The sequence below is a fragment of the Antechinus flavipes genome, chromosome 6, assembly GCF_016432865.1.
Source record: "Antechinus flavipes isolate AdamAnt ecotype Samford, QLD, Australia chromosome 6, AdamAnt_v2, whole genome shotgun sequence".
Lineage (NCBI taxonomy): Eukaryota > Metazoa > Chordata > Mammalia > Dasyuromorphia > Dasyuridae > Antechinus > Antechinus flavipes.
Window position 1 is genome coordinate 201,934,318 of NC_067403.1, and position 139,642 is coordinate 202,073,959.

General features: G+C 39.2%; 2 protein-coding genes across 3 annotated transcripts in view; one reads left to right on the top strand and one right to left on the bottom strand.

Moving 5' to 3' along the window:
- Window positions 1-11,554: 11,554 nt before the first annotated feature.
- PDE6B (phosphodiesterase 6B) lies at window positions 11,555-93,452 on the bottom strand. 2 transcript variants are annotated; one of them, XM_051964854.1, is made up of 22 exons: window positions 92,985-93,452; window positions 62,395-62,547; window positions 56,729-56,818; window positions 55,754-55,894; window positions 55,550-55,624; window positions 54,424-54,488; window positions 52,558-52,624; window positions 52,230-52,277; window positions 51,880-52,029; window positions 47,733-47,876; window positions 46,788-46,853; window positions 45,452-45,598; window positions 43,654-43,761; window positions 40,948-41,057; window positions 40,257-40,344; window positions 39,190-39,290; window positions 38,628-38,735; window positions 28,646-28,709; window positions 27,806-27,880; window positions 21,067-21,150; window positions 19,639-19,795; window positions 14,235-14,372 (listed from the first exon to the last, which is right to left on the bottom strand). In XM_051964854.1, exons 1-22 carry the CDS (start codon window positions 93,450-93,452, stop codon window positions 14,311-14,313), a joined length of 2,571 nt encoding a protein of 856 aa, XP_051820814.1. In that variant the 3' UTR covers window positions 14,235-14,310. The 2 variants fall into 2 exon arrangements, with proteins under 2 accessions (XP_051820815.1, XP_051820814.1); XM_051964855.1 differs by lacking the exons at window positions 56,729-56,818; window positions 62,395-62,547; window positions 92,985-93,452 and having other exon boundaries at window positions 11,555-14,372; window positions 19,710-19,795; window positions 55,754-55,862.
- A 40,110-nt stretch (window positions 93,453-133,562) lies between these two features.
- TMEM271 (transmembrane protein 271) overlaps window positions 133,563-139,642 on the top strand; it is a 9,509-nt gene continuing 3,429 nt past the window's right edge. The window contains exon 1 of the mRNA XM_051967480.1: window positions 133,563-139,642. This exon is cut by the window's right edge and continues 3,429 nt beyond it. Within this exon, the coding sequence (XP_051823440.1) occupies window positions 133,595-134,821 (1,227 nt within the window). The 5' untranslated portion in view covers window positions 133,563-133,594 and the 3' untranslated portion in view covers window positions 134,822-139,642.

A 139,642-nucleotide genomic window follows, 5' to 3' on the forward strand; every position in this document is an offset into this window, starting at 1 on the left:
CCATACCTAAATCCAATTCCCTCCAATTTATGTGAGGGAATCATTCCTTTCTTCTTATGTACTTTAATGTATTCCTTCCTCTCTAGGAACATTTTCCCCAATCACAAAATAGTCTTTCTTATTCATACCTGAGAGTCCACAGGTAGATTTCAGGGAGCTCTATGAAATCATTTTTTATTTTTCACATTTTGATAATTGTGAGGCAATATAGTTTCCTTAGTAATCCTATGTATTTTTGTGACTTTTAAAAATATTATTTTGAACTGGGATCCATGGGCTTCCTCAGACTAACCAAGGGGTCCACACCACAAAAAAGTGAAGAATTTCTAACACAGGGCTAAAGTTCCATAATTTTCCTCCTCTTCATCGCTTTCATTGCATCCATTTAAAAAGTTAGCAATGGATAATGTCTCCACTGATTGACTCCTAATTTTCTTCTCAGCCCCTTGTAATTGAGTTTCCACTTCACTCCCCTATTGATGATGGTCACCAATGACCTAATTGTCAAATTGAAGGGCCTTTTTTAATCTTCCTCCTCTTCTCTTCTCCTTTTCCTCCTCCTCCTCCTCTTCCTCTTCCTCTTCTTCTTCTTGTTCCTCCTCCTCTTTCTTATGTTCAGGTTCCCTCCAGCACACCCAATACTGCAGTCTTTTCCTTTCTTCTTTCAGTTCAGACTCACCATACTTTCTTCAGTCTCCTGACCTTCTCATCTGTCTAATTACATCATCTGTCTGCCTCTTTAAGGTTGTATCCTCAAGGTTGTATCCTTGACCTTCCTCCCTCTCCACACTCTTTCCCTTGGTAATCTCACTCATTCCTACAGTTTTATTTCTCCTATACTCATTCTATCAGACAATGGCCAAAACTTTATCCTTCATCCTGTGCTCCAGAGCTGTAAATCCAAATATATGGAAGATATCTATCTTTCATGAGAGGTTCCACTAGCCTCCTTCCAGGAATGGCAGAGTTAATTAACTTCCCCCCAATCATTCTCCTCATTTTGGCTTTACTATTTCAGTCTGCAGTGCCTTCCTTCATTCATCGTCACCCTATTTATAACCTTGGAATATCTTTAACCATTCCCTCTCCTTCACTTCTCCTAAAGACTCCATTACCAAATCTTTTCAATTCTGCTGTGATGATCTTGCTTTTACTTCCTTCCCTGTATCCTCCTGTCATCCCCTTCTTACAGGCTCTCATTAACATATATCTGGACCTGTGTAATAGACTTTTTTTCTCCTCTACAGCAATGGGATTAAGTAATTCACAGCAGGTCACATAGCTAATAAATGTTAAGGGTCTGGGGCAGAATTTGTATTCAGGTACTCCTGACGCCAGGGCCAGGGTTCTGTCTACTGTGCCACATAGCTGCCCTCAACTCTTAATATTTTTTCCTGCCCTTGCTTTTTCCTTCTTCTAGACTCTAGCCACAATTATAACTTTTTTATTCATAAAGCTGGTCATGTCACTGTTCAAACATCTTCAATGATTCCCTATTACCTGAGCAAAGGTCAGATTCCTCTGCTTGCATGTCCCCACAATCTGCAGGTACTTTACCTTTTTAGTTTTATCTTATTAACTTGACCACGAATTCTATATCTCAGGAAAGTGGGCAATTTCTCCTCTCCCCCCAAATAAATACCCCATATCCTATATTCTCCCGTTTCTATAATTTTGCTTGGGGTATTTGATTAGATTGAAATGGATTCTTTTTCTTTAACTATTGAGTTTCTAGCTCATCCCTTCTTTATGGACCATCTCAAAGGCCACATCCTGCAAGGGACTTTCTCTGATTTCAGGGTTAGCAATGATTAAACTCAGAGCTGGCTAGTATGAGCATTGATCCTTTCAAGCTTTCTTTCTCTAGAAGATCTAATTGAGATAAGCAGAAAATATTGCTGGTAACCAGGACCTCTTATAGAAAGTACTAATATCATCCTTGGGCCTTGGGAACCATAACACTTACCATTTCTCTGGGTCAAGACTCTCCTTCTAGTGCAGTTCTTTTACTCTCCTGTCCCCCTACAGGTCGCCTCTGCTGTGCGGGAAGGGGTACCACGGGTCTTAAGTTCCTGGCAGGCAGTCCCTCAGGACAGCTCAGGCTTCAGCCTCGGCTCCACTCCCTACATGGGCAGGCTTGCAGATACCCACAGACCCCAGGGACTGAACAAGTGTTGTGTGTTTTTAGTGGGGATGGCAGGATGATGTGATCCAAGCAGGAAAACCTGGTAAGAGTGCATATATGAGTATGGGGAGCTTGTGGGGAGTACTATGAGAAGATGGTAGGAAGGGTCTAAGGGGAAGGGTACATCTGAACAGAGAGAAACCTTTGGGGGAAGAAGGGCATCCTGAAAAGGGAGATAATGGGATAGGGTTATCTCAGGTCAGAGAAACTGGAGGTAGGTATTTCTGAGCTAAGAGATTTAGGCCTGCAGTGAATATCAGGGCAAGAATACCAGAACTTTGGGAAAAGGACTTTAAGCAGAGAAGGGGGTAATTTCAGGATGGGTCAATCTAAGAATCAAATTATCTGAGCAGAGATCTGGGTCCATAAGGGTCTATAAACAAGAGAGTTAGAAGCTATCTCTGCGTATTGAGATGTGTTATCTCTCCTATCCCTTTCTCCTCCCACCCCCAAAACTTGGAAGAGCAACAAAAAATGTAAATCATGGGGAGTCTAATAGTTAGGGGCCAAAAAATTGGTTCCTGGTCTTTTTATGACATGAATCTCTTTGGCAGTCTGCTGTAGCCCAGGACCCCTTTTGAGAACAATCCTTTTAAATATATTCAATGGATTTAGGGTTACAAAGGAAACCAGTTTTAGTAAAATAGTTATTGAAACATTTAAAAAATCCCATTAAGAAATCTTGGTTTATTGTATCAGATTGCTTGCTTTCTTGGGGAGTGGGAGGAAAAGGAAGAAGGGAGAAAAAATTTGGAGCTCAAAAATCTTACAAAGATGAATGTTGAAAGTTGCTATTACATGTAATTGGAAAAATACTATTAATTAAAACATTAAAAAACAAATCCTGGTTTAAAGTTAGAAGAAAGAGGCAGATTAGGATGTCTTTTTCCATCTAGCCATTGTGCTGGTCTTGTGTCTCCTCCCTCTCCCGACCCCCAGTGGAATTTGGTCACAGAGTGACCTCTGTGATCCCACTGATTTGGGGACATTCACTTCGTAAGAAGTTCATGTAAGCTTTTGGGTCTCTGTGCTTTCCTTTTCTCTCTGTCTGCTACCTTGTTCCCTGCAACTATGAAAGGAATCCAAAAGACCTTGCTACCCTTCCCCAGCAACTGTGACTCACCAGAGACACAACTGTCTCCTTTAAGTTGCCTTGGAGGGTCAGAGATGACAGTTCTGGGGGAGATATCTCTGACAGGTTCATGGCGAATCTGAGGAACAAGCTCTAAAGATAGTACCTAGGATGAGAGGCCGGGTCCAGAGGGATGATCAGAATACAGGCAGGAGGGTTGCTGACTGAGCGTGGAGGAAGGGAACCAATAGATAGCTTCCAAACACTTCTCCTAAGCTGGGGAGAGAGGAGAGTATAGAGTTAAGTGACAGTGTCTGTACCCCACCCCACCTTCCCTCCTCCCATCAGGCTCTCTTTTATCTTTAGTAAAAGTGCCTTGGGAATATTGTGGTCATGTCTGGCCATGTCGGGAATATCAGAACAGATGAAACAGGCAGGAGAAAGGAATATGTCTCCACCTGCCATTCCTCTGTGTCCTGTGGGATTTGGAGTCTGGCTTTTCTTACATCCAAAGCCTGTCCCTTTCCCTAGATGCTTATTCTAATACCGGAGCTGCTGACCAGCCTGCTTTATTTAAAGTTTGGTTGGGGAATATCTATATATTTACATGAAATACAGCCGCTTTTAGTTTCACATTGGATTCTGTCACACTCTGTGTCATTTGTTCAACTCCTAAATTTGAAAAGGCAAGAGAGGAATGAACAGAGGTCCCTAAGTAAGCAGGAAGAGATGAGATCATGGGCCTGAGTGGAGGGTTCAGACTTGATAAGAAGGAAGGGAAGGCCAGGCAATGTGGTTGACCCTTGTCATCCCTAGTGCTGGAAAGGCAGAGGTTGGTAGATTGATTTGAGTTTTGAAATTCTAAGTTATTGATGATTCTCTGAGAGTTCAGGGATACCAGGTTGTCTAATGAGGGTCAACCTGGAATAAGTCAGAAAAATGGAACAGGTTAAAAGCTTTTTTGCCAATCAATTGTGAGACTGGGCCACAAGTGATCAGACTTTTAGCCCTGGTGAGATAGGGCAACTTAATCTCAAAAAAGGGGAGTGGAAGTACTACCACATCCTTTGAACCTGAAGCAAAGGAGGAAAGGATGGATAAAGACAGATTTTAAAGTGTGGAAAAGATAAGGAAGAATTCACAGGGGATGTTTCTCAGTTAAGCAGAAAGCAAGCTTATTATCAAAGGTAGAATTTGGATACTGAGGTTATAAAAGGAAGATTAGAACAGTCCTTCTGGGAGTTAAAGGATATAAACAGGCAATCCTCAAATGAAAAAATCCATGTCACTTATAGCCAAATGGGGGAAAACATTTCCAAATCACTATTAGAGAAATGCAAATTAAAATAACTTTGAGATCCTACCTCACATACATCAGACTGGTAAAGATGACAAAAACAAGAAAATGAAAAATGTCGGAGGGGCTATGGGAAAACAGAGGCTATAATGCACAGCAGAATTATGAACTGGTTCAGCTATTACAGAAAGCAACTTGGAACTATACTCCAAAAAGTCAATGAACTGCATACCTTTTAACAATTGGTACCACTTATTTATCATTTTAAAGTTTACAAAGCGCTTTATAAATATTATCTCAACATGACAACCTCTGAGGTTGTCTTTTTATTATACTTTTCATTTGCCTTTTCATTATACTTGTGGATAGTTCTATTGGGTAGTTTTTCTGTGTACAACAAGCTGAAATTTGTCTCTCTCTACGTTTTGCCCATTTTCCTTGTCTCTGTCCTCTAGAGCCAAGCAGATCAAGTCCAATTCCTCTTTCACATGACAATCTTTCAGATAATGGAAGACAGTTAACAGAATCTTTCTCCAAGTTTTCTCTTTTTCAGGGTAATTATCCCAGGCATTTCAATTGTTCCTCATAAAACTCTATTGGTCAATCATTTCTGGATATTCTACAGCTTGTCAATGAACTTTCTAAAATGTGATGCCCCAAACTAAAAACAATAATACAAGTATGATCTGACTGGAAGAGTACAGTGAGACAATTACTTCCTTTTTTCTATATGATTTCTTAATTCAATCTAAAATAGCATTAGTTTATTGATTTCTATGTCACACTGTTACTCAGACTGAGCTTAGAGTTCACTAAAATACTTATCTTTTTGAAGGAGATTGTCTAGCCAAACCTCCCTTATTCTACAACTATAAACTTGATAAAATGACTTCACATTAATCTTTGTTAAATTTGACCTACTAAAAAGATCTTATATTGATCATCCAACATGGTAGCTATTCTTCCCATCTTTGTATCATCTGAAAATGTGGAAAAAAATTATGATTCCTTTCTCCAAGTCACTGGTAAAAACAAATAAAAAAAAGCCAAAGTCAAGCACACATCCCTGGGGCATTACACTGGGCATATTCTTCTATATTTACAAGGAATGTTAATAATGAACTCTTTGGGTTCAAACATTTCACTATCCAAACCCAGCTAATTTTACTGTCATACTTTATTGTTGTTTAGTTGATTAGAAATGTCCAACTCTTCATGATTCCATTTGGGGTTTTCTTGGCAAAGATGCTGGAGGGGTTTGCTATTCTTCCTCCATCTCAATTTACAAATAAAAAATTGAAGCAAACAGGGTTAAATGATTTATACAGGTTCACACAACTAGGGAATATCTGAGGCTGAGTTTGGCCATTGTTCTATTCACTGTGCCACCTAGTTGCCTCTTACAAGTGCTAGCCAGATTTTTTTTTTAGTTGCATACCCCCATCAGTAAAAAGTTATTAAGATCATCCCCCCATATATATATATTTATTTATAAATCATATTCAGGCACCAATATATTATTAAACTTATACAAAAATTAGAAATTTTTTGAAAGATTAGATGGTGACCTGGGCAGATATATACTCTAGGAAAAAATCACTTGGGCAACTATGTGAAGGATGGATTGGAGAGGGGAGGTACTTTAGACAGGCAGGTCAATTAGGAAGCTATTACTAAAATCCAGATAAGATTCAATGAGGGCCTTTTGCCCCTGAATCAGTAGAGAGAAGGGGATAGTTGTCAGTGAAGGTGTAGGTTGAGGGCTTGCCCAGAGAAGGGTGAAGGATTTTAGAGAATAAGAGTGGATGCAACTGTGGAAAGCACGGATCCCGACCAACTTGGCAGGTAGGGTGGCTTATGGGACTTCTCATGTCTTTTGGAGTCAATTCTTTCCAATCATACTTTCATTTTGAACACCATTGATGTAGTTCATTTCTCTTCCTTTGAGAGATGGACATACAGAGAAAGAGAGGGAGGGAGGGAGGAGAGAGGGAAAGAGAGAGGAGGAAAAAAAAGGAAGAGAAGGAGGAGGAGGAAGAAGAGGAAGAGAAGAGAGAAGAGACATACAGATAGAGAAAGAGGGAGAGGGAGAGGGAAGAGAGAGAGAGAGAGAGAGAGAGAGAGAGAGAGAGAGAGGGAAAGAGAGAGAGAGACAGAGAGAGAGAGAGAGAAGAGAGAGAGAGAGAGAGAGAGAGAGAGAGAGAGAGAGAGAGAGAGAGAGAGAGAAAAAAAAGGAAGAGAAGGAGGAGGAGAGAGAGAGAGAGGAGAAAAAAAAGGAAGAGAAGGAGGAGGAGAAGAGAGAGAGAGATGTACAGAGAAAGAGGGAGAAGGAGGGAGAGAGAGAGAGAGAGAGAGGAGAGAGAGAGAGAGAGAAGAGAAAAAAAAGGAAGAGAAGGAGGAGGAGGAAGAAGAGGAAGAGAAGAGAGAAGAGACATACAGATAAAGAGGGAGAGGGAGAGGGAAAGAGAGAGAGAGATAAAGAGAGGAGGAGGAGAGAGAGAGAGAGGAGGAGGAGAGAGAGAGAGAGAGAGAGAGAGAGAGAGAGAGGAGAAAAAAAAGGAAGAGAAGGAGGAGGAGGAGAAGAAGAGGAGGAGGAGAGAGAAGAGACATACAGATAGAGAAAGAGGGAGAGGGAGGGGGAAAGAGAGAGAGAGAGAGAAGAAGGAGGAGGAGAAGGAAGAGGAGGAGGAGGAGGAGGAGAGAGAAGAGACATACAGAGGGAGACTGAGCCTGTCAAATGCTTTGCTAGCATCTATGCCCTCCAGCAGCTCCCCTCACAAAGAGAAATGAGACCGGTGCTGGCTCTAGGTGATCACTGCTTCCTTTTCGAGATGCGCATCGACCATCCCTTTAATCTGGAACATGACGGTTCGTCACCTCTCTCACTCTTCCAGTACAAACCAGCGAGCCTAGCCCTGGAGCGGGACTCTGGGGAGAGGGCTTTGATTCAGTAACGTCAGGGACGTAAAGGACACATGCCCGCGTTCTCCAGGGTTCCTAGTACCGCCCCGCAGGAGCTCCGCCTTAGGGCCAGCCTCGAAGCAGCCCGAGACACCCCGGAGAGGCGCGTGCGTGTGGCAAGTTCTTGCCGGCGGCGCGCACGCTGCTCCAACCTCGCCCTCCAGAACTCGGGCGTGCACGCCGATTCGGCCCCGCCCCCTGCCCGGCGCGCACGCTTGCTGCGTCCTCATCCTCATTTCTTCAGCCACGCCCCTCCCATCCTTGCTCTCTCCCACTTCTGCCCAGCAACTGTTCTTTCTGCTTCCGGGTCTAGGGTCAGCGGAAAAAATGGTGGCGCCCGTGAATGTCTCCCCTCTGATCAAGGTGAGTCTCCACTTTGGCTTCACCCCAGGCCTCCGGGAGGAGGGAGGGTAGAGAGGGTAGGGAGGCGGAGATGGAGGCTGGGAAGGTCGGACCTAGTCAGCCTTACTCCCCGCTTGGGAATACTTGCACCCTGCCCTTGCTTCCCTGCCCTGACCCCGGGTGTCCGGGCCCCGCGCGCGGCGGACGGGGTCGTGTCCATGCGCGCGGCTCCCACTGACTGTGTCCTTGTGTTTCACAGGTGGGACGGTATTCGGCCCTGGTCTTGGGCATAGTGTACGGAGCGAACCGCTATGGTGAGTGATTGTGACCCCAGGGCGCCCCAAATCCTTGCCCCCATCCCTGTGGCTAGCGTCCCTTATCCTAGGTGTACCCCTCAAAAAGCCCTTGTCGTCCATGATAACTGGTCACTGACCCCGCATTCAGTATTCCCTGGGCTCCCCCTTTGAAGAACAGAGGCTTAACACCCCGAGCCTTGGCCAGAAGGGACCCGAATCTAGGACTTAGAATCTGGCCCGGAGCCAGCAGCGACCGGCCCAGCGCAGGCCTGGGGAGTTGGGTTTGGGGTCTGAAGAAAAGGGACAAGGAACTCAAGGTCACACAGATCAGTGGCCGAGGCCGGACTCGAACCCAGGTCCTATAACCCCATTCTCAATGAGAGCGGCCAACCTGATCTTAACATCCCCCCCTTCCCCGCGGTGGCTCCCCCTTCCCCGCGGTGGCTCCCCATTCCCCGCGGTGGCTCCCCCTTCCCCGCGGTGGCTCCCCATTCCGCTGGGGTCTGACACCGCTTCCTTTATGAATCCTGGACTGGAAAGTACTTTGGAAACTGACCAGCTTCCCGCAGGTGGGGAGGCAGATTGTTACTGTAACTAAAGCTGTCCGGGAGGACGCCTCGGAGAGTCTCTCGGACTTGTTCCGACTTCCGAGCAACAGACCAGGAAAAGACACGTCGGGATACAAAGTTCCAGATGGTTGACTGCAGCCGCCTGTAACCCATAAGGACTTTTCATTTAGCTGCCTTGGCCCCTGACCTCCATTATCCTTGTAGCCTCTGGCTAGGAAAAGGGATGGAGGGTGGGAGAGTGGTTTTTGTCAAATCCTAAACTATTGCTCTTTCACTATGTTTAAAGATTTGTGAGGAAGACACAGACATAATAGACCATTTTGGACAGGCGTTTCCATTTTCACTTTCAGAATTAGGATCATGTGATTACAGAATATAGTCTGAAAGGACTTGAGTAAACCCTAGTCCAACTCATTCTTGTAAGACTGGGGAAATAAAGGCCCCCAAACATGTGACATCCCCTCTTCCTCTCTCCCCCCAAAGTAAGAGAGTCACTATTGGGACCTGGTCCTCTGATTCCTGATGTTTTTCCTGCATAATTAAAATTATTCACAGATTAGAAAACTTGCAAAATAAATGATGAGTAGTTGTTCTTCGGAATAAGATGAGGTTAGAGGCTATTCTCAAGGTTAGAGGGTATCAATGCAGGAGATGTTGAGGGTCCGCAGCTTCTAGAACCATTATTTCTATGTCTACACATGTGTACACATGCACATGAAATAAGAAAGTTATATGTACACGTATATACATGAGTGTACATTTGTTTATTTTCCCCCTTCCTCTACCCCTGCAATCTATTCCTGTCACTTTTCAAAAGTTCAGGAGGATGAACTTCTAGGGGTCTTACAAAGCATTTCATTCTTTTGTGCCCATGAGCTAGGCTAATAAGATCATAATAGTGGGGAGACTTGTTTTCTAAGTGTTTAGATTTTAAGAAATAAGACCTTTTTGGAACTTTCAAAGCCTGGTGCTAGTTTGCAGAGAAATAGCTCTGGGACAAACACCTGTTACAAATATGACAAGCAAGTGAGGTTTATCTTCATTAGTTCATGACTTTGGTTTATGTGTAAATGTACAGCAGCCACAGAGGAACCAATCTAAAGGTGTATCAATCAGAGCCACCTCTCTGGTGAAAATAGCCTCTGAGCTAGTGAGTGATCATTTCTGGAGGTGGGGAACGGGGCTGTCATTGACAGAGTTCTATGTGGCCCCCTTTATATTCTTCAAAGATATCCTTGATTTTTGCCAGTAAAAATGACTTTATTCCTAGTCTGATCAGCTGCCCTTCTGCCAGAAATAAGCCAATGGGGTGGGGAGGAGAGACAGGAAAAATCTGACTGGGTTCCTGCTCTTCCATATTTGTATCCCTGTAGGATTTTTGATAAATTTTAAGAAGATGGCCAATGAGTGTTGATTCCCCCCTCCCCCTCAAATAGAGTGAAAGACAGGTGTTTCTAGTTAGCCTAAAAATTATCTTTATGGGTTGGTTAAAACTGCTACGGAGACATCATTTTGGATAGAATACAAGTACTTAAAAGTTAATTAGCTCAGTCTTCTGTTCTGCTTGAAGGAAGGCTGAGAAGCTGTGACTTGCCTAGGCTCACACTGGGAGTAAGCAGGAGTAAGGAAAATGGCGAACATTTATTTAGCACTTTAAGGTTTACAAAAGCTTTACAGGTATTACTTTGTCCGTGTCTCCAGAACCCTATGAAGACAGATGCTATTGTTATCTTAACTTTACAGATGGGGAACCTCATGTCTGAGAGGATAAAAGACTGGGTCACAGAGCAAGTATATTGAGGATTCATTCAGATCTTCCCGAGTTCAGCACCAACCGTTAAACCAAGCTGCAGAACCTGGGTTTGGATTCAGGTCCTCTGACAGCAATATAACATTCTGTTTGATAAAGTGGCTGAAGGAATTTTTTTTTTTTAACAGCCTACCTGAAGCCCCGGGCAGAAAAAGAACGGAAGATAGAAGCAGAGAGAAAAAAGAAGGAAGAAGAAATGAGGAAAGTTCAGCAGCAATTGGAAGAAGGTACTAAAGCAAATATTGTGATTTTATAATTGAAGAGAATTCCCTATCTCCCCTTGTATAAAGGAGAATAGATTAGAGCTGCAGGGCAGGGGATGGGATTGGGACTTTGGAAGGAAGTTGCCCTTCAGAGGGAACAGACCAAGGTGATTGGCCATAGTGATTGCTGGCCCCCTGAAGAGAGAACCAAAGGGACCATCCCTTCTCCTGAAGGATCAGCCACTGTTTCTGTAGTTTGCTTCTAGGGTTTTGGTGAGGGTTTTGTTCCCTGGAGACTCATTGGCCTCTGTTTTTGCTCAGATTTACCAGTAATTATCCTCGTTTTCCCATTTAGTTCAAAGGATAATATTAAATTAATAAATCCTTAAAGAATTTCACCAAAAGAGCATGACCAGGGATGTCAAGGAATTGTAGTATTTTCTACCATCCTTACTAAATGAAATCAGAATTTTTGGAAATGCTTCCTAAAGAAAGCAGTTGACATAGAAAATAGATGAGCTCTGTTCCTGAATTTGATTTAAAATTAAATGGAGAATAGGCAGTCTAATATATAAGTTTTTTTTAATATTACATTATTGATGTGGTTATGTTTTTCTATAAAAATAACTTATCCTCTTTCTCCCTCATTCTAGCCCGAGGCGACACCATATTGAAATAAGATTTGCTGTGTTTTCTTCTGCGAGAGTTGTGGTGTAATAAAGCTTTCTATGATGTATATTGCGGTGTTCATCTTTCTTGCTGCCATCTCCAATTGTAGATGAATTTAAGACATAAGACCCTTCCCTTCTCCCTTCCCCAGCTCCTGTGTGGCTGTTGATGTGGTTGAAGGATGGTTGAGGAGGAAGGTAGTTATTCTTGCTGTCACCCCAGAGGTCAGCCATTCTCCATTTTCTTCCCATAGTAACCTGTTAAGTATCTTTTATCCATGAATCTTTGAATCAATTTATATTCAGTCTCTGATACCTGGTCATGTTGAGAATGCTGTTTGGTCCCCCTTCTGTGAAGTTCCCTTGTAAGCCTTGGTTATTAAGATTTATTTGGGATAGGATATGGCCATTCCCCAAATTACATCATTGTCCTCTGGACTATCTTCTGCCTCACATCCTTTCACTTCTCTGATAACCTCTGATGCTATTCTGTTGGAACATTATGGGCTGTGCTTTTCCCCAGGTACTCATTGTCCCTGAGTAGCACTGGCTGCTTCTCTGCCCCATCACCACCTTCTGTGGTGTTCCTAGCACTTCTGCAGTGACCTGACTGACTGCTCCCCTTCACAAATTGAGTTTGACTTGACGCCCCTTCTCCTCCACACCATCCTGGGGCCCCTCTGATCATTCTCTGCAAAGTACATGTTTATTGAAGTAGTTGCTCACGTTGATGCTGCTTTGTGGTTACAAAGTAATTTCATAGATCTTTTATTGAAGTCTCACAACAACCCTGTGAGATAAGCAATACAAGGAAAACTCCCATTTTAGAGGTGAGAAAACAGATCAAAAAGTCGTTCCTCAAAGTCACAGAGCTATATGGACCTTTTACAATGGTCCAGCAGCTTCTCAAGTTTGTCCCAAGATCTCTTACACAAATATTCACAACTCACCTCTTTGGGAAGATAGACCAAAAGTTAAACATGCTAAACAAGTAGGTTGTGAACTCGTTTATATAATCCCTTAAAGTTCTAGTTAAACTAACTGTGGTTGTGGTGTTTACCCACCATGAGAAGGAAGAAACTTTGCGGCACTTGTTACAAACTAAATCCTTGAGGTAATTAATGCCCTTTCACAAATGGGCACCCTTACCTTTCTCCATCAGCTTAGTGAGGAACAAAGTGCTTGCTGAACTCGCACTGTTGTGTTACTCACTGTGATGGGTTGGGAGAACAGCTTTCTGACCGAGTTTTTAAAAATTACATCTAAGCTTGGAACTATGTCCAAAGGGCTATCAAACTGTGTGTACCCTTTGATCCAGCAGTATTTCTACTGGGCTTATATCCCAAAGAGATCATAAAGAAGGGACAGGGACCCACGTGTGCCAAAATGTGGCAGCCCTTTTTGTAGTGGCAAGAAATTAAAACTAGCCTATCAGTTGGAGAATGGCTGAATAAGTTGTGGCATATGAATGATAGGGAATATTATTGTTCTATACAAAACTATCAGCAGGATGATTTAGAAGAGACTTACATGAACTGATGCTGAGTGAAATGAGCGGAACCAGGAGATCAGCAACAAGATTATACAATGATCAGTTCTGTTGGACATGGCTCTTTTCAACAATGAAATGATCCAGGCCAGTTCCAGTGATCTTATGATGAAGAGAGCCATCTACATCCAGAGAAAGAACTGGGAACTGATTGTGGATCACAACATAGCATCTTCACTCTTTATTGTTGTTTACTTGCATTTTATTTTCTCCTTTTTTTGATTTTTTATTTTTGTGCAGTAAGATAATTGTATAAATATTTATGCATATATTGGATTTAACATATTTTTACCATGTTTAACATATATTGGATTATTTGCCATCTAGGGAAGGGGGTGGGGGGAATGGAGGGGAGAAATTGGAACACAAGATTTTACAAGGATTAATGTTGAAAAATTATCTATTCATATGTTTTGAAAATTAAAAAGACTTAATAAAAAATAAAAACAAAACAACAACAACAAAAAACTACATCTAAGCTATGAGGACCTGTGGATGCTGTAGTGGTAGAAAGTGTCATTGAAAAAATGAATTGATTCAGGTAAGTTGTCTGCTGTCAAAATGTACAATCACAATTCAGGATGGGTAGTTGTCCGGTGAAAGCTGAGCTGTGCTGGTATCTGGAATATTAGAAGGCCCACTTAAAGGAAGGTCTTCTAGGGGATTGATGGGAACATAGGGATGGGACACCTATAGGATGAGAAAGCCTGGATGGGCTGCAAATCACTGTTGGAAGAGTTGACATCATGGAGTCATTGAGACAGAATTAAGGCAGCACTTCAATTGGTAATGATAATGAGGTTTTAGTTTTATAAACTGCATAGATTAAAAGATTTTCATGCAGAAAGTAGCACTCAGCTCCATTTCTGCTTTGGTCTTTGTTAATAGATCAGATAGGACAAGTGTATTTTTCAACGAATTCACAACTTTAGCCACACATTAGATTTCAGTGTTTCGGTTTCACCTGGAGGGGTTTGGATGTAAATTTTATGTAGAGCAGAAGATAAATCAGAATACATTTCTCTGTGTATGTGTGTGTGTGTGGCCAATCTACACATACACAGAGTACCTAGAATTCTTGGGGGAGGTAGTTCCTATTAAAAATCTTAAAGCCTTTTTAAAATGTGCCAAATTGAACTTTTAGTTCTTGGCTTTTCTGTAGTTTATAAAAATAGCTGTAAAATCAGTACATTTTAAATGTTAAAAAAATATTTTGGGCTTTTTTCTTTTGGATTTCCAGAAACCTGCTTATCTTTGCAGACTGCAATATGAAACATCAGTTCTGCAGGATCTTCAGCAAAGTGCCTGGGAGATAGGAAGACTCAGATGCCCAGCTTGGGGTATCAGTAATGGGTTGTTTAGAGGATGCAGCAGGTGGAAGATTGTGGAGGCGGACCTCCGTTGCAAATCTCGGTGCCAACTGCTATGAAAGAGAGAAAGAAAAAACATTTAAATCAGATTTGCTTGTTTTTTTGGTTAGGTTTTTTGTTGTTCTTTTTTGCTTTTTTCCCTCTACTATTAGAATTGGACTAACCAGGGCCTTTATTAGCTCTTTAGAATAGAGGTCACTTTGTTATGGTCAATAAAGGGCCAAACATAGGATGGATGATGAGCTTAAAGCTGATTATCTCTTCTTGAATTAACCCTTCTAAAAATAGATCTTAACTTCATTTTTGTCCCAATAGCTGGGCTTCCAAGGATCCCTTACAAGTTTAAAAAGTTTCACTTAACAATTGCTGCCCCAAACCACCCCAACAAGTTTTAAAAATTTCATTCAACAATTGCTGCCTCAAACCACCTCCCCCCCTAAAATATACATATATACGTGTATATATGTATAAATTCTGTTATAAAGAGCTCCAGATAATAACAATAATAACTAGCATTTAGATAGCACTAAGATTTGCAAAGCCCTTTAAAATATCTCATTTTGTTCTCATAACAACCCTGGAATGTGATTGCTTTTATTAGGCCCGTTTTACATTTGAGAAAACTGAGGTAGACATAATAGCTTGCTAAAACCCAGCTAGCAGGTGTTTGAGAATGGACTTGAACCCAGGTGTTCCTGATCCTATGCCCAGCCCTTTAGTGTCACCTAACTGCCTCTATGATTGATTTTATCTAGATTATCTTGTTATAATGGGATTGTAATGGCTTTTTACTGTGCAGGATGAAACAACTTTAAAGTGATTTGAAACCAGCAAAGGAAAGAATAATATATGAACATCTCACTCCCATTTCTTTCCTTCTCCTAACCTTTGTATCTCTGAGGCTGGTGATTTTGTTTTGTGGGTGGTTGGGGAGTCTAAGTGAGTACTTTTTGCCTGACCTGGGTGATTGCTGAGGGTAGGGCTAAGGGGCAGCTGAACGGGAAATGTTAACTGATGACAAGATAAACGAATAGTCAAGGATTCAATGACAAATCAGCTTAGTTCTCCTGGATTGTCAACATCCCACAATCCCATCATTTTTTATTATGGAAAGTCACTGTTACTTCTGCCAGGACAGAACTGTAATAACTTGGTAGTTACTAAATCAATCAGCAGAGCTCTGGGTCTTTGCGCTTTCTACCAGGACATAAATAATTTTTTTTTTAACATGAAATATTTGTCACTGATGGCTGCTATTGGGAAGAAGGTTGTTGCCCATGCTGGATTGATCACATACTTGTCTGCATTCTACTGTGACTGTTCTATTAACATTTAATACATTTTAACTTGGGGTAATTTAACTTGAAATGATGTTTAGTTTTTTGGCTGCCAGGAACTTAGTGGTGGGTAAACAATCCCAGTAAAAAGAAGTAGGGAGTGATAAACAAGGGATTTTTTTTTTTTTTTGGACATTGTGATCATGGGTATTTGTAGACTGTTCTATTAACTATTTAATGAGATGATTGTTCACTGAATTATCTCTACAAACTCATTCTATTAGATAATAATATTACTAATAAATAGCTAGCATTTATTTAGTGCTTTAAGATTTACAAAGTATTTATTTTTTTTCCTCAAAATTTATTTTTATTTATTTTTAAATAACTTTTTATTGATAGAACCCATGCCAGGGTTACAAAGTATTTATAAATATGTTATCCTTAGAACAACTCTGGGAGATAAGTGCTATTATTATCCCCATTTTACAGAGGGGGCATCTGAAACAGGCAGAGATTAAGTGACTTGCCCATTGTCACCCAACTAGTAAGTATCTGAAGCTAGCTTTGAACTCAGGTCTTCCTGAGTGTCTCTAGCTGTATCTTGATCACAAATGGATAGACTGACAAGACCTGGCAGAGAACACAGGAAGGAGAAAGGTAAAGCAGTATAAAATTGGTACCCCCAGACTTCCAATTTTATTAGGAGCCTTTTGCTGGAGTGACCTAATATAATATACAAGCAATTCTCCCATTAGTTCCTGATAGATTGTAAGCTCCTTAAGGGCAGAGGCTATCTTTTGCTCCTTTTGTATCTTTGTATCTTGGCACAGTATCTGGTGCTTAGTAAATGTTTAATGCATATTTACTGATTGAGTAAGTGTTTCACTGCAAGCTGGGAAAAGACCTAGTGAGAGTCACAAGGCAGACAGGGCGGTGCACCAGCCCAGATGATTCTAGTCTGGACACTAGTGTATCATGCCATTTCCACTCTCTGGGCTTTAATTTCCTCCCCAGAAAAATAAGGAACTGGGAGAGTTGATCTAAATTGGATCTCCAGAGCCCTCCTCAGCTCAGTGCTCTATGACTTTCTCTTTCTGACTTTGCAATAATTTCACTTGAGATTCAGTAGGATTTGGAAGAAGAGAAAGGTGTGCATTATATTTGTCTTCCTATCAGAGGCAATTATTACCTGTGTTAAATAAAAGCTGTTTTCTCTGATCTTCAGTTTATCAGAAGGATCAAAGAGATTTTAGTGAAGATGAAAAAAATCTAAGAGGAAAAACTAAGAGGGAAGAAACTCAAGGAAACAGAGAGATATTAAAACTGAGTTCCATTCACTAAGAGAAGAATGTGATGGAAAGGAGATGGAAAGGGGGAAACTGAATCATTGATGCCATATAACAGGAAGGGGCTCTTCCATTGATGATTATTGAATAAGCCACTTTTCATGCTTCATAGAACAATAAGGAGGATCCCCAACTATTAACAAGGGAGTGATTCCTTTCCCCCAACCTACTATTGATTTCTGGTCAAAGGGACTCATCTTTGTGACTGAAAACACTCTGCTGAGGAGTAAGTAGAGAGGTAGTAGCAAAATGGTGGCAGATAAACCTGGCATAGCCAAATGGGAAGAATTCTGTCTTTCTGTGGTTCTTGTTTCTAGAATATGACAGTCTATGGAGTCTAATTAAGCCTGGTGGCAGCTACCCACTTTTGCTGACGTCTGTGGGAATGAATAGTTTCACCAGAAGAAACTTGAAAAATCTTTTTTAGATAGTATGACATCCTGGACAGAAAGTTGAAGGAAATATTTTCAGCCTTCCTTCCAATTTAGAATTGCGACTTGGGAAGCAATGGATAGAGTGTTGGGGCTGGAATCAGGAAACTCTGAATTCAAATTAGTTATAGATACTTATTAACTATTTGACCCTGGGAAATCTTTTACTGCCTGCCTCAGTTTCTCAAAATGTAAAATGGGGTTAATAGCAGCATCTACTACACAGGCTTTCTGTGAAGATCAAATGAGATAATATTTGTAAAATGTTTGGCACACTGCGTGGCACATAGTAGGAGCTTAATAAGTGTTTATTCCTTTTTTTTTTTGAAGACAAAGGAGGAATTGAGCATCTGGCTAATTGCCTATCTAAGAAAAAAATTATATTTATAAGAAGTCACATTTCAATAGCCCTTTAAAGTTTACAAACTACATTCCTTGATATAACCCATGAAGTGGGAGTACATTTATTATTTTCCATTTTATTGAACAGAAAAGAGACCCTGAATTATAAAGTATTTTACCAACATCTCAGAGATTGGAATTAAATGGTTTAGCTGGGATTTGAACTCAGGTATCCCCTCAACTACAAATTCAATACCTTTCTATACATTAGGCTGTCTTTTCTAGACTATGTTCAATATATTGGAGTGCTGGACTTCGGGTCAGAGAGGGAGAACCTCTAATGAAAGTCAGATTTCCCAATTTCATAGAGAGGGCTTTAAATTGAACATGTTATACTATAGAGGATAAGAGTGATAGAGAAAGCAAAAGAAGAGTAGGAGAGGTACAAGATCATTTACAATTAAAAATTAACTAAGAAGAAAGTTTGAAACCATTTTTTGGGCTCCAGATGTCCATATAAAAAGCTTGGGTAATAAAGTGAGCTTGTGATCCTAATGTAAAATGCTAAGTATGACCTTGGAGAGATCACTGAAGCATAGTGAAGGGACTTTGCTAAGTAGGAACATAATATCCTCTGGACTTCCCCTTATTTCTACACTAGTCTGTGTTTCATGAGAGCTGGAAAGTATTTATAGGATTAAAAATATTCTTAGAATAAAAAGAAATAAAGAAGGGGAAAAGGAAAGACAGATTATAGTACTTTAGGTATTTTTGACTAAATTTTTTAAAAAAGGAACCATGAATACAAAGGATTGAATGAGCTTGGCTCCCTGCCATCAGAAGAGATGGGCAGCAGGTCTGATGAGGCAGTACAGAGATGGGAGGGCCAGGGGCAGAAGCATCCAGAGCTGGTGAGCCTACTTCCCATCCCTCCTTCCGGCATGGAGCTCGGGTTCAGACATTCACAAAACAGATGTCAAAGAATGAAACTTTTTACTGCTGCATCCCACTCTGGTATTGGGGGCACAAGGAAAGCTGGGAGGAAAGGGTACATTTGGGGGAATGGGTTTGATGGGGGAAGCAGTCACTGGGGCACTACCAGTCACTTGAGCCCTGAATCCGAGACTTTATCCCCACACCCATTCTAGAGGCTGAATTTTTATCCTGCGCTTCTGAAAAAAGAGCTGGGGTTTGAGCATAGGAGAGAGGACTTTGGTAACTTGATAAAAGCAAAAGGCCTTCTGCAAAATGGGTGCAGGGGACAAGACTAACGTGTACACTAGGCTAACCCCTGGTGCGGGAATTGGCTGCTGGGAGAGCTGGGTTGGACCTGGGGGATATCCAAATGCACGAAGCTGGAAGCTACGTTACACTGAGTCATGGTGGGGGGACATTGCTCAGTAGGAGCGTGTCTAGAGAGCATCCTAGGAGGGCAGAAGGACTTGAGATCATCCCATCTATATAATACTTGGTACCCAGATCCCTTGGTATTTAGCCAATGGAAGATTTGAATGATGTTTTTAATACTAAAAAAATCATACCACATCATAAAGAAGAGAGATTAGACTCTTTGGGCTTATTTTGTGTCTTTGGGAGACAGGATTAGGATCAATGAATAGAAGTTATAGAAAGGCAGATTTTGCCTCAGCAGAAGAAAGACTTTTTCCCTAAAAATTAAAGCATGAACTGCTGTGCCAGGTAGTGAACTTCCCATCACTGATGGTATAACAGAAACTGGATAGCTACCAGGAATTTTCTAGGAGGGATTGCTGCACAGGAAGGGTGAGCTGGATGACCTAGATTCTGAATATCTGAATATAATTCTGAAATCTAATTCTGAATATCTGCACTGAGTGTTGGAGTTCTTAATGACTTATCTTCAGGGTGTATTAGTTAACTTCAGCTATGGTGCAATACCTTTCTTTGCTACAGGTTTCTCCTCTTCTTTTTTCTTTTCTTCCTCCAAAGCCTTCACTTTAGCCTCATACTCATCAGCCAGGGCCTTCCATTCCTTCCTGTTATTCTGCAGCCTGTCAAACATGGGCTGGATTTCCTCATGGAAACGTGAAAACTCCTAAATGGGAGAGAGGATCAGAAAGAGAGCTCAATATTCATGGATTTCATCTGGAAAAGAAAATAGCCTGAATGTATGTTAGTCATAATTTAAATCTGTATTTTAGCTTTTCTTTCTTTCTTTCTATCTATTCTTCTTTCTTTTCTCTTTTTCCTGTTTATCTTTCAATCTTTCTATTTCTTTCTATCTGTATCTATCTTTCAATCTTGTTATCTATTTCTATCTTTCTAACTATCTTTCTGTATCTTTCTTTCTATCTTTCAATCTTTCTATTTCTATCTTTCTATTTTTCTTTCTATCTATCCATCCATCAATTACCTATCTATCTATCTATCTATCTATCTTTCTATTTATCTATCCACCCATCTACCTAAATATTTATCTAAGTGGCAATAAAAGGACCTAATTAAATTTTGGCAACCCATGAAGAGGAAAATTATTGTGCTTTCTTATTGTGGGTCAGAAGCCTCTAGGACCAAAAAATCAATTATAGGCAATAAATGCCTCCTATAGAATGTGTGCAACTATGTCTTCTCCAAAGGCAGGGACCACATATTCTCCTTCTTTGTCTCCTTATGGGAAAGGATAAAGCAGGGGAAGGGAGGCTCACGAAGGCTTGAAAGATCATTTGATTCTTGGGAATTAATTAGGTTTTACCGGTATGATGGTAATAATGATCACCTTTAGAAAGGGCACAGGACTTTAGGATTTCTTTCCATCCCTCTCGTAATCCTTTCTCTCTGTCTTGCCTTCATCACCCTACTTCTCTTCAGCACACATTGTCCCACTTCCATCACTATTCTCTTCTCCCTCACTGTCCTTCCCTAACACTGACCTGTTCCCCTTCACTTTTCCTATTCATTGACCCGTCTTTCTCAGTCATATCCCTCTGCCATCTCCCTTTGCTATCTCATTCCCTCTTACACTGAAGTCCTCTCATTGAAGGACAGCAGAAAAAAAAGATTCAGTTGAATATGTTGACAACATATGAATAAAGAGAGCTGATTCTGAAATATATTTAGCCTTCTCTCAGTAGAGAGGTGATGAACTATTATTGCAGAATGCAGCATATATTGCAGCAGACCCGGGCAATGTTTTGGTTTGTTTTGTTCAAAAAGCATTTTTTTGTTTCAACGGACGATTCTCTGGGGGTAGAGAAAGCAGTTATTAGGAAGCAGAAATGATGTTAAAAGGAAAAAAAAAGTAACAATTTTTTAAAATATGGAGAACAGCCTTCCTTCCCCTCTGGGGAGAACTGATTGTGTGCTTACCTTGTATACAAATGTACACACGAAGTCAATGAACCCCACTTGCAGTTTAGGCAGCTCATCAGCTTTGTTTCTGTCCATCATGGGCTTGGTAAAGAGGGAAAACAAGTTCAAGTGAGGACACAGGGTTAAAGGCATAGCCTTTTTTATTCCCACAGCAGCACAGCCCTTCAAGGCAAGTTCCAAGAGTCCTGACACTAAGCTTACTGAAGACACACGTTTCTGCTTCCCTGGAGCCTGTCTGAGCTAAGATCAATGCACTTTTTACATTTACAAGTTTTAGGATCCCATAAAATAGAATTGTCTATTATTTTTAAATGTGGAAGAGTGGCAGTCCAATCAATCACAGGCATAAACTAGGTGTGAATAAAGCCTAGACATCTCCATTGAATCACCCAACCGAGCAAGGACATTAAGCTAGGTGTGAGAAGTCCGTGAAAGCCATTGGATAAAATGCATTGGAGGTGTGTTAAGACTGCGTGAAGAAACTCAGTGACATCCCTGTGGGGTTTTGCATAAAATAGCCAGCGAGTTGGGACTGGGTATTCAAACACCTGACTGCAGAGCCCCTGGGAAGGAATCTCTCAGTGAAAAGGAATACACTTCTGCCTCCCTGCCTGCTCCCTTGCCCAGGGGATTTCTGAACTTCTGCGAGGGACCTGTAAGGATGGTCAGGGGTGGCCTGGAAGTGTTTTTGGAACTGCAAACTGATCTGCAGCATGAGCCAAGGATAAATTAGGTACACTGAAGCAAGGCAGCTTCAGACCTCTCTAAAGGACCCCCCTTGAACACTCCCTCAAAAGTGCTTGCAGGAGATATGAGTTATTCTTTGCTATATATGTCCTTTTTAAGCTTAAATTGACTTTCCTCTGGGATCCATATGTAACTTGTGGGAAAATAGATCATAGAGTTCTTTGCCAATTGGTTTTACTGTATCACCTTAGTAAACATCCCTCTCTAAAAGCTAATTAAGTCTGTCTGAGTAATTAATATTGCCTAATAATCAATGGGGGAAGCACATTGGGGTGGGGGTGAGCTTCATTTGTTATAGAATTAGGAAACATTCCCTCCCCTAACCCTTTAGGATTATCTCTCCAGCTCTGAGGGAGGAAGTAGAAGGCACTTTCTGGAAATGCAATTTACTAGTTCAGTTGGGGTTGGGGTGGGATTGGAAGAATGGCGTCAAAATATATGCTACAAATGTACCTATGCAAAAAAAATTAATATTAAACTCAAACCAGTCTCCAAAGTGGGGGTTGTGACATGACTTTATGAAGCAACTAACCAGAATGTGGTAAGATAAATCTCATCCCAACCTTCCTCCAGGCTTTTCTCCAGCTCAATTACTTGCCTTCTTTACCCACTAACAAATAATATTCCCCTATTCCACCTACTTCCACAGGCGGCCTCTAAATTTATGACTGCATAATTTCCCAAATCTTCCCCATCTGCACTGAACATTAGACCTTCAGGATGGTTATACCTGAACTGGCTTCTGAACCAGCAGATACAAGAGCAAGATCTGCCTATTGTCAAAACCTTTGGTAGGCTTTATTATGGGCTAGTGACTGAGGACTAAGAGCCCTTTTCTCATTTTCAATGGGACAGAGACAATTGAATAAGCAAACCTGGATGGACTGTGATCTGTACTGAAGAACTCATTACATTATTCTGCTCCCCAATCTATCCTTCTTCTGAATACCTCCATTTATTTCCGGATTACCATTGTCCATCTTTCCTCCCTCCCTCCCTCTCTTCTCTCTCCTTCCCTTCCTTCCTCCCTCTCTTCCTCCTTCTCTTCTTCCTTCCTTCCTTCCTTCCTTTTTGATTTCTCTACATCATTTGATACTGCAGAGCCCTTTTGATACATAACTGTCTTCTCTCTAGGTTGCTATAAACAACATAAGTAGGTCACCAATAAGAAATTTTATACTGGAGCATTTTAAAATATTAGAATAATTCAAACTGTTTAAAAATCTTCCAAATAAATAGTTTCATTGGATTCTAAGCCCATTTGTTAAAAAAATTTTAAAAGCAACACCTTTCAATTACTTTGCAAGAAAAACTGAGTGACTTCAGGGAAGATGGAAATTTACTTGCCAAATTTCAACAAAAATCTTTGCAAAATTGGTGGATGAGACTGAAAAATGATCATGATGATTTACTAAATGTAGCCAACTTCTTCCATTTAGAGACACATATCTTTGTGAGGTGCTCTTTTCAACTATGACAGCCATTAAAGTTAAAATAAGCTTCACTTAAAATGAGATACTCAAATGCCTATATCAAATTGTTAAATCAAGATTTTCAAAAGCAATGAAGCATATTCAATCACATTGCTCTCACTAAAAATATTATCATTGATATTTTTACTGAAAACAAAAAGGGTTTATACCATTAATAAAAACATTTTATTCATCTATATATCATCCTTTAAATTTTTTATTTTTATATAAGTTTTATAATATACACAATTATCAGTATAGGAGTACATTATATAATTTGTAAATAATTAACATATATTTGTATATATTATCAACTTTTTTTTCTAATAAAGGCATGGAATCAAAAAAGTTTGGAGATTATTACTTTAAATTATTCATATCCTTGGATGTTCCTATTGAGTTCTGGCATTTTAATATGGATGTTTTTATGGTGTCATAATCAGCATGCATAAATTGTCCTATATATAGACTACTGCATATATGAACTATCCCCGATTCTAATATGCCATGATTAATTTCTTTCAATGAATTAATTTCAATTAATTTCTTGGGTATAGTTCTCATTGTTATCTGCCTTTTGAAAGATGAAAGTAAATTAAGAATTTATTTGCTGCTTTGCAAATGTCTAAAAAGTTGGAAGTCCCTCATCACTAGCATAGTTTACCTGTGAGCAAATTTTGATCTATTTTCCCATGTAGTAAGGAACTCTATAATACATTGTAATTTCTCTCCTTTTATCTCCACCCAAATGTTCTTTTTTCATCATGATTCTCCTTCCCACAAGGACAGAGATTTACATGATATGATTTATCTGCCTTCTTGTTAACTTATTTCCCTGTTTCTGGGGAATTTTCTTTCATTGCAACAGCCAAGGAATTAACTGAATAAAGATGCCTAAGATTGAATCCAAGGACTTAAAGTCTAATGACATGCTCAGTAATTGAAAGAAAACTTGGGACTGTTTTCCTTTACCCATACTGTCAGTTAGCCCTGGTCTGGTAGGGAATGCTTCAGTATTCTAGAGATGACTAATTATGTGAGATTTTGACATACTAGCTGGTAAAGGGTCAGTGACTAAGCAATAAAGGGAAAAGATACTTTGGAGGGATGAGAGTCTGAAGAAGAATCTGAATTTAGAGTTTTGTGGGCAAATCTGTCATTATCGTTATATGTTGGTATTGCTGAGTCATTTTTAAGTGATGTCTGACTCTTTGTGAACCACATTGGGATTTTCTTGGCAAAGATAATGGAGTGGTTTGCCATTTCTTTCTCCCATTCATTTTACATATAAGGAAACTGAGACAAATAGAGCTAAATGCCTGGTCCAGGATCCCATAGCTAGTAAATATCTGAGGTCAGATTTGAATTCAAGAAGATAAGTCCTTCTGATTCCAATTCTGGCATTTTATCCCCTGTGCTACTTAGCTTCCCTATTATTATATGAACAGACATAAATATATGTGTGAGAATATATATATCTGTACACTTGGCTTTAGTGAAGAAAATTTCACTATAAAGTTATACAAAATGTGGCACAGACTTCAGTGATATTGTATTAGATCTATGTATTGGCTTAGAAAATATTGTTACATTTACTGTATTTAATCATTTCAGCAAATAGAGGCATCTCTCCATTGATTTCTTCCATTGGGGTTTTATAGGCTTTTTTTGAATGTACTGAATTAAATCAATACTTGAGAATGTAATTCTTTTTGCCACCAATGTGAACAAAAATTCTCCTCCATTGTATTTGCAAGTCATGTGTCATGAATGTGTAGGAGTGCAATTGATTTTTCTGGATTTTCTCATCTCCCCAACTTTGTTGAACTCAATTATTTTCTTTCATCATTTTGGAGGCTGATTCCCCGGGATAGTCTTGCTCTACAATCAGATCACCTGCCATATAGGATAATTTGGCTTTTCTTTTTCCTATCTATTCTGTTTTCCTTGAGGTATAGCGGGTAGAGTGCTGGATTTAAATTCAGGAAAACTTAAGTTCAAATGCCACTTTGGTGTGTGCATGGGCAAGTCACTTTATTTCTCTGAGCCTCAGTGTTCTTATAGATATCCCCAAATAAAATGGGGATAACAATAATATTTAGTGTGTACCTTATAAGATTGCTAAATGAGATCATGTATGTTATGGTGTCTGGTAAACTTTAAAGCACAATATAAATGTCTCATCATTTATATTTTTGATGTTCAGATAGAAATGGTCCTCCTGAAAGAAGTATTCTTATTATCATTATTTATTCATTCCTTTATCATCAGTAGTATTAGCACCAATATATTTATGGTTATGTTATAAATTGGGAGGATGACCTGGGACATCCCACTCTTGTTATAGTTTTGAAAGGGAACCACTTCGGTGCTTCTCTATTCTCTGTAATGTTGACTCTTGGTCTTGAATATCCTATATTCTTTGTCATGTCAGGAGAGAAACCTTCCATTATCAATTTATTTTTAGACTTTTAATCAAGAGCAGACATTGGATTTTGTCTAATGCTCTCTAAGCCTCCATGGAGACAATTATAAGATTTTCATTACTTTTCCTGTTAATGTGATAATAGTTTTCAGGGAGCAACTCTACTTGGCTCTAGGGGAAAATTGTTAGAATGTGCTATTGTGTTCTATCTGCTAACAGTCTATCTACATTTTTTTCCATCTGTGTTTGCAAGAGAAACTGGCCTGCAATTTTCTTTTCTGGCATTGTCCTGGAGGGCATAATTTTGCTGACAATATTCAAGCCCTAATTATTCAGCCTTGTTTCAAGGGTATTAGATGACAGGGCTCATTTGTAGGTCATTCTGTTCTGTTCTATTTCATTTATCTTACATTGATTGTCTCACTACTCTTATCTTCCAACCCCCACTTGGTGGTAACTATTTTCATTCGAAAACACACAGTACCTTGTTTTGCATCTCCCAGATGCATTTATCTATTATTATATATTATGATTTTCAGTATTTGTGTTTTATCCCTCTGCTAGACCATAAGCTCTTTAAAGGCAGGGAACAGGTGTTATTTTACTAATTCGATAACATAAATACCTTGTAAATCTTTAAGCACTATTTAAATGTTACCCACTTTCCCCTGTACTGTAGAGGACTGACTTTGAATTTGGGAAGAATGCAATTCAATTGTGTCTCTGACACAAAGCACCTATGTAACCAAAAACAAGTCATTTAATCTCTGTGTTCTTGGCAATTCACTTGGATTGTAAATTACTGAAGATTTTATAATCTATGTCAATGGAGGGAATTTCCATACCAGGAGTTCACAGCAATGAAATCACCGATCCAAAACCAACAACGATATCAGTCACATAAAAAATCTTGCATTAACCCCAGGGACTAGTACTGATGTAGTGAAAAAAATTTTTTAAAGCCTTGAATGTGTAGTTACATGACCTGGTTTCAAGCCATAGCTCTGCTACTAATTATATGTGTAATCACCTGCAAGTTACTTAACTTCTCTGGATATCAATTTGCTCCCTTGGAAAATGGAAAGTTATATTAGATAATCTCAAAGATTTCTGCTACTCTGAAAGCCTATGATCTATGCTTTAAAAACCACTCTGAGGATCTCAAAAATAGAACTATGTTAGTAAGAGAGGTGGTAGTTTCCCCCTTCTTGAAGGTCTTCAGGAAGAGTCTGTGATAATGACTTGTTGGGAATGTCATAATGGGGATTGGGGGGTGTGATGTGTACAGGTTGCACTAGACAGCGGTTGAAAATCAAAGAATGTGTGATTAGAGGGCCCAAGGAACTGTCCGTGGTTCTGACCCAGACAGTCTTTTGCCTCTGATCAGTTCTTGGCTTGTGGTTTTGGATGCCAAACTTTTAACTTGTCTTGCCGGGCTATACCTACTCTACTCCTTGATCCTTTTTGGAGTGCTGCTTCGTCTGCTGAATCTGTTGTTCATGCTGTGAGTGTTATTATATGCCTTATATCTGCTCTGGTGTGATCAGTGCTGATCTCCCCATTTGTCCAGTCATTATTTCACTGAAGTCTTATGCACTATTATGTATTTAGAAGGACAGCCTAGTGTAATGGAAGGAGAGCTGAATTTGACCATCAAAAGAGACCTCAGTTCGGATTCCAATTTTAATACCAAGTACCTTTGTGTGTCTTGGTGAGACCATTAATTTCTTTGCTAGGTCCTCCTGTCTTTCTCATAGTGTGACCTCCCTCAGCACTTGTCTCAAATTAGCTCCTTTGTTTTCTCCCTTAGAGGAAGATACAGATTTTGTCCTTATCCATCTCCCTCATATCCCCTGGTCAGGAGATAGCACAATGTAAGGGTATGTGAACAATAGGTACTCATTACATAAGAACAAAAAAATAAAACAGAATGGCTTTACAGATTAGCCCTGTCACTTAACCCCATTAAAGCAAGGATGAATAACTGAGATTTGGATGCTATCAGTAAAAATTATGCTGAATGATCCTCAGGGGATAGATAGGAAGGCTGTTTCTTTACTCTAGGTGTATGTAATGCAGATATAATACTTACAATTGGCTGCTGATCAAGCACTGTTCTCTCCAAATCACCCTGTTCCCAGAACTCAGCAGCCACTAGCAGTGCTACCTATGTATCATAGAGAAAAAAAGTTTAATCCTGATAGATTGGACATCATTCACCTAGAACCATTGTAAGCTTTCCCCAAGCCCAGGCAACTTTCTCTGCTCCTGGCCACTTGTCTCTTCTGCCCTAGTCACTCTTTCCCCTGACCTACAGAATGGAGTTAGGCCTTAGCTAATGTTGGACATGGAGGCCAAACAACTATGGAACTCACCATGAGCATTCTTCTGTGACAATTCTAGTTGTCACTGGTGTGTACACACACACACACACACACACACACACACACACACACACTGTAATATATGTATATACTCACACATATATCTACTCTAGATACACATATGTATATATACTACACACATGCATATATACACATGTGTTTTACATATATATACATATAAATTATGTATATCAGTGCAACCAACTAGTAAATATAGACATATTTGCTATGTATATATGTATATATGTTTGTGTATATTTGTATATATGTATATACACATATACATATATAGGTATAGATATATAGACAGTCAATTCAGAAGGCAAAGTCACTGTCCCAAGTTTATTTCAACACTACCATCTACCCAAATTTCCTCTTTTAAAGAAATCTTGTAGAATAGTGGTCATCTGCCCTATGACAGCTTTCTACCTACTTGGGGGACAGCCTGAATATTTTGGGGGTAAGAGAGGTGTTCAGGACATTATTATTTTAAACATTTTTAACATAATGCTTAGAACTCTGCAAAGAATAAGGCATCAGGTTCTGACCTTACTCTGGACTTCCCATGGCTTGGTGATGGCAGACAAGTCACATGCAGTCATCATCATTGCCCTACAAGACAGCAAGGACAGTATCAGAATCTACCCCCAGCAATGTCTAGATTTTTTCACTCTATCTCCTTCACTTAGGAGAAAGCGTGAACCCAGTAAGGAATAAGAATCAGTTGCTGGCAAATTCCCAATGTCTCCCTAGAGAAGGTATCAACCACTCCTGTATCCTTGGTTCATCTAGTATTCAGCTGCATCTATGACTCATCCCCTCAATCCATTTTTCAACTTTCACTCACATTCCCACTTCAATTCAATTCAATCTTTAGGAAGGACTTATCCTGATTCTGTGTTCAATATACCTCTCTACCCATTACTTAGCTTCTCTATTCCCAGTTTCCCTGCCTTTCATATTTTCCAGAGGACGAGCCACAAAATGAATAGTCCAACTCCCTCATTTTATAGACAAGAAAATTGTAACTTATTTTGTTTGTAGCAAAATTGGAATTTGGATCCACATCTCTTGACTGCCCTTCATACTGTACTGTGAAGCACTAGAGGTAGCTGGTGATTTAGTGAATATAGCACCTGATCTGAAGTTCCAGAAGACCTGAGTCTTCTCTACCAATTGGATGAGTCACTTTTGTCTACCTCTATTTCTTCAACTGAAAAATGGGGATGATAATAGCATTTAGTTCCCAGGATTGATGTTAAGATCAAATGAGATAACATTTGGAAAGCACTTAGCATAGTACTTGGTACATAATAGGTGCTTACTAAATGCTTATTTTTAAAATGTTTGTTGCCCATCATACCATCTACTTGTCATATATATATATATATATATTCCAAGAAAGGAATAAGAAGAAAGAGGTACCTTTGCTATTTTTCTGCCACATGTAGCAGAGAGAACTGAGGAGGGCAAAGAGACATTTTATATTCCTTCTAAAATCCCTAGGGGGAAAAAAGAGCTGTGGAAAGGAAGGAAAGGAAGTCCTGAGAGAAATAAATACTATATTTTATCTTATCAAATCCAGTCCAGAGCTAGATTGTGTTGAGATTTGGGGGTAGGGAAAGCAGAGAGAGATCCTGATGCTGACAGCATCAGGTTAACCAGTATGTTAGCTAATCCTTCCAGCTTTGTGTCATCTGTGAATTTGATAAGCACAGTATCTTTGTCATTATCCAAAGTCAGTGAAAAAGAAAATTTAACAGAACAGTGTCAACACAGCTTCCTAGAACACTCCACTGGAGACTTTCTTCCAAGCTGATGGCTAATGGTTACTCATCAGATTTTCCACAATAAAACATGACTAACTATGTCAACATGCTTTGTAAATATCCAGGTTAACTCTGTAACATTTTTCTGCTCTACCTGTCTAATAATTCTATTCCCCAAAGAAAATATATTTAGTGTAGCAAGACCACACTCAACTCATTCACTGGCACAATAAAACCATGTTAAACCTTAATGATCACCATTACTTTTCTAGATGTACACTAACTATCCTTTTAATTCATGTGATTCTTTAGATCTCCATATGTTCTTATCTTGAAAATGATATTAATGAAGTTAATAACACCATTTAATTATCTGCGCATGTCCTTTATTGTAAGAGAGTGTCACAAGTTAGTTTCTTCCCTGAATATAGCCACACAAAGCCCCTGAACACGTGTGTGTATGTATACATATGTATGCATGCATGTATGTACGTGTTTGAGAGATACAGACACTAAAGACTGAGAAATTCTTATGAAAGGAGCATCTATCAAGGATTAGATCAACGGATTACTGACAAAGGGACACTGCCTAAGGAGAATACTGACAGAGGAGGTATAAATTAGGAATAAAACTAACTGACCAGAGGCAATGACTAGGTATGACATGGGGACTGGAAAGAAGGGCGGGTCCTTAGCAGTATAATTATGATTAAGAAGATTTTGAACCGAAAATGAAGAAAGAGGGGAAATTGGCTCACACCTTTTCCATCAAGCCCCAGATTACATGAACAGTAGTAGATGTGATATAGAAAGAAGCATTTGAGTTAAGACTCCAAAAAAGGGGAGTAATAATAATCATAATCTCAGAAGACAGTTATCAAAGTTTCAGATGACACAATGTTATTATCAACAAATAACTAATAGGGTCCAGATCTAAAAGGGTCTTGATAGGCTAGAGCATTGGGATGAATCTAATAAGATGAAATTCAATAAGGATCAGGATAATGTCTTTCTGGGGTATAAAAGATCCCAACTTTACAAGCATAAGATGCCAGAAGCATGGCAAGACATAAATTGTTCTCAAAAAGATCTGGGATATTTAAATGCATTGCAATGCAATGATTGTCAGAAGTGGGATATGGCAGCCAGGAGTGTAAACTCCCAGGAACAAGAACATAGGACCATTATACTGTGCCTCTCATTAGAGTTTATCTGTAGTATTGTGTTCAGTTTGAGACTTCATGAAGGTCAATGATAATTCTGAAGGATTTATGATGAAAAAAAATGTTATTCATCTCCAGAGAAAGAACTGATGGAGTCTAGTGCAATAGAAGTAGAAACATACTTTTTATTTTTGAAATTTTTCTTGATTTTTTTTGGTTTGTGTTTTCATTCATAACACGACTAATATGGAAATATGTTTTGTATGACTGTACATGTATAAACTGTATCAAATTGTTTGCCTTCTCAGTGAGGTAGGGATGGGAAGGGAGAAAGAGAGAAAATTTAGAACTCAAAATAAAAAAAAACACAAATGTTAAAATTGTTTTTACATGTAATTAGGAAAAAATATATTTTTTTAAAAAAAAGGACATTGATAGTTAAAGAATGTCTAGAGGAGGGTAACTAGGCTATTGAAGAGAGCTGAGCCCATGAGGATTGATTGATGAAACTGGGAACATATGACTGGGGGTGGGGAGGAAGAAGTTGAGGTGAAAGTGCTCTCTCAGTATTTGAACAACTGCTGTGAGGGGGGATTAGACTACTTGGTTTGCCCAAAGGACAGAATCAGAAGTAATAAGTGGAAGTAGTAAAAGGGCAAATTTAGGCTGGATAAGAGGAAAAGCTTTCTAATAATTAGACCTGTTGGAAAACAGAATGGGCTGTCCTCAAAGGAACTTCCCGGAGGCCTTTAGGCCAAGGATGGCCCACCATTTGTTGAAGACTTCATAGTAAGTATTACTTTCATGTATGGCTGCAGAGTTTCCAACTTCCAATTATATGAATCTGTGCATAGTATGGAGTTTGATAATTAAAGAAGGTGACCCAGAAGTTCCAATGAAAGAAAGCTATTTCTGCCTCTTGGTATCAGAATCCCAGAATGCCCGAGCTGAAAGGGGATTCAGAAGTTATATATAGCTCACTCTTGCACAGGCATCTATCCCTATTATACCTCTGAGAGGGATTATCCAGTCTCCATTGAAGACCTACAATGTTGGATGACAGTCAGAAAAACCTGGGCTGAAATCTGGTTTCAGAGAAGTACTATCTGTGTGACCCTGGATACATGATCTCACTTCTGTTCAACTATTTCCTCTTCCTAAAGTGGAGATAATCAGAGCACCTACCTCCGAGGGTTGTTGTGAAGATCAAAGGAGGCAATAAATGTAAAGTACTTAGGACAGTACCTGGCATATAGTAAGTACTATGCAAATGTAAACTCTTATTATTATCATTATTTCATTAAGTCACTTTACTATCCTGTGGATACCTTCCTTCTTTTAGCTTATGTCCTTCATAAAATATGATGCACAGAACTGAACACAATGCTGTAGATGTGGTCTGACCAGGACAGAATACATTAGCTCTTTGGTCTCATTTGTGCCAGGCTGGATGAATCAAAAGCCAGAATTAAGGTTGTTGGGAGATAGATCAATAATCTCAGATACATTGATATTGTCAATCTGATGGCAGAAAGTGAAGAATAATTCAGAAGTCTTTTGATGAGGGTAAAAGACCATAATGTAAAAGTTGGCTTGAAGCTTAATATAAAAAAAACTAAGGTCTTGGCAACTGGTCCCATCACTTCCTGGCAAATAAAAGGGGAAGAGATGGAAGTAGTTTCAGATTTTATATTTTTGGGCCCAAGGAGCACTGCAGATGGTGACTACAGCCATGAAATTAAAGCACGTTGCTCTTTGGAAGAAAAGCTATGGCAAAAATGGACAGCATACTAAAAAACAGAGGCATCGCCTTGCTGACAAATGTCCATAGAGTCAAACTTGCAGTTTTGCAACGTATGACTCAGAATTGGACTACAAGAAAAGCTGACCACCACAGAATCTACGTTTTTGAGTTGTGATGGAAAAGACTTTACAGTAAGAAGATCAAATCAGTAAATACTAAGAAATTAATTCAGACTATTCTTCGAAAAGACAAATACTGAAGCTGAAGCTTAAATACTTTGGCCACTTAGAGAGAAGAAGGGAGTTATTAGAAAAGACCCAACTTCTGCTGTTGGGAAAGATTGAAGGCAAAAGGAAAAGGAGATAGCAGAGGATGAGATGAATAATATCATAAATAACAAACATGATCTTGGACAGACAGTGAAAGATAGAAGGGTAGGGCATGCTATGGTCCAGGGAATTATGAAGAGTTGGACACAACTGAATGACTGAAAAATAACAGATATGACTCATGACTGGAACATAACTTAAAAAGAAATGCCTTATTCAAAAGTAACCACTTCTTAAAACAGGATGTATCATTCCAAAGGATATGTCAAAAGTCAGTGCCATTTTTAAGGTCTAATAGCTTAAACACACTAAGATTTTTAGAATACACTGTATATTAATAAGTCCTTTGGTGAAGGATATATGAACCAAAAGAAAAGCATGGTGAAAAGGACTGAATGAGGATGACAGAGGGAGAAACAGAAGCAATATTGGATTTGATCAAATGATCAAATGATATGACTACATCCATTTCTGTTGGTCAACAAAAATCTCCTATGATTCCTACTTTGTCTCTAAGCCCAGCCTCCATGAGGGTAATTTATTCTTGTGTTGCCATTGGTATTTGAGGAAATATATCGACTTGAAGTACAAAATATGAAAGATTAAAAAGTGAATTTTCCAGATCAATGGTAATACAAATTAATATGTCATTGAATTCAGTCACAAAATTGTACTAAAAGGCTTGAAATATATTATCTAAGGCCCAGAAAGATTCTACTACAGGAGATTTTTGTGTTATAGTAACATCTTTTAATTTCATGGCTGTAGTCTTATAAAAGGGCCGTAGGATTCTATTGGTCTCTCTTTTGCATTTCTTGTTCCTATGCTCAAACCAGTACTTATATATGACCTAGATTCTCCTTTGGAGTGCCATATTCTTCTGGGTCTCAGATATGTCTTTCAAATATATGCAACATGTCCCAAAAATCTTAGTGCAGTTTTAAGCATTAATAACTTTAGAAGTAGAAATGTGAACTTGCAAAAAATGAAAGTTTGATTATTTAGTTTCTTTTATATTAATTTAGTTTTGGGAATTTTGAATAAGATGTTTTAAATTTAAATTTAATTTTCTGGATGACAGTGGATTTGTAGAAAAGATCCTCTTGCTTGACCACCTTGGTCATTTGATCTGTTTTGTGTAAGACTTTTTCTTGTAAGGTCATATCAAAATTATTTTGTCTATGTCAAAACTTTTCTTGAATGCTCTTAAGGATAATGTTGCAAATGCCATAACTGAGCAACAGCTAATGAAATTTTTTATAAAGTTCAAAAATTTACTAGAATAACCTATGGGTAAGATAGTGGCTATGTTGAATTCTAATGAGAAACATATTTGAAATTAAATAAAGAACCTTTCAAATGGGGGGGGGGAAGAGGGATAAATTTGATGAGCCAAAAAAATCACTTCTATGCAGTATATTATTAGTATCATAGAATGCCCTTGTAAGTACGATAGCCGGATCCATTTCTGTTTTTCTATTGTTGCTGTGACATTTTTAGGGGTGACTAATGATTCTAACCAGGTATCTTTCTCCTTGAATTCCAAACTTCAAGATAATACACTAGTATTGATATTTCTCATTCTGAGAACATTATCCAGACAAAAAAATAGGTGAAGGTAAGAATTCTAAAAGGGCATGATGACCTGAGAAGATCCAGGCCTTTTTAAAATGAACTAAATTCTTTTGGGTTGTTAAGCCTATGATGAGTCCTTTGAGCTCTTCAAGTAACATTGACATATCTCTAGGGCAGATGGGACTTCCAATGCATCCTGGTGTAATTTTCCCCTGCCAAAATCATTTGGCAAGAATAGTGTATAACTGAGAGATGTACAGCCTCAGCTTCTGACCTGTTTCCCATTTCTAATAGGTTTTAAGTAAGATTGGTTCCAGTAACAAATTCAAAGATGTCTTTCTTTATAAAAAAAAAAGTGGATGCCTGGGGCATGGTTATTGCCATGACAATTTTGTTTAATTTTCAGAAGATCTTTTCTCACTGAACTCTATTTATGACATACTTTTCTCTCAAAAAGCATGTCAAGGTTCAATGGTCCTCCATATTCAGGGATGAATTAACAGTAATACTTCATGGTCTCTAAGAAATATTGCTAGATTATATGCTCTTTGTCAAACCCAGTTCCTGTTTGGTTTCTACATTACATGGATCTATTCTTAGCCCTTCTGCACCAAACACAAACTCTAGAAAGATTACTTGACTCTAATGGCTGCTATATCTCTTGGGCTTACAATATAAACCATAGAAGAGCATAAGGTACATACTATGCAAACCTGTGGCATATGTTCTTCTTTCACTGGAAGAAAATTAGAATTTGGACCAAGGGACGTAATATTTACAAGATTCACCAACACTTCATTAATCAAATACTGGAGGACTGCAGCTATATTGTCTGATTCAAAGGATATAATTCTTAAGCATTTATTGTGCATGAGCTGTGACTCAGTGGATGATGGTTTGAAACATAAGATCCAAGGAAACATTCTTCAGAAAGTATTCTTTGCCACAATGATGATATTCAAAGGTTAATTAGTGAGATTCTTTCTGATAGTTCTAAGGAAGCTAGAGGCCTTCTTAAGTCTCAATTAGTACAGATCCAAACTCCTTAGCCCCTAGCCAAAATAACTGAAATCAGTAGAATGGGGCAGCATTTATGGTTGATGATTTCATTTAGACTTTGGTACAGAATTTTTTTAAAATTATAACTTTTTATTGACAGAACATATGCCTGGGTAATTTTTTTTTTTACAACATTATCCCTTGCACTCACTTCTTTTCCGACTTTTGTCTTCCCTCCCTTCACCCCCTCCCCTAGATGGCAGGCAATCTTATACATATTAAATATATTATAATATATCCTAGATACAATATATGTGTGCAGAATTTGGTACAGAATTAAAGATTTAACTCACTTACCTTTGGAGCAGCAAATAGAAAGAAAAGAAATGTCCCTATTAGCAGCTGGGAAGATATTTTCTCAGATGCATCTCTATGGAGACTGAGTCTGTCTGTCATTAAATGAATCCCATAATAAGGGATAATCTATTATAGAGATCTATAAGATGATCATAAAATGTTATTATAGAGTTCTGATCCATTCCAGTATAGGAATTTCCCCAAAATATCTCTAGCAAGTGATTAAACCATTAGCTTCAATTATCACCTTCATGAAGAGAACTTCAAAATGCTTATTTTTAAATATAGCATAATGTAGTAGAAAGTGTGTCAGCCCTGGATTCAAGACACCTGAGTCCAAATCCTACCACAAACACTAATTATTATTATCATGGACATACCCTCTCGGAGACTGAGTTTCTACATATTTTAAATGTGGATAATAATAGTCTATCTTGGGGTGGGGAAGGTAGTTAGATGGTACAGTAGATGGAGTACTGGTATGAAGTTAGGAAGATTCACCTTCCAGAGTTCAGTATCTTGCTTCAGACATTTACCAGTTGTGTGACCCTGAGCAAGTCACTTACCCTGTTTTTCTCCATTTCATCTTTTGCAAAATGAGCTGGAGAAGGAAATAACAAACAGCTCCAATATTTTTGCCAAGAAAATCTCAAACATGATCACAAAGAGTCAATTGCAACTTCAGCAACTGAAAGCTTATAGGATTGTTGTGAAGAAAATACCTTCCAAACCTTAAAGTGGTTTATTAATAAAAGTTATCGCCAACATCATCATCTTCATCCTCCTTTATCACAACCTCTAGGTCCACATTGTCAATTACTTTATAGAGATCTCTCGTGGATACCTTAAGTCACTGTGTTCTTCAAGCTCATCTTCCTCCAACAAATCGACTTCTATTCCAAATATTGATGTCTCTACTATAAAAGATGATCAAGCTAAAGACTCTCGGTTATTCTGAACTTTTCTTTCATTTGCTTTCCTTATATCCATAGAATCACCAAAGATCCTATTACTTCTTGCCTTGAAACATCTTTTGAAGTCACATGAGCATCTTCATTCACTCTGCCCAACTTTCATCCAGGATCTTATCATCTCACATTTGACTTACTACAACAGTCAATCAACAGCCTCCTAATTCATCTCTGCCTCCAGTTATTCTGCCTTCCATCCATCGAATGTCTGTTGCTAGTTTGCTGTTACTTAATCATTTTCTTTATCATATCACTCAAATGCACATTCTTCTACCTATGTGTTAACAACTGATTATTCCTGGGTAAATGCCTGGGCAAAATACTCAATGGAAAATCATTTATCTTCCACATGGGAATAAACTATAGCTAAAGAAGCTTTAAGTTTGTCCAGGGCCATTACCCAGAATTGCTTGTGCAGAAATATATGATCCTAACTGCCAAAATAAAGAGATAAAGGCAACTAGCAACTGATACCCCCATCAAATTCTTTAACATTATGGTCACACTGCATCATTTTTTTCAACAGGGAATATCTGAATACTGCTAAAAACTCATATTACAAAGCACCTTCATTCCCCAACATTGGACAATTGCTCAGTTCATCATGTAATCTTAAAGTTCCCCACCCCTACTCCCATACTCCCACATATCCCTACTCCTAATTTTCTACTAAGGTCCAGATCATAAATGCTATTTACTATTGGATTAGAATGTTAATGAGTGCTCTTGATGCCCCTCCAAGATGAGTGGCAATACAATATGAGGCTCAGTAAGGGTAAGGCTGTAGTCCAGGGCTGGAGGTGGGGGAGTGAGTGAAATGGCTTTAATAACACAAATGCACCAACATTGCTACAACACTCTCTATTCAATAACTCCCTCCAATACATCCAGCTGTTTCCAGAGACTATAAATAATCAGTCCTAGGACTTCCAGTGGTGAAGGAGGAGGAGAGGGATCTAGGATGTTCTCAAGCCACCCCTTGAGGCTGATGGGAACCAGACACTCAGGCAAGTAAATAATCAGAATCACAGCTCAGGCAGTCCCAGAAAAGCTAAATTATCACAGACTCAGCTAATTCCAGAACACTCTCCCTTCCTTCTTTCCCTTTTTGAATAGGAAAGGGATGAAATGTATCCACAGTATTCAAGGAATCCAGGGAAAGGAAAAAAAGACACACACAAAGGCTATCCTTAATAACTTAGTGCAGTTTTAAGCTAGTCAAACTTATTCAAGTTTAAACACAATTTATATTAAAACAAAATTTAGTCCTATCTTTTGCTCAGGTCACAGCTTTCAACTTCCTTGATGATACTTTTAAAGTATAAAAATTTGGGGATTATATAGAAATTAAACTTTAGGGAGACAGGACTCAATTCTCTTTGAATCCCTTCCAACTCTTCCATTTTATGCCTGAGAGGGAAGCAATGAACCAAAGTAGATACTGACTTGGGGACAGGGGTAATAAACAGGGTGGACACTGACTTGCTGGCCTAATAACTTTCTAAATGGGAAAAGAGAGCCATCCAAGCCAATCAGCCATAGGAGTTGGTCTCTATCACAAATGCGCCTTTCCCACAGCCTTTCCTGGCATCAGGACACCTTCTCCTGAAAGAAGGCACTCACATGACAATCTCTTTCCTTGTTGTCTCCAGGGAGAGGTATTCCACCCAGCTTTTCTTGTCTTCATATCCTTTGGATTCATCCACAATCTTCTGAAACATTGTTCTTTTTCTTAGGACACAAGGAAGGTAGGGATCAGAGACATAATAGAGAGAGATGAATGACTCCCTATGGACAGGCTGATATCCATCCTTCTATCTGCCCCAGATCCCATTGACTGCATCTTCACTAAGATTCCACAGCAAATATTTATAACTGGTTAGCAATGCTTCAAGGATTTTCCTTGGGAAATTATTCCATCCCACTTCCACCCCACACCATTTCACTCCCTCTTTCTACCTCAGCCTAAGCCGAGTCTTAAAGCTCTAGTTCTTAAAGTGGGCGACTTCAATTTCATATCTTCTTCCTCTAGTATTGAATGCCCCCTCCCTTTTCTTGGGGTTTCTCCTCCCCAAGTCCTTTACACAGAGCTGGGACCCAGCATTCCTATGGGGAACAGAGAAGTCTGATCTTATATCCAGGGGACTGCAGTCTGGGTACTCAGGATTCTGTGGCTTGGCCATACTTGAAGTAGAGGGCCAGATCTGTGGCAATAATGGCGATGTCCATCAGGTGGATTACGTGCTCGTGTTGACGACGATTCAGGTTCTGATAGATATTCAGGCTCTGAAGCAAAGATTCCACGTTAGAACCACATTAAAAGGTCATATTTGTAATTGTTGAGTACAATGGAAAAGAGGGACTTGGTTCACAGGGAGGAGAAGAATATGGCCAGAAACAGCTAGTCAGGAAACCAGCAGATGGTGCTACCCCAGTGCAGAAAACAGTTTGATTCTGGGATTCAAAAAAGCCTATAATGCATCTTTCCAATTTAGGAAACTGTTTGATCAAACAAACAATGAACTAAAAACAATTGGTTTAATAAAACTCTCCTTTCCATTTGAACTCAATGAAAGGTTCTCAAAATTATTTTAATAGAAGCATTGAGAAGCAACCCCTCCTCTTGAGATCACCCCATCTAGGCTTCCAGCCAAGATAGGATTCCTTTCTCTTCCCTCCCCAGCTTGGGACCAATCATGGGCTTTTTATGAATTCAATATAGGTGAATTCTAAAAAATGAATTTAATTAACTTAATTGCCTATTCTCTTGGGGCTTTTCTTTAATAAAATAATTTCTTTTTATTATATTTTAAACCCTGTGAACCACTTTCCCCTCTGCATTTCTTCAGTTTAACAGCCTATACCCTTGAATCCTCTGCTCATAGGATCTCATTTTCATGGTTACTGCCCCAGAGCCATTGCATACATGTACACATGTATATGTGTATGGCTACGGACGTGTGTGTGTGTGTGTGTGTGTGTGTGTGTGTGTGTGTGTGTGTGTGTATTCTGAAGTGGAGTGGGGTTATGCTTAGAAATAGTGGGATGGGGAAGGGGAGTTCCCTGGATCAGGAGCATTTGGCGGAAGGATTAAGGGTTGTGAGATTGTTTCTTCCATGTTTTAAGTGGCTAGAAAGGGCTGGAGTTTGAAGTAGTTGTACCCCAGAACAGCTAAAGCTCCCTGCCCAACCCCTCCTTATCACCAGCTATGGCAAATCCCAAACTTGATACTGATGGAGTACTGATACAGACCTCTTCTGAAAGCAAGAACTTTCCAAACTCCAGATGGTGTCTTTCTAGAATTGATGAGCCATGGAGCTTTGCTAATGGATTCTGGGATCTGTTCATACAGGGTTGTGTTAAAAAAAAAATAATGGTAGTTAGCACAGTGGACAATTAGCCTTGGGAATAAGGAAGAATCTTAAGTGCCATGAAGTGAGGAGCTCAGTCTTCTCTCTTTCTAGAGATCCCATCTCTTGGTTCAGAGAGTCCACAAATGCTTCATACTCTCCTCCCATGATTAACCTTTCCCCACCCGTGGGTACCAATGATTATTACCATTTTATCAAAAAACATCCTTCCTTTATTTCTCTTAACTCTTAGAATCTCATAAATAAGATTAGAGTATGGTTTTTAGAGGAAGGGAATTCCCTACAAGATTAACATAAATAGCAAAATTCTCCTGAAACCCAGAGCATTCCAAATACAATTTGATTTAGAAAATCATGCAAATAGTAGAGCTATCATGTATGGTAATATGACCCTTACTTTGCTCAATAGTGATATCTTTTTTATGCTAATAATATGCTAAATTTTATTTTTTCAATTAACCCAAATCTACTTTCTCTTCCTCCCACCTCCTAGTAGAAATAATTCTCCTCCTACTCCTCCACCCCATTTCTGGCCCCTGAGAGAGTAAGCATCCTTCTAGGAAAGCACTTACTTCATCTGGTAGAGGTTGTTGGTTCCCCTGTGGTCAATGTCATGGCATAGGCCGGCTGTCACCATGGCGAAAGCTTCCAAATCTGTGTAATAGGACTTCAATTTGCCTGTCTGCAGAAAAGGAGAGACTCGCTATTCAGTCCCTCTGCAGTTTCTAATGCTATCAATCATCCTTCCTTTCCTGGATACTGTCTTCTCCCTTGCATCCCCTTATACTGGTCTCTCCCTCCCTGCTTCCTTCTTCCTCTCTGATCAATCTGCAATCTCTTTTGCTGGATTTTTGTCCATTTCCTTTCCTCTAATATTGGGTATTCTCCTGTAGCTTTGTTCTATACTTTTTTTTCATCTTTATCTGTACTTTCTCTCATGATGACTATTTTTTTTCTTGTGGGCTCAGTCTTCATCTCTATGGAAATGATGCACAGATCTATATATTCATCCCCCAATCTCTCTACTGAATTCTAGCTTTGAATTACCAATTGCCTCAGCACATTTCTCTCTCACTAAGTTCTTTTAAAGTCTCTTCTAGGCCTCTAATGAATAACTGGGTTTTTGGTATCTGTCATTTTCTTCTATCCCAGGTCACATGTTCACCAGATCATGAAGCCCTTCCCAAAGCAGGGTCATTACACAACAATGTTGTTCTCCTTCACTCTGGAATGTGAACTGTTCTCATTCCCTGGGCACTAAGCTTCAAAGCTCACTAGAGATGTTTTTCTAGTAAGGCTCAATCCATCACTTCTAGGGTGGTCCATTTGGTAAATACATAGGATAGAAGCTCCTCCATGTCTCTGTGAAGGATCTGCACATATTTGCCCTAAACATGAGCCTAACTCTGGAAAGTAGATAGATTTCAGGAGAAGACCAGTATATAACCTTAAGGCAACCAGCCAATTCCTTAAGGAATCTTGAATGATTTATCTGCAGAAACCTAGCCAGTTTACTGAAAATAAACATCTTATGATAGCCTCATGGAGGGGGCTGGCTAACCCCCCAATGCGGGCACTTGGGAAAATTCAGCAGAGAGCTTTTTTGGTTTGCACTAGGCCTTCTTTGTCTAAAGTAATATATAAGTCCTTTGACATATATATATATATATATATATATATACATATATATATATAAAATAATATAATATAATAATGACCGAAGATTCCAGAGTCTCTGGAATCTCATCCATAGAGAAGATGTTCTGCCTGGGATCATCCTGAAAACCGTGACCCAAGATTCCCCAACAATTTGATTCAAGTGTTGGTTCTTCCCTGAGTTGGTGATATTTTTTCTTTCAATATTCTCTTTCTTCTTTTTTTTCTCTTTGCTATCTTGCTTATTACTATCGTGTTGATATTGTAATTGTACTATTCCACTTTTATCCCAGATAGTTAATCATTAAACTATCTCATAAACCATTAAACTGTGTTATTAAGCTAAAAGTAGTGACTTATTGTAGGAGAAAATCTGAACCGCACAATCCCTTAATCAGACATCATTCCACATTTGACAACTCCATTTGTTGGGAAGCTTTTCTTCACATTTAGCTAAAATCTGTCTCTCTGTTTCTTCCAACCAATATTCCTAGTTCTTCCCTCTTAGAGCCAGCAGAACAAGCTAAATCCCTCTTTCCTGTGACAAGAGGGATTTAGCTTTTAATGACTGAAGGTGATCATCATATCTTCCTAGCTTTATTCTTCTATGAGCCAAGTATCCACAGTTTTTTCAGCTATTCATATGGTATACCTCTGTTTCCTTTAGGTTATTCTCCTCTAGAAGTGATCCAGATAATATAATTTTTTCCTTAAAATGTGACTCCATACCCCATATTGTAGATGTTTAGAGGAAGGCAAAGTACAATGAGACTATTACCTTCTACTTACCATGCTCATCTCAATGGAGTCAAAAATTGAATTAGTCTTTTGGGCTGCTATGCTTTCTATTGCTTTCTCATATTGAACTTGCAGTCCACTAAAACTTCAGATCTTTCCCCATACAACTGATTATCCAACCTCACTAACCCCCTATTCTGTTGATTTTTTTTAATATGAAAGATTTTCATTTTACCTTTGTTATCATTTTCACAATATTTAGTCCACTGTTTGGGATCCCTAATGTATTTTGGGACTCCAGTTGTGTTCACTATCATTTTTAGTGAAGCTAAACTATTTCAAAGTTGCAATGGATTGTTGTCATTCTGATATTCTTCAAAGTCAAAGAAGTATCCTTTCCCTCATTTCCAAACTTATTTTATAATCCTAGAACTTTTCTCAATATTTGAGATATCCTTCACTGGAAATATATCTGGAAATAAATATCCCTGAGACTTTGTCAACCTGAAACATCCCTCTGTAAAAACCCACATTATCCTATTGGTTAAGGGATTGTATTTCTTTTTGTTTGTATTTGTGTTAAATGTTTGTTTCCTTCCTTCCTTCCCCCCTCCCTCCCTTCTTCTCTTTCTTCCTTCCTCTCTTCCTCCCTTCCTTCCTTCCTTCCTTCCTTCCTTCCTTCCTTCCTTCCTTTCTTTCCTTGCTTCCTTCCTTCCTTTCTTCCTTCCTTCCTTTCTTTCTTCCTCCTTCCCTCCCTCCCTCTTTTGCTCCCTTCTTTTCCTTCCTTCCTTGCCATTATGATTCTCAGAGCTTATTGAGGACTAGATAAGCTCACCTGGGCCCAAAGGTCCCTCCTTAGGAGTGAAAATCAATCAAACACATACCATGAGAAGTGTGAACATGGTTTGAGCCACATTAAAGCCATGGCGCCAATTATGGTAAGTAATTCTTCGGTATCCTTTGCTGACCGAATACAAGAACCGAACTAAGACCTGAAAAAAGAGTGAGAGAAAGAATAGTGTTTAAGCTTATGTTTCCTTATATGCTTATTATAACAACCTTCTAACTAATCTCCCTGCTTTTAGTCTAATCTCCCTCCAGCCCATCTCCCATACCATTGCCTGAGCAACTTTCACAACACTCCACTTTGGTCATGTTACTCAAATTGTTAGAAACACTCTACCCTGTGTTCAAGGCCATACACAATCTGATTCAAGCTATTTCAGTTTGATATAAGGAAAAAGCTTCCTAGTAATTAGAGCGGTCCACAAGCGGTCCATTAAGCTACCCTGTGCATTAGTGAGCTCTACTTATTACAGGTCTTTAAGCAGTAGAAATTATGGGAAGCTGGCTTAAACAGGTTCTGCTTGGTGTCAAAGGGCAGAATAAGGAATAATAGATAGAGCTTGTGGAGAAGTAGGCAGGGGAAGATTTTGCACTTCAGTGCAAGTGCGGGGAAGACAGCAATATTGACTACTAGTAGAAACTAGGGCAGAGGCTTTCCAGCTCCAACAATTCTACTTGGCTTTTTTTCAGTGCTCTGATGGAGCTGATTTGTATGGCCACTAGGGACATTAGGGGAATGCTACTGAAAAAATCTCACCTCTGCTCCATTTATTTCCTTTATCCTCTGGCACTTCACTTAAAACTTCTATAGAGCTGGTTGGAGCTAGAGTGAGAATTCTTTCATCTCCCTACTTTCTATTCCCACAAAGCTCCTACTTCCCATGAAGATCAAAAAGGGCCATGTGGAAGGAATGAAACTGTACATTTCACAAGCCAACAAAATTACTAGTGTTCGAAGCAAAAGTTGTATGGCCACTTTTTAGGGATGACGTGAAATGGATTTCTGCTTATACATGCTTTGACAACTGAAATTTTTTTCCTTTATCCTTTTCTAGCTTTCTCTAACACCATAGCTTCTCAGACAATGTTCAGCCCAAGTGGACTTCCAAATGTTCTTTGATCTCTTCCTTTTCTTACTCATCTCTAGAAGTACTTTTGCTCACCCATACCTAAAATGATTTCTTTGATTCTTCACCTCACATTTCCATCTGTACCTTCAAAGCTCCACACTTGTGTTAATTCCTCCATGAAACTCACTAACTCCTTTAGCTAAACATGATACTTCTCTCTTCATCAAATTTCTCTGAGCACTTTGACCTCACCTGTTACTTATCTCACTCTCTCGTGTATCTATTATTTGCGGACACATCTTTCTCATGGATTGTTACTTCCTTGAATGAAGGATCTGTGTTATTTCTATGTACATTTGCTCTGTAGTTTTGTCTATCTTCACGTTCCTTGCATGATGTGCAGGGCCCTAAACATGGTTGGTATAGTTGAAAACCTGTTGGTTTTCTGATCCCTAGTTTTCAGATATCCCCACCAGAAATGTCATTTCTTCTCTTGTACTCTAAAGTCTCTCTGACTCTCATTACTCTAGTATGCCCAACATCCTTCCATCATCTCATCATCTCTCTGTCCTTATTGTTCTCCTATCCTCTCATTAAACTATCATCCTCTATTCCACCCTCTTTCCTTCCCTTCTCCCCTCTGGTCTTCTTCTCCCATCACCCTTTTATGTTCCAATTGCCCTGTCTCACCCCAGAAGGAAAGGTAAGAATAAGCGAGCTGGTGGGAGGCTCAGACTAGATCGTTAGGTGACCACTTTCTTCCTACCTCCTGAGGGATCTGGAATTTCTTGACCACACCCAGTTCATAGTACATCTGGATCCCACATTTCACCAGCTCCAGCTCCGTACATTCCAGGTCTGAGAAGTGGAACTCATAGATGTCAAACTTGTTGGGTCCTGGCAGCTCATCTTTCTAAGGGGAGTGCAGGATTTGGATCAAAATCTCAAGGTGATTATCCTTAATTAATCCCAGGTCATAAACTCTGGGAGTGTGAGACATAGGAAAAGAATGATTGGAAGGTCAGAAAGTGGGCCTTTTATTACAAAGAGATATTCTATGAAATGATGTATAACCATGCTTGAATGTGTGTGTGCCATGTATTTGTGTGTGTGTGTGTGTGTGTATGTGTGTGTGTGTGTATACATACACACATATAGATAGATACAGATACATATGTTTATAAATGCAACTGAGGTGATATGGTATAGTGAATAGAAAGCTAACATCAGAGTCAGGAGGACATAGATCATGCATCTAATACATACTGACTATATCACCCTGAGCAAATCACTCATTATCTCAGTACCCAAGCAACTCTCTAAGACCAGAAATGGAGGAGAAGGCATTGACTATCATTGATCAAGAGTGATTGCTTACCCAGGCATTTGCGATTATGGGTCTATTTCATATCCTTATTTCATATCATACATATCAATGTATTTGTGTGTGTGCTTGTGTGAATGTTTATATGTATGTGTGTCTGTATGTGTTCACACACATAAACCTATGTGAAGAAGGTTTGGTTCTGTAGCTTCGGTCCCAGGAAAATGAGAGTGAGGGGCAGCAGGAAGTCCCAGAATTGTGAGCTGTAAAGTATCTTAAAGATCTCTAATTCAGAGGTACTTCATCTTTTTGAATTATGGGTCCCTTTGGCAATTTGAATGAAACCCATGGATTCTTAAAAAGAATCATGTTTTCAAATGCATAAAATAAAATATACAGCTTTACAAAGAAAACCAATTAGAATGAATACAGTTATCTGAAAAAAATTTTTTTAATCAGCAAGTTCATGGAACCCAGACTAAGAATGCCCATCTGATATTCCAACATCCTCATTTTATAAATGAGGAAACTGAAATCCAAAAAGTTTAGTTCTATAAAATGATGAAAGAGGGAGAGACAAAACAAAAGAGATTTGATTCAGATAATATATTAATACAGAGACAGAGAAAGATAGAAGTCATAGAACAAAAGGTAAAGAAAGAAGAAGGTAGATCATTCCCCAGGATATACCTGCTCATTCCCTTCCCCTTTCCAACTCCTATCCCTTGCTCTATCAGACTACTGACCCTATATCTGCCTGACACAATTGACTCCTTACCAGGATCATTCTGAGTTCATCCTCATCACAGTCCATGGGTTCCCTTCCAAACCGTTCTCTTGTTGGCTAAAGAAAAAATATAATTTATAGGACAGAGTTAGCATTTCAGACACTTTATGAAGTTCCTCACTGCTCTTTCCCTACTCCCCAAAGTACCCTCATTTATTAGGTTTATAAATTTGGTTTTCTGGGCTTTCCTAAACTTACTGGGATGCCATCTTGTGGGGCCACTGGAACCTCTTTTCCCTTGTGAATCAGGAATGTGTCAGCCATATGATTTTTGAGACCTTAATCTGGGTCCTTCAGTGCCCTGCTTAGGGAATTTTGGTATACTTGGTCTCCAGGAAACTAAATTCAAGGAAACTTGTAATAAAAAGTACCTGCTGCTCAAGTAGCCTAATGTCATTTCTATGTACTCTGTAATGGTACATCTTCATAAGTTATGTCTATCTAATCAAAAATAGGTTAGTACACAGAGCAGGGATTTCAATAGCATCTTATGGTGACTTTCAGGACCTACTGCTTATTTAAAAAATATTTTACTTGGATTGATGAGACAAATGTGCTTCCCCATCATCACTATCACCCCAGTCAGGCCCAGATTTCCAGATTTAAGCTTCACATGGACAAACACAACAAGAGGGAGGGAGGTACATATTTAGAGCCCAAGAGCACAAGGCAGTTTGCTAACAATGACTTCCAGTAGACCCAGACTGGATGTGTAATTTTCAAGGAGTGACCATGAGCATGTACATTCAGAGATACAGACAAAGATAGGTATAGAAACAGATGTAGGTATAAGAGTACACAGCCACTCAGAGAGGGAGGTACGGTTACTCACGGGGGTAGGCAGACAAATTCCCAGGCTCTTGTGTTTGAGCATGTAGAGAGATACACACTAAAACACACATATGTAAACACAAGAAGTTATATGGAAAATAATACCAGCACTTCCTGGATTTCATCCTTATCACATTTCACGTGGTATAACACCATATCTTGGGCAATGTCCTTTCGGTTTTCCAGTTTATTCATCTTGTCATAGGTGTCAGGATTGAGCACAGACCAGCCAAGGAATTGTGTTAGGGACTAAAAAAAATGCAGGCAGGAGCATCATGTTAGCCAGGGTAGTATATCTATCATGTGTAGTTGCTATCTTTATTCAAAGTGCAGATGGAATCTCCATCCTCAAAATTAAAAAAAAAAAAAAAAAGAGCTCAAAGAACACTTCTTCGCTCTCCAGTTTATCAGAAAATAGAAAGGTTTGTTGTTGTTTTTTTACCTTTTATTCAGTGGTCTTTTAATGAAAATCTATGGTTTTCCTGCTATTGTTTATAACATTATATATATGTATGTGAATATATATATATATATATAAATCATTATATACTATATTGTTTCATTCTAGCAATACAGATGGACATACAAATGTGTAGAAACATGCTTCTTTCTATTGTTCATAAAATTATAGATTGTTTCATTATATGTGTAGAAACATTATATGCTTCTATTGTTCATAACATTGTAGATTTAGATCTGAAAAAGTGCTGAGATTTTCAGTGTCTTACATTTTACAGATAAGAAGATCAAGATTCAGAAAGGATATGTTCACACAGATACTAAGAATCAAAATTGGAACTCAGGTTCTCTGACTATGGAGCCTATGTTTTCCCCACTATATTACATGGACCAGAATTGTGATTAACCTTATATTATAGGAAGTATTTCTTTTGGAGAAAAAGAAGGAAGAAAAGAAAAGAGAGAGAGCAAAATGAAGGAAAGAAAAAAGGAAAAGAAAGAGAAGAAGAAAGGAAGGAAAGAAGGGAGGAAGGAAAGAAGGAAGAAAGGAAGGAAGGAAGGAAGGAAGGAAGGAAGGAAGGAAGGAAGGAAGGAAAGAAAGAAAGGAAGGAAAGAAAAGGAAGGAAGGAAGGAAGAAGGAAGTCGATCTTTTAGTGGGAATAAGAAGAAAGCAGTTCTGAAGAGGCACAAGGGAATATAATTAAAGAGAAAGGGAAAAATATTTGAGCACCTGAGACTGAATAATAGATATACAAGCAAGGGTGTGCTGCAGCTGTCTTGAAATGGCTCTCTGGGGATGGTGATCACGTTTTTAGTGTGAGCATTTACATTTTGAAAATAGCCACTACAAATCAGGGCAAGATTTTTTTTTTCTTGCTGTTGTTGATGATTATCTAGACTTAGAAAATGATCATAATGAAAATTAAGCTTCAGAAATGTGCTATGTATTTTTTTTCCCTGAAGAATAAGTTGTTAAATGTTTGCCAGTATACTCTTGGATATAAGGTCCTTTCTGAAAAGGTAAACACACTGGACTTAACTCGCACTGATTTGTTCTCTAAGAAATGATATGCATCTGAAAATGTGGTCAGGGAAATAGACTTCATTCAGCAAGAATAAGGTACATCTTGTTCACCAAGAATGAGGCATACCTGACAAAAATAATATCAAAGTAGGATGATTCCCTCATGAGAACTCAAATGGAATGGAGAACATATGGAGTCTTATCAAATTTGATGAATACTACCCACTTTTGCTGATTCACAGGGCTACGAAGAAAATATCCAGAAGGAATCTAGAAAGAATTTCTAAGGATTGAGAAGTTTTTAAGCAAGAAATTAGGAGTTTATAGAGAATGAGATTTGGATTTCTGGATCATGGCTTAAAATATAGTCAGGAATAGACTTCACATAAGAAGGCCTGGGGTTAAAAAATCAACAACTAAACAAATGTTTGCATTTGCCTGAAATCTTACAAACTTAATCAAAAACATTTTAAACTTAAAGGCAAGGAGGAAGAAGAAAGTGTCTATGTATGTCCACCAAGATTAAATAGCATGGAGATAAGTTAGAATTTAGAGAGACTAGCAATAGAGCTCCCAGAATTTCACAGTTGTCAAAATTCAAGAAAAAGGACAGAAATAAAATCCATGGCTGCATTTAAAAACAACAACAACCAAAGCAAAAAACAAAATTGAAAATTTTGCAAATTTAACATGAGTGAACAGTGGGATGTCACAAAGATATAGTGATCTTAGATTTCACCAAAAGGCAAAACTTCTAGAAATAAAGAGGTGATGGTTACACTTCTTCTCTTGTAAGACCATACTTGGAGTACTCTATTCAGTTCTAGCTACCCCATTTTAGAAAGGCCATTGATAAACTAGAGGCCTGCAGAATCGTGAATAGCTTTGAGATCATGCCATGAGAGACAGCTAGATGGTACACTAGGTGCCATTAGGTAGTACACTAGGTCTGGAGTCAAGAAGACCTAAGTGTAAATCCTGTCTTAGACACCAACTACATGTCTTTGAGCAAGTCATTTAACCTCATTTCCCTCCACCATAAACTGGGGGTGTTAATAAAATAGCTATGGAATAAAAAATGCTAGCAATTATAGTGAGGATCAGTTAAAAGGTCCAACAATGGAAAAGACAATAATAACATAATAGAGATTTTCATAATGTGCTTAATCAATTAAGCTATGGAATAAGAGAAGAAAATATTAATAATAACAATAATAAATCACATTTAAGTAATACTTATTACTCAAAGTGCTTTACTGATATTATCTCATTTGATACAATAATCCATTTTATAGAGAAGGAGCCTAAAGCTAAGAGATGAAGTGACCTTCCCAAGGTCAAACAAGTAGTAAGCATTGGAGGCAAGATTTCAACTTCATTTTTATTTATGTCAAGCCCAGCTCTTTGTCCATTCTGAAGGGCTGTCATGTGGAAGAGAGATTAGATTTGTTCTGCTTGGTTCTAGAAGGCAGAAGTGGAAGCAACAAATAACAATACCAGTGAGGTATATTCTGGGAGGGTGAAAGGAAAAATTTCCTATCCATCAGTGGAATGGATTATCTCAGAATGTGTTGGGTTCTCACTCAATTCAAGTCTTCAAGGAAATGCTGAAGCATTACTATTTCCTGTGTATATTATAGGGGTTCTACTTGCTATAACTTGGTTTCTGAAATTCCTCCAAATTCTCTAATTCTGAGAATGGTGAGATGACAAGAAACCACTCCATAGAAGGGTTAGCTTTAACGTTTCAGATTAAGGGTGAATAGCCACTAGCTTCAAAAACTTGATAGGATAGCATGTGGGGAAAAGGGTTGGAAAAAATAGATTCCACTTGGCCCTAACTAGAAGAAGGAGGACCAAATAAAGGAAGATCTTCTAATACCCGTAAAATGGATAATCATTTTGATACTATCTACTTTGTGGTTATATAATATACTATGTAATTATTGTTATTAGCAAGAATAATAACAAAAACTAACAGGACAGGTTTTTTCAGAGTCGATATATTCTTCATTTTTGTAGCTGAGAAAAATGAGAGAACCCAAGGTCACAGAGTATAGAAATGGGATTTGAACTCAATGTTCTCCAATCTTAAATCCAGTGCTCTTTCCACCACAACATTTACATAGGGAATGGTCCTGTTAAAGTATAGAGTCAACCTCTTAGTTTCCCTCAAACTCTAAGATTCTGTAATGTTCTCTTGTTCTTTCTCCCACCAGAACAGTGACATGTTCTCTCAAATCAAGGAACCTGATGATGGAAGAAGGAGAAGAAACTCCTAAAACACTGACTGACCAGATTTAAAGTGAATGATTGCATACTCTTTCAGTGCTCCAGTTCTAAACCTTAAAGGTGTTAGCTTCCAAAGTTCTATTCCCATAACCAGTGCCCACAACTGGGGCAGTTCTAGGGGAATGAGAAATGGAGAAGAATTTTATCCAGCCTAATCCTCAAGGAACTCCATCCATCAGAATACTTATATTTAGATTACTTACATTTAGAATCACAGACACAAAATTCTTCAATATTTTACCCCATACCCAAAATACTTTAATTCCAAATGTTTACTCCTAAATCTCTAATATTTTGATCCTTGATTTTTTGTTCTCACATCCAAAACACTCTGTCTCCCAAAGGTCTAATCCCATATTGGTAAAATAACCCTCTATTCCCATTTTCAGAATGTTCTTATTCCTGAAAGTTTATTCCTGTGCTCAGGACATTTTGGTCAGCAATGTTCTGTCCTTGTACCCAGGTAAGTTGTTTTACCTCCATAAGAACTTCATCTTGCTCATCAAAGGGTTTCCCATCTTTCCTGTTGTAAAAAGTAGCCACTCCAACAATCTCCTCTTTTTTGTTGACTATAGGCATGGAGAGGACGTTTTTAATAATCCATCCAGATTCATCTAGTGGCTCTTTCTAAATGAAGACAGAAAAAAAGAACGACTAAGTACTCAGGGCCTTTTTTTTTTTTTTTTTTTTGAATTTGTCACATAGGAAGCTTTGATGTTACTGTCTTGCCACTCAGGCAGACAATTTTCTGTGCATCTTTTCTGAACAGAAGCAATTTTTTTCTCAAACAAAAGGCACTTCTTATCAACAAATAGACAAATACTTACCTGAAATTGAAACATCTCATCTGCAGGGGCATTCATAATGTTACAGATCTGGGGAAGAATCAGAAAAATAATTTCACTGGGAGCAGTTACAGCATCAGATGGAATTTTGAAGAGTTACTTGACCCACAACCTTATACACAAACAACCATGTCTCTATATGGATGGATGAGTATAAACAAAAATATTCACATTCACTAAACCTTAAGTGGGTTGGGGAGGATAAGGGAAGATGACCATGTCCTTAAATAGCCGAGTATAAATGCCAGCAGCTTATCAAGTGCACTAGTCTCAAGCCACTAATGACATTAGAATGATCCAAAGGACTTACAAAGCCACTTTCTGCTACGTAGGTTGGGAGGCCGCTGACCAATGCCCAGTGATCTTCTGGGGGAGTTCTGAGGGAAAGAGAAATGAAGAATGGTTTTATCCAGTCTAACATTCAAAGAACTCCATCAGAATACTTGTATTTAGAACACGTGTACATAGAATCACACACACACACATACATATTTATGCTTATATGGAAGCTCTAGAACTTTAAGAGAAGTTGACTGGCTTTGTATATCTTGATGACATGAATTTAGCCTTGGCCAAGAGACAACCATGAAACAGAACTGGAAATAGGGAAGCCCATGAATTTAGTTCCAGTCAAATCTTTTGTTTTGTACAACTATTTGATTGAAATGGGCAGATTGGCTAATTTGTTTAAAAGTCACTACCAGAATCACTCCTGGGGAGAAGAGCAGAGAGGACATTAATATGGTGCAGTGGATAGAGCACTGACCCTGAAGTCAGGAGGACCTGAGTTCAAATTCAGCCTCAGGCACCTAATACTGCCCAGCTGTATGATCCTGGACAAGTCACTTAACCCCAATTGCCTCAGCAAAAAAAACAAAAACAAAAATAAAAAAAAATTATGATGCAGTGAGAGCTAGGCTATGAAAGTCATGGGGCTACTATGGGATTGGAGAATCTAGTTCATATATATTTACATATACACACGTGTGGACTTGAGTTATAAATACATGCACAACTAGGATAAAAGGCTTCATAAAGGCTGTAGGTTTTGATATATAGGGGGGAGATGACAAAGGGATTTAGGAACTGAGCATGAGGTAAAGAAGATGAGAATTCTGAAGTCTCAAGCTTTTAAGAAGGTAAGAGTGAAACAGGCAAATGCATTCTACTTTCTATATTCTTATGTTTCTAAGTATCTTGCACATAATATGTGTTTAATGAATATTTATTTAATTGAATTAGCAATTTATCAAAAGTCACACAAATAATGAATTGGAGGGCTGGGATTAACCCAGATCTCATTCCCTTTTTGGGGCACTTTTCATTTTACTGAGTTCCATTGCTGAATGGCAGATTTCTAATGGGTCACCAAGGAGAATTAGGGGAAATCCAGGGACATTTTTGATTTATGGGATCAAGAATCAGGAGGGAATCCCCTGTTCTTTCATCTCCCTAAATGTTCCCTATAGTCCCTTCATCAAGAGGTTCTGGGTTGACCAAGGTGGTGTGTGTGTGTGTGTGTGTGTGTGTGTGTGTGTGTGTGTGTGTGTGAGAGAGAGAGAGAGAGAGAGAGAGAGAGAGAGAGAGAGAGAGAGAGAGAAACAGAGAGAGAAACAGAGAGAGAGAGAGAGAGAGAGAGAGAGAGAGAGAGAGAGAGAGAGAGAGAAAGAAAAGGAGGGAAACAGGGAGAAAGGGAAGGGGGGAGACAGAGACATACAGAGAGAGACAGAGACAAAGACAAGGAGGGAGCAGAAAGACACACAGAGAAAGATAGAGAAGAGAAAAGAAGAGAAGAGAAGAAGGAAGAGAGGAGAAGGGAAGAGAAAAAAGAGAGGTAGAGATGGGGAGGAAGGAGGAGGAAGGGAAGGAGAGAGGGAGGGAAAGAGATTCCATAATAAAGGGACTTCAAACTCTTTTTCTGAGCAAAACTACTTCCTTCCCATTGCATTTACTTGTGTCACTTTGTATTACATGTCGGTTCAATAAGATTCAATTAACACAAATAAACATTCACCACCTATCAACAATGTACAAGGCATTCTGTTACAGTATATGATACTGTTTCATTATGTTTCTGGGTGCCATGCTGTTATACCAAATTATAGTGAGTATGTTAATATGGTATTTCCCCTTCATTTGTATCTCCACCAACTTCCTGAGGGGTGTGCTCACTTACGGAATAACTTTAATATCTTCTTTGCCATGGAGGATATAGTCAATTACTTTGTAAAACTGGATTTCCTTTAAAAAAAAAAGACACCAACTTATTACAATTTTTTTTTCAAGGTCCTGCTCTCTTTGGGGCCCCACTGAGTGACAAAGGCTGTTGCAGATATATCTTGAGATCACAGCCATAATGAAGGCCACATACCCATGCACATACACCAATACACACCCAAGGGATCATAGAGCTGGGAGGAATTGTAGAGGTCCTCTCTAATCCAGTCCTCTCATTTTACAGGGGCAGCTGTGTAATGACTGATCAGACTGTTCCCCTTCCTCCAAAGGGATCTGGAAAGCCCAGAAAGACAATTCACTTGGCTAAGATCACTTGGCTAAGCTTAAGTAGTTGAGCTGGAATTCTAACTCAAGTCCTTGAACTCCAAATTCTTTTTTTTTTAACTTAATATTTTTTCCCCAATTACATGTAAAGACAGTTTTCAACAATCATCTTTGTAAGGTTTTGAGTTCCAGATTTTTCTCCCTCCCTTCTCCCCAACACAACAAGCAATCTGATCCAGATTATACGTGTACAATCATGTTAAACATCTCCACATTAATCATGTTGTGAAAGAGGAATCAAAATAAAAGGGGAAAACCATGAGAAAGGGAAAAAAACCAATGAAAACAGTATGCTTCAATCTGCTTTTAGACTCCATAGTTCTTTCTCAGGATGTGGTCAGCATTTTCCATCTTGAATTAGACTCCAAATTCAATGATCTTACAGTCATCCACGTGGCTTCATGTACACATTCATATTCACAATACACATACACATATATATTTATAATCACATAAAGATCCTCTCGTACTTATACACCCATATTCTGACGTACTCAGTCACATGAATCCAGTCACCCAGTGCACATCTTCATTCTCAAAATTGTGAATATCAACACAGCTGAGCTGTATCATTAGACCCAACCTTAGGTTTCCCATGTTCCCATAGGGTGAGGGTCACCCCTTTCAGCCTCTCCCCTTGGCTGGCTCACTTCTTTCTTCCCTTTCCTCTACAAAGGGTTATCCTAAGTCTGAAAGAGATCAGAGTTACAAATGACTCCAAAAACACTCCAGTTACTCACTCTGCCATCAGGAGTTCGGGGTCCTGAGTATGGTTGAGCTTCTCCCATAAGCACTGGCCACACATCAAAGAATTCCTATGGGGAAGAGTAAGACATTAATATAGGACAGACTTCTGTGTGGGGAAAGAGCCTAATTGGGAGTCAACAGGGGATATGGCTTAGTTCTGGAGAAAATCATGGCTCCATCAGTTCTATGTCACTCACCTTCTCCTTAGTCATATCCAGAAGGCCCACAGAGTAGCGATCACAGTTTAGATAGGCTCGGACTGTGTAGAAGGCCTTGTGGAACTGTCTTTCAATATCTGTAAGCTCTTCAAACACCTTATTGGCAGACCAAAGCAGTACCTGAAGACAAAAACATCCCAGGTGTGCCCCATGATGTTCTCCAGTTACCCACACTTTTTTTAGCTACTCAATTAGGGGACAGGGCTGTTGGCGGGAGAGGGAAGATGGGAAATGATGAGAAATGTTTCTAAAGAAAGAAGAAAAGGGATCCATGCTGGAAAATGCATTGAATGATCTAGTCTATTTTCACAGAACATCTCTTTGTGCCCAGCCTCTTATGTGGTTACAAATGGAGGGAAATGAACCAGTAGCAAAATCAGACTAGACTTATGGAGAGCTTAGAAACTGGGAGAGAGAGAAGAGGAACAAATTCAGACCCTGTTCTCAAAAAGTTTATACTCAACAATATAAAGGATATGTTAAAAATTCTCTGTATGTTGAATTTTTCTCTTTCTTTTCTCTAAACTTTAGCCAGCTAGGCTTGGGACTTGATCCTTTAACAAGAGAACCTTACCCCACTGGGTTCAGTGTTCACGAAATGCCAACATGATGGATGAGTTGATAAAATGTTTTCTCTACCCACTACGGGAAATGTGGGAGAGCAGAACTGAAGGAGGGTCCTATAAGAGTCAGGGTGAGGAGGGAGAAAAGGATAAGAGGAGGAAGAGAAACAGGAGAAGAGATAGAATCAGAGAGACAGGGACAGGGAAAGAGACAGAGACAGTGAGAGAGAAATTCAGAGACAGAAATAGATTTATAGAGGAAAGGAGAGGAAAAGGGACACAGAGAATACTCTCTTAGAATAGTTGAAGGAGTTGTTGTTCCTTCTCCTGAATTGGCTGGAGGGAAGTAAGGGGATGGGTAGGATCTGAGTCCCCTCAATAATTTCATTACCTGGCCTCTTCGAGTCTCACAGTTGTGCAGATAGTTCAAATGATAGATTTTTAGGCTTAAGGAGGCAAAATTCAGATACTTCAAGAAGACCTGAAAGAATGATTTTTTAAAATTTGAAAGTTACAAAGATATTTCATTAGATCTTTACAGATGATTTTATAAAAATCTATTGTACTTACCCATAAGGAAGATCCATTTTACCCATGTGATTTAGCTTACAGGGATCAGACTAAATTCAAATATGAACAACATCTCATGGTTCAAAGGGCCATTATGAAGCATTGGTTGGCCTTAAAAACATCCCACATGTCCAACAAAATATAATATTTGTAAGGGAAATGTTATCTTTGTGATCCTGAATTCCCATTGTTTACTTTGGTGACATTCTCTTATAGTGATTAGCTGATTTAATATCTGGGGACTATATATATAAAATAGTTTTTAAGGTCTATATGAGGCAGCTAAGTGGCGCTGTGGGTAGAAGATGCCTTCTGAACTCAGGAAAACTCATGAGCCTGAGCTCAAATATGGCTAGAATTACTAGCTCTGTGACCCTGAGAAAATCCCTTAATCCTATTTGCCTCAGTTTCTTCATCTGTAAAATGAATTGAAAAGGAAACCACTTCAGGATTTTGCCAAGAAAACCTCAAAAGGGGTTACAAAGAGTCAGACATGACTAAAATCGCTGAATGACAACAAGGTCCATATGGTGCCTTCTTCAGCTTTAAGAAGTTTTTTAAGACAAAAAAATAGTAAGTTCAGTCACAATCACTTTGAGTCTTCAGTTAGGAATATTCCTAACATTGAGGCAGAGGTTGGGCTTTTTGCCTAATTTTACATTTACGGCTATCTTTAGGTAACCCCTTGGCCTTTTTATGAATGAGATAAAATTCAGTTTACTGGAAATGTTTGGGTAATGAAACAGCATATTATATTACAGTGTCTGGGGATAAATATAGAGGAGTTGGGGGAAAAGCCAGATTTCTCTCAGATCTTCTGCTCTAAAAATGCCTACAAAATTGATGACCCTTCTCAATCTTTTTCTTTTGTCACATTTCAGTCTTTTGCTCCTCAGAGATGCTCTGGAAAGTCACATGTCTCAATTTCTAGAATTCCTTCCTATTCCAGCTAACTTAATGCTTTTATATAGGATCCAGATGACATAATATAGTCACCGCCAATTAGAATAGATCTCATCTGGCATTATTTCACATCCTCTAATGGCTTTCAAAGACTTTTTATACTAAAATTTTTTGATTGATTGCTTGAAATATGATCTCACTTAGTTAAGGTATAGGCAGCTGAGTGGTACAGTAGATAGAGTCTCGGGCCTGAAATCAGGAAGATTTAATTTCCCAGAATCAAATCTGACCTCAGATATTTACTAGCTGTGGGGCCCTGAGAAAGTCATTTAAACCATGTTTGCCTCAGTTTCCTCATTTGTAAAATGAGCTGAAGAAGAAAATGGCAAACTACTCCAGCAATTTTGCCAAGAAAACACTAAATGGGATCACAATGAATGAGGAGTGATTGAAATGGAATAGGGTGGTTTCAATCCCATGCTTACTTAAGATCTATTTGATGTCAGAAAAGGGATTTTTCTTTTTTGCTCATGATATTTTAAACAATCTTTCTTAGACTAAAAGGATGTTAGTATTGAAAAAAAGAACTCCATGATTGTCCAATAGTTTTATATAGTTATAGTGGAAAGCCCACTATATTTGGAATACAAAGATACTGGTTTAATTCCTAGGTTTGCTATTTATTACTTAAGTGACCTCAGCAATTTATCGCTTTTTAGGCTCTAAATTCTAGAAGTGGTCATTCAGTGATGAGAAAGCCAATATGCCCTGAGACAGGTTGACACTTCTGGGGAGCTCTATTTGTGAAGAATATTTTTCCCCCTTATATTGAACTGAAATCTGCTTCCTTGTATCTTCCATCTGTTACTTCTAGTTTTATCTCCTAAGAGTTAAACAGAGTAAAAGTCCAGACAGACATAGGCGCAGTCCATGCATATCAATATACCCATATATCCCATCCATCCAATCATTAATTCAACATATAGAGAATCTATATTAAGCACCTGTTGGGAACTGGAAAAAATGTGAAGCTTAGATAACATACAATCTTGGTTTTCAGGGAGATTATGGTCTAGTCAGGGGATCAAACATAAGCTCAAAGGGTTACAGATCTTACATAATATGTTCATTAGGAATGTTGGGGGAAAAAACAAAACAAATTCAAGAGGATAAACATGTTATTACAGACTAAGAGATCAGGGAAGACTATATATAAGGAGATGGCATTTGAATAGGATTTGCAAGAATGTACAGAAACTCAACAGAGGAAAGGGGAAGGAAGTTAGTTTCAAGCAGAAGGAACAGTGAAAACAAAGAAACAGGAGGAAGAATGTGGAGCATGTTTGGAAAGCAGAGAGTCATTCAGCTTGATTGTACTGTAGAATGATTGGAGAAGAGTATTATGAGAAAAGCCTAGAAATATGACTTGAGAATGCTGTACTAGGATGGTAGTAGAAGGAAATCAATATGTATATGGTATGTGTGTGGGGTGGGGCAGGGAGGCATGCAAAAAATAGAATCAACAGGATTTGGCAACTTACTGTAAGAAAGGCAAGGAAGATAGAAGGGTCAAAGATAATCTCAAGGTTTCAAACATAGGAAACTGGGTGAATGGTGGTGTCATCAACAGAAAAAGTAAGATCAGAAGGGCAGGTTTAGGAGGAAAAATCATCAGCTCAGTTTTGGACTTGCTGAGTTTGAGATACCTATGGGACATCACCAGTCATAGATAGTTGAAATTCAGGAGGTCATAGATTTAGAATGGGTAGAGATCTTAGATCATGTACAACCAGTGGCTAGTTAACCCAGGGTCATGAAACTAGTACTATCTGAAGCAGGATTTGAGCTTGGATTTTTTGGCTTTAAGTTCAGTCCCTTGTGCGTTACACCATACTGCCCTCCAAGCTGCAGATCTGTTAGCTCAGAAAAGAGGTCAAGGTTGGAGATATAAATTTGGGAATCATTTTCTTAGAGGCAGTAGCTAAAATTACAGGCACAAATAATATTGCAAAGGGAGAGACTATTCAGAAAGAAGAGAAGATGGCTAAAGACAGACTCCTTGGAGAATATCCATATAAAGGGGGCAGGGAGAGGATGAGGAATCAGTACAAGATTAGAGAAGTGCTTATAGGGGTAAGAGAGGAAGGAGAAGATGGAAGCATAGCTGAAGCCCAGGACATAGATATGTCTAGAAGAAGGAGGTCTTCCTCTGCTGTCAGAAGTTGCATAGAAGCTAAGGCAAGGGGAAATTTTTTTAAACTATTAAATTTAGCAATTAGGAACTTACTGATAATCTTTTGGAGAGTACCTTTGGTGATATGAATTTAGTTCCCACATGGACAGAATTTTAGGAGAGGAAATGGGAATATTGTATGTAAGCAACTTTCACAAATATGGTCTCTAAATAAGCTTGGAAAAGACATAGATAGAAAATAAGAAAAAAATTCCTTTTCCTATGAACAGATTGAAGGATGAAGTAGGTGATTTTCAGGACATTGAGATGTCTCTGAACCAAGATAAGAACTCACATATTGCCAAGTATATGGGAAGGTTTCCACCCCATCTCTCATGTTCACAAAGATTAAAAGGACAGCATCTAATTATAATCTTTAGTTTAGAAGTTCTTAACCTGAGTTCCATGAACTTGTTTAAATTTTTTTTTCATTACTATGCATTTTACTACAATTAGTTTCTTTTGTAATCCTACATATTTTATTTTAGGCATTTAAAAACACTATTCAGAGAAAAGCCTTTAGGCTTTTCTACATTGTCCAAGGGTGTCCATGACACGGGAAAAGATTAAGAATCTCTGTTTTTTTATGGTATTAAGGGTCATTAAGAAATATGTGATATTGTGGTGATTGTAAAATGGAAGGAAAGACAGAAATTAAGAGTGAATGTGTGGTCTGGATATTCACTTCACAACGTGCCCAACCCCTGATATGGGATTGCAGGAAAGCAACTATGAGTAGTAGGTGAAGCAACTCTTGGCACCAAGAGCTTACTATTGAGCTTTTTTCCCCTTGATGTGTTGGGGAGTATTCTTGGCAGGGTGAGGAAAGTAGTGATTGTGACCTGGTGACTAATATTCCCCAACAATGTTGAGAGCGAACAGCGATGGGAGCTGTTGTGTCCAGTTCTGTCTTGTAAACTGTGTATTTAAATCATGGGCACAACTGGGCACATCTTCAAGTTTGAGTTGTCCTAGGAGAATGACCAGTCAGTGGAGTCCCAGGAAAGTAATAGTGATCATTCTGAAGCATTCTAATGAATGGATGGAAGAGCTGAAGGAACTCAAGTCAGATGGTCTGTCTTCTCGGTTAAGTAAGAGGGGAAGTCATCTGTTATAATTTTGGGACACAAGGGAGAAGTTGAGTAAAGGAAAAAAGAAGTTAGGATTGGAGGCTCTGGGGAATGGTGTAGAGGATCTCTCTGAACAGAATAGGAATATTGAGCTGCATGAAAGAGAATCCTTTGTAGTGGATAAAATTAGCTTGATTCTATAACTTTCTCTTTTCTCTATGATTTTGCAGCCTGGGAACAGAAATGAAGATATTGGATAGTGGAATTACTCAGGATTCAGAGTTAGGAAGTGACAAAGGGTCAGGAGAACAAGAAATTTTTTAGACTATTAGTTCATGAAAAAATTAGAGTGATAAAATCATGGGATTGGATAAGTAATGAGGCAAGGGAAGGAAGAGTATGGAAGAGACACTAGGATAGAGGAATGTATTAAGACTGATAAAGGCAAAAAGAAAGTTTAATGTGAAAGATTTAGCAAGAAAAGTAGAAAGATGTGAGACTGTGACCAGAGAGGAGAATTTCAATGTAGAAACTGAAAGGCACACTGAATTCAAAGTTAGAGGACAGGATCAAATCCCAGCTCTGCCACTAATTAACTGTATGATCTTAAAGAAATCTCTTCATTTCTCTAAATGTCAGTTTTACCACCTATTAAGTGAGGGAGCTGGAGAGGATAACATCCAAGATCCCTTCTAACTCTTAAGTTATAATCCCATGAATGTTCAGAATTTTGGAGTGGTGAAATTTCAAGAGATGGGGAAGTCCAAGTTGTGATCATGATGCTAGATTACCAAATAGGCAAAGAGAAGGAAATCATCACATTTAAGATCTGAAGAATTGTAAAATTATATTACTGTGAAATAGGAGCAATTATCAATATATATATTTTAGTTCCAGAAAGAAAGTGGAATAGCACAAACCAGGAAATAAAATCACTAGAAAAAAGGGAGAATAACCAACAAGGATTGAGAAAAAATAGTGTAAATGGACTACTTTAACATATGTGTAGACATAGGCAGCAATACTGGGACAGAAAAGTAAGCAGAGTCATACAAATGTATAGAGATGCACAAAGAAATGTATATAGACAGATATGTAGAAGGGTACACATACAGGCACACAAAAACCATAGAGACATGTACATACACATACAGACTCATATATCAGCACGTATGTAGATGTGTATACAGAAAGTAGACATACAGCACTCTAAAACATACAGATATACAGAGACATACAAATCCAATACATGCACACATGGTGTATTTATCCAACACTTACATCTTGATCTTCATTGGTGAAAAATGGGCCATCGGTTTTATTTATGGCCATGATTACAGCAACAACATCTTTGCCATTCATGATGGGTGTGGCAAGTATGTTCTTGGTCACATATTCAGTGAGCTCATCTACAAATGAGCTGAAGTTGGAACACTAGACAAAAAAGAAATGGAAAATTAAACAAAATTCACAAGTTCTTTTGAAATATTATCTTGGTTAAAGCCCTGTAAAGCTTTTTCTTCATCTCTTTTTTAAGGTTCACTTAGCCTGCTGTCAGCTTGCCCAGGAATAAAATATGAGCCTAATGGATTGAATGGAGCCAACCCAACAAAGTTACCACCACAGGTTCCATTCCTTTACAGGCTATTTGGAGTCACTTTATTCCTCATAATAGACTGGCCTCTGATTCTGGAAACAGACTGAAAATATACACAAAATGATCCTGGACTTATCCCTGACTCCAAGAACAAAGTTCATGTGTTTGGATTTTGTGATGGAGCACATGACCATTGGAGAGAGTCAGTTACCTCCTGGTGGAACTGAGAGAACAAAATAGTTCATTGATGACATTCCTTAGGGGTAGAGAACTATTTCAGCTTCTGCTAATTAAACCCTAAGGTTGCTCAGAACAAGGTACTGGAAAGAAGGATTTTTACAGTGAAGAAGAGCAAAGTAGACCCTAAAATGGGACATATTCCCATCTGGTATTATAAAGTTAGCTAGCCCAAAAAGCTCTTTTTCTGAGACAGGCTATTCTGAGAAAGGCTATTCAGGACATAAGATTGTCCTGAACATAAAAGAGAAACTGGTCTAACATTATCCTTTCCAAAGAGAGATTCCTTCTGATGAGTGGACTCTAAAATAAAGAAATATTCTGGGTCCTCCTCCACAGAGAATCCTCCTTTTATGAATAGGCTTTGGGATAGAGGCACTTTTCTAGTTTTTTTTTTCTCTTATGGGGATGGGTTCTAGGAAAGAGAAGTCCATCTTCAATGTGTTTTGCCGCAAAGATTCTCTTCTATTGTGGTCATGGTAACACTCAATATATGCTATAAAATAAAAAAAATTCCACTTTGTGGAAGGCATGTTGGAAAAAGGAAAAGAAGTGCTGCTTTGGTGAGAGCATACGACAGATAAGTGGATCAAATGGAGAAAATGAAAGATGAGTTTTTGACACAAAGCAGGAGCAGAGATGTGACATAATTGTGATGAGGGGATTCAACTATCTATTGGAACTCTGCCCCAAACAGAGCAGCTGACAAATTTGTGACTTTCTTCAATCATAATTTTGGTACTAATTACATCATAATTGCAAAGGTGAGAAAGTGATGAAGAGGTTTGTAATTCTGAACATGATACTGACCAAAAAGAAAAGACTGAAGTAGAAATGACCAGAATCTTGAGAAATAAAGACTTCTCCAATATCCCAAATTTTGAAAAATAGATTTTGCAGTTTTCAGAGATGTGAAGGATAATATCCCAATTCTTAGATTCTAAGCAAAAAGTTGATTCAAGAGGAATGGGGAACTTGGGAGGACACAATTCTAGTGATGATTTTCACAAATGATTCGGAATAATGTGAATATCTAGTTTACTTAGCAATAAGGTGTTTTTTAAATTTAAATTTTGTTTATTTGTAATTAATAAGAATTTATTTTTCTCCCTCAAACTTTAACTTCCTTCCTTAAATTGAAAAAAAAAGTAAAACCCTTGTAACAAATGTGCAGAAAAGTAACTGTATGGATATGTATACATATATTGTATTTAACATATTCTTTAACATATTTAACATGTATTGGTCTACCTGCCATCTGGGGGAGCGGGTAGGGGAAAGGAGGGGAAAAGTTGGAACAGAAGATTTTGCAAGGGTCACTGCTGAAAAATTACCCATGCATATATCTTGTAAATAAAAAGCTATAATAAAAAATATGCAGAATTGAACAAAACAAATTCCACTATGGCCACATTTAAAAATATATCTCATTATCCATTTTGAGTCTATGACTTCTCTTTTAAAAGATGAACAGCATGCTTCATCATCACTTTCTGGTAATCATAGTTGATCATTGCATTGATAAGAGTTCCTGAGTCTTTCAAAGTTGTCTGGGGGTTTTGTTTTTATTTTTATAATTTTATTGTTATTGTGCAAACTATTCTGTGTCTGTTTCATTTAACTCTGTATCAGTTCTTATAAGTCTTCCCAGGTTTCTGTGAAATTCTCTTTTGTCATTTTTTATGGGCACAATTATATTCCATTATAATTTGTTCTGCAGTTCCCCAAATGTGGCACTCCTTTAACTTCTAGTCTTTTGGAGTTGCTATAAATATTTCTGTCCATATGGGTCCTTTTTCTTTTTCTTTGATCTCTGGAGTATTATCCTAGAGCTACTATTGCTCAGAGTCAATGAGATGATACTTAGAATATAAAACTTTTAAACTTTGAGTTTGCCCCGCTTTTCTCCATTGAGGAATGTTCCTCAAACAGGGGAGAAAAGAGGAAAAATGGCTACTAGGGAATTGAAAATCAAGATAACATTTTTTAAATCTGTGATTTGGATGAAATTATAGAAGGCATGCTTATTAAATTTGCAGAAGACATGAAGTTGGGGGATAGCTAATATGTCGGATGAAAATATCATGACGTAATAAGATCTGAATAGGTTGGAATATTAGGTCAAATGTCCTAAAATGATATTAAATTAGATGATAATTGATATAAACTATCTCATAAAAGAAAAAGATACAAAATGGGCAAGGTGGGTTTAAGACTTTCCATGGGAAAAAGACTTGAAGTTTAAGTGAACTTCAAGCTTACAATGTAATCTTAGACTTTTGAGAGGCAATGTTTAGAATACAAAGATGGTAGCCTTCTAATCCAATACTCTGCTTAGATTGCATCCTAAGTATTGAATACATTTTGTGAGCTATATTTCAGGAAAGATATTGTGAGAGGAAAGGAGTATCATTTATGAGCTTTGGAAGTGAACTCAGCATTAAACTAAATTTTTCTGGGTAATGAGGCACAACTTCTTGATATACTGCATTTGCTTGGCTTCAGAGACACTTTTTAATAAGTTAATATTATGATAACATAATATTTAGAACTGATTAGATCTGTTTCAAAGAAGACAAAACAGATTTTGAGAAGTAAAGTGAGTAATTCAAAGTCAACCAGGTATTAAGAAGTGAACCAAGTTTTAACCTGGGTCTTCTGATGTGAAATTTGGTGTTTATTTCACTATTTATCTTGTAGCTATCAATCCTCAGACTAAGGATCTGGGCATTTGTTAAATATATGTCAGTGCATTAATATTAAGGGTACAAAGAAAGGCAAAACTCAATCTCTGCTCTCAAGGAGCTCACAATCTGATAAGATTATGTGTGTCTCAAAGAATGGCTTTCATCACAGGAGAACTCTATAGACCATATATCCTCACTGTTCATTCTTTCTTAATACATTTTTATTATTCTTGACTAAGCAGACACCAAATAGGCATTTGCCTACACTCAGTGGAACAGAAAAAGAGAATAAAACTTCAGATTTCTATTATGAATTTTAAGAGTAACATTATATCATAAAATCAACTGTAGAGGGTCACAGTCAGTGGGGAAACTGTGGGTGAGGTATAAAACCCTTCAGCCCAGAGGGAACCTGCTAACCATGTCTACTTCAGCTCCCCATCTTCCCCAAGGGCTCTCAGCCTTCCTGAGAAGTCAGGGGGTGGTCCCAACCTGTGTTATGATTGAAGCAGAGGGATAACAGGTGGAAGAGTGATACCAGGTGGCAAACTACATATAATATCAAGTTATGTGGTCCCACGTGGCAGTATATACTGGGCCCATGCCCAGTGTTGTTTTTGTTACTTAAGGGTATGAGGGTATAAAAAGGGGAGAAAGACCTTGTAATAAACAGACTCCATTTTCCCACCATTCTCAGGAGTCTCACCTCATCACTCCTCCACTAAGAGGGTATGTTTTAATCACCCCAGGGACTCTAGAAAGCAGGACACAACAATCAACCTGGAGTTTTCAAAGCTGCCTTTATTCCTCTATAACCCTCCAATTCTCTTTTTCCCACCTCTTTATAAAATCTCAATCTATAGTTCCATATAATCTAAAATTGCTTCAGTTTCCCACTGCAATCAGAGCCAATTCCAGTCATTCTGATCTCTATCTGGCCATTGGAATCAGATGGCTCCAAAGGAGAAAATAAGGCAGATGACCTTGCACAGCCCTCCCTCGCTTACATCCAATCCACTCGCACATTATGGCATCACCTACTGGATGTCATAGAATGAAGGACAAATAGACTGCTTGTTAGTGGACTTCCTGTTTCTGGCCTTCCTTCTATACTTTTTCCTCCCCCCCTCTCCTTTCTCTCTGTCTCTCTCTGTATTCTGCATATGTACATATACATACATATAATTGTATACATACATACACACACATGTACACACATACATATATAAATATGTCTCTCATTAATTTTTCAAAGAAATAGAACCTCAGAAATCATTTAGCTCAACTAAAATGAGTAGCATGAACCCTAAAGAAGAAACATGACTAGAGTCATAGAGATAGAAAACACCAGTGGCAGGATCTAAACCAGATCCCAGGCTTCAAATGTAATGTTCCTTCTACTACATCTCATTTTTTCCTCTTTCCCCTTTTCTCTGCACCTTCAAAATCACAGAGTCTCAGAATCTAGATATCAGGATCCATTTAGTCCAGAACTATTTTATCCTTTTCTTTTTTTTTTTTTCAGGGAGAGGTCATGGATCCTTTTGGCAATCTGCTGTAGCCTATGAACCCTTTCTCTGAATAATGCTTCTTTAAAGTGAAAAATCAAAGAGACCGAATGAAAATTAAAATGTATTTATTTTCATGTTTAAGTTCATGGACTCCTTAAAACCTATCCACAGGTTCCAAGAGGTTAAAAACTCCCAATCTAGTTCAGCCTGTACCTGAGCAAGCTTCCTCCCTACAACGTACCAAATTGCTCATCCAAATTTTCCTTAAAACCCTCTACCAAGGGAGAACCTGCTACCAAGGACAGAAATTCAACCAGGTCACTGACTTCCTACTCACTACTCTTCAACGGTCTCCTATTACCTCTAGGAATAAAAGACCCTTCATAGTCTGTTCCCCAAATTCACCATGCTTCCTCTCCTGCTAGTTTATGCCTTTGTACAGATTGTCCCATGTACATACAAGACAGGAAATCCTTCCACCTTTGGTTCTGTTTAGGCTTAGTTTTATATCCCATCTTTCTATTAAAGATCATGTGAGATATAGCATGGTATAGTCAGTAGAGTCAAGTCAAGTTAACAGCATTTATTGAATATCATCTATGTTCCAAGCACTGTGCTAAGTGCTAAGTGCAAAGAAATGAAAAAAAAATCAGACAACATAAAACAACTCCTGTTTTTAGAACAACCTGGATTAAGTCTTGTGCCTGATATATATTGTTTTTGTCATCCTGGACACATTACTTAACCTCATAGCCTTCATTTCTTCCTCTATAGGATAGAAATAATAATAGCACTTACCTTAGGGAATTTTTGTAGGAATTAAATGAGATAAGGTACTTTACAAATGTAAAATTACTATATAAATATTATCTATTATGTCTTCTATATATTTATTTTAAAAATCAAAGTTGATTGAAGAGTTTTTTGTTCTTTCCCATTAGTCTCTTTAGACAACTCATCCTTTTAGAATTTATGTTTGTGTCAGAATTTCATTCTTGGGAAATTTCTTTCTTGGATTATTTAGACTGTTGGTTCGCAAAGTTTCTTTTGGAGACCCCTAGGGCACTCTGAAACACTTTCAGGAGGTTCTCATAATATCAGAACTATTTTCATAATATTAAGAGATTCTCATTTCTATTGTGTTAAGTATTGATGTATATAATCCACATAAACAAAAGCTCTTTGGGAAATGCTCCATAATTTTTTTTTAAAAATGTAAGGATCCTGAGACTGAAAGTTGAGAACCACTGACTTTGATCATGAAATCCTAGCTATCCCTGTCTCTGAACCCTTTGAAGTCTACTTTCCAATCTAGAGTATAATTGAAACCTTTCCTGGTTTTCCTCCTCTTTTCTATCACAGATTCTAAGATGGAAGAGGGTAGAAACTCTTTCTGATCTGGACCAATAATAGTAGTAGCTAGCATTGTGAACCTTTTGTTTATATGATCTCATTTGATCCTTACAACAAACCTTTGAGATAGATGCTATTATTATTATCCCTCTCCCTTCTTTTTTTAATCAATTGAGGAAATTGAGACTAAGTGAAATTAAATGACTTGCCCATCCTCACTACCTAGTAAGTATCTTGAGGCTAGTTTTGAATTCAGTTTTGTATTCAACCTAAAGGATTATGCAATTTCCTGATGCAAAGTCCAGCACTCTGTCCATCACCTCACCTAGTTGCCTCCAGAAAACGATTCTACGCAGTCTTCCATGATTTGTTCAATAATCTTGGATAAGAGTGGCTCCCATAACTATTCTTTGGCGACTGATGTGCTTTAGCCTAAGCAAAGCTTGGAAAACCCACTAGGAAAAGTATCATAGACTTCTTGAAGGGGGCTTCAGACTATCAGGTGATGTGAATGAGATGTGTAAACAGTACTTGCGTTGTGACCTAGTCTAATTCCCCAATTCTCTCACAGGTAGTCGTTCTCTCTTGATGTTCCCACAGTTTCTATTACAACATCCAACTCTTCCTTGTTGATTAGAGTCAGGTCCAGAATAGCTGTACCCCTCACTGCTTCCTCTTTTTGCAGAATGGAATAATTATTAAGATAAGTTAAGAGTTTCTCAGCTGTTCTGCTTTTGGCAGAGAGTGAGTTCCAACAGCTCTCAGGATGGCTAAATCCCCTCATTACTATGACATTATGCCTCCACACCAGGTTTACAATCTGTTTCCTGAACACTCCTTCCATTTTTCTCTTGTCCAGGCAGGCGGCAGCATATTCCCATGACAATCTTCCTCCCTCCATTAATCCTCAGCCAGATGCTCTAGCCCTCTCTGATTTCTGGACTTCCTCACATAACCATGCACAGTGCCACTTTGTCATTTTCACATGTTCTGTTCCTAATGAAGAAGGTAGACCCTAGCGCAGCCATATCCCAGGCAAGCCCCATTCTACCAAATCCCTACTACCGAATTTACGTGTTAGCATTAGGATCCTTGTTTATTTTATCACCCACACATTGTACATTTTCATAAAGCTATATAAGACCTCAGGTTTTATTGCTAGTTTTGTTCTCATATTTTGTTTTATTTGCTTATAATTTTCTTCCTATATTATCGCACCTGCTATTCTCTATGGCGTATGGTTTTGCAGACATATGTGGACTGTTCTCTTTCCCCTTACATTTTCAGATTAAATTTTTCTTAATCAGCTTTGAAAGACTGTCTGCCTGTCTGTCTGTCTTTACACACACACACACACACACACACACACACACACACACACACACACACACACACACACCCTCTTGTTCGATTCATTCCATTGCTGATCATGAGCCCATAGCTTCTATTTTTAAAACATTGATTCAGAAATCCAAATACTATCTTCCAAAATGATCTTTTTGACCAGGTATTCACTTCCCACACCTATGTCTTCCAGAAGCTTAAAGCCTTTAAAGGGCAACAGTGATTAAAATACCACCCATGCTCCCATTATCTTCAGGGATTTTGTTTCTCTTTTTTGTTTAGTCTAGGATTCAAAATCTCTTGCAATAATTTCCTAGGTTCCTTTGGGTATCATTTTATGTGAGTCACCAGGAATGAGTTAAATGGATTTCAGATTTAACGTGCCTCAGGAGGCTTTTATCATATATTCTAGAAATAAATCAGACCTCTCTATTGATTGTTTAGGTCAAATCACCCTGGTGTTCCCCAGTAGGAAGTTACCAGCCACCATTATTCATCTCTTCTCATTCTCATTTCTAGTTAGAATGTAAACTCCTTAGTAGTGAGGATCAGTTTTTGTTTTATTTTTGTATTTTTATTCATGACATCTAGTATACTGCTCAGCACACAGCAGGTGCTTAATAAATGCTTATTGATTGATTGATAGCTGATTTGTCTCCCAGTGTTGTCTACGGATTTACATCACCATTGCTTACAACAAGAGAAACTATATTCTACTTTCTTCTTGGGAGATACTCCATGGGAGTTATTTCAAAGCTATTCCATTACTCCAGCTATGTCCTTCCATAGTCCTTCTCTTCTTGTTCTTCATCCTCCAACCTCTTGACACGGCTAGGATTCCTAGCTTCTTATTCATTTTGGCTTTCTCTCTGAAACATTTCTTCCCCTCTTTCCAAAAACTCTTCATTTTTCCTAATAAACTGGGAAATGGGGAGACCTTCCTTTTCATCAAACAATCCTTACTTTGTGCACACATAATCGATTTAATACAAACATAGCACTCTCTCTATAAGTCATTGTGAAATCCCCCTTCTCTTCCCAGACAAGAACCTTGGTCAGTCCTTTGCTATTCTTGTTGGTAGCTGTTCTGGCTGACCCTATCAGGCAACCACAATGGCAAATTGCCTGCTTCCCACACCTTTCTGCTGAGCTGGATACTCAATTACTGGGAGCTCTTGAAGAAGACCTTATTTATTTATAGTGGGCTTTTGTCTTTTCTCCTGACATGACCTAGCTTAATCGACTGCCTTGGATCGGCAATTAGCAGATTCCTGCCAACCTCTAATGGAAACAGAAGCTGGCCTAAGCATTTTGGGCTGTTTTTGTGTGATGGTCATTAGCAGAAATCTAACTATTAGCCACTTTGCACCTCTCTCTACTACTTCTCTTTCTACAGACACAAAGATGCTACATTGATCTTCTCCCAAAAGCTTTATTGATGTTTTTTGTTGTTTACAGCACTCATTTCCTGGCGTACACTCCATTCCCCCTGCCCCTCCCTCCAAACTCTCCCTCATAACAGAAAAACAGGGAACAAAACCTTCTGGCACCATGGCTGCGGCTGACAGCATGTGCAACATTTCTTGCTTATCACCCATTCCCCATCTCTACTGAGAAGAGGCTAATATATTTTGTCATCTGTCCTCCGGGACCAAGCCCACCTGGTGTTTTGGCTTCAATCAGTACACTTTATCTTTCAGGTGTCCTTTATCTGGGTTTATAATTCTCAGCAGCCTTCTTAATGAACATGTTCTTGAGGAGAACAAACCTTGGTTTGTGCTTCGGGGGTTCTAACAGGTATGGCATCTGTGGGGAGAAGGGAAGGAGGGAGTATGTGCTAGAAATGGGAGCCATAATATGAGGATGACATCAGAAAAAGAGGAGCAAACTATTAAGTAGATATTTTATTTCTGTGATGTTGGAGTCTAAGCAAACTCAAGCCTCAAACATTTCTTCTTTTTTGGTATTTTTTTAAACAGCATTTTATTTTTCCAAAGAACATTCACCCTGGAAAATGCTATTTTCAAATTTTTTCTCCCTCCCTTCTCCCTTCTTTCCTCCCCTAGACAGCAAGAAATTTGATATAGATTAAACATGTGCAATTCTTCTAAATATCTTTCCATATTTGTCATGCTGCACAAGAAAAATCTGATAAAAATTTTGATGGACGTGGCTCTTCTCAACAATGAGATGATTCAGGATAGTCCCAATGATCTTGTGATGGAGAGAGCCATTTGCACCAGACAAAGAACTGTGGAAACTGAGTCTGGATCACAACATGGCATTCTCATTTCATTTGTTGTTGTTTGCTTGAATTTTATTTTCTCTCTCATTTTTTTTTCCTTTTTGATCCGATTTTTCTTGTGCAATAAGATAATTGTCTAAATATACATGCTCACATTGGATTTACATGTGTTTTTTTTTTTACCAGGTTTAATATATATTGGACTACTTGCCATCTAGGGGAGGAGAGGTAAGGGGGGAAAATCAGAACACAAGATTTTGCAAGAGTCAATGTTGAAAAATATCCTTGCATATGTTTTGAAAAGAAAAAAAGGGGGCAGCTAGGTGGCACAGTGGAGCACCAGCACAGAAGTCAGGAGGACCTGAGTTCAAATCAGATCTCAGACACTTAACACTTCCTAGCTGTGTGACCCAGAAGTCAGGAGGACCTAAGTTCAAATTTGGTCTCAGACACTTAACATTTCCCAGCTGTGTGACCCTGGGCAAGTCACTTAACCCCAATTGCCTCAGCAAAAAAGAAAAAGAAAAATCTGATAAAAAGAGGGAAAAAAAGCATGTAAAAGAAAAAAGAAACAAACAACTGCAACAACAAAAGGCCAAAATACCATGCTTTGATCCACATTCAATTTCCATAGTTTGCTTTCTGGATATGGATGCACTATTGGAATTGTTGAAAAGAGCCAAGTGTATCAGAGCTGATCATCACATAATCTTGTTGCTGTGTACAATGTTCTCTTGGTTCTGCTCACTTCAATTAGCATCAGTTCCTGTAGGTCTCTCCGGGCCCCTCTGAAATCAGCCTGCTGATAATTTTTTATAGAATAATAATATTCCATAACATTCATGTACCATAATTTATTCAGCCATTCCCCAACTGATGGGCATCCACTCAGTTTCCAGTTCCTTGCCACTACAAAGAGGGCTGCCGCAAACATTTTTGTACATATGAAACTTCAATAATTTCAAAAGATTCCAAACTTCAGGTTGGGGTTGAGAAATGAGAGAAGGAAATCCCTTAGCCCTGTGTCCCAGTTTCCCTGTATTAATTCTGAGAAGAAGTGGAGCTCCTCAAGAATCTGAAGAACTGACATATAAAAGATGATTTATTTCTAAAAAACTTTATCATTATCAAGGCGGTTTGATGTGAGGACACAGAGAGCACAAGTGTGAGTTGACTACAATGGGATGATATCTAAAAAATAAAATTAAGAGGTGAAAAAGAGTGATATCCTGCAAGAAACAGGAGGAAGAGGTAGAATTAAGTAAATTATTTCACATAAAAGAGGCATGAAAGAGCTTTTAGAGTAGAGGAAAGTTTAGCTTGGTGGTGAGAGAAAATGTTTGAACCTTACTGTCACTGAAATTGACTCAAGAAGGGAATAATGTACATACTCAGATGGGCATAGAAATTTATCTTACGCTACAGAAAAGTAGGAGAGAAAAGGGATTAAGAGAATGGGGAAACTGATAGTAGGGAGGGTGGATCTGGGGAGATGGTAGTGAGAAACAAAACATGTTTGAGGGGGAAATAGGATGGAGGGAAATACATGGTTAGTAAACATAATTGTGGAAAAATTTTTATGCAAGTTTCTGTGCTAAAGATTTCATTGATCAAATAGAAAGAGAGAACTGAGTCAAATTTATTAAAAATATGAGTCATTTTCCAATTGATAAATGATCAAAGGATATGAATAGGAACTTTTTATCTATTGTCATATTAAAAATGCTATAATTCACGATCACCTATCAGATTGCTAATATGGCAGAAAAAGGAAATGACAACTATTGGAGGGTATTTGGGGAAATTGGGACACAAAAGCACTGTTGGTAGAATTGTGAACTGATCCAATCATTTTGGACAGCAATTTGGAATTATGCCCTTAAAGGTAACAAAACCATGCATACCCTTTAATCTAGCAATACCATTTTTAGATCTGTATCCCAAAGAGATTTTTGAAAATGAGTGCATTTAGGGTTAGGGTTAGCTTCATATACAAAAATATTCATAGCAATTTTTTGTCTTAGCAAAGAATTAGAAATTGAGGGGCTACCCACCCATGGGGAAATATGGCTAAATGAATTGAAGTATGTGATTGTAATGGAATACTACTGTGCTATAAGAATATATGAGCAGGATACTTTCAGAAAAAAGTGGAAAGGTTTACATGAACTGATGCAAAGTGAAGTGAGTGAAACCAGGAGAACATTTTTCACAGTAATAGCAACATTGTGCATGACTTAGCTATTTTCAGCAATACGGTGATCCAAGACAATTCTGAAGGATTTATGATAAAAAATGCTGATGGAGTTTGAATGCAGATCAAAGCATACTTTTTTTTAAACTTTCTTTTTTTAATGGCATCTTAATGCAGATCAAAGCATATTTTTTAAACTTTTTTTTTCTTTTTTTGGTCTGTGTTTTCTTTCACAACATGAGTAATATGGAAATGAGTTTTGCATGACTGCACCTGTATAACCTATATCAAATAGCACGCCTTTTCAATGAGGGGGGAGAAAAAAGAGGAAAGGAGACAGAGAATTTGGAACTTAAAATTATATAAAAATGAATGTTAAAAATTGCTTTTATATGCAATTGGAAAAATATTTTAAAAGAAAAAGAAGAAAGTTTAATCTGTTCTATTTTATCTAAGAGGGAAAAATCAGGAATCTAGATAGAAATTGTAGAGAGGAAGATTTCAGCTTCATACAAGGAAATGGTCCAAATAAACAAATTTGGGCAGTAATGAGTTCTTCATAATTAGGGCTATCCAGGCAGATGCTAGAAGGCTATTTACTGTGGATGACACAGAAGATATTTCTGTTTAGGTATGGGTTGGACTAAATGACTTCTAATGTACCTGTAACTTTGAGATTAAGTGATGCTATGAGAAATGGAGAGATTTAGACTGACTTCAGTATACTCTGATAGTCAGGGCTGTCTTTTGGGGGATGGCCCTCCAGAAGAGAAAGGATGATATTTCACCCTGTTTTTGCAATACCTTTTTTTCCAATGAATTAACAACTCATTATTACCCATATCTAATGGGTAAGACTAAGAGGAATTCAAAGATAAGAGTCACTGAAAAAGAGCAGATATGGATGGCTTGATCTTTAGAGTTAGAGATACTTTCTACATTGAGAAAATTGCAGATTTAATGTAGTATAGGATGATATTTCCAGCCCCTAATAGAAAGCTTTGGGTTGTAACTCCCTTTTAGCTATTTGTATTCAATCCTTGTCAGTCCAGATGTCATTCTCCTTGTCAGAAAATATTGGAGGAAGTAAGAATTAGGCAGTGTTGCCATCTCTAGTATCCATTACATCATATTATATATCTGTAGATATCATACATGAAGGTATACATGTGTGTGCATGTTTATATCTATATGATGTTTTATGTGTCTAACATCTGCAAATCTAGCCATATTCACTTGTTCTACCTATCTAGGTATCTCACTCTTTTTCTGTTTCTCTATCTTTCTTTCTGCTTTTCTGTCTATGTATGTATATGTATATATGTATCTACCTATCTACCACTGCCAGTATGATTCTATCCATACATTGGTTGAATTGAAATAGGTACAAAGGAATCAATCTATTGCTTGGACTAAAATCTAAGCAAAAAGCATAAATGAGGTGCCGGTTGCCAGGGAGGACCCTGATAGAGTTAGTTTCTTAGAGTCTATTTTGGAAGATAATCAGGGGGAAGATTTGGAAGGATAGCAGGTTATAAATGTCATAGGAAGAAAGGGCCACGGCTTATGTGATTAGGTATATCCACATATACTGATAGATTAGAATGGTAACAGTGGCCAATCGTTGTAGTCCACATAATCCTAAGGATGAGACACAGAAAATCAGAGTTCAGACCATGGGTCTGTTATGTGCTACATGTATAAGCTCGGTTTAGTCACTTCTACTTTCTCTCAGATCTGAAGTTCAGTTTTTCTATCTGTAAAATGAATAGATTGAACTAAATGAGCTCTAAGGTCATTTTGAAATCGAAATCCTATGATTTGACAACATCCAATGAGACGCCTTCTAAATGAAACTTTCCCTGACCCTCTCACTAGTATTCACCTTGTCTCTGCTTTGTACATGGAGAATTAGCTTTTCTACATGCATGTAGTTTTACTCAGTAGAATGTAAACTCCATGAGGGCAAGGGTATCCCCAGCATCTGGTACATAGAAGGTACTTAATAAAATGTATCCTTTTTTTGGTATATGTTGATCAATCCGTATCTTCAATCCTGACTTTATATTGCCTGAGTTCTGATCCTGAATCACCTGCTACTTTCTGGATTAATAGTAATAATAATAATATGACACGTTCAGGTTTATAAAGCCTTTTGCCTATATTATCTTATTTGAACCTCATAAGAACTCTGTGAGTTGCTATTATTCTATCCACTTTATAGATAGGGAAACTGAGACTCAGAAAAGGTGAATGATGGTGTAGTGGATAGATTGCCAAACCTGGAGTCAAAGAGCCCCAAGTTCAAAATCAGCATCAGAGCTTTACTAGCCATGTGATTCTGAGGAAGTCACTTTACTTCTGTCTACCTTGATTTCTTCATCTGTAAAATGGGAGTGATAATTGCATCCACCTCCATGTAGCTAATTAAATGAGATGGTATTTGTAAAAGCACTTAACACAGTGCCTGACATATAGAAATGGTTATGTAAATGGCCATTTATATAAATGGCTTTATAAATGTTAGCTGTGATGATGGTGATTTTGATGATATACCTAGAGTTACAGAGCTAGTAAATAAATACCTGAGGCAGAATTTGAATCCAGTACTTTCTGACCCAAATCTAGCAATCTATGTATTAGGCCCAGTGTCACCGATTGTCCACATTTAGCGTATACCAAACCAGTCTCATAAAATTCTCTATCATCCCCTGCTCCAAATGTGTTCCCAATCCATTTTTTTCCCTGCTGTTGAGGGCACACCATCTTTCTGGTCACCCAGTCTTGATACTTTTGAGTAGTCTTTCACTCTCCTTTCATCCCCAAACCCTAAATCCAATGAGTTCCAAGCTTTATATGTGCTACTTGCACAATATTTCTCATGAGTTAACCTTCGTCTCTACTCCTGTGGCTAACATCCTAGTACAAGCCTTCAGCTATTATAATAACATTCTATCTGAGATCCCTACGTTCAGTCTCTTCCTTCTCTGGTCTATCCTTCATGTAGCAGCTGAAATAATTTAAGCTGAAACAATCTGATTAGGTCACTTACCTACTCAAAATGTGATAGAGGCTCCCTGTTGTCCACACAGATAGTAAATTGACATTCAAGGCGTTCCATGATCTGGTGCCATTTTACTTTTTCAGCCTTACTGCAAAGTCCTCCTTTTCATTCACAGTCTTATTTTTCTGGTCTCTAAGGATTCCCTACCCAGTTTGAAGCCCATGCTCCTCTTATTAGCTCACAGGACTTACTCATCCCTTCAACCACATATTTAGACCACGAGGTTGCTCAGTGGATAGAATGTTGAACCTAGAATCAAGAAGACCTGAGTTCTAATCCTATATCAAATATTTATTAGCTATGTGATCCTTGGTAAATCATTTAACCTATCTGTGTCTCAGTTTCTTCATCTGTAAGATAAATGTAATAATAGCAGCTACCTCTCAGGGTTGTTAGGATCAAATGAGAAACTATTTGTAAAGTGTTTTGTAAATCTTAACACACTACATAAATATTATTATTATTGTTATATTCTTCCATTTAACTAACCCCCAAATCTGTATTTCCAGTCCCACGTCTTTCTTGAGGTATAAAATTGCACTTCCAAATACTTGTGGGACATTTCCACCTAAACCTTCCACCAGTTTGGGGCAAATAGGTGGGTGGCACAGTGGATAGAACACCAGGCATGAAACCAGGAAGATTCATCTTACTGATTTCAAATCTGGAATCAGTCACTTACTAGTTGTGTGACCTTGGGCTGAATCCTGCTTGCCTCAGTTTCCTCATCTGTAAAATGAGATGGAGAAGGAAATAACAAACCACTCCAGTGTCTTTGCCAAGAAAACCCCAAATGGGTTCATAAAAAGTCAGACGCAACTGAAAAATAAGTGACCAACAACAAAAAAACTTCCTATACTTCCCCTTTATCAAGATCAGAGCTTCATTTGGGATTTAGTCTTGTGCAAATCACTTAATCTTTCTGAATCTCAAATGACATATTGATAAAAATGGAGATACTTGCACGTCCTTCACAAGTTGAGGAGCATGAAAAAAGTGCTTTGCAAGATTTAAAATATTAAAGAAATTGGAGTTATTATTCTTGGCGGTTTTCTTCTTCAGCTCATTTTACAGATGAGGAAACCAGTCTGGCTGGAAGGTATTTTGTGTGAAGGGAAATGATGTGCACTAAGTCTGGAAAAGTAGCCTGGAGCCAGATTGTGATGGGCTTCAAATTCCAAGCTAAAGAGTATACATATCATCATTTCTTGCCAATTCCAATCAACCCCTGGCTCCATAGATCACAGAATCTCCATGATTTGTCATTATTTATTTCCTCTCACTGAGGGTGCCAAATAGCCAACCCAAGAATGAGCATGACTATGTGCTCTGTATTTCTTTTAGATATGTAGACATCTTTTAGACAAAGATGGCTCTCTGAAGATAGAGCAAAGACTTCAAAGACCAACTCTTAGAACTTTTCAGAAATATAGTCCAGATGAACACACTGTTGAACTTCCCAGCCTGGGAGGCCTTGAGACTATTGTCAATTATGAACAAGGAGAAGCTACAGCTAAGCAAGAAACTGGAATTAAGGCTGGTGGCTTTGAGTCTGGAAAAGACAGACTTTGATTGTGAGAATTGGAATCAAGTGAATGAGAGAACAGAAGTTGATTCATGGGACTAAGGATTGGACATTATGGCAGTTTGGCTCCATAGGCTTCCACTTTCTGGTTCTCTGATTGAGAAGATTGACTGGAATGGCCTAGACATCACTGAACTATTTCCTTTCAGGAGATATGAGAAAGACATAGTCTAATTCCTTTCCCCTCCCTCTCTGTCCAAATGCAGGATTAATTCCAAAACTTATGTCTGTCCTCTAAAATTTCTGTTTAAGCAGTTTGAATTTGCCAGCTAGATAAAATTTGTTTGATCCTAGTTATTCCTGGTTGTTCAATTTATTATGGGTAGGAATGCAGAGAGGAAAAAAAAATACTGAATGGCTTATAGTATACAAAGATACAAAAAGGACAGAAGGTTGGACCTCAGTCCTTGATACCATTCTTTCAAACCAACTAATAGAGAATTTCAATGAGTTTTGATTTATTAATATTTGATAAACTTCCCAAAGGGATAACTACTAAAGCACTCTTTTCTGCCCGCAGGCTAAAGTAAGCCCAGTTTTCAGTGCTTGCTGGCTGGGAGAAGTCTGAGTGAGCAGGAGGTAAGTGCTTCAGGCAAGTTCATTCCTCCTCCAATCTTCCTCCCCCCCTTTTTTATTTTGAAAGCTGCCCTGTTCTTGAGTGAGGAGCAGAACAGTCATTGATTAAGGAAAAGTCAGGCTCCTGGTGCCAGTTACAGATGGAAAGTATTAGAAAAAACTGGTTCCACCTATATTTTGAAGGTAGAGGTTAAAATGGAATACTAGTTTGCCTGAGATATTAATAATCTCTAACCCCAACTGATGCACTAAACATCACATAAACCCAAACTCATCAGTCCTAATTCCAGTCTCTTGTCTAGTTATAGCTTCTCCTTTTTCATAATTGGCTTCTAAGAACCCTTCAAGTTCTAATTTTATAACCCTATGATCAAATATATGTACTGATCTCTCATTGGAAGAAAAACCTACATCTTCTCTAAAGAAAGTTGTTTTTTATTCATTGATTCAACAAACATTCATTGTGCATCTAGTACATTCAAGGATCTTTGCCAGATGTTTGAGAAACGGCAAGAAGAGAATGTCATGGAAACCAATGGAGGAGAATATCTGGGAGGAGGTTATTGATGGGTCAAATGCTGAGATAAAGGATTATGAGGACTAGAAGAAAACACTGGATTTATTGATCAGTAGGTTTTGACCTGGGTAAAAGGAATAGAGTACTTGGAAAGAAAAGCCAAATAGTAAAAGGTTAACAAATAGGTAAGTAGAAAGAAAGTGGATGCATTTAGTACAGATTATTCTGTGTTAAAGTTTAATAGTGAATGGGGAGGAACAAGATGGAGTTAGGGAAATAAAGGAAGGTAGGAAGGAAAGAAAGAAGGAAGGAGGAAAGGAAGGGAGTAGAAAGGAAAGAAGGAATAAAGGAAGGGAAGAAGGAATGAAGGGAGGGAGGGAGAGTGGAAGAAATGATTTCATCAGTCACAGCCCTAGATGTCTTGTAGATTTGTTAGTGTTTTCTTTTGGATAATTTGTGCTCATTGGTACTGTTTGATTCATGGTGACCCACTTGTTAAAAAAAGGAACAGGAGATGAAATAATCTGAGATATTATTATATTTGGGTCACATGGATTGAAGATTAATTATAACAGATTAGAATAAGAGGATTGTAATCACCCTCCTTCTACTTCATGTTCAATTGAGATCAGACTATGATGTTCAATGAGAAGTTTCTTCATGTTCTTCTCCCCACTACTCTTTTTTTTTTTTGACTCCATTAAAAGGAAAAATACTGGAGCCTGGGTGAGGATGGGGGAATTCCCAAACAAAGCTGCCTTGTGGCCTCATAGGGAAGGAGAGATGTCAATGCTATTTCCTACTCATATCTGACTGAATCAGGGGGAATGAGGTGTGAAGCATTATAAACATGCTTGTTCCTAGAACTTCCTTTTTATAGAGACAAGAGACTGGTCTAAGAAGTTGTACTATCTTCAGGTTTTTTTTAATTCCTCAGGAGGAAAAGTCTCCAAAGAAATGATAGAGGGAAAGGAAATGGGGTGTATGTATAAGGAATGAAAGGTTAGAAGAAAGAGAAAAGACAGAGGTCCAGCAAAGAGACCCTCATTAGGAGCTGAGGTTGAACACACCTGACAATAGAGAGTAGGGGAAAGAATGTCTGATCTGTGCCAGAGAATCTCAGTCCATATTTGTCTTAGTACTCGTGTGTCTTGGGCTTAGCCTTTCTATGCCTTGTTGTAAAACAAGAGAGTTAGACTACATAGTCTGCGATCTCTGAATCTGTGATCCTATGATATTTTTTCAGCTTTCTTACTTCTGGCACTTTCTTTTATTGATATTTTTAAAACCACCTAATTATTTACTATTTACTACAAACACTGTGCTGAGCACTAGGGATGAAGAAGAAGAAGAAGACGACGACAAAGATGATGAAGACAAAGAAGAAGGAGGAGGAGGAGGAGAAAAGAAGGAAAAGAAAGAGGAGAAAAAAAGGAGGAAGTAGCAAAAAGCAGTCCCTTCTCTCAAAGTGAAGACATGTAAATGATTAGCTGCATACAAGTATATATATGCATATGCATATACAAAGTAGATATGAGATAATTTCAGAGAAGAAGGTACTAACAGTTGGAGGGACTGGGAAAAGCCTTCTGAAGAAAATAATATTTGAGCTGAATCTTGAACAAAGACAGGAAAAGTTAAAAGGCAAGGATGATGAAGGGGAGAATGGAGGTACAGAGATAAAAGAGAGAATGGCTTGTTCTAGGAATAGTATGTCATTCAGTAAATCTGGACTGTGGAGTATGTGAAGAAAGTAAAGTATAAGAAAACCAGAAAGGCAGAAAGGGGACAGATCATAGAGAGCTTTAAATACTAAATAGAAGACTCTAAATTCGATACAAGAGGTAATGGGATGCTACTGGAGTTTATGGAATAGGGATAGGAAGGTAGATAATGACAAGGTCAGGTCTACATTTTAGGAAAATCATTTTGGCAGCTGGGTGGGAGAATGATTTGGAATAGGAAAGATGAACCATGAGATCAGTTAAGAGATCATTGACATAGTCCAGATGAAAAATGATGAGGACTTTAACCAATATGGTAGCCACAAGAGTGGAAAGAAACATATATATGCATGTATGTCTAATGTTGAAGAGATGTTCTAAAGGTAGAAATAATAAAAATTTTGCAACTGATTGGACATATTGTTTGAGAGAGAATAAATAGTTTGAAGATGAATGCTGAAGATCTGGGTGCCATTGAAAGAAATAGGAAAGTTCTGCCTAAAAACTGTCTCTCCAACTTCCTTCCCACAAAAAATCCTTTCTTTTAACCCATCATCCCCATGTATCCCATACCTCCATACTTTTTAATGCCAAACTTCAATAAAGAATAGTCAACACTTGCTTCCTTCACTTCTCTATCCTCTCATTTCTTTAATCTCTTGCAATCTTGTTTTTATCACTCTAATGAAACCTCCCCTTCAGCTCATTAAATATCAGATCTATTGCTGTTTTCCCAGTTCTCATGCTTTTTGACATCTCTGCAGCATTTGAAACTGTTAATCAGTTACTTCTCTGGAATATTCCCTTTTTCCTTGGTTTTCATGACCCTGCTTTCTCTTGCTTTTGTTCCTGGTTGTATGATCTTTGTTTTTAAATTTCTTTTCATCAGCCTCTTGTTGTCTCCTAAAGAGAGGGATCTATTCTCTATATAAACTCCACATATATTTTCTTTTCATGAACTCATAGTTCATGGGAACTATATTTGGGACAGATGAGTCCCAAATCTATTTCCCCAAACATCATTCTAGTCACACATCTCCATCATCTAAAAGGACCTAAATATCCTATTATTTTTAACTCAATAGACATCACCAACTTTCCCTCTAAATTCCCATCTTTCTAACTTTCCTGTAGCCACTACCATACTTCTTTTCACTTAGATTCAAAATTTCAAAATCACGTTTGACTCTTCTTTTTCCCTCATCCCTTATATCCATTCCCCCACTTCCACTGCTCTATTCTAATTTAAGTCTTTGTCACCTCTCCACTGGACAAGAGCCTCTTAATTTCTTTCCTGGCCTCCACTCTCTCTAAGCCATCTCCCTCATAATCTTCCTAACCATATCACTTCCCTACTCAAAATTCTTCAGTAGCTTCCCATTGCCTCTAGAATGAAATATGAACCAATTAGCTGGTCAGTTAAAGCCTTCCACAGTCTGCCTCCAACTTAGCTTTCTGGCTTCATTTATTATCCTTCCCGTTGGCTTTCTCTGTTTCAGCCAAAATGGAATATCAATCATTCTGCAAACCTCACATTGCATCTTCTACTTTCAAGCATTCATGCAAGCATTTCCCCAGACTTGAAATTCAAATCTTTTTCATCTCTATCTTTCTGAATTCTTTCTGAATTCAGTCACCTTCTTCACACAGCCTTCCCTGATTGTCTCTGCTCAAAATGATCACTCCATCATCAAGTTTTCCTACAGCACTTTTCCTGCTTACCGGTGATTTCTTTTTTTCTCTCTCAATAGTAGCTTATTTATCTAATTACATATAAAGATAGTTTTCAACATTCATTTTTGTAAGGTTTTGAATTCCAAATTTTTTCTACCTACTTTCCTAACCTACCTCCTTCCCAAGACAGCAAGCAATCTGATAAGTTACATATATACAATCATTTTGCCACTAGTTTCTTTCTACCTCTTGAACTGCTCCTTCTAGTTTTGGCTGGTACTTTTCCCACTTTCTCCTACCTCCATAATTGTAGGCACCACTCGAAGCCTTTATCCTTAGCCCTCTCCTTTTTTATCTCTACATGATTTTCTGGGTTCCTGGCTTCAATGATCCCTTTTCTGCACATGAGCAACCAATATGTCCCTGTAGCCTTGATTCCTCCCCATGTTCAGTCCCCGCTCTCAATCCGCTTGCTGCAGATATTTATTTGGATTGCTCACTGTGATTTTGTCAACTGTTAACTTCATCATCTCTTATTCCCTCCCCAAGCCTGGCAGACTTTCTAAAATGTAATATTTTGTTCATGATACCGTCATCTTCCCAGTCACCTGTGCATAAAACCTCTGAATTGTCTTTGACTTTTCTTCCTTCCTCACCCCACATACTCAGTCCCAGTGCCGAGTACAAACAATTGTATCTCCGTAATATTCCTCATATCTCTCTGCTCACACAGCGATTGCCTTAGTTTGAGCCCTCATCCACTCCTTCCTAAACTCATATAACAGTCTCCTAGGCTCTACTGTTCCCTCTCCAACCCGTTTTTCACACACCATCACAGTAATCTTCCTAATACAAAATTCTCACCATGTCACTGGCTTAAATTAATGAAATGTAAATTTCTCATCCTCACATTCAAGATTCTTTTCAATCTGGCTCAAACCTACTTTTTTCAGCTGTCTTACTCTACATATTCCCCTTCATGCCCTTTATTATTTTCTCACTTCTCATCTTCTCTGCTTCTATGTATTCAAGCAGGTGATAGTTCTTTTCCTTTAGGCCTCTCTTCTCCATGCTATCTCTCCCTAAAATGGCTTTTCCCTCCTAGCATCTTTCTGTTCACTCAGTTTGACTTTGTACAATTACCATCTTCTAACTTGTACTATGAGTATTTGTATAAATGTCTTATCTTCCTAATAGACTATCCGTTCCTTGAGGCAAGAACTATGCATATATTTCATAATTCTAGTCCCAAGAAAAGAGCACGAAGCATGGTAGATACTTAATAAACAATGTATGACAGAATAAAGTAATGGTATGGCTATAGTAGTTTGATCCAGAGCACATGGATAGAATAGACAAATATGTCAATATGTTCACTCAAGATAGGTGAATGGACCATGGGACTGACTCTAGGTAGGAAAGGGAGAAGGAAGGGCCATATTATCTATTTTTAATATGGACCGAGTGAGAGTCTAACAGTGAAATGAAGAACTGCCCAGTGACTTTTGCCTCTCTCACTTTTCTTGACCTTTTTCTGACATGTGAGCAGGGGTTTGCTGGTAAGTGTTCAACAACCACCTCTTCTCTCACCCAAATGTATACATGATGTATAAATGTATACATGATGACACACTTTGAAATTTAATTTACATTATTAACAATTTATTTATCACTTTATTAAATCTAACACATTATCCGTTATTTTATTAAATCTAAACAGTTAAAAACCACAACAATCAATAAATCAAACTCTGTTTTGTAGTATTTGCCCATTTCTGTAAAGGCTCACAGAGAAAATTAATTGGCTCTCATTAGTCTTTATAAGTGACTCTAGCACACCTCTACATGAAGATTAAATCCTCAGACTCTACTCTTAATTGAAACTGACTCAAGCAAGTCATAATCAAAAGTTTTTTCCAATGGCCTAACAGTCGACCCTCTTCTTACCCTAGGTCAAAATTGCTCAGCAAGAAACACAAACATCAATAGCTTTAAAGCTATCATCAGACAAGCATTCTCATCAATATAGGTCAATAACCCCTGACTCCAAATGGTCCAGCCAGTTTTCTCTTCCATCTTTCATTGACCCTCTGTCAGATCACTCTATCTGATCACTAATCCATATGGCCAGAACACCCAGCATCATACACTTGCTGCATTTCTGTCTGATGACACCTCTGACATCCTGAATTTACTATCACCCTCTAGTCTGGCCATCCTAATATTCTGAATTGACATAACATCCTGAAACCCTGTACTGATCATTATGAGCCAGACAAGTCAGTCAGTTGACAAGCATTTTGTAAGCACTAGGAACTGTGTTATGTGCTAAGGATATAAAGAAAGACAGAAATAGCCCCTGCCCTCAAGTAGTTTATATTATAGTGAGAGAGAATATATAAATTACCAGACACATATAGTATATATACAGAAAAGATGGAAGGCAATCTGATATGATCAGTGTGAGACCATCCTAATGCTTTATACCAAAGCTTCTTAAATCCCATATGAGGTTTCATAACTGAATGTGGGTCATGAAATTATGACTTATTATAAGGAAATATTTACTTTGTACATGTATTTTATATACCCATATGCCCAGGATTGTATAAAAATTTCTCAGGTGAAATGGAATTGTGAGTAGAAAAAGTTTAAGAGCCCTGCTTTATATCCACCACAGATTCTCTGGTTTTATGCCCTGATACTTGTCTTGACCTCCATCCCTCCATATTTCAAAATGTCACATGGCTCCCAGAAAGTAGTCATGCATTCTTCATGATTATATCCATTTTGTTCCCCATCTGCTCAGTGTTTTGACCTCAGCTACTGAGAAGCTCAAAAGAGCTCTGACTGTAGAGATGATTTGACTCTTTGAGATATCATTTCTCTCAGAGTTTAAATTTCCCACTGAAGTTTGAAATGTAATGATCTCTAAGGTCACTTGGACTGGACTATTTTAATGCCACTTGAGTATCTGACTTAGGGCAGGAATTCTTACCCTGGGTGGTAGTGTCTAGGATAGATTTCAGGGGGTCTATGAATTTGAATGAGAAAAAATTGCATTTTTATTTTTCACTAACTTCTAACTGAATTTTAGTAGTTCCTTCAATTACTTAAAAATATTATTTTGAGAAGATCCATAGGCTTCATCAGATGCTAGAGAGGCCCATTTCACACAAAAATGGTTAAAAACCCCAGCCTAGGATCTTGAGGACCATATTCATGGCATCAATAGCAACCTAGGAATATCAAACAGTGCTCCCTCTATTTTTCCCTCAGTCATCCCTTCTCCTCCAAGAAGCCTTCTCTGCTTCTCTCTGGCTAAAAGTGCTTTCTCTACCCTCAAACATTCCAGAAAAATTTGTCTACACCTTTCTTTTGCCCCCATCACTCCTTATCTGTGTATAAGTCAGATTTTCCTCAGAGATCAATCAACAAATATTTAATGTTCCAGGCACTGTCCTAGTGACTTAATGTAGTAGAACATAAGATCCTGGAGGATGGAGAATGTTTGACTTTTGTCTTTGTATCTCCTGGATCTCTGATGTTTCATCATCACACGGAAGTTACCCTAGATTCTCAAAGTCTATCACGAGAATGTAAATTTCTTTCCTTGCTGATGAAACTTTAAACATGGTCCCAGAAATAAGTGATATCTGTTGCTGAGGGCTAACCTCATTAAAGAGAAGAGATTTAGCCCTAGGAGTAGGCTAGACTACTTGGTGATGGGTTCTTTGATTCTGATGACCCATGTTATGAAAACAAAATAAAAGTGATCCCTAGTGTTCTGTAGTGAGGTGATGATCATAAAATCTTTAAACTATCCATAAACACTGACTTTACTATTGACATTCAAAATGTAGACTCTTTGTCCAATGATAAATGAATGTCCAAATGACAATGAATTGACATTGTAGAAAAAAGGAATTGCATCAATATTGATATTTTCATGACTTAACAAAATCAGAAGACAAAAAGGAAATTAAAACAAAATGGAATCATAACTCACAAGTTCTCTTTGGAAAGATATACAAAGGAACTGTGGGAATTATTTGCATAGTGACCTTAGACATCAAGAAACACTTTGAGAGGCACTTGGTCATCTAGTATTGGTCAAAATGAGCATCATTAAAATAAATGCAGCTAATTGCCAACACTTGTTGCAGAGCATGAAGAGAGAGAAATCCTGTGAAGTGTTTATCAAGGTCTTCTGAACAAAATTGACATATAATTTGATATTCTGTGGCCTTAATGTAAAAGGCTCAGGGAAGGATGGAAAACATAGTTTGTATAATAAAACTCAAGTATGAGAATACAAGAGACTCACTGCTATCTTGCAAGTCTTATGTTTCGGAATTACAGATATTTGCTTCCATAAAAACAACATCTCACATATATACATAAAGGAAATTTTATTTTAAAAACAGGAAACAATTAATTATTGATATAGGAATTGTATAAGAACTGGCTGCTTATGTGTAATGAAAACATCAATTTGGAAGAAAGATTAAACATAAGAAACACATCTTTGACCCAACCCATTAAAAATGCCATGGATGCTGAGAAATGGAAAATGGGGAATAACAAAAATTTGTTTTTGTTGTTGTTATGAGTCATATCAGTCATGTCCTGACTCTTAACCACCCCATGTAGGGATTTCTTGCAATGATTCTGGAGTAGTTTGCCATCTCTTTTTCCTGATCATTTTACAGATAAGAAATTGAAGCAGAATTAAGTGACTTGACCAGGGAAACACAAAGAGTGTCTGAAACTGGATTTGAATTCATGAAGATGAGACTTTCTAATTCCAGCCCAATATTCTATCCAATGCACCACTTAGCTGCCTCAAAGCAAAAATATTTACCTTCATTATCATATTCTCTACAAAATTTTATTCATGTAAAGTAGCTTTTACAACCAGGAGGTCAAAAGAACTAGAAATCATCTTAGCCAGCAAAGTTGATGTCTTGGACAAGCCAAAAATACATGGCAGCCAATGGTAACGATAGTCCAGAACAAAGGTGTCAAGACTCAAATATAAATGGAGACCACTTACCCATACATAGTGATCTCCTGGGGGCTGCATATTGACTTAGTTTTAAAATGTAATATTCTATGTTCTACTGTATTTTTATTTATTTGGTTAAATATTTCCCAATTATACTTTAATCCTGCTCCGGCTACACTTGGGAGTATTACAGGCAGGGCCATGTGTTTGATAGCACTGGTATAGAATACAAACTAAATTGTAAAAAACCTTAGAGGGAGAAGATGGACGATGCAGAGTACCACATCACGAAACAGCATAAACAAGATTACAACAAGATGGCATGAAGCCCGGCTGAACCCATATCACTCCAAGAGCTTTCACAAATGAAAGTGGGAGGAAAAAAAAAGTAGAATGGAATAGGCAAAAATTGTCAGTGCTCATTATTAAGGAAAGGGGAGACATTATACTTGGAACCTAACATTTCAATCTCAGATGTGCTATTCAAAGTTGAAATGGCACTCAAGAAAATGAATTTGAGATGAATTGCTGTATTAGACCAAATACACAAAGAACTACCCATGGAATTCTAGTGACACAATCTTGAAAGTAATAAATGATTATCTTATAAAATAGCTCAGGGAGCCATATGTAATGCTGTTTTCTTGTGGTCTCTGCTACTGGGAAAGCTGAAACTGGTGCTTGAACCTGAGAGTTCTGAGTTGAAGTAGGGTTAAAGCCAATCAGGTGTTCTCACAAAGTCTAACACCAATATGGCGAGTGTCTGGGAGGGAGTGCCAGGGTCACAAAGCTGCCTGAGAAGGGCTAAAACTGCCCAGGTCAGATAGGAGGATCAAAGCCTCTGCACCTATCGGCAGTGGGATTGGGCTGGTGACTTACTTGCATCGATATTTCTAGCTTGAATGAAAGAGGGAAATTAAGGCTAAAAAAAAATCTCAGGGAGAGGAAAAATGCTGAAAGACTAGAAAAATTACTGATGGTATTACCCCTGCAAAGCAACTGTGAGGATGTCAATAACTGCTGACCCACATACTGACTTCCTCATCTTTTAAAATCTATATATGTATTAAGAGAATCCTTGATGACAATGTTCGATGAAATCTTTACTAAAAATGTAAATGCCTTCTCCCAGCAGATTTTATCTTTACAATCCACATGAGACTAAAAACTGTAAAGAAAACAAGATCCTGCTGTGTTTATTTTGTGTTGATTATTAAACACAAAACAATACATTTAGCTTGATAGAGCAAAAAATAAAAGGTAACCTTAAGAGCTTTTTTCCTTAAGATTATACAAGATTGTCTGACAAATGCAGCAAGAGAAACAAATCTGTTTGATGACAGGAGCTTGGATTATTAATTTCAAGCAAGGCATAAAATGGGAAATGTGTTTGCCAGTGTCCTAGAGGAAGTTCTATATAGAGGGATTTCTTAGAAATGATGAAGTCTTCCACATATATTTGTTTGAAGATGGCATTGGGCCAATTGCTTCAAGCTCCAAAACATTCTTCAATGAGATCCATAATTATTCAAAAGAGGTCAGTTTAATAATCCATAGGGGAAAAACAATATTAATAATAACTAGCATTTATATAACATTTCAAGGCTTCAGCTGTTAGCTACCACTTTTAAAGATGCATACCCAGGGAAAAAAGTAGCCAGATAAACTTGAAATATCTCATCAGAACCTAAGTATTTGAAAATGTTCATCTTGAATTTTTTTTATTAAAAAGTTATCATCTACTATAACATATTTAACAAGTATAAGACTGCTTGCCATCTAGAGGAGGGGGTGGAGGGAGGGAAGGAAAAAGTTGGAACAGAAGTGAGTGCAAGGGATAATGTTGTAAAAAATTACGCTGGCATGGATTCTGGCAATAAGAAGTTATTTTTTAAAAAGTTATCATCTTTGGGCAGCTGGATGGCTCAGTGGATATAGCACCAGCCTGAACTCAGGAGGACCTAAATTCATATCTGACCTCAGATACTTAACACTTCCTAGCTGTGTGATCCCAATTGCCTCAGGAAAAAGTTGTCATCTTAAACATTGCCATCATAACTAATGATGTGTTCTCTTTGCTTGGTGTTCTTATTCTTCTTTACTTCTATCTCTTGTTTTTCCTCCTCCTCCTCCTCCTCCTCTCTCTTCTCCTTTTTCTTTTCCTCTTTCTCCTCCTCCAAAATTATCTCGTTTGATTCTTAAAACAATCCTGGGATATGGGTGCTATTATTATCCCCCACTTTATAGTTGAGAAAACTGAGGCAGATTATTTAAAATACTTCCCCAGTATCATGCAAATATCAAGTAAGGGTATGAGGTTGAATTTGAATTCAGATCCAGGACTCTATCCATTCTATCATCTAGTTGTCCAAAACAAATACATGGTAGGAACAGATAGTTTGCAATGGATTTCCAATGATAACTTTGAAATAAAATGAGGAGGATCTCAGAGGGAAGAAAGGGCATTAAGGAATCAGATGATCAAGAAAAGGGGCAGACAAATACAGTGTGAGGACAGAGGATAGCAGGTAACAGCTCCAGCACTTTACCATCAGGTACCGGTGTGAAAGGTCAGAACGCCTTGTCCAGAGGAAGGGTCCAACCCGGTGGGAGAACACAGACAAGAACTGGGCAGGAGAAGAAGGCATGGATGTATTGTGATTGTGTGTGTGTGTGTCAGTGGAGTGACCCCCCACCCACTCCCCCACATCAAGGTGAGCACAGAATCACTGAAGTATTGAAGCAACACTTGTGCCTAGTTTAGTGCCTGGAATACAGTAAGTGTTTAATAAATGCTTATTGAATCAAATGGTTTTAGACAATCAGGTTCACTCTCTCTGATGTCGTCCTCATAGATTAAGTCCCCAAGCAAAGCCATTTCCTTTAGTAGCCTATGATATGTCTGTCTAAATCTTGCAAGACAGTATATTTATATGTCCTCTCCATGTATTGATTATCTATTTGGGCCATGCAAGAAGCAATGGATTTGCAGCCACCTGACTCTGCCACTTCGCCTCAGTGTGACTCTGGACAAGTCATTTAACTTATTTAGACCTCAGTTTCCCTCTCAGTAAAAGACAGGAGTTGGACTCAAAGAGCTCTAAGATCTCTTCTAGTTCTAAATCTACTGTGACCTATGGCCCTAATCAGGATTTGTAGGCACAGGTTGTTCTGTACATGACGTTGAACCAGAGTCCAGTGACAAGGGGCTGGTATCTTTCTTGACTGAATTTTTCGTTTTATTTTTCACCTATCACTCAGTGAAAAGGGACTTGCTGAGTGACTTCTGTATATGAGATCAACAGAGACTCTAAGGTACCTCTCGGCTACTTTGGGGGAAGCTGCTCTCAGGGATGGTGTGGGCAGGGTCTCACTTGGGCACGGGAAAGCCTGGCATCCTTTTATGGGCAAAGAGTGGCTCTTGTGGGAACTCCTCAACATTGGGTGTAGCCATTCCAGGGGAGCAGTGGCCCTTCTGCCAGAAAGTCCAGCCCAGTCCCATGGAGTAGCTCTCCAACCTTCAGGATGATGTTTTAGAGAAGGGAGATGGAAGTGAAGGAATGGTGGTGAGGGATAAAGCCTCTGATGTGCAACCGAGAGAGACTAAACCTCAAAAACAGAATGGTACAGGAAAAAAAATACTGAATTAGGAGTCAGGGAATACAGTCCCAATACTGCCATTTGCTGCCCATGTAATCCCAGGCAAACCAGCTTAATTTCTTTAGGCCTTGGTTTCCGCATCTGTAGAATGAGACATTAGACTAAATGGCCTTTAGGTCACTTTTAACTCTAAATCTATGATTCCATGTATACACAGACATTATAATTCAATTCCACAACTAAATATTTACTAAATAAACATTCTGTGTGCAAAGAACCATGCTTGATTCCAATGAAGATACAAATTGCAGAAAAAGATTCAGTCCTTGATCTCAAAGTCTAGTATAATGATACCGGGACAAATAACCAATTATAATAACAGTTTTGTATGTCATATCCTTACAGCATAACATAATGTATATTACATCATAATATAATTGATGATCATGTTAATCATCTTATATGACAAATCTAATAAAGATGAAAACAAGACTTCTTGTGAGGTTTAAAGGGGAAAGAAGAGGTCTTACTGCCTGGGAAAATGAAGGCAGACTTTATGATTTTTGAATTTGGTGTCATATGTAGGGACAACTGAAGAGGGAAAGAGAATTTTGCATAAGCAAAGGCACATGTTTGGGAGATAGAATTCTCCAGTTTGGAGGAATGACTCCAGACCTAAAGACACAGACATTTCAGACCTGACCACATAATCTCATTTAGAATGAAAAAATTTACCCAAATATACATGTGAATTGTAGAAACACTGAGCTGTGCTATTTCTTGAAAGACAAAAGGATCAGGGCCATTAGGGACCCCATAACCAATGATGACTTCTGACCCCTAATGTACTGGGAAGGGCAATTGGTCCACTCTAGACCTGTGAGCTCCTAGATGCCCTCTCTGCCTTTTCATTGCCCTTACCTCCAGAGACTCGAGTCAGTACTGGAGACCCTACCTCATCGACGTTTTGGATGTTGACGGTCTTCTTGGTCTGACCCACGTGTCCGATGACCCCCATGTCCAGAGGGAACACAATCTCGGAGTCGGGGGGCACCAGGCACTCTTCCAGGACGCTGTCCGGCTGGACGTTGAAGAGCCTCGTGGCCAGTTCTGCAACGCCGTTCCTCTGCCGGTACATGAAGAGGCTGCAGCGGTCGGCATGGATGATGGTGCATATTCTCTTAAGGATTTTGAAGACCACCTTCTCCATATTGATATTTTCTTGCATGTCCTGAACGAGCTCAAAAAGCATTTCGCTCTCCTCCACCTGGCACAGTTCCTTAAAGGTTGAGAAATCCACCAGACCCCTGCCCTCACACGCACTGATCACATTCTCGGGGCTCAGAACCTTTTCAAAGTATTTCTCTGTGAAGGTGGGATTTTCTTTGAGAAACTTCTCCACAGCTTCCTGCTCGAGGGCCATCGTGGCTCCTCACAGACCCTGGGTATTCCCCCTGGGGCTTCCCCAGAAACCCTCCCACTATTTCCCCTGGGTGTTCATGGACCCGAGCAGCACCTTGTCCTAACTGGGGGTGATACAGGGCCAACTGCTTTCAGTAAACACTGTAATCAGCAAAGTCTTTCTTAGGGATGATTATGGGGAATCCGTGGGAGGACAGAGCTGCTCAGGAGAACGGATTGGGATGACTCACACTAAACCAGGGAGAGAGCTAATTCAGCCCCCACTCCCTGCCTCTCCCTCAGAGCCTAAAAACTGCTCTCGGGCTGGCCATAAAAACAAGATCTGGGGGGTGTACAATCCGGAGTGGAATGGAGGTTTGGGAACCTGCACTGGGCAGCTTAGCCCCTGCCTCAGATTGATTTCACGGGCATCTAAAGGAAGAAATTTACCTTCCAATTAAGCAAAGGCTCTCCAACCTAATCCCTTGGGGACCGGGTGATAATCTCCGCTAACAAGATGACCTTTCCCCCTTCATAACACTTGCACCTGGGAAAAACAACATCGTGGAAGTCCTGTTAAGCAATATATCTTTCCTGACTCACGCTCTGTAGCTAGCTCTGTGGTCAGCCCTTCACACTGTGCAGGAGATGGAACAATTAGGCAGCTTGACAGGACCGAGGGCCAGCCTGCATGTGGCTGAGCCATTCTGAAAGTGTGGAACAATACATCTACGGGAGATCAGGAAAGTATGGGAAGGACTAGGAAAGATTTGATGGAGGGAGTGGGAGGTGAGCTAAGCCTTGAAGCCTTGATAGGATTTGGTGACCTAGAGGGGTCACTGTAAGTGGGAGGAATGGCTTTCGCCACTGGGGAACTACCCAGGGCATATTTTCCCCACACAAATAAATTGAGCAAATGTCACTAAGCCAATACAAGCCAAGGAAAGAATGGTTATGTTATCAGGTAGCCCTGGGATACCCAAGTTACACTTGAAAGCTTTGTTACCATCAGAGCAGTTATATAAGGACACACCCTTTATTACATAATGACTATTTGGTACTAATTTCTCTACTTAAATCCTTCTCCAAAGGTAAAGAGGTGACTTAGAGTTACCAATAGCATCTCCACTCAGAGGGCAAAACTCTGACAGGTCCATAAGCTAGAAAGGATAGATCCAATGATAGGCCATGTTTTCCTCGTCCAACGACCAACCTAACTCATCCCTGGAAGTGTGGCCCGCCACTGATGAATTGGGTTTAGGGCCTAAAGACCATTTCCCAAGATGAGGTTGGACTCTTCACTGGTAGAAGAAGTGGCCACTCTGAGGAGGTTATAAGTTTATTTTATTTTTATTCTACACTTAATGACTCTCCCTAATTCCCATTTATAAAGTAGAACAGAAAGAGATTATATGTAAAACCATGAATTTCTGTTACATATAGCTTACTTCTAAAAAAAAAATGAGAAATTCAACATATTACTTTCAAAACTATTCTATGTGTCTGTGCTTCCTTTTGAACTTTCCTGTTTTCTTCTGTGCAATTTTTTAAAATGTTTCAATAACATTGAATCTTTTCTTTTCTTTTCTTGATCTTTTCTTTTTTTCTTTTTTTTCTGGCAACACCATCAATAGTTTCTCTACCCCCACCCCCATTCTATCCACAATGAAAAAAACAAACAAACAATTCTTATAATGAATAAATCACACATTTTTTGGAGTGCTTGAAATAATGAATGTAATTACATAATCTCCCAATTTCCCCAGCTGAGAAGGAGTAAAAAATAGGAAGATTTTAAAGGCAAACTCATTTAAAATTAACATTGATATTTTAAACAAAAACATACACTCCTTCCTCCATTTCTACCCCCACCCTTATCTCCATACCTACACACATTCCAGTGCTGGAGACAATGAAAAGCCAATTATAGGTGGCTGCCTAGGCTAACCATCTGCAGAGTTTGGGAAATAACCAAATGGTCATTTAGTTAAAAACTACACACACACACACACACACACACACACACACACACACACAGACACTAGTCCTTCAACAAAAATGTCTCCTTTTCTTCCCTTCCTCCCCAAAGAATGACACCCTTTGCAAAGAAGACTTTTTGTTCCCATAAATCCGGTGGTGATAGATATTTGTAGGTGATTCCTCGGCCACTTGATTTCTACCTTCCTAAAGGCATCCCCAATGCATCTTCCACCATTATGCTGCTTTGTACCAGAGTTCCCCTCTTCCTGACCCTCTGGGTCAGGGATATCTTCTGCCATCTCCCCCAGCTTCCTGCCCCTATAACATATGGACAAACTCCTGGGTTTTCTAAGAATCTTTGTTTCTGGTAACTAGAAACATGAGAAAGATTAGATTCATAAGAGGTCTCAAAGTCTCAAGTAAATGTCATGGAATCCTAGGAAGTCAGGATTGGAAGAGGTCTTAGAGATCATCTAGTTAGCGCTTACCTGAATAAGGTCACTTCACGATATCCAAATCCTATGTGAAGAACTTCAATAATTAGAAAACAGCACACTGCCTTTCAAGATAGCCCATTTAACTTCGGAGGTAGTTATATTTTTAAGGGATTTTGTCATTCTATTGAATGTCTCAGCACCTTCCACTTATTGTTCCTACTTTTGCTCTCCCAGACCAGATGGAACAAGGGTGATTCCACTTCTTCATGACAATCCTTCAGATTCTTAAGAGATCCATCATATCCTATGTAAATCTTTGATTTTCCAGGATAAACATTTGCAGTTTCTTTAACTGCTTCTCTAATGATGATGTCTCCAATTCTTTCACCATCTTCATCTCTCCTTTCCTGGATGGCCTCCAATTTGCCAATGACTTTCTAAAATGAAGCACCAAGAATGGAACACAATTATCCAGATGTGTTCCAACCAGAGCAGAGAACAATGGCACAATCACCTCCTTCATTTTGAGCCCTAAGGCTTTTTTAGAATTGTGCTAATTTTTTTTTTGGCTGCCATCTCACATGCTTCACTCATATTGACCTTGAAGCCCACTAGATTTTGTTTGTAGAGATTCTTGTCTAACAACATTTCCTCCATTTTATACTTGTGAAGATGACTTTTTTAAAACAAGGGAAGGCCTTTATATTTATCTCTACAGAATTTAATCTTATTTTAAGCTGACATTTACATAAGGCTTTAAGATTTGCAAAATATTTTATCTACATTTTCTCATTTGATCCACATAACATCCCTGTGAGGTTGGTGCTACAATGATTGCCATTTTACAGATGTGGAAACTGAGACTCAAAGAGGTTTAGAAGTGAATTGCTCAGGATCACACAGTTAATAAAATCTGAACCTATTCATTCTAACATGCTCTCAAAACTAGATTAATCTTCCTCTGCCCCCAGGCCATTCTAGTCATACCAAGTTCTTCTTATCTCTTGCCTGTCTCTCCTTAGCTAGCTTTCCTAGCTTTCTTACATCTCCAAATGTGATGAGCATCCCATTTATGCCTTTACTTAAGTCATCAATGTTTTGATGGATCCATGATCTCACCAATATGAGTAATTCCTCCCATTGTGCTTATCACAGTCCACCCACACCTTCTCATCTTATCCTTGTCATGCCTTCTAACTGGGGTGTTCCTCAAGGCTCTGCTCTGGGCTTTACTCTTTGCTTTCTGGGTGATCTTCTCAGCTCCCATGGTTTAATGATCATCTCTATACAGATTTCTCAAAGAACTTTACTTCCAATCTCCCCTGAGTTTCAATTTCTTTTTTTTAAAATAGTATATTATTTTTTTTAATATACAAAGATAGTTTTCAACAACCACCTTTGCAAAACCTCATGTTCCAAATTTTTCTTCATCTCTTCTCTCTGTCCCCCTTCCCAAGACATCAAGCAATCCGATATAGGTTAAATATGTGAAATTCTTCTAAACATATTTCCATATTCATTATGCTGCACAAGAAAAATCAGATCAAAAGGGAAAAAAAACCATGAAATAGAAAAAACAAGCAAGCAAGCAAGCAAACAACAACAATAACAAGGTGAAAATACTATGCTTTGATTGACATTCAGTCTCCATAGTTCTTTCTCTGGATGAGGACAGCATTTTCACAAGTTTATTGGAATGCCTTGAATCACCTCATTGTTGAAAAGAACCAAGTGCATCACAATTGATCATTGCAAAATCTTCTTGTTACTATGTACAATATTCTCTTGGTTCTGCTCACTTCACTTAGCATCAGTTCATGTAAGACTCTCCAGGTCTCTCTGAAATCATCCTGCTGCTCGTTTCTTATAGAACAATAATATTCCGTGACATTCATATACCATAACTTAGTCAGCCATTCTCCAACTGATGGGCATCCACTCAGATTCCAGTTTCTTATCATAAAGTGAAACATTTCATCAACTGGTCCTTTAGAGTCTCCCCATTCCCAGTAATTTATTTGTTTGTTTTGTAAGGCAATTGGGGTTAAATGACTTGCCTAGGGTCACATAGCTAGTTAAAGAGTCTGAAGTCAAATTTAAACTCAGGATCTCCTGGCTCCAGGGCCAGTGCTCTGTCCTCTGCACCACCCAACTGCCCCTACACAATGATTTAAACACCAGCTCTCTACCTCTTTCCCAAGCTCCTGCCACATGTCTTTCAATTCTTCCATCTAGACCAATCAGCACCCCAGACATGTTCCAAACTGAACTCATCATCTTCCCTCCCAAGCTTCCCATCTTCTTTATTCCATTTGGTGAAATACAATAATTACCCAGGCTTAAGCAGACTTGTAACCTCTATGTCAAGTGATTTTTTAAAAAATTAAACCACTCCAACAAAGCAAATAAACAAACAAAAATAAAGGAACAAAGTCAAATGTGACATTTTGTGATATTTTACTTCTCCCACTCCCTCATCTCTTATATACAATCACTTACTCATTTCTGTCAATTATGCCTCTGAAAGATAGCTCTCCTCTGCCTCCTCCTTTCTATTCCATCTGCCACCACCCTTGTATAGGCCCTCATTTCTACCCACATCAACCATTACAATAGCTTCCTTATAGATCTTCCCACCCCCATCTACTCCCCCCTAATATATCTTACACACATGTTGGACTCATCTTCCTAGTACACAGATGTGCTATATTACTTCCTTACCCAAAAACCTTCATTGACTCCTCATAGCTTGTAGAATAAAATCCAAGCCACTCATCTGGCATTTGAAGCCCTTCACAATCAGATTCCAACTCATCTTTCCAGCCTTAGCTAAACCAAACTAATGAGCATTCATTAAGTACCCATGATATACAAGGCACTGTGCTACTTGCTGAGGAAAATAAAGACAGAATAAGAAAAATTGTTTTGCCCTTAAGGATTCTATTCAATCTATCCTGCTACTCTACATTTAGTCAATAAATGTTTACTTTTTTATGATTCCTTACAGTTTTATTTAAATTTTTTAAAAAATTATTTTTAGTTCCAAATTCTCTCTGTCCACCTTCCCCCCATTGAGAAGACAAGATATACAATATTCATTATACATATGAAGTCATATAAAATCTATTTCCACATTAACTATATTGAAGAGTGGGAAGAAAGAAAAATAAAGTGAAAAAATATACTTCAATCTGCACTCAGAGTTCATCAGTTCTCTGGAGATGTAGAAGCATTTTTCATTTTGAGTCCTTTAGAATTGGTATGAATTATTGTATTGATTAGGGTAGCCAGGTCTTTCACTGATGATTATCATTACATTATTTATTATAGTTCTAGTTCTGCTCATTTCACTTCGCATCATTAGTTCATTTGGATCTTCCTGGGTTTTTCCAAAACTAATCCTTTCATTATTTTTTACAGTATGTCACAATCATATGCTACAACTAATTCAGCCATTCCCCAATTGCTGGACATCCCTTCAATTTCCAATTTTTTGCCACTACAAAAATAAGTGCTATAAAGATTTATATATATATATATATGTATATATAATATGTATATATACATATATATAGTATACACTATGTATATGTACATATATACACATAGTGTATATACTATATATACAAAGACACACAAGCACACACACACACATATATATACACACACATAATTCTATAGATCTCTCAGCATAGTTCCAAAGTCAGTAAACATTTCTTAAATGACTACTACATTCTCAGGCACTATGGTAAGCATAGGGATACAAATATGAAAAGGAAAGATAGTCCATGTCCTTAAGCTTATATAACATACAATTTGGGTGACTTGCTACATTCTCCCCAGTTTCTGCTCCTCCATGCACCTTCAGCCTGGAAGCTTTTTCTACCAAGCAGCCCTGTGGCAATCCTCAAGGTCTGTGAGGAAATTGCTTACAAATACTGTATATTCTAACAGGAATTGGGTCTTAGATGTCAAACATCTCCTAATGGATTGGACTTTCTGAGGAAAATTCTTGGAACTAGAGATTTCCTTAGAAGTCAAGAATAGTGCAATTAGCTCTAACTATCCATTTAAATCCATTCAACAAATATTTATTAAATATCTGCTAAATACAGGACTCTCATCTTGCCTGTCCTCAGAGAGCTTAAGTGTCATGGTTGCATAGATTAGTTATAAATAATTATAAATAAGGAGACTAATAAAAGATCCCTTCTTTGCTGCTGGGTACAAGCAAAGGTACTTGTGAGAAGAAGAGACTACATTCTTATCTCCTTTCCCTTGCCTACATGGGGAAGGGCATTTCAAGAAATGACTAGGAGTAGAGAGAGTTCCAAGTACAAAAGCCCTGAAGAAAGGATGTCAAAAAAGGCTGATATCTGGAGCAGAACTAACAATCAAGGAATCAAGAAGTCAGCATGGTAGAAGAGCAATATAGCAAGAGAACAACATGGTGCCCGATCATGTTTGGATCCCAAGCCCTACCCCTCTGGCTACATCAACCCAGTGTAGTACTGTAAATCACAGAGCTTGTTTAGGTCATGAAAGGAAGAGAAGGGGAAGCTTAACAGAAGAGTGATTTTCTGTGGATTTAGATAAAAATAATTTTTCTGTCTTCACTGTGTAAATAAGACTGCCCTATGTTTTGAAGTATTGTGATCCTGAGTGCTTATGAGAGAAGCTGGTGATTATACTTTGAGAAATGCTAGGTACTGAAATTCCAAAGTTCCAGCTGAGTAGAAACTATAAATCAATTGAGTAAGAGGCCCTTAAAGTGTACTTTCAAATAAAGAAGAACTTGTGACAAAAGCTACATAAGGTAGAATATGATAGGGACAAAAGAGAGATTCAGAGATAAGTGGTCTAAAAAAGATGATGAGGAAAGAGACAGACCACTAGCAATTGAGAGGGGAAACATATCAAGAAAAACTTCATGAAAGGTGCTCTAAATCACTATTAAGTGCAAATTAAGACAACTCTGAGGTACCACTGCGCACCTCTAAGATTGGCTAAGATGACAGGACAAGATAATGACGAATGTTGGAAGGAATGTGGGAAAATTGGGACATTGATGCATTGTTGGTGGAGTTGTGAACTGACCCAACCATTCTGGAGAGTTATTTGGAACTATGCTCAAAAAGTTATCAATCTGTGCATACCCTTTGATCCAGCAGTGTTTCTCCTGGGCTTATATCCCAAAGAGATACCAAAGGAGGGAAAGGACCTGTATGTGCAAGAATGTTTATGGCAGCCCTGTTTGTAGGGGCAAGGAACTGGAAACTGAGCGGATGCCCATCAGTTGGGGAATGGCTGAATAAATTGTGATATATGAATGTTATGGAATATTATTGTTCTATAAGAAATGAGGAGCAGGAGAAATGATTTAAGAAAACTCTGGAAAGACTTACATGAACTGATGCTGAGTGAAGTGAGCAGGACCAGGAGATCATTATACACTGTAACAACAATACTATATGATAATCAATTCTGATGGACATGGCCATCTTCAACAATGAGATGATTCGAGGCCAGTTCCAATGATTTGGTGATGAAGAGAGCCATCTATACCCAGAGAGGCCTATGGGAACTGAGTGTGAATCACAACATAGCATTCTCATTCTTTTTGTTGTTGTTTGCTTCCATTTTGTTTTCTTTCTCATTTTTTTCCTTTTTGATCTGATTTTTCTTGTACGGCAAGATACTTGTATAAACATGTATGCATATATTGGATTTTATATATTTTAACATGTTTAGCATATATTGAATTGCTTGGGGTCTAAGGGAGGGGGAGGAAGAAAGGGAAGGAAAATTTGGAACACAAAGTTTTGTAGGGATCAATGTTGAAAAATTATCCATGTATATGTTTTGACAATAAAAAAGCCTTAATAAAAAAAGGAAAACTTCATCAAGGAGGGGGCATTTGAATCAGTGCTTTAAAGAAAAAAAAGAATTCTAGCCATAGTAGGGTGTAGACCAGGGGATGCTAAGAAATGTGTAGCCTGAAAAATAAGATTAGAAAATAGTCTGAGTGGAACATAGAATATATGAAATAAAATAGGTAATAGCCAGATAGTGTTAGTAGTTTTATCATCAAGTCAATAGGGAGCCATTCAAGGTTCATAAGAAGAAAAATTTTCATGATCAGACCTATTGATTAGAAAAACCTTCTTGGCTGATCCAACCCATTGTGATACTAAGTAAGACATTTGGGAAGGTACGTAGGAAGGAACTACATTCTCACAGGAATGGGGGACAGAGAGATGAAATTTCCTTTACAAAACTGATAGAAGTTGAGAAAGAGTCTAATAGGGCAAAATCATCCTGAGTAATATTTAGGCATTATGGCTGTTTTGGCTCCTTGCACCTTTACATTTCTTGTCTGGTCTCTTTGTCTTGCTCTACTTCTATCTTGATCTTGGTTTCATAAACATTTGCTTTTTAAGTATCAGGATCTTTACATATTAGCCGAAGATCATATGGCAGAATGTGGGGATAACATAGGCTTCCACTGATCACCAGAAGTATTTACAAAGTGAAACTAGGATACTGACCAGCAAAATTACTCTACAATGACAATAGTTATGGGAACTCAATTAGTGGAGCTATCTTCCTGCTATAGTGAAAGCTTTTTTTTTTTTTTTCATCTTTTAAGCCCCAGTTCCAAGGCCATTTCTTCCATGTAGTCTTCCCTGATCTTCTATGTAACTTGTCCCTCTTATGAATGTTTTTAGCACTCTGTACCTTTCTTATTGCAATTGTTTGATTTCATAACCCATCTTCACCACTGCCAGCCTCTACATATAATAATAATAGCTCCTACAGGACAAGGACTTTGTCTTTATCGGATCATAGACTTGAAGCTAATCTAAAATTTTCTAGTCCATTTAGTCCAAACGAGGAAACCAAGATCTAGAGACTTCCTCACACTACATAGTAGAGGTTGAATCTGATCCTTTTAATCTTTTTATCCCCAGAATCCAGCACAGTTCTAAACATATAGTCAGGCTTAAGAAATATTTTGTGCAACAATAAAAAAAATTGATCAAAGAAAGCTGCCCTCAAAAGTTGTTGATCGCATTGTGTGTCATTGGCACATCTGACATGGAAGGTCACGGATTTTGACAAGGGTGCTGCTAGTCCCTGGGGTTTAGAGAAATCTTACCTACTACTTGACGGCAGTTTGGGAAGTCTGGAGATTCTATACACTTATATGATAAGCTGATAATCTGTTTTCATTTCATAGTATTTATCTTTAAAAATAGCTTTATATTGATATCTTTGGCTTTTAAAACACCTGCATTCTTCCTCCCCCATATCCTTTCTTCTCCCCTCTCTCATTTATTTTCATTCAAACCTGCAGTTTTTTGCAAAGGGAGGAAGGGGCAGGGAAATGAGAGGAGGATTCCTTCCAACCCTAAGAACAAAGAATTGGCTTCCTGTCAGAGGAGATCCCTACTGCTTATGTGTGTAAAAGTATAGCAACTTGAGAGCAGGCTAACTTCCAAAGCTCTCCTGTCCCTTGGGTCCTGATGACTCAGGCTGAAAGTTGTAAAGTAAGAGATGCAGGGAAGGTAGACTATTGCCAACTCCATCTAATTGAGAGTACTCTCTCCAAGGTCCTTAATGACCTCCTCCGTGTATAGTTTAAGAGGCTCTCTTCTCAGTCCTCTCCCTTCTCATCTTTGGTTTCTCTGCAGTGTTTTGCACTATTGAACAGCTCAGCCCAGCCCGCCCTCATTGTCCTTTCTCCCTGGGCTTCCTTGACATTGTCCTGTCTTGGATGGTGAGTTGTGGGTAATATGCACCAGATTAGGCAGGAAATGTGGTGTAATGAATAGGGCATGGCATTTGGAGTCAGGTTGATCTGAGTCCAAATCCTATCTCATACATTTATGATTGTAGGTTAAGTGAAAATTTCTATTTATTATACTGCCAGTACCTATGAAAGTAGGGAGCTGGACCCAAAGACTTCCAGGATCTTTGTCATTTTAGAATCTAAGATCCTATGATAGCAACTGGCTGGAGACCATAACAAAAAACAAAGTGAGGGGCTGAGCGATGGCCTTTGGACTGCTCAGGGCATATAGCTTCAGACCAGATTTCCCAAAGTATTTTGTAAATCTTAAATCTCAATATAAACCTGATGCTCTTTAGGGGAAATTCTGCTTGAGGGTGGGTGGGAAATGCAGCAGGGTGTGTATAAATGATTCATAGAGATTATTATTGAGAGAAGCCTCCTGCAAAGAGGCAGAGAAGCCTCTGGTCAGGGACCAGAAACCTATTGCTGTATGGGTCACATGTTTTCTAAAGGACAAAAGTCTTCCTTGTACAAAGAAACCTTAAGATGGAAAAGATCACTAAAAGGTACAACAAGTTTGTACCTAACCAATCAAATCAAGTCACCAAGAAAACCAAAGGTACACAGATATGTACCTAGACATAAATCTTCCCACACCAACATGTTAGACAAGTACAAATATACATATGCAGTACATAGACTGCCACAAACATGTACACACAAACAGACATACTTGTGACCAACATACTCACAGATACGGATGCTCATTCACACACAAACACATCCTGAGAGAGCTAATGTGATAGAAACCATTAATGATTTCTTACTGTGTACCAGGCACTATGAAGATACAAAGAAATGTAAAATGTAACAGTAAAAGATACAAAAGAAATATATGAAGATACAAAGAAAAGTAAATGTAAAAGTCTATCCCTACCAATTGTCTGAATAAACTCTCTCTCTTTTTTCTTTCTCTTTTTCTGTCTCTTTGTCTCTTTATCTCTTTCTCTGTCTCTGTTTATTTGTTTCTCCGTGTGTATGTATGTCTCTGTCTCTCTTCATATACAGATATAGACAGATTTCCAATTTATATCTATATATCTAGATCATAGGTATCTAGATATATAGATATAAATTGGGACTAGTTTCTATGGGAAGAGACTAAGATTGAAGGAAAATAGAAAAAGTCTTCTTGCCAAAGGTGAGAATTTAATTTAGTCCTAAAGAAAACCAAAGAAACCACAGAGCAAAGATGAGGAGGGAAAAATAGAGTTTCAGGCATGGGGAGACTCAGCAAAAATGTCAAGAGTCTGAAAGTGGATTGTTGTGTACTGGAAAGCCAGTGTGATGAGATCACAGAGTATATTGAAGCGAGGGAGGGCTAAGAATTGAGAAGACTAGAAGGCTAGACTCAAGTGGAGCAAGTGTTCCCAGAACATTTAATTGAGTCAAAATGGTGATGTTTGCTGTTGAGCATAATTGATGGAATAAAAAAAAATTGCTCGACTGAATTCAGGCACTGTGGAAGCAAGTTTGTGCTTTTATTTATTGAATTCAACCATACTAAGGGTTGTGTGTGTGTGTGTGTGTGTGTGTCTGTCTGTGTCCCTAGTTTTTATCACACTAGCTCTCTGGGAATGTCTCTGGATGTGTCTGTGTATGAATGAGCATCTGTGACTGTATGTCAGTCACAAGATGCGTGTGTACATGCCTGTGTTTATGTATGTATGTACCTGCTTTGCACTTGTATATGTGTTTATGCGTGCAGATTTGTGTCTAGGTACATATCTGTGCCTATACACACATTTGTGCACACTTGGTACAAAGTTATGCCCTCGGTTCCTTAAGGAAGTTTTTGAAAGCAAAATGATGGGCTACCAGGTTTTTTTTTTCAATGTGAACTTGACCTGGGAAAATTATGTGTGCTCTCAGCTTGCTGCAGATACTGTCCTGCTCTGCTGCCAGCTGTCCTGAGAATGGGTGTGTTCTTGCTGATGGAGGAAAATGAGAGGATGAGTGAAGTAGCAGCTGCCATGGTAGACAATAGGCCCAGCTGGCTAAGTCAGAGGGCACCCAGCACACAGAGCAGTGACGTCTCCTGCCTCTAGCTTGGACACAGAAAGGGAAATTTTCCTCTCAGGGATCTTCTCAAAGTCCTTATAAAATAGTTTGCTTTTTTTTCTCTCTCCCAGAAATAGTGCATCTTTTTGAAGAGAAGGTGGCTGGGGGCTTCAGGGGTACTGAAGGAGCTGGAGTTCCCTAGAAGAATTTCCCAGAGTCCCATTCATAAGGCCACCTCGACTCTCACATAATCTAACCAGTATTACAAAGGATATCAGGTGAGAAGTTGGGGGGGAGGGGAGAACTTAATTCAAATTGTTCAATCAGCAAGCATTTATTAAGCACCTAGCATATGATAGGTCCTTGTATTAGGTACTGGAGATACAAACACAAAACAAAATAATCTTCAAATTTTTTTTTATTATAGCTTTTTATTTACAAGATATATGCATTGACAATTGTAAAACCTTTTGTTCCAATTTTTCCCCTCCTTCCCCCCACCCCCTCCCCCAAATGGCAGGTTGACCAATACATGTTAAATATGTTAAAGTATATAAAACAAAATAATCTTTGCTTTCAAGAAGCATCTCGGACGCCCTCCAGCTTGTCATTGTTTTTCCTAAAAGGTAGCCCTGAGAACTGACAGCAGTGCTCCAGATTTCATCTCATTAGGGCAGGGGGCAGCAAGATCATCATCTTCCTGATTCCAGAAATTGTCTCTCTTAACATAGTCTAAAGTCTCAATAGTGTTTTCAGGTTGCCCTCTTCCACTCTTGACCAATGGTCTGGAGTCTATTTAAACATCAAAGCCTTTTTCACATAAACTGGCAAACTTCCTCCTTCCCTCCCTCCTTCCCTCCCTTCCTTTCTCCCTCTTTTCCTCCCTTTCTTTCTTCCTCCCTCCCTCCCTCCCTCCCTCTTTCCTTTCCTTCCTTCCTCCCTCCCTCCCTCTCTCCCTCTTTCCTTTCCTTCCTTCCTCCCTCCCTCCCTCTTTCTTTCCCTCCCTTCTTTCCTCCCTCCCTCCCTTTCTTCCTTCCTCTCTTCCTTATTTTTTTTCGATTCCTCCTTCCCTCTCTTCTTCCAATAAAGCTTTAAAAGCTGGTTTTGTCTTCCCTAGCAGAAGCTTCAGTGCTCCCAATAGCTTTCCTACAAGCCCCTGTCACTCCTTTGTGTTCATCTGTGCTGTCTCTCTCTAAAATCTAAGCTGGTCAACGAAGTCTCTTTTAGATGGTTCCCTCTTCCTGTTAGAAAAATCTATCCCTAATAGAGTTGGAGAGAGGAAACAAACACAAAAAGCCAGAGTACAAGCAGAAAATATGACATGGAAAAGAGAGCTGCAGCGTCTTAGGAGAGATTTGAAGAGGGACAGATTGAAAGTGACTTGAGCAAAATCCCTTTCTTGGCACATGACTTTATCTGCTCTGCAGCTGCAAGGTCATATTAATAGCTAATATTTACATCATGCTCCCTATGTGCCAGGCACAGTGCTAAGCATTTTACAATTATATCATTTGATCTTCACAATAATCCTGGAAGGTAGATGTCATTCCCACAGCTGCCAAGTGGCTGTGGGATCCTGTTTTCTCCATTATGTCCACTCTGCTCTGTCCATCTATTGCTCTTCCTGGGGCTACTGAGTTTCCCAGAGGGCTCAGGTGATCGGTTGCAAAGGATTCTCTGCGGGAATGGAATCAATGTCTTTCTATTTGACCTCTATCTCTTTTCAGATCTTCCACCCAATTCTGTCTAAAGGCCAAGTTCAAGGGTATGTACCCTGGTATTAGAACCAACTGAGAACTTCATCTTGTTCTTCATACTGTCAAGAGGAAACTGGTACCTAGGACAAAGTGAGTTCTAACCTTGTCAATCATACTGTCAAGGGGAAACTGGTACCTAGGACAAGGTGAGTTCTAACCTTGTCAAATAATTGACCTTGTCTTGAGAATTTCACACTTTGTTAATGAACTGGGGTCCCATGGAGCATGCTCAGAGCTGCTTTGCCTGCTTCTTAACAATCTCACGTGCTGGCACAGTGCTCACAGACTTGCTATAGCGGTCCCCTTATTGATGCCTTAGCACTGTGACAGGGGCAGGAGAAGACTCTGAATCTGTTTAAAAGACAGACAGCTACTGGCTCTCTTTCTTCCATTGACTCTCTCATGTGGCAAGTAGCTCTCTTTCACAAGATTTCCTCAAAAGTCTTGGGTGGGAAAAGGGGAGCAGGGAGCTATATATTTCCCATCCCCCCATAGCATGAAAGCTAAAGAAAGGACAACTAAAATGGCTGAGTCTAAGCCTCTACATACTATCGATGGATTTTCTTTCCTGAAAATAATTGAGCAAACAATCATCCTGAGATGAATGTAAACAGTTTTGGAGGCAGTCCGGGGAGGATGAAAGAGTTTGCTCCCTTAGAGCTGACTGAAGTAGAGTTTCTGCATAGAAAGGATATGACCAATATGGGGAGAAGTTCAACGCTTGTCCTTTTTTTTTTTGCCTAAAAACATGAACCTGGAAGGAGTTGTTTGCACAGGGCAAAGCTGAATTGAACTATGAAATGTCAATTTAGCAGTAACACAAACTGCTTTGTGTTATTCTGTTAAGTCTCAGCTTCCTATGAGAACATAACAGTAATGTTATTGTTGCTGCTTATTATGTTTTCTTTAAGTCAGTGCTTGTAGGTCCTGTGGTTTTAAGTATTTCTTTTGTACAGAAGGAAAATAAATGGCTGTCCTGTGTCTAATTTACACTGTACAGTGAATGACCTTCTATTTTCTTTTTGGTGAGACCCTATCTAGTATAAACTTTAAATTAAAAAAAAAGAGAGAGAGAGAAAATATTTCTCCTGGTGCAAGCCTGTGCAACTCATTACATTATCAAGGTATTTTTATTTTATTATATATTTTAAATAGATTTATTTAAATCTGATTGCCTGTTTCTTTCATATTTCGACTGATAAACATTAAGGAGAGCACTTTAAGAGAAACGGGGTATCACGGAAGGTTAGAAGAAACCAAGTATGGTGGGAATGGATCCAAGTGTCACTAGGTATCAGGTGCCAGAGTTCAGGAGGCCCTGGGTAATCATAGAAGGGATGGAAGAGATACAAATTGTCACAGGCAGGTGTCATAGATGGAAAATCCAGGAGACGAGGAAGTGCAGGCAAGATTCCAAGAAACAAAGAAAGTTATAGGTAGGGATTCAGGAAACACTAGTTATCGTAAGCAAGGGTCTAAGAAATACAGGTTATCTTGGGTGGGGATCCATAAGGCCTGTTATCACTCTGCCCACAAAGAGCCCCAAGCTATAGCTCGTGCATTTTACAATATCTCTGTTCCAGAGTGAATGGCTAAAAACAGATCCTGTTCATTTTCTCAACCAAAATTCTCATGCATGAGCCCAAATTACACTTTAGCCGGCTGGAGATGTGACAGCAATGCCAATGAGAGATACCATCTGTACCAGACAGAGCTGGAGGAAGTCAGTCAGTCCAGAGTCAGGGGAATAGAAGGTTCCTAAGGGAGAATATGCTCCAGCCCCGATTCCAATCTCATTCATTCAATTGACAAACAACAATTGAGCACCTACTGTGTGCAGAATATTGTGCTTGCTGCTGGATATAATATAAAATTCAAATCAAAAATAGTTTCACATAATTGAATCTTGGACTTGAACACTAGAGCTACTGAGTTCGACTTGCTTTCAATTTTCCAAAGCCATGTTACCTAATTAATGATGTTATCCATTAAAAAAAAAAAAAAGAAAACAACCTGGATCTTTTATTTTACAGTGTTAGTAACACACAGTCCATTGTCCAATGAACCTTTGACTTCTGGTGTAGATACTTCTATGTAGTCTACCTTTGTCATTCCTGGGGGGAAAGGCTTTGTATAAAGCCATTATCTATTTCATTGCCCCCTGACAGTGTAAATGCCCCTACATCCTGTGCTCATCTCCACTGCTCCAGGAATGGACACTCCATCACCTGCTGATGTAGACATCTGGAGTCCTGCTGGAATAGATTTATCAATAAACTCTTCTCAGCACTGGGATCGATTTTCCCACAGTCTGTTGACTGCTTTCTGCTGGGGAAGAGAGCATGACATTGTCCACAGGCCTTCTCCTGGGACATTCCACTCTGCTGAGTGATGATCCCACCCAGGAACTGTACCGTCCTAGGGAGACATAATTCCTCTCAGGTCATCCCCTGTGCTTTATTGAATGCTGGTGTAGATCCCCACAAACAGTGTGCACACTGCCCTCTGCTGGGGCTGCCATTCCCATGGCCTGTCCTACACCCCCAGTCATCTCTCTGTCCCCAGATTTCACCTAGTATTGGGACTTTTCTTTTGCAATTACATCCTGCCTTGTATGCTAGCTCTTTATGCAGTCATCTCTCCTCACTCTCATAAATGTATTAGTGTGTTGAGAAAATCCTGCCCTATTTTTTCTAACTGAAATACCCCAAACATATGACATGGTTTCCAGTCCCCTCGTTGTAATTGTTGTCCTTTTCTAGAGTTCCTTTGGATAATCAGTAGCCCTAATAAAATGCCTCAAAAGGAGAAATTGGAAGCCAGGAGACTAAAAGGCTGCTACAATAATCCAGGCGAGAGGTAAGAAAAGTCTGAATTTTTACTGTGATATTGTGTATGGAAAAAAGGGGGATAGGTACACAAATATTCTGTGCTTTATTTGTCAGAAAATGATGAACCCTTCCTAAGGTGTTTCATTAGATGCAACATATGGCCAGTGTCCCTGAGGAATCAGAGGTTAAAGAGGTCTAATGGGAGATGGAAATCCACTTGCATTTGGCTTCTATTAAGTTGGTCTCATGGAGACCTAGGAATTTACATTAACAAAGTGTATCTTGGGAACCAATTACCATCAGAAACTTGTTATCAAATAACTATTAGAGAAAAAGAATTCTAGTTTCTCATACCCAAAGTTGGACAGCATGCAATTATCTCAGGAGCAATATACCCTGAAATTGAAATTAACTGGAGAAGAGAAATGGCAGGAAGAAGAAAATATAATGCTCCCTCCTCATCAGAAACCTCATCAGATTTGTGATTTGAGGAAATGGGCAGCCCCATGGAGATATTATCATCTCAGAAAATGAGTTTTATTAGGCCAATAGGAGACAATGACTAATTGGTCTGAGTGCAAGGCAGACGATGAATAGAAGGGTCTTAAATACTTAACACTGGGATCCTAAAAGTTGGAGGACAGCTCCACGGAAACTCTTAGATGATCCCATAAGACATCAAGCAAAGGTTAGCCTAGTAGGCAGAATAGAGAGGGTGTATAAATGCTGATTGTAGGGCTAAGATTGGGCTGGGATGCAACAGAACTGACAACAGAGTTGTAAAAGAGCCATGGTCTAGATTGAGGTGATGGTGAATAGAGAGAATTCAGAGTGAGAGGCAATGGGGAGAGATCAATGTTAGTGTGACGGTCTGGGACTATTATCAAGGCTTGATTGGAGCAAGAGTGGAGGAGAACTTTTTTCTAGTCCCGAACTGTGATTTCATTGGGAACTCCCAGTGTGGAAATTAACTCCACCAAAGCAGATCAACATGTCTCTAACTTGATCATTTTCAAAAGTTGCTCTGAGCACTTAGGAATTGTGACTTTCTCAGAATTATAACTAGTCAGGAAATGAATCTAGCTTTTCTAACTCAAAATCCAGTGGAGAATATGTCCTTTAAATTAAATAGAGGATAGCTAGGGTGAAAGTGGATTGGATTTAGTTGGGTTGAGAGGATAGATTGGGGTCTATCTGGAGCATGACTTGAGGTGCTGAGGTGTGTTGGAAGAATCTAATATTTAAGGATATCTGTTACCACAGTGGGTATTTGACAGAGGCCAGGTACAAGCAAAACCGACATCTGATAGACTGATATTTATGCAAAGAACAATCTAGCTAAGGACACAGAGATTTTTAATCTGCTCAGAGAAGGGAGTGTTGGGCTAGGGAGGTTAAAAGAAAAGCTTTGTTGAAGGTTTCAGAGGAAGGGATGGTAAAAATAATTAGAAAAGAGTAATATGGAGGGGCTGGGCTTGGAATATGTGTTAGCACACATCCTAAAAGTGCTAATGGAATGAAGCTAGGTCCACATGCCAAAAGACTGGTCACTACTCCCTTTGGGATACCTTCAGTACATATTTGAAGCATGGGTTGAGGCAAAAGAGCGGGAATTTAGTCTGTTCTGAGTTATTTCCTTGACTGTTCTTCAGAAAGTCAACTGTTCCCTCTCTGCCTCAGTTTTCCTAATTGTAAAATAGATTTGTATTCATATGAGGAAGTTGTTTTGAAAATGGCTCCGTAGGGTCAAGCTCTCCAGGCTGATTCAGACTTGAGTCCATCAGGAATGACTTGGTTAAGCAGCTTATTAGTTTTTCTATTGGTTCTCCTTCGTCTAAAGCTTTTTCCCCATCCTTAGAAATGGGCTAACCGCTAGTTCACTATATGTGTTTGGGACAGGTATGGAGAGAGATGCGAGGGAAGAAGTGATTATTAGGAACACATCAGGAGGGTGATCAATAAAGCTCTCACTCTGTAATTAGTCTATCTCAATGTCCAAAGTCCCCTCTTGTACCATGCACGAGAAGATATTCCAAGGACTTGGGTTTGTTTTGTGTTGTCTAATTGTTGGGATGGGGGAGAAAGAAAAAGAATTGTTTGCTACTTGAAAATAAAATAAAATGGAAGTTAAGAAGAAAATGTGAGGAGAGATTCATTTTTTTTCTGTCTTAGAGGACAGAGAAAGGATGCATCTTTTCTACCTTTTCACCAAAGAAACCTTTTCTCACTGTGATGAGCACACACACACACACACACACACACTCCCCCATCTTTTCTCTTCGGGGACAATTCCATCAAAATGTGCCCAGATGGAGCCATAACAGCTCAGCACAGAAATTTCTGCCTCGATTACAATGTTAGACCCGCATCAGTGAGCGGGGAACAGGCAGGCTCCATCTGCAGCTTGGAGAGCCTGCATCTAGGCTCCATTTGGTCACTAATTCCATTACCCAAACATTTATTAAGAACTTACCACGTGCCAGACCCTATGCTTAGCCCCGGGGAGACAAAGATAGACACAGCTGCAGCACAGATTCAGCTCACAAGGAACTTACAATTTAATTGGGTTGTGAAGGGAGAAGCGGCAGAGATGAATGCACAAATACCTGCTCCAAGGAAGGGCATGATAAATGCAGGAGAGAGTCCTAGGTAAAGTGTGATGAGGACTTTGAGAAGGGAATTTCCCATGGGTGGAATATGAAAGAGGAAGACTTCAGGGATGAGAAAACATGAAGAGAGTGCATTCTAAACAGTCTGAATAAATGCATACAGACAGAAGAAGGCAAGAAAAAGTCAGGGAAAAGTTCATAGTCAAGTTTGGCTGGTGTACAGAGCTTGTGAAAGAAATAATAGAAAATAATGCCAGAAAAATAGGTTCAAAGCAGATTAAGTAGGACTTTAAATGAGAAATTAAGATATTATATTTTATTCTGTGTAGGCAATGGGGAGCCACTGAAGGTGATTTAATGGAAAGGGGGAAGGATTTTGAGTCAGAGGACTTAGGTTAGAATTCCATTGAGCTATGTGATTTTGGGCAAATAAATGTCATTCAACTTCTCCAAATATTAGTTTCTTCATCTGTAGAATGGGCAACATAGCTCTTACTTTATATAGTTGTTATCAGGATCAAATGAGTTCTTATATATAAAGCTCTTTGCAAACCTTAAAACCTTATATAAATGCTACTATCTTTCAGATAGCTGCATGAAGAATGGAGCACAATAGGCACACTAATATCTTATTGGTGAAATGATAGCACTATATTGGAAAGCAATGTGGAACTATGCAAAAGAAATGACTAAAATTTCTATACCCTCTAAATCAGAGACTCCATTATTGGGCTCATACCCCAAGGAAGCCATCAATAAGGAGAAAATTCCCACATACACCAAAATATTTATAGTGGCACTTTTTGTGATATCAAGGAATTAGTAACAAAATAAATGTTTTTTGTTTGGGAAATGACTAAGCAAATTGTGGTACTTGAATGTAATGGAATATTATAGTGCCATAAAAACTTGTATATATGATGAACATGGGGAAGCACAGAAAGATATACATGAACTGATTCAGAATGAAGTAAGTAATCAGAGCCAAGAAAACAATATATGCAATGACTACTACAGTGGAAAAGGAAATAACCCACACATCAAAAAAATAAATAAAAATTAAAAAAAAGCAAAAGCAAATATAACAAAATCAAAGAGGATTGAAAGGAAGAGATGTAAAAGAACACCCCCAACCTACCCTTTTGTGGAGGTAGGAGGTTTGTCCATGATTTTGGATTTTTTCCACATGTCGATCAGTTGTGTGCTGGTTTTTTTCCTCTTTAAATTTTTGTTGTTATATGCGATGACTCTTGGGGGAGGAGATGAGAAAGATACTAAGATAACTGTGACGATGTAGAAAACAAGTCATCAATAAAACGTATTTTTAAAAAATGAGAGAGGATGACTGGCAGCAGGAATGCAGTTAGAAAGCTATTATTATAATCCAAAGAAGAGATGTTGAGAGCAGTAGGAAGAGGCAGAGGGGGAGCTGAAAGGGTAAAATCAAGACTTGGAAATTCATTGGATGTCATAGGGTTGGGGGAAAGACACTGAGAGAATCAGGGGAAGCATCAGAGATGACAGGATTTAAATCTGGGTGACTGGAGTACTGAATTGTCATCACTACTCCTCCCAGTAAATGTTAGCCTCTGGGCCTTAAAAGGGATGCTCATCCATCATTTCACTGTCATTCTTCTTTCTCATTTACAGCAGCGCTCATAGGCTTGATCTCCTCCCTAAGCTGCCTGTTTCTATCCCTGTCACTACTGCCCTCTCCGCTTTGTTAAGGCAGCAAAGTCAGCACTGTCAGCAGCCTCTGGCTTTCTGAAACGCCTTCAGATCAGTAGCTAATTTGCTGGTTTGGCTTTTTTTTTTTTTTTTTTTTTTTTACTCTGGATTTGTTTGTTCTTAAATGGGGCTGCATCTTTCCTTCCTGGCTTGGTCAATTTCCTGCTCCGGAGAGAATTCTGGTGGTTGATGTCTGAGCCCATACTCTTTTATCTGTAGATTCTGGTCAGTAAGATTTGAAGGTCGGCTTGTGCTAAAGAGAGATTTTGACGTTGGAAATGTCATCCAAGGGCATTTTCACCTCCTTTCCTCTTCAGTTCCTTTTCATTTCCAGAGACAATGAGCCTGGTTTTCCAAGGGGTGAGGACACATTTAGATATTCATCTCCAGCCCACACAAAGCATGGGCTACTTGGATAGTATATGCATTTTTGGAGAGAGAAGACAGCAAAACAGGACCTGCCTTTCTGCTTCCTTCTTCATTGTTTTTGCACTAAGTGTCATGTATTCACATATCTGGAAAGGTCTTCAAAAGTCATCTCGTACATCTCCCTCCAGATACAGGAATTTCCTGTATAACATCTACTATGGAAAGTTCACCACCATTCCAGGCAGCCCATTCCATCAGTAGATCATTCCAATATTGAGGATATTCTTCCTTTTCTCTTCCTTTTCTTTCTTTCTACCCTGGCTGATTAAAACTTTAGCAATGGCTTCTAGAATATCAGAGTTGGAGGGCTTTTAAAAAGCAACCAATTTTATTCTCAAATGGAGGCAGGCGAAATAAAGGGATGGGACTCAATCAATGTCACATACAAATCCATATCAAACCTAGCTCTTCCAAGTTTCAGTCTCTTTTCTGTGTCCTCCATTACTTCCATGCAGCTCACAGATGCTTCAAGCTGCCTGCAGACTAATGCTTCCCAGCCCAACCATTTTGTCCAAGGACATAATACACATGCCTCCTGTGAATGGAAAATTTCCCAGGCTGGCAAAATAGCATGCCTTCTAAAGATATTCTTCTTTGTTTTCTCAAATTAAATTTTGCTGAAGAAGACAAGTTTGGTAATTAAGCAACTTTGAAATCTCAAATAACCCACATCTCTTACTTTGCAATTAGAGGGTTTGGTTGTGGGGTGTTTTTGTTTTAGGTTTTTTTTTTTTTTTTAAAGAAAATGTATGGTCATTAAAATTCTTAGACAACAATAAATCCATTTAAAAGATCAAAAGGGCTGTTAATTAGCTTGGTATTTCAAAGGATGACATTCTAATGGAAGAGATATACAAATTGCTCTACAAACCCTTCTAGTTTTGGAATAGTTCCTGGCTGCTGCAGGAGGCAGGTCTTCTTTTAAGAAAGTTGTATGCATAGACAGAATAGGCATCTGTCTACTTGATGTTATGTGAGAGAGCCTGGAAAGGTCCCTGAACATCTCCCCCAACTGCTGGTTATAATGGCTGAAATTCCCCTGTTGGTATTTCACTCCTTTGGGTGAATGAATAAACCACTGTTAATATGCAAATGCTACTGCAGGTATGATCCATTAAACCATTGTTAGTCATTAACAGTTTCTAAATGGCCTCCTTTCGGTGAACACTACAATCTCCAAAGAATTAAAATTGTAGTCCTCCGATGGGCAATGGTGAGCATGAAACATGTCTACCAAGAAAGAACTGTGCAGGAGAAATGGTTGTGTAAAGAATGGAGAAATAGGACAAGGCAAAGATGTGGGCTTATATGGTGAGACCAAAGGATTCACAGTCTGCTTGTTTTTGGATATTATTACCCTCACTATCAAGAGATCTGGAGGAAGGGACAGTAGGGGGACTCAGTATAATGGACTTAAGACAGGACCTGGACAAGAGTCTCCCAGGATAGGCAGACAGATTGTGAAGGAGAACCCACCCACTCATTAATAGTAATTTCTTTATCAGATAACGTTGCCCGATCCTCTGCAATAATCATTGAATCCTGGCAGATGACTAATTACTACTCACCTACAGTTGGAAAAAGAATATGTCTAGGTGCTGCTGTGAACTCTGCATCCCTATCTCCCCTCAGGCTTTAGTTTCAAAAGGGAGAAAAAAATAAAATCACAGAATCACAGGGCTGGAATGGATTTGAGAGTCCAAGCCATCCATGGACAAAAATACCCTCAATAAACCTTCCAAACTTATATTTATACTGATTGTCAAACCTTTCAGACTACATCGCCAGAATATGTTTCTTTACTTCCTCCTCAAATTATTTTTTGATCTTTTTACTGACCCCCTGCTTCTGACCTGGATACTGCTTTCTATCTGTGACCTCTTAGTCCTTTACTATACAATGGTCCAAATAAAAAGTAGTAAGAATAAATTGGAGTAGCAATGAGAAGAGAGCGAAGGGTGTAGATGTGTGAGAGATTTTGGAGGCAGAACTGACAAGGCTGGAAAACTGATGCTATGTGTTGGATCAAGAATGAGGGAAGAATCTAAGGTGATTCCAAGCAGCTTGAGTTAGTGGGAGGAGGAGGATGCTATTAACAAGAAGAATGGGTTTGAGGGGGAGAAGGTCAGTTCAGTTTTAGACATGTAGAATTTGAGATGGCAATAGGACATTCAAGCAGGAATAGTTCTAAGTATAGAACTTTGGGGAAAATTTGAAAGTAAGAATCATCTCCCATTAAAACCATAGAATAGATGAGATGGTCAAGGGAGGGAGTCTCATAAATCCTTGGATATAGACAGAAAATATACAGAGAGAACGTCAGGAAGAGGACGAAGATAAGGAGTCAATAAAGGAAACTAAAAATGAGTAGTTAGAGGAGTAGAAGGTTACTATAATAGTATAGTATAGTTACTATATAATATCATAGTATCAGGCAAAGTAAGAGAAAGAATCTGGGAGGAGCATATTGTCAATGGAGCAAAATATGACAGAAGGGTCAAAGGGGAAGCCAATGGGGCGAAAATGTCATCAGATTTAGCAATCACAAGATCACTGGGGACAGAGAAAAAACTGACAAATATAAGTATGTAAAGAATAATTTTACAAATCTATACTTAACTGTGTCTAATGGTAGTCATCTTTAAGGCAGGAGAAAAGGAAGAAAAAAAGAAATTTATATGATAACTTTATTATATAGCTAAAAGGAATAGTAAGTTGTACACAATGGATTTGTAGTTTCATAGTCAATTGTCTTTTTATTATACTATGTTATAGAAATGCTTGTTTTATTCAATAAATTTTTAAAAAAGGAAAATTGATCTCAATAGGATAGTGAGTACAAAAGTCAGATTTCAAGACATTTGGGAGAAACTGACAGTGAATAATTAGAGGCACTGAAAGATTTCTCTTTCTAGAAACTTAGAACTGAAGGGTAGGGCTGAGAAAGGATGGTGAGATTGGCAGGAGATAAGAAAGATCAAGGGACAGGATTGAGGAAAATCTGAGGATGCCTATAGTTAGATGAAAAGAGCAAGTAGAGATGGAAAAATTGATGATGAAAGAAAAAAAGAAACAATTAAACAAAGATACAGAGGAGACTAGAGAAGATGGAGTCAATGGCATATTGAAGGCAATTAGCCTCAGCAAGAAAGAAGGTTTAGAATTTCTCCCGCTGAGTGTGGAACACAACATAGCATTTTCACTCTTTCTGTTGTTGTTTGCTTGCATTTTGTTTTCTTACTCAGTTTTTTTTCCTTCTAAATCCGATTTTTCTTGTGCAGCAAGATAATTGTATAGATAGGTATACATATGTTGGATTTAACATATATTTTAACATATTTAATGTATTGGACTACTTGCCATCTAGGGGAGAGGGTGGGGAGAAGGAGGGGAAATGTTGGAACAGAAGGTTTTGCAAGAGTCAGTGTTGAAAAATTACCCATGCATATGTTTTGTAAATAAAAAGCTTTGACAAAAAAAAAAACTGCCCAAAAAAATAGAATTTCTCCCAGCACTTTCCCTGGGGAAGACCAGGAATGAAACCTACCATGAGCTAAAGCTGAAAAGGCTGCATGATGCAGGCTGAAACTGCCCTCATTAGAGAGAGAAGAGACACCCTTGACCAAAAGATTCCTGTGCAAGGAAGGAGGCAAGACTTATAAAGTCAGATAGAGTTCATTAGATAGCTAAGATGAGGGACCAAAGGTGGAGAGTGGCACCTGAAGCCAAAGTTCTATTATTGCCAAGATCAAAAAAACTTTGAGGAGATAAGTGAAAATAGGCATGCAGGTGGAGCAGCTAGAATTCAATACTGACATAAATAACAGGGGTGAAAATAAAATGGAGCTGACTTCCACAGAAAGTTTCCTAAGTTTACTGTGTTTGGTATTCTTTAGAGGCATCTCGTTATTTTTATATGTAACTGTAAAGGGGATCTCTCCAATTCCATCTAAAATATCCATAGCACCCAGTGAAAAAACACTGGGAATTGAGTGTGCACCACAACATAGCATTTGCTTTCTGTTATTGTTTGCTTGCATTTTTGTTTTTTTTTCCCAGGTTATTTTTACCTTCTTTCTAAATCCAATTTTTCTTGTGTAGCAAGATAATTGTATAAATATGTATACATATATTGTATTTAACATATACTTTAACATATTTAACATTTATGGGATTACCTGCCATCTAGGGAAGGGGGTAGAGGGAAGGAGGGGAAAAGTTGGAACAGAAGGTTTTGCAAGGATCAATGTTGAAAAATTACCCATGTATATGTTTTGTCAATAAAAAGCTTTAATAAAAAAAAAGGAAAAAATATCCGTAGCTAGAAATCTCGTGCCATGATGAGTGCATTATTATCAAGAACACTGCATATCTAGAGGGCCAGCCCATCCTTTGAAACTGGGAGGATGAAGAATGGATGAGAACACAAAGAGGCTTAGAGAACTAATGGAGTCAGATGTGCTCACCTTCTCAATAAATCAAGAATTGAGATTGTTTGCTGCATAAGAGAAAGGAGAGGGAGAAAGTTGGATACTTTAGGGAAGAAAAGGTTTGGTATAGTCATGACCGGGATTTCAGAAAGATGAATAAAAGGATTGCTGAGCAGCAGGAAGGGCCCAGTTGAAGTTCAAAAGCATGCACTTATATTGGACCCTGTCAGAACAATTTCATGATTTCTTCCAGCAGTGTCACAGGAGGAGAGAAGAAAATAGATGGAAGAGCTAATCATGATTGAGTATTATCAGGGTAGGAGGTCAAGGTGGGTGGAGAAGTCGTTACTGAAGTGGTGATTTTATTGAAAACCAAAATTAAGAGGTAAACTAAAATCAAACTAGAAGGTAGACAATGGACAAACTTACAGAGCATGGGAATCTTACACTAAGATACAGTGATCCAGTGGCCTGCCTTACAATACTGCCTATACACACACACACACACACATATATGTGTATGAAATTAACTATGTGCATAAATACACACTTGCTTATGTATGTATTTATGCACATAGTTAATTGTAAGTTATCTCCCCTATTAGAATGAGAGCTCCATGCAATTAAGGATTGTTTTTTGCCTTTCTTTTTAACTCCAGTATTTATTAGTTCCTAGAATATAGTAGGTGCCTAATGAACGCTTATTGTCTGATTTACTGACAAGTTTGATCTCAAGACACTTATAAGCTGTGTGACCCTGGGCAAGTCACTTTATCCTGTTTGCCTCAGTTTCCTCATTTGTAAAAATGAGCAGGAGAAGGAAATGGCAAATTACTCTAGTACCTTTGCCCAAGAAAATCCCAAAAGGGATCACAAAGAGTCAGATACAACTAAACAACAACAAATGTTATTTATTATTATTATTATTATTAAAGATTTCTAGTGATAAAGAGGAACTCTTTACCTTATGAGGTAGCAGAATCATAACATCTTAGAGATTTGGAAGGAACTTTTATGATTATCTAGTTCAACTTCTACTTGAATATTTATTCCCCCCTACTTCTTCCCAATCTAGTGGTTATTATACTTCTGCTTATAGACTGTCCACAAGGAAGAGACATCATCTCTAAAGGCAGTCCATTCCACTTTTGAATAGCTCTAATTTAGAAAGCTTTTCCTTCCATTAAGTCTATATCTAAATCCAAGGTGTATGTTGGGCTCTATCTGACTTTTTTTTTCTTCTCTAGCTTATATTCTAAAACAAAGTACTCACTTTCCCCTTAAGATTATGGTCATTTTTGCATCAGCTGTCAGCTTTTCCTTGTTGGTCAGAATATAGTCCCAAATGTCCTTCTCTTCCTTTATTCTACCACCTTCAGAAGAGTGAAATGATTATTAAGGCAAGTCCAAAAGGTATCAGATGTTCTTCACTTGTCATATGAGTTCCAGTAGGTGTTCAGACTACTGAAATTCCTCATCATTAGTACATCATACCCCCATCATATTTTTATGATCTGTTTTCTAAATTCTCCAACTTCCTCTCTTTGTCCAAGTAGACTGGCATATACTATCAGGATATCATTTCTTTTAAATGATCTTCACTCAAATGATTTTTGGTAACATGTTCCCCATCCCCTTCTACTTCCTGGTTTTCCTCATATAAGCATATTTTCTTTTCTAAAATTTTTTTCTCAATTACATATAATGATTTTTAACATTGGTTTTCTATAATTTTAGGATATCTTCTTAATATGCAATATATCCATTAATACTATATTGCTATGCTAGCGTTAATTCATCATAACAGAAATATTAATAAAATAATATAAATAATATATTGCTTCAGGTTTTTTTAAACATATTCTGTTCTTTAAATAAGATTCATATTTCGGTAGCATGATATTCCATCAAGTCTCAATGATACTTGTGAAGTCAAATTTATCTCTTTATATAAGAATTTCTAGCTCTGCTGTCTTATTACCCCTATTTTGTGCACTCATTTATGGATAGGCACCACAGATCTCAGATTTTATTGCTATTTTTTCTCTTGGATATTTTCTTCTGTGAATTAATGGTCTTTTCTGTGATAATCTTCATATGTTGTTCCTATTATTCTCGATAGTATCTGACATGATAAATAAATGTGGGTGGTTTTCTTCTTTTTCTTTCCATTTTCTTTTGATCAGATTCCCAAGTCTCTGAGCAAATATATTTTCCCTTTTTTCATTTGATGCACTATATCATTGACTAAGAGTCTATATTACTCCTATACTTTAGGCTTCAGAAATTCAAATCCATTCTCAAACACAATCTTTTAACTTTTCCCAGTTTACCTTTCTTTTCTTAAACTCCTATTTTCAATCAACAGCAGTTTTGAAAATATGATTCTTTTTTTTGGATGACTCTAATTGCTAAGATTTTTTTTCTTATATTGAATTAAGTCCTCCCACTGAGGGTAATAATGAATTCATTTTGCTTTGAATTATATTGTTCAAACAATAATCTTTCTATTGAATCAAAAATCTTTCATTGATTATAGTGATGATTATTTTCATTTTTACATCAAAAACTTTTCTCATAGGCATGAGTCATATACTTTATATACTTAGGCATGGTCATAAGTATCAATTTTTTTTAAAAAATCAGGCATTTCTTAAATGTTTACTATATGTTAAGGAATGGTCTTTGCACTGGAAATATAAATACACAAGTGAGAGGGTCCAGCATAGCATTTTCACTCTTTTCGTTGTTTGTTTGTTTGTATTTTATTTTCTTTCTCATTTTTTTCCTTTGTGATCTGATTTTTCTTGTGCAGCAAGATAATTGTATAAATATGTACACGTATATTGGATTTAATATGTATTTTACCATGTTTAACATATATTGGATTATTTGCCATCTAGGGCAAATCTAGGGGAGATGGTGGGGAGAAGGGAGGGAAATTGGAACACAAGGTTTTGCAAGGGTCAATGTTGAAAAATTCTCCATGCATATGTTTGGAATAAAAAGCTTTAATAAAAATAAAAACAAAAGTGAGAGGGTCTTTGCCCTTTAGGAGCTTATATTTCAATTGTAACTGTAACTGTAAATTATGTACAAGATAGATACAAAGTGATTTCAGAGAGTGGCGTAGGATGCAAATAGGAGACAAAATTAGAAAGGCTTCTTAAAAGAAGCAAAGCTTGAGTTGAGACTCAGATCTTTCAGTTCAGGGAGATTATAAGGAATATCCTGTGTAAAGGGACAAAGGTGAGAAAATGGTGTCCCATGTGGCAAACAGCACTGAGGTCAATTTGGTTGTAACATTGAACAATTGGGGAAGAGTATATATACTCAGCCTTAGAAAAACAGATTATACAAGGACTTTCAATACCAAAGGGAAGAATTTGTATTTAATTTTCTAAAGGAAAGGAAGAACCTTTCTGAGCAGGGGAGTGACATGATCAGACCTGTATTTTTGGAAATTGGCTTTGGCACTAATGTAGAATGGAATTGAGGAGGGAGAGATTGCACACAATGAGACCAATTCTGAAGTTATTGTAGTATTCCATGAGGTAGTTGGTAACAGCCTCAGCTAGAGTGGAGTGGGATATGCAGAGAGAATGACAGAGATTCAAGAGATGTTGAGGTAGTGAAATAGTAAGCCTTGACCACTGCTTGGCCATAGGGAGATGAATGAAGAGTTGAAGATGACTCTTAGGTTGTAAATATGAATTATGGGAAGAATGATATTGCCAACAACCACTGTAGGGAAGAAGGGTGAGTTCAGGGGAAAATATAAGGAGTCTTATTCTGTAAATGTTGAGTCTGAGATGTCTGTGATACCTAAGTGGAAAATATTGTAACCGGAATTTCCAAAAGAGTAGTTGATGGGAGAGATAGGTTTGAGAAGTCATTGGGATAGAGATTTTTATTGGATTGATAGGAGATAAAGAGATCACTAAGAAAGAACAGATAGACAGAACCCTGGAGAATGCCCATGAATGGGGGGGGGATAGAACATTAGATGATAATTCTTCATAGGAGATTTAGGTTTGCTCATTTTGGCAGGAAAAGAATCACAACAGAGCAGTACCATAACAACCTAATGAAAAGGGGGCATTCAACATGGTTAAATGATGAAGAAGTCAAGAAGTATAAGGTATGAGAAAAGGCTATTGACTTTATCTTTTTAAAATTTTTAATAGCTTTTTATTTACAAGTTATATGTATGGGTAATTTCACAGCATTGACAATTGCCAAACCTTTTGTTCCAATTTTTCCCCCTCCTTCCCCCCACTCCCTCCCTTAAAGTATAAATTAGATACACAATAAGTATACATGATCAAACTGTTATTTTGCTGTACAAAAAGAATCGGACGCTGAAATATTGTACAATTAGCCTGTGAAGGAAATCCAAAATGCAGGCAGGCAAAAATATAGGGATTGGGAATTCAGTGTAATGGTTCTTAGTCATCTCCCAGAGTTCTTTTGCTGGGTGTCACTGGTTCAGTTCATTATTGCTCCATTGGAACTGATTTGGTTCATCTCATTGCTGAGGATGGCCAGGTCCATCAAAACTGGTCATCATCATATAGTATTGTTGTTGAAGTATATAATGATCTCCTGGCCCTGCTTGTTTCACTCAGCATCAGTTCATGTAAGTCTCTCCAGGCCTTTCTGAAATCATCCTGTTAGTCATTTCTTACCGAATAATAATATTCCATAATATTCATATACCACAATTTATTCAGCCATTCTCCAATTGATGGGCATCTCCTCAGTTTCCAGTTTCTGGCCACTACAAAGAGGGAGGCCATTGACTTTAGCAATAAAAATGGTTGCTATATAGGAAGGAGAAATTTCCATTGAGTTGTGGGGAAAGAAGTCAAATTGTAAGGATTAGGAGGTGAGAATTAGATAGTTTTTAAGAGTCTGACCGTAAATGCAAAGAAACATAAGGGACATTGGAAGCAAATCCCAAGAGTATGGGTTTCATATCAATACCAGAAAAAATCATTAGGTAGGACTTATTTATCCACATCATCCAGAGGAGCCTGCCTCGCCAAGGATGTAGCTCTCCTTCTCCAAGGAACTGCTTTTCCACCCTAAGTTCAGAGTTCTCACTTCTAGCATAAAGGGACTCAGATTTCCACTGAACAAGTCTCATAGCATGAAATAATGAACAAAATATGCTAAATTTTGATAGCTTCAGGAATCAGTTCAACCCAGTCTAACCTTAAACTTTAAGTATAATCATGAAAATACTTTATGGACCTTGATATACTATACAAATATCAATTGTTAATAATAATTGGTAGTTGTAATAATTTTTTAAAACCATGGGATCTACTATAGCCATATGGAACCAATGTGGTAAACCAACAGGTAAGGAAGCCATTGGAATGTATTCAGTTGGTAGGGGATGGGGAGGGATGACATGCTTGGATTTGTGTTTTAGGAAAATCAGTTTGGTGACTGAAAGAGGTAAGAGTGGAATGGGGGAGAGACTGGAGGCAGCTAGACCTACCAGCAGTAGTTTGAGCATAAGGTGATGAAGGACTGCTTTAGAGCAGTAGCAAAGGTAAAATTGGAATTTGGGAGATGAAAGATAGTAAGGAATCCAGGCTGACCCCTAGATTGTGAACCTGATGGACTAGAAGTGTTATTGCTCTCTACAGAATAGGGAAATAAGGAGAGGGGAGAGCTGAGGGAGAAAAATCATGGGCTTGCTTTCAGACATGGTAAGTTTATGATGTCCACTAGAAATCCAATTTGAGATATTTGAAAGATGGCTTGTAAATCTCCAATCAGCAGGGAGGTTAGGGCAGAATAAATAGATTTGAGAATCATCAGCATAGAAATGATAATTAAATTCACCATCACCAAATGAAGTATTAGAGCGAGAGGAGAAGAGGGCTCAGGAGAGAACCCTGAGGGATATCTAGGGTTAGAGGGTGTTATCTAGAAGAGGATCCAGCAAAGGATACTAAAAGGAAGCTGACTAATAGGTTATGAAGAGAACCAAGAATGTTATTCTGAAAACTTAAAAGAAAAGAGTATTAAGAAGTGAACGATCCATAATGTCAAAAGCTGCAGAGAGATTAAGGAGAATGAGAATTGAGAAAATGCCTTTGGATTTGGCAATTAAGTAATCATTGGTAATTTTAGAAAGAGCAGTTTCAGTGGAATGATGAGGTCAGAAGCCAGATTGTTAGGTGTTAATAAGAACAAGAGGAGAGAAAGTGAAAGAACCTGTTGTAGATAGCCTTTTCGAGCCGGTTAGCCACAGAGGGCAGAAGGGAAATGCAACAGTAATTATTGGGAATGAAAGGATCAAGTGAGGGTTTTTTGAGGATGGGGCATATTTGTAGGCAATAGGGAAGGAGCCAATAGACATGGAGGGACTGAAGTGAGAGTGTGGGAATAATTAATGAAGTCGGAAAGGGAGTTAAGAGCAAGTTTGTGAGGGCCTTAAAAGCTAAACAGAAGAGTTGACATTTTATTCTAGAGGCAATAGGAAGGCACTGGTGTTGATTGAGTGGGGGAGTCACATGATCAGATCTGTGCTTAAGGAAAATCACTTTGGCAGCAATGTGTGGGATGAACAGGACTGAGGACAGTGTGAGGTCAGGAGACCAATTAGGAGTGTTGTAATAATCTAGGCAAGAGGAGATGAACAGAGGTGATGACTGTGTGAGTGAAGTGATATACCCCAATCATCTCTTCCATCATAACAGTTCACAGTAGCGGCAGAGAATGAAACCCATGTTTTTATTCCTTAATACTGTGGCGTCAATCCCTCCCCGCCTTTGGGGAATCGTTCTTAACTACCTTCATTTTAAATTACAGGGGCTGCCCAGGTACATCTGGTTTTCCCTCTTAAAGGCTGGGCTCCAGAATCTTCTCTTCAATAGACTGGAGCTGGCCAGTCCTTCTGCCTAAAGGAGCAAGTCCTGAAAGTCTTGGGACTCAATTGTTGAAGAAATTCTCACTTCTATCACTGAGCCATGTTATCCATCCTTACCCGAAGCTACTTATTTGACAGGATCTGTCACTGCTTTTTTTGAATTAACTCTTCCTCTTGGACCATTACATGAGGCAGTAGATAGAGAGCCAAGTTTAGAGTCAGGAAAACCCAAATTTGATCTGCCCTCATACTAATAGTGTGCTCTTGAGCAAGTTACTTAAATCTGTTTGCCTCGGTTTCTTCATCTGTAAAGTGAGCTGGAGAAGAAAATGGCAAACACTCCAGTTTCTTTGCCAAGAAAACCCTAAATGGGGTCACAGCACAACTAACTGAATAACTCTTCTTGCAAATGTCAATGTCTCTGTTCCTGCCTCTTTAAGATTCCCAATAGTGATTTCCTGAGGGAATCTGTTCTAGATATATGGGTTTCCCATCATCATATCCCCAGACCTTAGTAGTCTGCTTTTAGCTCTATTGAAGTCTCCTTTGACTCTCCAGGTCTCACACAAAAGACTTCCTGCTCTCTTTTATAGACCCAATAGAAAGGGAAAGCCGAGAGACACCCAACCCATGATTACAGAAGTCAATCAAACTTAATAATTTATCCTCAAAGAGCAGTGAATGGGTCAACAAGTACTCAGGTCCAGGATGTGCCCTCAACCTTCTCACCAAGGTATTAATGGGCCATGGAAGCCTGCCACCGGGAGATACAAAGTCCCAAACAATAGCTTCATTAAGTTAATCTGCCTCCCCTGAATAATATAATAATATCAAGCATATCCTGGCTCAACTGAACCAAAAGCATAAACACCAGAGCAGCAGTAGTCAGGAGGGCAGCAGTCAGGAGCTAACAAAGAAGGGTGACAAGCCTGTGGGCGTCAGAAGGCAAGACTGTGCATGCATGTTGGTTGGAGGGAGTGACACTAATTGTATTTTACACAATGCCACTGGTATTTTAGTCCGGTGTCCAGGAGCTCATTCTGGATCATCAGACTTGATTGCAAAAATTCTTGCATTTAAGGATAGAGCATGTCCTCATAATAGGGAGCAGCCCCTATAAGTCAAAGCCCCTTTGCTGAAAATATGAGACAAAGAGATAGAAAAGACCAATTGCACACTGTCACATGAATTCCCCTTCCTTTAGACTATATGTGCCCTGCCCATCATACCTCTCACAGCCATATTTCTGCTCCCTTCCTGGACTCTGGCTCACAGATACCTTCACTAACATTGTCCAAATACTCTGGCACCACTCCCAGAAGTAATTGACTTAGAACAGAGAATTCGAGAGCTGGAAGGGTCCTTAGAGATCATTTTACCCACCCTCCCTATCATTTTATAGCTAAAGAAACTGAGGCTAGGGAGAAGAAGTGAATTAGAAATCGTCTAGTCCAGTGATTGCTTCCTGGACTGCAGCCTCTGCAAAATTCTGATGTTGCTGAAATTTATCTCTAGTTCTAAGCCCTTTTCTCCTGCTGAGAGCCTCCTACACCTCCATATCAAGCACATGGGGCCCTTCCAACATGAACTGGGTCTGGCTTAAAATAAGAGGAGAAAAGCAGTATTTAAAGAACATCACATTTGGAGCCAAGAGAGCCGGATTCAAATCCTCCATCTGGAACAGACTAGCTATATGACCTCTAGTGAATCTCTTAATCTACCTGAGTCTCAGGCTAAATCATCTGAAAAGGAGACTATATCTATACTATCCACCTAAACTCTCTCTCTCTCTCTTTCTCTTTCTCTCTCTCTCTCTCTCTCTCTCTCTCTCTCTCTCTCTCTCTCTCTCTCTCTATATATATATATATATATATATATATATATATATATATATATATATATATATCCACTATACTAATCTATCCACCTTATGAGGAAAGTGCTTTGTAAGCCTTAACAGGCTCTTTCAATGTGAATCATAAATTACGAGTTATTATTATTATGGCTTGCTGTGCATCTGTTAGTAATGGAATGCAATTACCCAGAAGTGGATTATAAAGATGCAACAATGGGAAAACAAGGAGATGCCCCAAAGCCAGCCTGATTTGGGTGTGGGTAGACAGAAGTCAGAGATACAGGCCAAAAGAGCAGGCTGTGTTGACCTGCTGACCTGCCTGTATGCTGGCAGTGTATGTCGGTTAGCTTGAACATTTACCTTCTCTCTCCATCCCCATGCCCAAAAAAGAGGAGTTGGGAAGGGAAAACTCTGAAATCATGTGTAATTCAGGGGTTTGGTGCTAAGATCTTGAGGTTTATGTGCTTCCATTCAGAGATTAATTGAATGAGAGAGAGAAAAAGAAAGAGAGAGAGAGAGAGAGAGAGAGAGAGAGAGAGAGAGAGAGAGAGAGAGAGAGAGAGAGAGAGAGAGAGAAAGAGAGAGAGAGAGAGTTAATGTTGTCATTCTAGTTCAAAGTAAGGGGTGATTTTGCTGCTGCAATGGTTTTAAGTGAGAATCTGAGGGCTGCCCCCAGAGTTTACTGCAGGCTGTGTGGGAGATTAGCAACAGCAAAGGTTGAGGCAATAAAGCATCACTATCTCCACTCTGTTCCAGGGACCCTTGTGCTGAGACAAACAGCTGCAGTTGTACAAGGTCTGAATGAAAGACAGAAGAAGATGCAGGTCCTTGATAAGACTCTCAGGCATTGCCTCAATGGGAGGACACTGGGGAGTCACTGGGGTGGGCTTTCTTGGGAGAATTCCTAGGATGGGTTAAATAGAATTGACAGTCAGTCAAGTGCCTTCCATGGGAGCATAAACCCAGTGACTGAAGTCTTTTCACTCTGGCCCCTGGGAAGAAGGAGCTGGGAGGAGTGCAGCTCCCCATTTCCCCAATGCTCAGCATGGACGGTCCAGTTCCTGGAATTCAATATCACCTGCTTTCAAATCAGGCTTTTGACACTGGCCCCTCACAGCATCTCCCTCCCAAGGGAACTTGTTTCCTGAGCTCATGGCTTGACTGAAAAATCAGTCCTGACTCGGGGAAGAGAGAATTCTAGTTCCTGTGGTTAGTTAGGATTCGGTCCAGCAAGGAGATCCTTTGGGAAGACCCGAACTTATGCCCTGTGGCTGCCTGACAGTCAGGGCTAGGAGCTCTGCTGCAGCTTTTTCAGGCTGTGGTGCCTGGAGCAGATGAAGAGGCTTAGGGGTCCTTAAGATGGTGGTTTAGGAGGGATTTGGCTTGGTCTTCCAAGAAGAGAGCCAGGTATACTCCCACATGATTTCCCATGAATTGACAGGGACTCAGTCCTGAGTAAAGGGTAGAATGGTGTGTGTGTGTGTGTGTGTGTGTGTGTGTGTGTGTGTGTGTGTGTGTATGCCAAGAAGCACTTTCTGCCTTTTTCATCCTGTTCAGGGTCAAATCCCCTACCTTCCCCCAGCCTCAATCAATGTGAACAGTAGTCATTGTGGGAAACAACTGGGAAGACACTTTCTCAGCCCCCGTTTACTGCTCCTTGTGGAGCTGTTTCCCCGGAAACAGAATAATCACCAAGAGCTAGCTAGCGCATGACAACTGTGTGTTTGAATGTGTGTGTGTGAGAGTGGATGAATGCATGTGAATATATGAGTTATTCTACTTGTGAGTGTGAATATGAGAATACAGGCATGAATGTGTGCTTGTGTGAATGTGTGTATGTGATAGTATTTGAATATTTATCAGTGAGATGGACATCAATGAGAAAGTTACAGATGTGTATGTGAGTGTATGGATGACAGTAAGTGAATGTGATTGTGACAAGGAAGTTATTTTACACACAGTTGGCTTGTACTTTTTCCTTTTAAGATTAATAAACTATAGTGTGGAAGAAAATTTAGTTCAATTAGTATTAGCTAATATGTCAACTTTTTATTAAAGCTTGTCATTATCTGCCCTGCATTGTTGAAATTTGGGTTTATGTATATTCTTAACAGATCAAATATAAATCAACTGAAATTGCTTACCTGGCGGCACCATAGTTTTCGGAATATTTGTAAATAGATACTTAATGTCCAATGATTCATGTCCATAGGAGACCAAAGAGATTCTGAATAAAATGAGTCTTATCTGCAGATATTCACAACCAGGACCCCTGCAAAAAATGTAGTGGACTCTGCAAGTTTCCACTGTAGGGATGACCCTTCTGAACAAACCCCACCAATGTCAGGAAAAGGGTAAAAGCCATATTCATTCAAGATTCTGGGGTCCTGTGCTCATATAAAATACAGAGGAGACTATTACATGCAACTTATGTGTGTGATTTTATAATCCTCATAATTGCTGGCACAAAGATCCTCCTTGTCTGGATGGATATGTGAGCTCATTAAGTGTACAAACCAACTCCTCCCTAGAAATGACCTTGATTGGATGGAGTGCTTTAGAGGGTTCCTAAGATCTTTTCTGATTGAGGGCTAAGATTCACACATGACTTCTTTCCAGTCCTTTTCTCCCCAAACTTCATGATTTTTTTCCCCACTTATCACTTTTTTTGGTGCTTTACTCCTCTTATTTCCTGAGATGGAAAAAGAGCAATAAACTCTATACAGTATTAAATCCCCAAGCAGAACATTATGGTGTATATTATACATGACACATACTATTAGATTATGACATATTTTTAAGATAACAATGCTTCTATACCTCAATGGCTCTGTGATCTCAGTGATGTGGATCCTCCTTCTATGGGCACAGATCACAATTTCTTTCTACCTTCACATGCTGACTTATCAATGACTTTCCATACATTGCCTCCATTAAGTTTCTACTCAATAGACTTGAGACCTTGTGCAACATTGCAGCTCTGCATCTATTATCCTTTACTGTTACTACATTGCCAAACAAAGTTTTCTTGTCTTGCAAGTCCTTAATGATGAGTGTGTTTTATGCTACTTCTGAACTATGTTTTCTTGCTAATCTGGAGCAAACTCCTTATATCCTTGAAGGGGATTTTCATTCTCTTACGACACACTACAAATTTGATTGTTCTGAGATGACAGAGTATCATTGGCAAAGGGAGGGGATGAGAGAGAGAGAGAGAGAGAGAGAGAGAGAGAGAGAGAGAGAGAGAGACAGAGACAGAGACAGAGACGCAGAGACAAGCAGAGGGAGACAGAGAGGAGAGACAGAGAGACAGAGACAGAAACAGAGACAGTGACACCGACAGAGACAGAGACAGAGAGACAAGAGAGACAGAGACAAAGATAGATTTAGGTAGAGAGCCAGAGCCAGAGAGAGAGAGACAGAGAGAGGAAAAGAGAGAGACAGACACAGACACAGAGACAGGGAGACAAGAGAGAGAAACAGAGACAGAGACACAGAGACAGGCAAAGAGACAGAGACAGAGAAAAAGAGAGAGAGAGAGGCAGAGACAAGCAGAGGGAGACAGAGAGGAGAGACAGAGAGACAGAGACAGAAACAGAGACAGAGAGACAAGAGAGACAGAGACAAAGATAGATTCAGATAGAGAGCCAGAGCCAGAGCCAGAGAGAGAGAGAGAGAGAGAGACAGAGAGAGGAAAAGAGAGAAAAAGAGAGATTTTGCAGCAATGAGAGGCAAGTCATCATTAAAGCACTCATTCTCCAAATGTTATCTAGCCTGATTCCCTTTCTCTTATTTAATGCTAATCCCAGTTCATAATCCATATGCAGTCCTTGCTCAAAACAATGTAGTCTATATGGTTACTTGCTATAATCTAGGCAATAGGTTCTTTTTTTCCCCCCAATCCTGTTTATCCCTGTGGATGGCCATATCAGAAATTTTTTCCATTCGTGATTATTTCACTGAGGAGATTTTGTCCTGTTTGGGGCTCACTGTCGTCTGCAAAAAGAACATTTTAAGGATTGGCAGTGTGGTTTTTGTGTGGACGTCAAATAAAATATCCTCTCTGACGTTGGCAGTATCTCTGAGGGCAGAGTGGACAGTTCGATCGTCTCAAGACTAGTTTTCAGACAAAACCTCGTTGGTTCTGGGCAGAAGGGAATTCAGCCACTGTCTCTGCCTCTGGAGTTTTAGGTATCTCCTTTTCTCATCCTTGTTCCTACCCCCAGCTTGAGTGGAGCATATTTACTGGTTCTGGGTGTGCCCAGTGCCCAGAAAAGACCATGAGATGAAGGGTTGGGGACTCAGCAGCATTTCCCTTTCAATCTCAAGCCCTGTCTGTCTCTTTGGATCCTAAAGATGTCATTAAGCCGAAAGAAATAACCTGCCCCACAAAGAAATGTCAGTTGAAACAGCAATTTCCCATTAATCCACATCCATCTATCAGTTTTCCTTCTAATAGAACAGCTTAAGCCAAGAACACAGAGCCATGGTCCTCTTCCAAGACGAACACCTCCTCGTTCGAATCAAAATAACTTTCCCTTCTAACAGGCGGTTCCACCCCAACCTACTAGCGGACCCAAGCGGTCTCCCCGCTCCCACTTTGGCTCCAGCTCCCTGGAGGGGGCGGGGTATCAGGGAGGCCCCAGAGCTCCAGGCATAGTAATCCCCGGAGACCACCCCTTCTTTCTCTAGCTTCAGGACGAGGTCTACCCCTCCTCCCCGGGCCGTGGGACTGGAGGGACTCAGTTTCCGCGCTGTCCTCACGAGCGTGGGGGGAGGGGGAGAAGATGAGATGCCAAGGTGAGGGTGGAGATCAGGTTCGGGAGCCGGGTCGGGATGGTCCCGGAGCCCGGGGAATCGAGGCGGGGGCACCCGGAGTCAATGAGGACTCGACTGGGGGACGCGGGGAGGGGGAGGGGTTGCGACGGGGTGCCGGGAGTCAGGGCTCCCTGACGGAGCCGGGCAGCAGCGGAGCTGTGGGCGGCCCCGTCGCTGGGGGAGTTTCGGGAGGGGGGTGCTGCGGGGGGCGGGGAGGGGGGAGCTCTCTGCGTTCGGCGCCGCCGCGTCGGTTTCCCTGAGCCTGGCTGCGGCGGCTGCCGTGCTGGGAGGCGGCGGCGGCAGCGGCGGCGGCGGCGGCGGCGGGAGGCGGAGGATGGGGTCCCCGGCGGCGGCGGCCGCGGCACTGGGCCGGGAGGACGCGGGAGGATGAGGAGCCGGCAGGCGGTCCGGCCGCACGGCGCCGGGAGGAGGCGGGGGAGGCGGAGGGAGGCGGCGGCAGCGGCGGCGCCCGGGGCAGCAGCCGCGCGGGGTGTGGGCCGGCGGGGGCGCGGGCGCGGGCGCGGGCGCGGGCACGGGCGCGGACGATGAAGTGGAGCGTCCGCGGAGCCTGCGCCGCGCTCTCCTCCGGCCTTCTGCTCGCCTGCGCGCTCAGCGCCGCCGCCGTGGGGCTCAAGTGCTTCTCTCTGGGCTCCGAGCTCCGCGGGGAGCCCTTCCGCCTGGGCACCGCCGCCGGCGCCTTCTACTCTGGGCTGCTCTTGGCCGCCGGCCTGTCTCTGCTCGGCTCCGCCCTGCTCTGCTGCCGGCCCAGGGACGAGAGCCCCGCGGGGGCGGTGCCGGGCGCCGGTGCCGGGCCCGGGGCTGTGCCAGGCGCGCTAGGGGGCCCGGAGGCCGAGCCCGAGAGCGGAGCCGCGGAAGCCAGGGCTGTCGCCGCCATCCCCGGGAGCCAGAACTTCCTCCTGCTCGGAGTCTTGGTCTTTATGCTCGGGGTCTTGAGCGCCTTCGCCGGAGCTGTGATCGACGGCGACACCGTGTCCCTGGTGGAGCGTAAATACTCGCACTACTGCCTGAAGCCGCGGGCCCTCGGCCCGGCCTCGGCCCCGGCCCCCGCGCGAGCTCGCAGCCCTTTGGACAGCTCCGAGAATGCCCCGGCGGCAGCACTGGCCCCGGCTCCGGCCCCGGCCCCGGCCCTGGCCCCGGCCCCCGCTCGCGCCCGCAGCACCCTGGACAGCTCCGCGTCGGCCCAATGTGAGAAGCTGAAGGACTACCAGCGAGGCCTCGTCATCTCCACCGTCTTCAACTCGCTCGAATGCCTGCTGGGGTTGGTGAACCTGCTCCTCGTCAAGAACTACAAGTCGTCGCAGGCGCGACGGGGCCGGCGGAGCCGGCGGAGGGGCGGCCGGGGCGGGCGGCCCCGCGGCGGCCCGGGCTCCCGCCAGCACGCGCCCGCAGCCCGGCAGCAGCGGCGGGGCCGGCGAGGCAAGCGGGGCGGGCGGCGGCTGCTGCAGCGGCCCAGCGAAGGCTCCCTCTTCTCCCCGGACGAGGCCGACCTCCCCTCCCCGGGCCTTAGTGGCGGCGGCTGCGGCGGCGGCTGCGGCCCCTTCCCCGGGGCGCGCCACGCCGTCTCCTACATCAACGTGGGCGTCTTCCACGCGTTCGACGAGGCGGGCGTGGAGGTGCGCTGCGGGGGACACCCCTCGGTGGAGCTGCCCGGCTACTCTCCCTCAGACCCGGAGCTCCAAGTCTCCTACCCGTACTGCTGCCGGCCCCCCCACGAGGACGTCTATCCCCGGGAACCCGGCAGGGTCAGCTGAGGCACGCTCCCAGCAGCCCAGCCCAGGGACCGGCCGCCTCAAGCCCAAATTCGTGCCGGAGATTCGTGTTTCCGTGGGCAGGCTGGGGGGACAGGGCGTAGGGGGCCGCGGCCCTTGCCCATAGCGGAAAGGGAGAGCCGCTTCCCTCCTGGTTGGCACTCCTCGGGTCGTCCCCGGGACCCCGGTGCCAGCTTCTGCCCGTCCCTTCTCCGGCTCCCAGCCTCATCCCGCTGTCAGTAGCAGAGGCTCTGGCTGCTGGCCACTTCGGTGGAACTGGACGTCTGGGATGGGCACCCAGAAGGGAGTACATTTGTATTCAATTTTTATGTCTGGGGACTTCCCTCCTCTCCTCTGTGTCTGTTCGATATCCGGATTCCGTTTTAAAGTTTACAATAAATGTTTATAGGTTGGTTCATCCAGCCACGTTTCTCTTTGGCAAGTCGTTTTGGTCAAGGGAAGCCCCGGCAGCAGCGCAAAGCTACCCGAGGGCCAGGAGCGAGGCAGACGTAGGGGGAACTCCAAGCAGCCTCTACAAGCGCCGGCCCTCCACCGAGAAGAGCCGGAGAGGGTCCTGTTGTGTTGGTCGGTCTGGCGAGATCCTGCTGTGTGACTGGATGTACCCTCATCCCAGAGTGCCGTGAGTTACACTTTGGTTGTTTCGAGGTAGATACACAAGCCAACCTGCACTTTCCAAGATAAAAGAAAAGAAAAATGAAGAACGACATTTTTTTTTTTTTGTACACGAATGTGCCTGCTTTTGTTGACAATTTCTTACTGTAAAAGCTTTCCAGTGAATGGTGAAAATGTTTGGTAAATTTATTGCAATTTAATAGCAGGGGTTTCCTTACTTAAAAAAAAAAATTTGAAATGCTACTGGAGAATTCCAATTAGAAGAGAGTCAAAGGCTATCTACGCACAAAACGGTTTAGGAAAAGAAGGTGGGATTCAATTAGAAATGATTGTTTGAAAGCTACCAAGCAGGTCTGTTCAGTGGGTTATTTGCCTGAATCCAGCCTATCTTTTCTTTCCTTTTTCTTTTTCAAGTTGACTGTTGTGTGTGTGTGTGTGTCTGTGTGTGTAGACACTGACACGAGGTCCCATACATTCCTCTTTTGGAAGCTAGTTCTGGGTTTTTTACTGCAACGCAGAGCTTATTTTTGGTTAACACAGATGAACAATTCAATCCTATTTTAGACAATTGCAGTCACAGTCTTTCTTGTAAAGACTATCTTGAATATTACAGCACTTGATTTAAAATATACCCCTTAAATAGCCTTAATTGCTGTGAAGTTCATAATCTTAAGTGAACAGAATATATATGTAAAAGTATGTATGTGTATATTACAAATGACATGTCAATATACATACAGGCAGACACACACATATGAACTCTAAGAGAACACGTTGGCAAAAAAAAATAAAACCTCTGGTATTCTAATCTTGCCACCAGATAAAACATCGCAGGACCCCTCTAGAAGATTGGTGTGCTAAGACAGGGCTAATGGCCTTAAAGACAAGCCCTATCACATCAGACTGACATGATATGAGCTTTGAGGAAACATTATCTGAGCTGAATCAGGATGGTATGGGAAGAGCACTGGATTTGGAATCAAAATACCTGAAGTCAGAGGACCTGGGCTCTCATCAGAGATCTGCTACTTACTACTTGTGTGACCTTGGGCAAGTGACTTCACCTACCTGGGCCAGTTTCCTCATCTGTAAAATGGTTAGATTAGACAATTTTTAAGGTTCTTTTCAGCTTGAAGTTCTATGATCCTATTATCCAAAGGGGTCTTACTCTAGTCCCCAAAGAGAATGCTTAATCCCTAGTCCTCCATGCTAATTGGCAGACTCACAGCTAAGATGGCAGAGGAAACCAAAAGAAAATATGAATTCTCATTTGGGACCTCATGGGGGCAATACTAATAGCAGCAATTTACATTAAGCAAGAAAAGGGGAAAGAGTTGGGGATTTTATGTTTTGTGGTGCATGGAGTTTACTTTTAATTTTGAAAAATATTTAAAATGAATGGATATTGAAGTAATCTATAAATCTGGGGATCCTGGAATCAGATCATACTTCCTGTGGATAGCAGAAGGAGTGATGGATTTGGAGCCAGAGACCTGGGTTCAAATCCTCATTCTGCCTTTTTTCTATTTATGTGACCATGGGGCAAATCATATCCCTCTGTGGGCCTGTTTCCTCATCTACACTAGAGGGTTGGACCAGAAGACATCTAAAGGTTGTTTCCAACTCTAAAATCCCATCTTCTCAAACTGGGGCTATCTTTGTTTAAAGGTTAGGTAATCTTGGATACCCCCCGCCCCTTATAACATTTGCTCCATTGCATTCCTTATAGCATCATCATGGTCCATCTCTGTCCAGAACTTGGAAGTGCTGTTTCTACAACTGTCGAGGTGGTCCTTGCCAATCAAATAATTCACAGAGTTTCAAAGCCAAATGGAAAATTGAGGAAACACCACAAAATTTAAGCAACTCCCTTCTACTCTAAAGCGATCTATATATATGGTACAATAGAAAGGAGAGCTTTGTTATTTGATTCATTTGATCATGTAGCTAGATGAGCATATTAATGCAAAGCAATCAGCATTAAGCTGATGTTTGGCTCCCAGCCAGTAACCATCAAATTTATCAGATCATTGGTCAGGATCTGCTTTGTATTTTAAAGACACAAAAAAAGATGGAGGTATTTGATTTGTGGAATTCATAGATATAGATTCAAATTTATACTTCATTTTGCTTGCATAGACAGTAGAGGAAAATGACTTCTCTAGCCATGTTTATATGCTTCCACCTTCTTGTTCACATTTGTTTTACCTTGCATACAAAAATTCAATGTAACAAGTACTTATAAAGTGTCTATTAAGTACAATGCACTGTGCTAGGTGCTGGGGATACAAAAACAAAGCTCTGCCCACAGGCAACTTATTTTCTACTAGGTGAATATAACACAGGGAAAAGGGCTTAAGGATTGAACCTTTCATTTCATTGGTATAGGGAACTCACAAATAAGAAAACTCATTCCACCAATGCAAGTTAGCATCTTTTTGCCACTGATGGTCTTAGGTTTCAACATATAAATTTTAAAAATATATTAATGACTATTTGAGGAAGTAGAGAGCAGTAACGACTATGGGAATACACAAATCTACCAATGGATATAAAATTTCCTTGATGTGGTTATTCCCTCCAACAAAAAAGTTCATAATCTGTTTCGGACTACCCACCAATGTTCTGGGAAGAGTTTATTAATTTCAGTTGACATCATGAGGATACCAATGGATCACACAAGGATAATAACATGGGAACTTGAGAAATATAAACTTAGGGAATGGTGGCCATAGAATGTAAGCTCCTTGAGGACAAGACCTATTTCTTTTTCATATGTGTAACCGCAGCTCATTGCACAGTGCCTGGCACATAGCAGGCACTTAATAAATGCTTGTTGAATTGAATTGGATTACAGTTCCTAGGTACCAAAAAGTGTGAACTCTCCACTTCACCTTAGCCAAATTCATACAACACAAAGTGGCAGCCCAGGAGAGGTACAGTAGGGAACTGGCAATTTTCAAGTTGATTTGTTCATTCTTACAGTTAATCTACGTAAGTTGGACCCCAAAATGGATGACCACCATAATTACCCTGTTTGGCTGGCTATCTTGATCAGACATTGGATGATTGCTAGAAATCCCTTATATCTTGTGTTTTGCAGATCATGCTAGACTTGACAGAGTTTATATTTAGCTATAATCTTTTCCTGAGGAAAAGTAAGATTTTTCCTAATATTAAAGAATGGTATGAAGTGGAGCACTTTTTTGGAAAGATTGCTGAGTTGGATTTGGATCCAATGACTCAGAAAAAATACATTCAGTATTAGCTAAATCTCATAGTATTATTTTGTTTTCTCTGATGTTTTTGATGTGCACAATTTGTACAATCTAAACTGTCAAATGCCTTATGAGTCTTTTCAAATTTGCAATCAAAATACATGAAACTTTTTTTAGTCTTTTCTTGGGATAGCACACACTTATTTTTAGTTTCTGGTGGCCCTAAATTCTAGACATGACTGATTTTCTCCTCCTTTGCTCCAGAACTTAAAGATGAGAAAAGATATTCTCCCATATGGCCTCATGGAATGTTGGAAGTCTAGCCACTATGCTTTATGTCTAGCCACTATGGAACAGGTTCTCTAATTCAGAGAGTCATTGCACAAGCATGCTGGCCAAAACCTGAAGTTTTCCTTATGGAAATCTAGATGGAAGGGAGATTGTCCTTTCTTCTCTGGGCCCAAGAGAAATTTAGTTCAAACAAGCTCATGGGGCTAATAATGCCAAATAGCATTTTAGAGGCAAAATATGGTTAATTCCATAAACACCTAATTCTATTTTTTGGAGGTTGACATAGAATCAGAATACCAACATTTTATTTTTTTAATGGTTTTGCTATGAGAATCAAAATTCCAAATATTCTGAAACTCAAATTGTTCCAAAGACCAGTGCTCAGGGAAACCCCATGGAAAAGGAAGGTCTGATTGTTCCCGGTGGTTAGAATTCTAGCTTCAGATTTCTTAAGGATGCTGAATTTATTATTTTTTTATTCATGTCCATTCCACTTTATGGTATTTTTTTCTATCTGCTATTTAGAATCCCAGTTCTATGCTCATTCAGCTATGACATTGTTACTTTTCTTCAAATGGACTTTTTTCCCTGTCATTTTCCCACAAGTTTATATCAATGAAAGGTACAGAAGTATATTAGATATGTCTCAGCAAGTATATATTGAATAATTCATCATTTATAA

What these genes read in the sequence shown, in the direction of transcription:
- PDE6B (XM_051964854.1), bottom strand. Translation starts at nt 93,452, where the DNA reads ATGGCCCTCGAGCAGGAAGCTGTGGAGAAGTTTCTCAAAGAAAATCCC. An exon ending in GTGAGACTCGAAGAGGCCAG is followed by an intron (nt 55,895 to 56,728) that starts GTAATGAAATTA and finishes TTTTGTCTTCAG; the next exon opens with GTACTGCTTTGGTCTGCCAA. An exon ending in CATGGGAAGTCCAGAGTAAG is followed by an intron (nt 27,881 to 28,645) that starts GTCAGAACCTGA and finishes TATGATACATAG; the next exon opens with GTAGCACTGCTAGTGGCTGC.